The sequence below is a fragment of the Apis laboriosa genome, unplaced genomic scaffold (genome assembly GCF_014066325.1).
Source record: "Apis laboriosa isolate Shangri-la unplaced genomic scaffold, ASM1406632v1 scaffold53_cov140, whole genome shotgun sequence".
Lineage (NCBI taxonomy): Eukaryota > Metazoa > Arthropoda > Insecta > Hymenoptera > Apidae > Apis > Apis laboriosa.
In genome coordinates this window covers 1,762,360-1,906,538 of record NW_025223656.1, presented here as the reverse complement: position 1 = coordinate 1,906,538, position 144,179 = coordinate 1,762,360, and the positions used below count along the sequence as shown (strand labels likewise).

Sequence of the window (144,179 nt, the reverse complement as noted above, 5' to 3'; positions counted from 1 at the left end):
TAAAATTGATCGTTCAACTATTAATAATTGCGTTTTGTAAACAATATGAAATTTGAAATAATATTATTTTTATAATATATAAGTATAACATTCAATATATAAAAATTACTTTAAAAAATAATTAATATATATTATATATTATATTATATTAATAATAATTATTATATAACATCGTAAATTTTTTACATTATTTCAAATCAAATATATTCTTTTCTATTGATTTTTATGATTTCTCTTTTGTTGAACGAAATAATTATTAAGTATTTCTCCAAGAAAAAGTTGTCTTGTGAGAAAATCAGAAGATACTATTCATTGTGACAAATTTTCATTCTCTCCATACCTAGCAAAAAAAGAGCAAAAAATAAATGAAAAATGAGGAAAAATAAAAACGACAAGAAAGATTATGATTCAATTTATTTAAATAATACAATAAAAAAATTGAAAACTATAATTTTTTCGAAATCAATCTATTATAAAAAAACTCTTTAGAGAATGTGAATAAAATTAATTGATTCTAATTTACCACAACTATTGCATGTTATATTGTTACTACTATACTTATATTGTTACCATGAAAAAATAAAGGGGAAGAATATTTGTATAAATAATATATTAAGCCGAGACGAGTAATATATTAAGCCTTCGAGGAGGATTCTTTCCCCCTATATTAGCTTAGCCTGCCTGGTGTATTTCGAGTTGTGAGAAGCAGGTGACGTACATATTTTATCACCCACGTTTTAGGAAAAACCCTGTCCCCTGTTGTTAGGCAACACGAAGCAAGACCTAGCCTTCTGGAGAGACAGTTTAACCAGCGGTAGGCGGGATTATGCTCGATCACGCCCATCGTTGTCCAGGATCACGAGAAGCCGGCGGCGTTGTTCAATTCCATGCAGGGTTTTCATCATCACATATTTGTATATCGCCTGCTACTATACTTGGGAATATATAATGAAATGATAATATCCAAAAATCGAACTGGAAAAAACTATGATTACAAGTAAAATAAACGATATTATTTATTGCATTTAACGTTCGCCGAGAATAAGATATATTTACATTAATTGATTGAGCGAAATATGAAATTGCAAAATGAGAAGAAAAGAAATTGAATTAATAAAGTTCTCAAGAAAAGAATGCTTCTTTGCAAAAGATTAGGGCGTATGTTAAAGTAGATTTCTCATTATGATTTCTTTTCGACCGTCGAAAAAATGGCTTCCATGAGAAAGTCAGGTTCTTTTGAGAGGATATCCCTTTGAACTCATTTCGGGAAAATTAAATTTTCGCAACGTCATAACACGTAGTAATTTAATAATAGATCAAAAAGAATAGCTATTATTCTATAATAAAGAGATATGCTGGTACCCGTTCATTTTAAAAAGAATAGTGAAATTCCTCTTATATAAGAGAAATCCTTCTCGTGAATCGGAGATGCACTTTGAAGGAAAAATTTAATCGCTGAAATTTGGAATTTGTCTCGAGACAAAAGATATAAGTGAAGGACAGAATGCAAATTTAATGAATCCAAAAAAAGAACGTAATATTCGGATATATTAACTCCTTGTTCAGGATTTTGGCGTGGTTTTTTCCTAAGGAGAATAAATGTTGAAGCATTATTATTTGCAGAAGACCGCGCTGATTTATAATAAAAATTTATAAATTTTTTTTTCAAATAAAAGTATCCAATAGTAAACAAAACAGAGTTAAGTGAAATTGTCAAGTTTCTGAAATAATAATGTTACAAGCATAATAACTACAGTGTGAAATATCATGGTCGATATAAATTGTGACAGGAGAAGATAATCGAAATTTTTTTCAAAGCGGATTATGTTGTCCTCTGTTCTCTATGAAAATATTCTATGATAATTATTATTGTATAAATAATCCTGAGTTAATATTAAATTGTATATATAGTAAATAAAGTTATTAAAAAAAATGTAACAATATTTATAAATATCATAACGATATTTATAAATATCATTAATTTTAATTTATCATTTATCAAACGGATATTCTTCTTTCTAGCTTACAAATTTAAATATCAATTATTATGTTCGTTTCCAATCATGTAAATTATCTGATTTATCAATCATTTTTACCATTTTTTCAATATTTTTCTCAAAAATTCAAAGATACAAAAATATAATAATTAGCAACTGATAGAGATTCATTTTGTGCAAGAATGATGACCTCAAAAGAAATGATATGTGAACAAAAAGTTTCAATGCATTTTAATATTCTGACTTGATTTCAGATTCAAAATTTTTAGCATTTCAAAATGTTTTTTATATGCAATGTGCCATAATTAGATATATATTATCTCAAATAATCATTATAGTTGCTCTTAGATTTAAATATTCTTAATCGTTGCATAATATTGTTAATTGTAGTATTCTAAAATATATTTTTCGAGTTTTTATTTAAACTAAATAAATAAATTAGATTTTAAAATAAATTGAATCAAATGTAAATATTAAAAAAGAAAATTATTATTAAGAATTAAATTTTAAGTCATTGTTATAATTAATAATTATAACAGTGGTATTAATATGTGGAATTCATTAACAAATTAAAAATACATATTGAAACGCTAAAATGTTAATAATTAAAGAATTAGATAGATTTATAATCGTTCGAAAATAATTTTGATGTAAATTAATGGATACATATTATATAAATATATACATATATTTATACATATATATCAAAATATGCGATAATGATATACAATGATTCTATGCTAAAGACAGAGGGAATGATATGAGTGATATGAAATTTGTACCAATAATATCTATCATTTAAATTCCGTAGTACAAAGCATAGCTGATTAAAATATTATTTTAAATAATAATTTTTAAATAATTTTACTTATTTTAAAATATACGTATTTTGAAAATGAAAGAAATTTATTTGATATAATAAATTTTTGAAATGATATTTGAAAATAATATTTTTTTTTAAAATATTTAAAATATTTGGATTTTATTTTGAAATATTTTATGCTAATTTCTTTCTTTTATTTTAAATATTGTTGTTGGAAATAATCATATATATTCAATACATTTATGAATATAGATAGTTTCCTCCTTTTATATATTGTGTATCGAAAATTATGATAGTAATTAATTGGATAGTTTCTCCAATAAATATTCTTTATATTAATAATTATTTCTTTAAATTATTATCATTATTTACAATTTGTTCCCAGCTTTGCTTATTTATTTATATAAATATTTTGTTTTCTTTTCATTTATTTTTCCTTCTTTTTTTTCAATGATAAAAATTTTTAATTTTTCTTCTAGATCAAAGGGTTTTAATAAATTTAGCTTTATATTTTAAAAAATGAATCGAGAAAATTATATTATATGTGAAATAATTCTTCAATTAAAATTAAAGTATTATATTCTATATCAGATTATTAAAATAAAATATTTTATTTATCAAAATTTTATATTCTATTTAAAATATCCTTCTATTTAAAAAAATTCCACAGATATTAAATAATATTTGAATTTATATATATATATATATAATATTTATTTCGCCAAAATATTTAACACTGACACATAACACTTAATGATGTATGTATTTCAGTATCAGAATTATTCCAACAATAGACAGAATCCAAATCTAACGAGTTATTTGCAGCTAGGATTCGAGTTCGGGGATTTTTTTTTAATACAGATTTTTTGATTTTTTATTCCATTAAAGATTAGATAATTATTGAAGAGAAAACAAAAGCTCGCAATAGTTTTCTAAAGTCATAGTTAGAATTGAAATAGAGTTCAGATAGGATCATAATTAAAATCTAATAATCGTAAATAGATTACGATAGTCTATCGTAAAATCAGATCGTAAATAGATTATAATAGTCTATCGTAAAATCAGATCGTAAATAGATGCCAGAGAAATTTATTTGCCATAAAAATCAGTTAGATTATAATCAGAAAGCACGGAATTTAGTAAATCATCAAATAGTTATAAACAGTTGAAGTTAATCACGATTAATTCATTCAAGGTCATACAAATAATTATATAATTTTAAAACGTGAATGATCCTTCGATAATATTTAATTGAGACATTTTCGTGCAATTCTCAAAATTATATTCAATTAGACTTTAATAAATTATCATTAAATTATAAAATTATTTATGCAAATATTAATATGCAATACTCGCGCCGATTTATTCAACTTTGATGATTCATTTTCTACCATCACTGTTCTTTTTAAAATCGATATATAAATTAAGTCAGTGATTTTTTTCCTCTTATAGAATAAGAAATATAAAATATTGCATTAACGAGAAAATAATCGGTTTTTTGGATGCAAAAGTTATACATATTCTTTGGTTTTTCGAATTATAGTGCTATTGATTTTACAATAGATGTTTTTAAGATTTTTAAATTAAAAATTTTCTCTATAATTTTTCTTAATGTAATATATTTGTTAGTATCTCCGTGATTGATCGATATGAATCTTTCAGAATTGGCTGATTTTGCATGTAGTATGCCGATTAAGATTCTTTTAATATTAATTCGAAAGATCACTCCAAGATGGAAAAATAAAATAGATTACAAGATTATAATATTTATACTAACACAATTCTAATTATTTTAATTATTTTTTTAAAATTATTTTAAATTATAATTATAGAATATGAAATATTCTAATTATTTTAAAATATAATACGGAATAAAATGAATGTTTTTTTTTTATTCTAGACGTTTCTAAGGCGAATCAAAATGTTTCCACGAGAGTCTACTATTTTTGATTATGTTTATTGCGTTTTCAGTGTTTACTATATTCGAATGGGCAAACCATTATTAATTCTTATTTCGATTTATTTTTTTCCAGGTTTTCAAATTTACTGAAAGTTAAGAATGATGATCGAAAGTATAAAATCACCATTTGGGAAATGATCAATTCCAAATCTCTTCTCTTTATTACATCGATGTTTCCTGTCTACGTCCTCATTATCATCATGGCCATAAATATAGTTGATAGTAAGATTTCTCCTGATAATAAGGATTTTTCAACCTAGAATTTTCAAAAGTATAATTGGAAATAATCAGAGCTCACGACTTTGGATAACGGATATGATACATATGATACATACTTTATGGATAATGATCCATTATCCACTTTACAAATTAAAGAACTTTCCAGCTTTATATTTGCTTAAGATGAAATTTCTAAAAATTACAAAATCATATTTGACGATTACATTATACCACTGCTTGGTTTAATAATATTGAAGAGTTTTTAAAAGTTTTAAAAAAAATCACAAAAATTGAAAACATTTTTTTCAATATTTAATAAGAAATTCTTTTACTATTATTACAATACTATTGTTATAAACAATAATGCATTGTTTCTATATAATATTTCTATATTTCTATATTATATATGTTTAATAAATTTGAAATTTGAATAAATATAATATATAATATATATATTAAAAAAATAATATCAAAAATTTCTATTTTTAATGAATGATTGAAAATTAAATAAAAATATTAAAAAACGATATATTTTGAAATTTGAAGCTTGATTTATATTGTATATTATTTATGCGTTTTATCCTTATTTATTGAAGCAATTTTTAAAAAGTTTTATATATCTCTTCGAATTATCTAATATAATATTTGTTTTCAGTTATAAATTTATTTTGATAATAAAATTATCAAAATTGATCATTGCTTATAATTTATATTCTTAATTGATTTTATAATATTTATTTTGTGATCCATTCTCCATTTTAATATTGTACAATCATTATATTGGATTTTATTAAAATATTTCATATATATTTCATGTTACATTATTCTACATAAAATATAATTGCAAACAATTTCGTGAAAAATAAAATTAAAATAATAAAATATTATAAAAATAAGTATTTATAATACTTTCAATCAATTCATTGTATTCAATCAATAGTATGGAATAATAATTATTTTCAATATATAAAAATTACTTTAAACAATAATTACTTGTCACATCATATAACTTTTTTATTTATATTATTTTATATTATTATTTTCAAAATGTATTTATTGATTTCTTTCAATTTCTCTCTTTGTCACTTACTGAACGAAATAACGATATGAACTACTTTTTTTAAATAAGGAAGAAATTGTTATATAATTAGAAAATAATAGTAATTAGAAAATAAATAGTAATTAGAAAATACTATTCGTCGTAACATATTTTTATTCCTTAACATCTCAGGAAAAAAGAGAGAAAAATAAATAAAACATTGAAAAAGCTTAAAAAAGAAAGACAATAAAGATTGGTAGTATAAATAAATAAATAAAAAATTTGAAAACTGTAATTTTTTTGTAATCAAATATCTATTATGAAAATTTTTTGCAGAGAGTATGAACAAAATCGATCGATTGTAATTTACCGCAATTATTATATAGTAGATTGTTATACCATAACATAGATAAATGACTATGAAAATACAAGAAGGAAAATACTCTAAATAATATATGAAGCCGAAGTATAAACGAATGATTCTTCGATTTCTATACGATATCTTAGAATCTAAAGAAAATAGATATGTTTGACAAATATCAATCCTATTATTCCTATCGTATTATCATGAAAATCATAGGACTATGGCCATATAATAACTCGATTTATGTGTGGATTCAGAGACTATGATTATTGATATTCTTTCTTGGTCAAATAATATTTCAGGTAAAAATTGATTTTTCTTTGTAATTTCATTATATTTGTACTTACATATTTTATAAGATATTTATTTAAAATAATATTCTTTTCTTCGAAATAATAACATCTATATGAAATATATGATATATGATATAGTAATATGAAATATTTATTTTAATTTTATACAAAATAATAATACATAGATACATATGTTACGATCTTAAATTATAATATATATTATATATATATATAGTATGATAAATTTTTATCTTACATCTTTTGCACATTTTATTTTACATTTTTTGCACATGTATATAATCTTCTTTAATAATTTATTTGTATCTAATCGAAAGTTAGCTAATTTCACTTATAAAAAAATACATATTAAAAAATTAAAGTATTTGAGAATGACTTAAAAAAGTTTTAAATTTAATTTTCTTGAAAACATTACTTCTAAGAATAAAATTTTGTTCTATTTCTTTTTTTTTTTTTTTATATATATATGATTTTTCAGTTAGATTATATATGTATATAAGAGAAACATATATATTAAAATCAATTTTTATTTTTATTTACATCATCTTTTTTGCTTCAACTTGTGTTTTTTATTTATTTTAAAATAAATAATATCATTATATATATTTTGAAATACTGATTAGATGATATCGAAAATATATTTAAAAACACGATTAAAATACTATATTATCGTCAACAAACTAGCACTTAAGTATATCCTAGTTAACTAATAGAATATTTTTTTTAGATTGTGTTACTTCTACTTTCTGAAATTATGTTACAAAACTGTACTTTAATATTGCTTACGATCTGCTCGCTTATGGTAATTTTGTTATAATATATAGATTTTATAATATTTTTTTCTACGGTGAGTAAAAATTAGAATTATTGGTCTTCACTGGAAAAATATTTTTACACATATATTTTACTTCCACATAAATAAAACTTCTATTTCATTATATGCGAATAAAGGAAAATATAGTACAAGATTCAATAGAAACACAGATACGAATGAAATATATCGATGATTCTTGTCATATGATCGACATTTTTTTTTGTAAGCAATATGTAATTTGAATAAATTTTTTTGTAATCAACTTTTAATATTACTATATTTTATGTTATTTTTTATGTTATTTTATGTTTGTTATTTTCGTATTAGAAAATATTTGTAAATTTATTATTTATAATTTTTATTGTATATATTTTTTATATAATACATTAAATGTGCAAATAAGTTCTTTTCTCTTTTTTTTCAAATTCAAGATTTTTATTATTACATAAATCAGGTACAAAATTACCCAATTGTTTCAGTCGGATAGATACTGCTTGTTTGGTCATTCTGTCTTTCTGTCAATTCTTCTTGCGTCTGGGTCGGATTTTTGTTGAACAATTCCTCTAACTCACTGTCATCAAAATTTCTCGGTGCATCTGAATTATCATCGTCTTCCAAATTAAAATTTTCAATTTTAAATCTTTGGTACTATTTTTTGCATGTTCTATAAGATAGCAGTGTTTTCTCCATTTCAGTTTCAACAGTTAGTTTTCTACATTGGAATGCAAGTGTTGACGCACGCCATATTATTTAAAATTATTGCGTAGGATTAGAAACTGAGAACTTAGAACGCTTATCACTCTTCTTAAAAACAAAAGAACGCTTTTTGAGATGACATCACAAACGGGAAGTAATTTGAATTCAATCAGAAGTATATTTAATCGTAGAAAAAAAGAGGAGAGAATTTATTTAACATCTAATATATATATATATTTAAATATATTTAAATAATTATGATATTTTTTAATTTCTTTATTCATAATATTTTTGTAACGAAAATATTAAAAAATATTTTTTTTCAACAAAAATAATATTTCAATAATAATACAAGTGTAGTATTCGAATTTACATATCAATTAAATTATTGAATGATCATTTCAAATTTTAGGGATAATTTATGCAGTTATTACATTCTTCAATATATTGCTATTGTACTTATGCAGTTATTACATTTTTCAATATATTACTATTGTATCCTATAATATTGGATTTTATAAATTCTTTGAACGAATCTCGTATACGAATTACTCATTACTTTATAATTTTCTGACAATCGAATTATCTTTATTGATATGCTTGAATTATATATTTCTTGCAATAATTTCATTATTATCTATAATATGTATAAAATTGATAATTAGACTTTATAATTACTACGAGTTTGTTTTTTAAAATTATTGGGTGAGTAAAGTTATCATCGCATATGATGCTCATTGTATAAAAAGTATTAATAATAACTGCATTTGTATTTCTTAATATAAATTATATAACATTATAATATTATATATAATATAAAATTTATATTTATAAGATTACAATTAGCCAAATAGGATTACATAATCCTCATAAATTTATGTCAATATTATATAAAATATTATATTTTCCTTATTATTTATATAAGATATAAATATACAAGATAAGTTAATATAGATTAGATAATATATTAATATATAATATATTAATTGTGATATATATATTTCAGAAATTGACAAAATTTGATTGGAAATTGTGAGACGAATTCAAGCAACTTTTTTTTTGATAAATTTTTATTTCGATTTCATTAACGAGTTATTAATAAAAAAACAATTGTTAATCACAAATTTGTCGTATTTGGACAATGGTATCGAAATTGTAGTGCCGAACTTGAATAAACAATGAAAACAACATGTGTCGAACATATGTTGGTGATTCGTTCATCGTTTGCATGGTGATAGGCAAAATTTAATAATTAAAGTTACGAATAATGTTACTTCAATAATAATTGTTGTTCAAAACATAATAGTAATTGCACATAATTATAATGACAAACGACCAAAATTATATGAAAAGCGGATAGATTATAAAAGCTAAAAAAAATGTTATTTAAGCATTTAATAAACAATCATTTAAGTAAAATTATTAAGTAATTTTATTCGACATTTTTAACTAGTTAGTTTTTCAACGAGTTAATATCCAACTTTGATTGATACATAACTTGTTTACATAACTTGTATTAATACTGTCATTGCGGCACGATATGATAATAGATAATGTTTGCACTATCATATTTCGATTGGGCCAGATTTTTCATTAATAATTCGTTATAAAATCGAAATGATTTTCACAAAAAAAATGTTGTATCATATGAAATTAATCTAACAACTTTTCAAAAAACGTCTAACTTTTCAAAAAAAGAAAAAAAAATCAAGTTATTAAGTTCAATTTTGAAAATGTTATCGTATTTAGAAAAGATATCTTAAAACTTAATTTAATTAACCGATTGAATGTATTAACATTCTGTAAACCGTGGATTAAATGGAATAAATTTAAACAAATTTCAAAATTTTAATAAATTTAAACAATGTTTATCTATAAGTGTTTCGTGTTTTTAGTTATCTAATACAAAAAATTATTACGTATTTGACTATATTTAATCTCTCATCGAAGCAAATTGACTCGAAGCTCATGGAGCTTTATCGCGCAGTGGATATTCATAACCAAGTTATCGAGTTGGTAAATTAAAATATGATTACATTATAACTTCATTTCACAATGTTTATAATAATAATATATTCACGAATTTTATGTGACAAAGACTTATCAATGCAATGAATAATTCAGGAATACAATTTATGATATCTAATATTCTAATCGTGATTTCAGTGGCAATAAATCTGCATCGAGTATCCTTTTTTTACACATATATACTATTTTACATGTATAATAATAAACGTAAATTTGCAATTGTCAAAATTTTCAGATAATATATAAGATATTATTTTAATCTGTCCAAAAAATTATTTTTTAAATTGTTTATTATTTAAAAGAATATTTTATACGAAATTTTTGTTGCAAGAAAAATATTTTTTAATTAAATTTGCTTAGATACAGGTTTTTTCAAAATTTCAAAATGACTGAATTTACTTTTCGTTAAATAAAATTATATATATATACACACACATTTTTTTTTAAGGATGTAATCTAGGATGAATTCGTTGTCCTAATTATGATCTTTGAAATTCATGATCTTTAAGATCATTCATTGCCATTCAAAACTTTTCATTAATTAGAAATTATTTTCTATATTTTATATTCAAAAGAATAGTCATACATATCGATACAATGATTTATTCTCTTTCTAAATAATCACACTACTTTCTTAAAAATATTATAATTAATTTGGCAGATGTTCTATATGCATATATAACTTTCATATAATCAGGAGGATCAATTTTTTTTAGAAGAACTAGAATTTTTTCTTTATGTAACTTCAAAAAGAAAAAAATCAAAATCCAAGTAAATACTGTAAAATAACTCTAATAGAATATTTACGTTCATAAATCTTATTATTCATCATATATTAATGACTTAATTCAACAATGAAGAAAATGTAGTCATACATAAAAATTATTTATTTATTACAATTTAAACAATTGTAAGTGATTTTCAATGACTTTTAAAAATCCATCTGATTAGATCAATGAATTTATATTGAAATAGATTACAATCTTGAGTAAATAAAAACATACAATTTTATTTAAAAAAAAAAATTGTTTTCAGATTTCAGAAATATCTCGATCTAAACAAATTTTATCATCAGAAGATAATCCCTTAAAATACAAGATTTATATAAAATATTTTTTTTTGTAATAATACATAATTTGGAAGATAATTGCGTGAATAGATCATAAAATGAAATCCTCTATAAGTAAAAGTAGTTTTGCTTAATCTTTTTTTTGAATTTTTTAAATTTATTATGAAATACTAAAAAAGATGCTATAAATTTATAATAAATAAATATGTAATTCATTAAAAAATGAGTACATCTTATTTATCATACAATTATTTTTATAATCTCACAGCTAATAAATGCGATTCTTATTAAAAATCAATTAGAAATTTTGATCTTTCTTATATTTCTTGTCTTTCAAACAGTAATTATGTTTATATGTAACTATAGTGGTCAAATACTTATAGACAATAGTCAAGAATTACTTTATGACTTGTAAGTTTAAATTTTTTATTCATGAAATTAATTGCATATATTAATTACTAATAAAAAAAATAAAAAATGTTTCATTATTTATTTATTTCATTAACTATCATTATCAAATATATTTCTACGTGGTATTTTGTACCGTTAAAAGTACAAAAGATTTTATTGTTGATCATGGTACGGAGTTCAACAATATGTATAATTAGCATCTTAAGTGTGTTCACTCCATGTCATGCAGGATTTTTGACAGTAATTAATTTAAATGAATATATCATCATTTGAATTCAATAAAATGTTCTATATTTCAGATGTTAAGTACATCGTTTTCATACTTCACTTTGATGTATTCGATACAATACAATCATGTTTCGATGGTTTTATGTTAGATGTAGTATTGAAATAAATATTGTTATTGCTCTATATTTAAATTTATACTTATTTAACTATATACTATATATTATTTATACTATATATTTATTTAAATTTCTTTTATTTTATTTTATTTTTCTTCTCAATATTTGTTTGATCAAATATTCTATAAATATAAATATGAATTTCTCGAATCACTAATTAATTTATATCATTTCTTATTGATTTGTTGTTATTGATTATTTCAACATTATTAATTTAAAATAATTAATATTTTGCATATTTATTTCTTAATTCTTTTTTAAGTACTAATGCTATTGAAAAGTGAAATCAAGTTATCTTGGTTGCTGTATAAGTCAGCCTTAGTTTTTGTCTTTAATAAATACAAAAACAATAATTTCCTTTTATCACTCATATTATTATTACATCGGTTTCGTTTCATTCATTTCATTCAATCGACATCAAAAAAAATGTTTAAGAAATCTTTGAAATATATGTAGATTAAACATTAAATTCGCAAAGAAAATTCATATATGTTTAATAAAATTAACGAATTATTTTTCATTAATAAAAATACTCAGTTAGATGCATATTGTGTGTGTGATGCAATATTGTGTCAGTTTTGTAACTTCTCGAAAAGATGATGAAATCATGGACTTTCAAATAAACAATTAACTAACTCAAAATTTTAGCATAACATAATATATAATATATGTATTACGTAACTCTTTATTTAACAAAAATTTATCTTGAATAAGTTATAGCAAATTCCAGGATGTTAGCATTATACAATATTTTATTTATCTATAAATAAATTATGTAAATATTTTATTTAAATTCATAGATAAATTATTGTATGACATCTATCTGCTTGCCAAAATTCATTAAAGCAAATCGTAAGAATTAGAAAAGAAATCCATTGAAGCAAATCATAAGAATTAAATTTTTCTTTATAATTAATAATTTGATTATCAAAATAATTTTGAAAAAATTAATGAATAAAAATATCACTAATATGCAGTGATAACATAAAAAAGAAAAAATACTCATATTATTAATGGATATAAGATGTAATGTTAATATGATATGCAATCAAGATATAAATATTGAATTTTAATTATTTCTTTTTGATTCAGTAATTATATTATATTAAAATAAGAAATCTTTGTATGCACGAGAGATAGAGATAAAAATTTTTCAATTGATGCATTGATATCTGTGAAATTATAATTAATTCGATTTCATTTTATAATATTTATTTTATTTTATTGAAATGAATCTCTCATTTATTTTTTTAATTTTTTATTTTTTAATTTATATTGTATATATTTATTTATATTTATATTATTTTATTTATTTCATTATTCAAGAATCATTAAAATGTAAACTGTGTACATAAAATGCGGATTGCGCAGAGTAACTTTATATATGTTATATATTACATGATAATATTTGACATAATAGTTTAAATAAAAAAACAATCAGCTGATTGTACGACGAGAAAAAGACTTTCAATGACATAGTGAAAGATGCGCTCGCGGCGCTTATAATGGTGCTCGCATAGATTCGCGCTCGTAAGCGTGCCACAACTTTATTCAATTGATAATCTTTAATTCGGCAATATAATTGGCTGACTATTTTTTTTGTTTAAACTATCATGTAATTATTAATTACTCAAATTTCAGTTTTGGCAGTATCACTAAATTTAACGATTGTATATATAACGATTATATATATTTATATAACAATTGACGTATAACGATTTATATTTTAGCCAGCTGATTATACTTTTAGATTGTTTATTATATTTTTATTGTTGATTTATTATTGACTATTATTGTTGATTATATTTTTAGATTGTTCCTAACATTATTAACTAATGTAATAATAACATAAATTTTGACGATTTTTTTTTTTAATTATTAATTTACATGTGTGGGAAATTGCCATATCTCAATCCATTCGCATCCATCGCCACAGCTGACGAGGCTTTATTATAATGTCATATTTATAACATAAATAAAAATCAGTTTTGGCGGTTTTGGTCAAAAAAATCTATCGTTGGCTCCCGGAGTATAATGTAATCCGCATATCTTATATACAATGCTAGATGGCATTATTATATACAAACATGTATTATTTATTCTCACGTATTATTTGCTCTAATAAAAATTATTTTTATTAATTGATTAACTGCATATATATATATATATTCTAACAGGTTATGGACACAAGAGTTGTATAGATTTTGAGTAGTTTCGTTTTTTTTTATTTCAAAGAAAGTGAGGTTAAATTTCTTTTTCGCCACGTGTTCGTTATAATAAAAAAAAATGGATTCAGCATCAGGAATACACAGAATAGAGACATTATCGAAAAATAATTATAAAACCTGGAAAGTCTATATGGAAGCATGTCAAAAATATGGTTAACGAGAAATAGAAATTGGAAATATGTTGGTAAATGTTCGAAACCAGATCTTATAGAATGATTTTATAGAAACTCTTTCATAAAAATGTTGAAATTTGGAAAGAAACTGATTCCATGGCGAAGACTAATTTGTTGTTAGCGATAAATCTTTTGAAGTCAGGCAAGTAAAAAAATTTACAGATATCTTATGAAATTTATAAAAAATTAGAAGAAATTTATCAATCAAAAAGTTTTTGCAGAAAGGCTGTTTTATTTCATAAATTTTATTTTACATAGAATGTAAGAGAATGATGATATAAAAATACAAATGAATGATTTTTTTGAAATGATTGATAAGTTGTGTAAGATTACTATTGAAATAAATGAGAAATTGTTATTGTATATACGTAATGTATACGTATTGTATATACGTCTGCTTTTAATAATTTGTCAGAAAGTTTTCAGGTTTTTAAATGTATGCAATCTAGAGATAATTTACCAAATAGATGTTGTTAAGATAAAAATTTTAGAAGATTTAGATTCAAAAAAAATGAATTGAAAAATAGTCAAATGTTATTGGCTCAAATATGTAAAGGAAAACAGCATTTTAAATCACAAGAAGAAAGACTATAAAAATAATAATATATAGATAATAATAAGAGGTTTATTAATATTAAATGTTTTAAATATCAAAAATATGGTCATAAAATGTATGAATGACTATAAAGATAATAATAATACTTATTCGTATTTGCATAAGAGTAATAGAAGCGAAAATCAAATTCACATTTGGTATTTAGATAGCGGTTGCACTTCTCATATATTTCAATGAAAAAAGATTTTCTGATTTAGATACAAATCAAAATATAATAGTACATTAAATCTTACTACTAGTACTTGTGTTAAAGGTGTAAGAGATATTAAAGCTATATTTAAGAATAGTGAAATCACTAGATTGCTAATTTGCATAATGCTTTATTCCAAATTTAAGAACTGATTTTCTGTAGCCAAGATTGCAAATCAAGTATAACAGTAATTTTTCAAAGAAATAAAGCATTAAGTTTTATAGAAAATAATGAGCTATATCCATTAGTATAACAAAAAAATTATATAATTCTATTTTTTAAAAATTAAACTTGTCTTTCATTTGATCTTTATATATCCATGTAAAAAAAGTTTATTAGATTATTTCCTAAAACTTGTCAAATATTTGACTGAATTGATTTAAATGGGACAATCTATATATAATTTTTTTATATGTTATTCTATTGTTACTATAGTTTGTATAGAATAGTTTGTATAGAATAGTTATTATCATTAAATTTTATGCATTACTATTTATAGCAAAAAATTTTTCAGGTATTGATTGCAGGACATATTCTAATATTATTAATTTTTTTTATAAATAGGATGCATAGAGAACATATAAAAATCATTAATTTATAATAAAGTTTTCTAAATGAGTATATTTTTTTAGTTGATAACTGTAATTAGTACAACTTGATATTTTTTATAAAAAAATATTAATTTACTTGTGAAAAATCATTAGTTTAAATTATTTTAATTTGAAATTTGTAAAATTATTATTATATATTTATTATTATATATTATTATTATTATATTTGTATTATTATATGAAAAATAAGAAGAATATGAATAGTAGAATGTTTGCAGATTATTTATCTTTTGATAAGTAATTGATAATAAATTTTATAAACTACAATTTAAAATGATTTTTGACACACAATTTAAATTGATTTTGGACACAAATAGATTTTTTTCATTCTATTTTAGAAAATATGAGAATATAAAGTTATTTCAATTGGTGCGGTGCAAAAAAAAATATATAATTCCATTTAAAAAAACATATCTATTTAAAAAAAAAAGAACTAACAATATCAAAATGTTCTTCTTAAAATCATTCAAATATTCTTGATGTGAAATATGTTTTGCTACGGATAATGAACTAAATAACTTCGATAATGAACTATATAATGTATCTGTTATAGTTGATTAAAAGACAGTATCATGCGGTATATTAATAACAAAAAATGTTCTCTTAATATAATATTTTTTTCAAAATATACATATGCATATTATATAACATAATGTAATTATTAGTAATAATTAATAAAAAATATAATAAATAGTAATAATATAATGTAAAATAAATTTTAAAAAATTTCCAAAAATAAAGTTATTGTCACTAAAATTTAATGAACTTTAATTTATATTACTATTAATAAAATTTATAATTTTGAAACGAATTCAATTACCGAATTAATACGAATTCAATTACTGAATGATAGAAAAATTGATAAAAATAGTTTTTTATGATATATTCGTTAGTAAAAGTATGAAGTATTGTAAACAAAAGTAATATACATATAATGATTCAAACTTACTATTTCTAGATATTTTTAAAGAAAACTTTTCAATTTCCTTAAGCATGTTATTTTTCGTGAATTTTTCAAAAACAATGAATTTGAAGATAAAACAGAATTAAAATTTATTTCATTCGCATTCATCTCACATTAATATCTCACTTACATTTTTGTATTGATTCATGTTGATTATTCCTCGATCCGAATGAAAATGAAAATGAAAATTCTATCATCTAAAATACATATGCAATTGTTATTTCAAATAAAAAAAAAAAAGAGACATTCAATCTCTTGCAAAATTATTAAAGTAAAATGCACTTATTAAGTTATAGAAAATTGAAGGAAATTATCTAGAAATATAACACAGAATCTACAAAATTTTCATTGTGAAATAATATAAAATGTGTAAAGACAAGATTGACATTAATGAATAAATAATTTCATTTTTATAATAAAGATAACTTTTAACTTATAGCTTCTATCATTCATTTGAAACATTTCAAAGTATACAATGAAAAAATAATGCAAAAATGTTATTAAAGATGGAAATTTTATGTTTTCATTACTTTTTCTTAAGAAAAAATAAAACTATAGTTTTTTCGATTGTCGTATAACAATGAACGTAATTCAATTTATTGTCAGATTTTCATTGTCCGATGATTTTTAGCTATGATTTCAAAGAATATTTTATTTCTTTATATTTATATTTTCTCTATTTCTTTAGGTATCGGGTAAATTTAATTATTTAATTAATAATTAGTTAATGATACAAATTATAATTCAATTATGAAAACAAAATGAAATATTAGATATATATTATAATATATATAATCATTCATGAAAGATTTTGGATAATTTTTATGAAAAAATCATTTATAAAAAAAAAAATATAAGTTTTTACATATAGTATAAAAATATAACATAATTTATTTTATTATGAAGAGTTTTTGTCTTTATGTGTGATTATACTATACTTATATCATTAGTATTTTTATTATGAAAAAATAGGTACTCAAATTTATATATTCTATTATATTGTAGTTGATATCAATTTTTACAACATCATTAGAATTGGATAATATTGCAAATGATATATCGTTTATTACATTAAATATAATATTAATGATACTGTATGGATCATATTGCTATTCTATAAACAAAGTATGTTTTTGAGAAATCAAGATAAACTTTTAAATACTGTAATATTGCAGTTTATATTTGTATATAAATATTTTTTTTCTTTTTTTTTTTATAATAATCAAGCAAATATTTAATATAATGGAAAACAATTATTATAAATTAGATAACAACGAAGAGCACAAAATAATGAAACATTATATCGATATTGGAACATATTTAATTAAATTTCTTGCAAGTAAGAATTTGATCAAATAAATTATATTAATAATTTTTCATCTTTTTTACAATTTTTATTTTTTCATTTAATTTCACCATAACATACATTAAATTTGAATTTAATTCTTTTAATATTATAATGATTTAATATTTTTTGTTAGTTTTTAAATAATTATTTGTAATGAAAACATAACAAATAGAAATATAAGATCGCAAAAATCAAATATATTTCTTATTTAATTAATTCAAAGCGAAAATAAAAGTATTGAATATTTAATCTTATTATATTTTCAGTATATCTAATTCCATGTTTTTTTCTTATAATGCTGGTGACATTATATCCCATGGTTTTTAATGTCATATTACCGTTAAACGAATCTCGTAAATTTATTATACTTTGCGATTTATATTATTTTGTGGATCCACAGGAGTATACTAGTATCTTTTTATTATATATATTGCTTCTTTTATTTTATACACGATTATTGACACTCAATTTATGATAATAATATTCGTTCAACATTGTTGCGGATTTTTCAAAATTGCCAGGTTAGAAAAAAATATTTTATATTTTATATGATGTGATCTTAATTAAAATTAATAATTTAGTTAACTCTTGTCATCATTAGTTAATATATTTATTACTAAATAATTATAATTTATGTTTAATTATAATTTATATATTATAATAATTATAATTTATGCTCTAATTTATGTTTCGAATTTCATTATTAAAAGATAGTTACTTAATCAAAAATTGAATATTAAAAATTTTGATGCAAGAGTTAATAATTAATTATAAATTAATTTTTAATTAATTATTAAAAAATTTTTAATATATTTTTAAAAAATTAATTGTTTTAACAAATTTTAATAATTAGAAAAAATATATATTATATTTATATTTATATTTATATTTTATAGTTATCGTTTCGAACATGCAATGGATACATACAAAGGACAGAATGAAATCGAAATATATTATATTATTTGTGCAAAACTAATCAAAGCAATAGAAGTATATAAATTAGTTGTCAAGTTGTATTTTTTTGTCAGTTTTTTTTTTTCAAGAAAATTTTGATCTTCATTTTTCATTGTTAAAGGTTTTTTAAATGGTCAAATATATATAAAATTCTATACACTATAAATATATTCTTATATGTATTTGATGTCAGTGTTCAATTATATTATGTGAGTAATTATTTCTGAAATTATTTCATAAGTATAGTTTAATATTATATATTATCGATTAATATAATTTTCATTGATATTTTCCATTTAATGCAATTGTTTATTTATTTTTAATAATTGATAAAAATTATTAAGATTATTAAAATTATTAAGATTATAAATTAGATGTTAAAAGAAAATCTGGTTGTATGTATTAAAAAAAATTTATTTTTGTAAATGTACTTTTATTCTATGAAAACGATAACGTAAATAATTATTACAATAAAATTTATTTTATTTATAATAGGTCGTTTATATGCTTCAACAACTGGAGAACATCTATAAATTGTGCCTCAACATGTTATTGCCGATTGGTAAATTTTGTTTTTTATTTTTAATCAGTTATTTAGGACAGAATATAGAAAGTCATAGTAGCGAAGTTTTCGAAAAATGGTATGTATTTTATTATAATATAATATAATATAGAATGAAATATAGTTAAAATTATATTATATATAATATATATATAAAATGTTAATATATTCGTTGTATATTTTTTAGAAAATCGATCCTGAAACTTAAAATAAACATAAAAATTAATATACAAAAATATCGGTTGATATAATAAAGTAGATTCATTTTTTTTCTGTTTTCATTTTTTCAACTTCAAAATGATTAAATAAATATAAATAAGTCTTAATATTTATTAATATATTAATACAATTTTGTATTTTTTTTTTAGAATTGATTTATCCTTTATAACACAAATATATTAACATCCTATATATTATCAATTAACTGAGTAATTATAAATATAACAATTATTAATAATTATAAATAAATTTCATATAATTAATTATTTAGTCCTTTCAATGTAAAAATTTCTTAATATTCAAAAATCGAAAATATATACAATACTATAAAACAGCATAAAACAATAAAAACAATATTAATATATTAAGAACGCAGCATAAAAATGAAGAAATTGCAAGAAATTATTACAATTTTCCAATCATTTTTGCATATAAGAATGATTTTATGTATGTTTATATAATATTAATATATTATATTATATAATAATTATTATTATAATAAATTTATAGCATTAAAAGGGTTAAATACTGCACAAAATATTCAGTTTTATGAATTGAATTTTTTGTATTAAAAGTTATGATAGTCTATGGTATACTGCACCAGTAGCTATAAGAAAGTTACTATTGATTATAATGATAAATATCATGAAACCGTGTCAATACAAAATGTTGGGAGGATTATTTAAAGGCAACATCAAAGGTTTTGCACAGATAATTAATTCAAATATTATTAAATATTTTTAAATAACATCGAGGAGAGATGTGATAGAACAGTATAGATTTGTATTTCTTAATCTTTTTTTGAGTTATAAAAATAATAGATTCTTAAGAAAACTTTTAAAAATTAATATTGGGATAATATCAACATTTTTATTTTATTAAGAAATCTCATATTCTTTAGAATAAAGAAATTTAAATAATTATAAAATAATTATAAAATAAATGAATATGTAATTAAAAATAATTTTCCAAAAAAATATCAAGATTAGGAATTATTGGTGTAAATTGATATTTACAACTACAAAATCGATTTAGGGAATAAGAAAAAAAACAAAAAAAATTGAAAAATGTAGAAATAAATTAAATAATTAAATATCAAATTTAAATATCTGAAGAATAATCAAGGAATTTCAAACAATCAATTTTAATTATCTCTTCTAATTATCTCTTCCAGATCGTATATGATTCGTATATGTATCTCGTATTTCATGAGCATGCATTCGACACAATAACGAATACGTTGAACATATTTCATAACAAACTGCGTGTATTATTAAACTCAAAATATGTTTATTACACCATTAATTTGTAATAATACTAATAAATAACCATAATAATAATAATTGCATTTATACAATTATATAGTGTGATTTATGAATTTCTTTATAATTTTCATATATAAATTATGACGTCACCAAATTCACTATGAATTTTATACCATATTACTACTATTATATCTCTATAAATACTACTTTTTTTCTTTTCATAAAAAAAATTTTCTGGCTAATCTATTCAGAATTTATTTAAAATTGTAACTTCTCTGATAACAGCAATAAATGTTAATTAAATAATAAAAGAAAATATGGGAATTCGATAAATAATCCAATCATAAAAAAAATCATTAATCTTGTTTATATTTTCACGTTAACGTAATAACGTAAGAACAATGTTAAAATTATAAGTGAAAAAATTAACCAAATAAACTTGAAATTTTAAAGTCTATGTTGAGATACTACTATTGTTATCCGCACTCTTGCTATTTTTATTCTTAATTTTTATTCTTCTTCTTATTGTTCTGTCTGTTATTCTGTATGATCAATAGTGAAAAATTTTAGAATAGCTATCAAACTCAGCATATCTAATAATGATCGAAAATGATAAGGATAATAATTCAATAAGTAATAAAAGAACAAAATATTAAATTCTTAAATCACTTATTCTTTTAATTCTATAGTTATGCTTATAACATTGCTCGTCGATAAATACTGGATTTAATGTTTTAATAAAATTAATTTCTATAGCTTTGCTTTAAACATTAATAATGATTAATAATGATTTTATGCCAAGTAAGTAAGTTTCAAATTTCAAGCATTTACTTTATTAATTTTTATGTTTTCTTTTAACATTGCCAACAGATAATGTATTAGATTCAATAAAACTTAAAGTGTTAAGTCTTTATTTCTACATTCATAATTTTTTTCTCAACATTTAGATATTAGTATATGCACGGTCAATCGCAGCATTTATAATACAAGCAATGATCTATTTATAAACAGCAATGATCTATAGGAATTATATTCATTGTTAATGAGAATAAGCTACAACTTGTTGCATGATAAGAGAATGAATGACCGAAGTGATTGAAACGACTATATAAAGCAGATAAACGGAAAAAAATTGATAGCATTAAATTTCTAAGATTATTTCTATAAGACAAATAGATAACATTAATAGTATATTCAAATGCAAAAGTAGATTATTTTAAAACTAAAACTTTTGTCTTATTTTTTATAGTATTGAAACTTATTGTTTTCGCTGAGGAAGAATATGTTCTCTTGTTTACTTATAGTAGTATTAACGGTTTGCTGAGAAATTTCAGTATGATTGTCACTGTGTAATTTATAATTATTACTTTAATGTTAATTATAATTGTTAAAATTATTTGTGAGATTTGTATTTATATTACTTATTTCGGATTCCGTGTTTTTATTATTGTTTAATGTTGTTATCTTAGTAACGTTATTACATTGATTGAAATGATTTAAAATGAAAAATTTATAATAATTTGAAGGAAATCAAAAAATTAAATATATTAATTGATTTAAATTATTAATTACATATTTAATTATATATTATTTTCTGATGAATCAACGTTCACAAACCATGAAGAAGTTGAGACATAATATGCATATTATTGATCTATTGAAAGTCTCAAATAATTAAGGTACATCATCAATATTCATGGTATGTCAATGAATAGTGCATATTATATCATAAATAATGAAATTATTGGCTCATTTTTTATTGAAGAGAATTTAGAACAAATATGCTGATTTTATTATAAATATATTGCTACCTTATTACATACTTTTTGAAAACATCTGATCAGTATCAGATTTAGAATACTTTAGTTTCAATTAGATTGTCGAGCACATTGTGCACGTGTTGTATGAGATATATTAAATTTGAAGTTTTTTGATCTTTTGATCGATCATTCATTGCATTCCTAGATCCCTAGAATTTTATTGGGTATGAACAATGAAGAAAAATTCAAAGTTCATATTAAAAAGAAAATTATATAAATTTATATATAAAAAATATATAAATTTAGCTATAATATATACTTTATATTATTTATGATATATATTTTTTATAATATATACTTTTTATTTGGCCTGAAGCCAAGATAAGATAATCCTGCAAAATTCAATTATTTTCTATTTTTCAAAATCTATAATTATTTTTTTATTTTATTCTTTTTTTTAATATTATAAATCTACATGTATTTATGGTTAAAAATATACATATTTTTAGATATTAATTTAGATATTAATAGTTAATTTTAATGATAATTAGTATATTAATTATTTCAAAAAAATAAACCATCTTACTCAGAATTGCTCTATTTTTAATATAACAGTATTCTCTTATTACTATTATTTAAACGTGAGAAGAGAGATAAATAATGTATAATGAGAAAAATAAAAGAATAAAAAATATCAAAATATATGATCTATAAGGCATATATTTCATATATATATGAAATAAACTTCTTTATTCAATAAATCAATCTTTATGTTATGGATTATATCGAAATATAAGAATTAATCGTATACGAAAAAAAGACTCAAAATCTGAAAAAGACGAAGTATTATCTTTTTCAGGGAAAAAACGCTTATGATAAAGAAAAAGAAAAAAAATTCTATTCTTCAAAAGAAAATAAAGATATAATATGCAATATTATCTTCATAGATAGATTTTTCTTTAATAAAAAATATAATTTCATGAAAATTGAAAATTTTTATAATGTTATCCATAGTCTCCATCGTCTTCTGAATATTAAGGGATATAAATGAAAAAAATCTAATAATTAAAGAAAAGTCTTTATTCAAATATCGAATATAATTTGAAGGCGAAATATCTAAAGCAATACTATCTATCTACTATTTATTGTTTATTTTATAGATTGGAAAATAGAAATATTTAAATGAAACATTTTATGGTTTAACAAATATTGACAGATTAAGAATAATTTTGGCTTATTAAGAAATATCAATTCAACATATAGATTTATCATAATGCATTTAGATCGAAAAATGAATTTATGAAAGAAGTAACTATTAATTCTTTTTGATTGATTTGGATTGTTTAAATTTTGCTGGTGTTTGCACGAGATGTGTTAATTAAATTCTTCTAACTATTAAATTAAAGAAATCTATGTGAATTGATAAAAACTATATTCCACGATTATATATAATTTTCAATGACTAAGAGTTCTAATTTGCTTTTAAGTATTGTTTGATTATTGCTTGTTTAAATTTTGACTTCCTTATATTTATATTTATATTTATATTTATATTTATTATATTTTATAGAAATTGGACTTCGATCATTTTACATAAAAGAAATAAAACATACATGGATTATTTGATTTTATGTATTGCAAAATAATAAGAATCAAGTTTATCTTATTGATAAAAAAAAAGACTAACAAAAAATAACTATTCTCAAGTTATCAAATATCGAGTGATCATGCCTTGAGCGAAAATGATTATAGCAAATAATTAATTTAGAAAATTTTGAATTTGTATATGTTTTGAATATGTAATTTCGGAAATTGGAAAATTATAATAAATCATTAGAATGTGCAAAAAAAAGTTATAATTTGTTAATTGAAAACAATATTCTACATTTCAAAAATATAAAAAATATAAATGTAATAGATTAATTAAAAGACTTAATAAATCTGAAAAAAGTTTTAAATGAATGAAATGTAATGAATTAAATAATATGTTTTACATTTACTTCAATACATATATGACTTGAATTCAATAAAATTGATTTATGCATAAATGAGATTAAAATTTGAGAAAAAATCTTTCATGTTGATTAATTGAATAGAAAAATTAATTTATAATAAAATAGATTTGGTTACAACATTCAATTGAGAAAATTAAAAAATATATCATGTAGAAAAAATAAAAAAACGATTTATGGAAATAGAAATAACTTATTAAAAAATGCCATAGATTGAATATTGATATTCAGAGCATAGATTCTGAAGATGATTCATTTGATATCAACAAACTGTTTTAAAAAATTGATACGATAAAAAATATCATGAAATTATTTTTACTACATATTTACTATTTGTTAAAATAAATGTTGAAATTGTTTAGAATCTCTCATTTATAAAAAAAAATCTCATTTATAAAAAAGCATATATTTTATAAGATGTACTATTTAAATTATATCTTACAATTTTCTCAAATTATTATAATTATTAAAGTAATCAAAGTATTGTTATTAAGATAATCAAATTAATTGAGATATTTTGTACATAGCTAGAATAAAAATCATAACTAGTAGCTATAGAAGCAATAATCATAAGTATTATTAAGCAATAAGAATATGTTTGTTGTTATATGTTTTTACATATGTTTTGTAAGTGTAATAGAATTTAAAATAATATTTATATGTATAAGGTATCCCATGGAAAGCTATATTTTTTAAACAGTTAAATAGAAAAAACTATTAGAAATCAAAGTTAAAAAATATTCAATGAAGCAATCTGGATAATTATATGCAGATATAATTTTATGCAGTGATGTATTTGAAAAATATAATAGCATTTTTTTTCAAACAGAATTTTATAATTTTGACAGTCAATAGAATTTATTAATTTCTATAAAAAAGTATTAATATTTTTACTCTAAATCTATTGATTTTTAAGTTATTAAATTTAAAAAGTTAGTAAATTATTTAATTGCAAATATTTAATACTTTTAATCAATGCAAAGTTAAATACTTAGTAATTTTTCTAACATAATATATTGATCAGAGTTACAATCATCTCATATCTTTATACTTTAGATTAATATTTTTTTCTTTTTTAATAAAAAAAATTTTAATATTATAATAAATCATTTAGCAAGAACCAGTTAGTGATTGATCTCAGTCACAATCGTTCATCAATCCATCAATTTGATTTTTTCTTGAACTAATGGCACATGTATAAATGATACATACATATTTATATATATGTACACTTTTTCAACACTGTTCAATACTCATCAATCTTAAATATCATATTACGGTCAAATCAGTTAGAAAACAGAGCCAAAATGATCAAATATATATGTATATTTCATATCACATATTGAATAATAATATATAATAATATATAACATATTGAAAAATAATATTTTTAAATTAATAATATGTATATTAATATATTAAGGTGTCCCATAAGTTTCGTAACCATACTAGGAATGATTTTAACTGGCTATTTTTATATAAACATGGAAGCTTATTTATTAGCCATTTATGGCATCAGTTTTAGTCACTTCAGGGCTCTTTTAAAGTACATTTTATTGGTGACATAGTCTCTTTTGAAACTTCTTTCTATACCATTCAAAAGGAAGCATTTGCGGCATGTTATGCTTTATTGTTTCAAAAAATAAATAGTGCAAGTGATAGTGCAAATGATACTGCAAACAAGATTTGTACTGTTTACGGAAGTGGTACTATAACTATTACGATCATCCGTAATTGATTTAAGAGATTTAGATTTAAGAGCTAGCAATTTTGATTTTTGAAAGATGAAGATCGCAATGATCGCCCAGCAGCGATGGATACGGATCTTATCAAGGCCATGTTCGTTGAAAATCTGCGATACTGTTTGTACGAAATAGTGGATATCTCTACAATCCCACGACAATACATAATCATCTGATCAGCATGGGATATATCAATCGATGTAAAGTTTGAATTCCATAACTATTGACGGAGACCGGCCTTATGAACCGCATCTTTATTTCTTCAACGACATGAAAAAGATTCTTTCTTAAAGAGTCTTATCACTGGAGACGAGATTTGGATTTTGTATCAAAATGTACATCGAAAATGCACTTGATTTAAGAACAATAAATCTTTAACTTTTGCAAAGCCTGGACTTCACCCAGAAGAAAGTTCTTTTGTCCATTTGATGAGATTGAAAAGATGTAATTTACAATCAGTTTGATAAATTAAAAAACGCCATAGCAGAAAAACGGCCAGAATCGACGAGACGTTTTTCATCGCAACATATTATAATATGTACAACATGCAAAACTGCATGTTGCATTGGGTGTAAGAGAAAAGCTATTAGTTTGATTGGGACATTCTATCGCATTTTCTGTACTTTCCAGATCTTATTTTATTCAACTTTTACTTGTTCCTGTCATTAAAAAATTTTCTCCATGATAAACGATTCCAATTGGTAAGCGAAATAAAAACGCATCCCGAAGAATATTTTGCAAATAAGCCTCAACAATTTTGGAAAAAAAGAAAAATGAGGCTTCCTGAGAGATAGAAGAGGGTGATAGACGGTTTATATATAATGCGATAAATCAACCTTAAACAAATATCGTGTATTCATGTCGTATCAAAAAAAAAAAAGAAACTTATGGGACATTCTAATATATAATAGAAAACATCAAAATCAATATTTAATAAAAAATTACTATTTTAATTGTTTTATTAAATTTTTTAAATAGTTTTTTAAGTCCGAATATTTTTGTGAGAAAAGTAAATAAAATTATGATTTGATTTAATTTTTAATATTATTTTTTATATGAAATTAATAATGTTTTGTAAAGTATAATAATAAATAATTAATAAATTTGAATTTATTTTTTCTATAATTAACATATATATGGAATTAAAATAAAATTAGTATCTGAATATTTTTATAACCATAAATAGAATATTTTGAACGGTTGAAATCCAATATAATATTTTATAGTAATGCTGTGACAAAAATAAATAAATAAATACGCAATAAAAAAAATTTCTGTAATTTTACTTTTATTTCTGTAAAGATATTACTAATGAATTTTTTAGATTTTTTAAAATAAGTCCAAATGCGATATAAATTAAACAAGTTTAATTAATAATTAAGTTACGTTCATATTATTGAATCTTATTTTAATTCATTATATTTAAAAAAAATTTTCATATTTATATTTTTTCTCTAATTTTTAACAAAACATAACTTTCTATATAATATAGACGTGATTTTAAATAGTAGATATATAATAAATAATAATACAATAATGAATTATGATACTTTGCTTTATATAATGTTAAAATGCTATAATGTTTTTTCATGTGTATAATGTGGAACTGGTTTACACCAACATTTCAATATTTTCAATAAATTATAATAATAGATTTTAAATGTCAAAAATAAGAATCTAATGAATTTAAAATCCGAAGAACGAGATGACCATACAATCTTTCACATCCAATTCAATTATTTGATAAATGTTCATTAAAAAAAAAAGCTAAACAATCTATTTCTATTACTTTTTCATATCTTATAAGAATAAATAGAATACTTCTTATTTTTCTTTTTTTATTGTTCATAAATATATAATCATTTTCAATTCTGAAATGTTCCATTTGAATATTTGTAAAAAAAAAAAAATTGAATTATTGAATATTTTGTAATATAAACAATTTATAATAATTAATTCTTAAATAATTTAATTCTTAAATATATAAAAATTAAAATATAATATAATATTTAAATAATAATTTAATAAGGATTCATTTATTTTAATAATAATACATTAATATTAATAAAATATTGCGTAAATTTATTATTTATAAGTCTATTTTAAGTCTAATTTATTTATAAGTCTTCAAATTTTTTATAAAATAAATATTAATATATATATATATATATATAAGAATTTGAATATATTAAATTATAAAATTCAGAATTTTATAAAAAAAGCAAAAAAAATTTTATTCATCATTGTTTATAATAAAATACAATTGAACTAATACTATATTGTAGATAATAAATATCTATTTTTAATTATTTGAAATTTTTTATTATAATAAGTATAATTTTAAAAGTCGTAAATAGTTATAGTAAAAAATTAGTTTTGGTTAACTATATATTTACTAATATTAAATTCATTTTTTTAATATATATATAAAATATTAATATATTCGCGAGACACTTTGATTGTAAACATAAAAACAAATACTGAAAATTGATATATAAAAATGTTCGTGGAAATTTATTTATAAAAAAAACTTAATTTCATATTAGATGAAATAAAATGAAAACAGTATATATGACAGCAGTATAATGGAAATAGAATGATTTCACTTCCATTTAATCTCGTTAAAATTTTAACTATTTATAAATGAATAAGCAAGAAATAAACAAAAGATTTTTATATACTAATTATTTTTGTATTATTTTTGACTTCTAAAATTGATTTTCTGAAAAAGTGTCTTACGAATTTAATATCTTATATGTATGTATAACATATATAATAATTTAACATGGCACGCAGTTATTACAATTTCTTATTTAAAATTCCTTTGTAACAATGCAAATTAAGTTTCAAAGATTGAAAAAGCAAAAAGTCTTTTTTTATATATATTATGTTATCAATGTAATGTAAAAATTAAAAATATCTATTGTACGTAAATAAAATGTACTATTGAATAAATATATTTAATATATGTAACAAAATTGTATATCATATAGAATATCGAATTTCAATAAATAAATAAATAAATTCGGAAATCTATCAATTCTTTATAAGTAAAAACTGATCATACTTGTAATTTAATGCTACATTTACTATTGGTAAATAGATATATTTATTTTATTTTTATATATTTAAATATTTCTGAAAAGTGAATTGAATAATTAAATATTTTTATGAATATAAATTAGTTATAAAGAAAAATATTATTTTTATATGATTTATTATTAAATCTTTATTCTTAATTGTTTAATAATAGTATATCATTAAAATTATTTTTTTTTTTTTTTTTTTTAGAAATGATTTTCAATCAGGAAAAAAATTGTATGTCAATAAATTATGAAATTCTGGAATTCTAAATATATATGATATAAGATTCTTTTACAAACTACATTATTTCAAGGCATCTAAAAAACACTAAGTATAAAAGACATAGAAATTTTAATAAAAAAAATGAAAAATATTTATGTATATTTTATGATTAAATAATAATTAATTTTTTATAAAAGAAAATAAAGAATTTTTTAAATTTTTATTAGAAATTTGGCATTAGAAAAAGTTGACAAGATCAAACGGCTACTTTTTGTAAAGCAAAGTAGTATTACTATCTGCGTGCTAATATTCAAGTTTAGATTTTTTATTTAAATTTTTTAGTCGTTATTTATAAATACAATATATGTTATTTATTAGTTATATATATTGATTAATTTATTTAGTTGTTTCATTTTTTATATTTCTCAATAGTAATTTATCATAAATTTTTAAAAATCATGCATTTCCAAAACTATGTAAAATAGTGTTTAAAACCTTTCCTAAGTAATTTTCGCAACAAGAAACTTAAATTTTGTGAATTTTTCTACTGCCTCAAATTTGTTATTTATTTTGTTCATAAGTATGATTATATTCTTCTTCAAGAAAACTCATTCTTTTCGAATCATCAATTTTTTTTTTATTTTTTTTTTACAATAATTTCAAATTAAATTTGCATCATATTTATTTATATATGATATGTTAATTTCTTCCTTTCTTAGTTTCATAAAAAAAAAAAACAAATCTTTGATATATTTTTAAAATTAAGATGCATTATCAACATTTATCTTATTTAATGTATATTATAATAAAAGTTTTTACAATTTCTTTTCGTTTTGTACTATTAACGTGTGAAAAAAAAAAAGAATGTCAAAACAAATTTTAGTCATAAATAATAATTAATCCAATTATATGAAACAAAAATTCCAAATTTATCATAAAATGAATTCAGAAAAAGTATATTAATTTACAGATCTTAAATTACGTCTATATAAATTATGCAGTGACAAATCATAAGGAGTTGACGCAAATCCGACATATTTATTATTTTTTTTATGATAAAAAGTACTACTTTGCGGGTCAGTTTTATAATAAATTACTCTTCTAATACCAAATGGATCGATATAACCAAAAGAACCGATATTACTTCCAGTTGAATCTTGTTCTTCTTCGTGATATTGTCTTTTCAGATAATATTGAAATCCATTAGCAATATTATATGTTCCATCAAATTCAGGAAATTCTGTTGGATTATTTCGTGATGTACTGCTTGTATGAATTGTTGATAATTGGATATGCGGTTGATTAAGTGGCATTTTCGGTTGAAGAATATTATAATTTTGAGATTGAGAATAATTATTTAAATCGCGTAGTCCCGAAGACAAACTTGTTGGATTCATATTGTAATAATAATCATTAGAAGTAAATGTAGGAGATTTAGCTTGAGGTTTGGCAGTTGTACTGGCATAATATTCAGAATTGATAGCATTATCAAAAACTGGAACAACATGCTCTGTTTTTGATCTGAAAAGAAACAATTATTAATATTAATATATTATTCACAAAAAAATAAATAATAAATAAGGTTTTTAATTATAGATTTCTTTATTTTATTAAGAAACAAATTTAATTGAATTAAATAATATATTTTATTTACATCGAAAAATAATGTTTTATTATTTTTTGTAAAAAATATAAAATGAAAATAAAGTAATAAGTTATTTGAAAAGATAATTAAGCTAAATCATAATTTGCAATATTTATATAAATTATATTTTATTTTTATTAGATTCAAATCTTTCAATTATGTAAAATTTATAAAATATGTATTTAACTTAATTATTTCAATACAATTAATTATATTTGATTATATATTATATTATATTGATTATATTTATCGTAACAAGTTATTTAATTATAATATAAATTCATAATTCATAAATATTTTAATACTACATATCCCAATATTCAATAATTGGATATATTTACATTTCATACATTTTTGAAAATTATTTTTAAATTTAATCACAATTAATAAAATTTATCACAAATTTTTCAAATATTTACAATAATATTTAGACATAATAATACATATTAAATTTAATTATAACGTTTAACTTTATCTATATCTTTGTTAATTATAAAAAGATGAATTCAAATTTGTTTTTTTCGACTTGTTAAATTTTATAAATATGAATAACTTATTTAATTAATATAATAATATTATTAAAATAATATTAAAAATTAAATGGAATTATATCTATTTTTCATGTTACAAAAATACTCAGAAACTTCAAAAATTACTGCTTAAATATTTAATTTATATTTTTATAAATTAATAATAATAAATTAGTAATAATACCTGAAAGGATTTGGTGGACGTCTTGGTTTTACAAAAATTCCAGTTTGAGTAGGTACTCTTTTCACTTCTGTTACTGCATCATAAATAGGTCTATTATTACCCACATATACCATTTTTGATCTAATTAAAACATAAAAAATAGAATGTAATTGATAAATTTTACAAATAAAATTATGTAATAAAAGTATATATTTTAAATCTATTATTTAATTTACAACATAATATATAAAGTTTCAATATAAAATAATATGTAACATAAGATTCCAACGTTAAATATCTCTTTTCTAATATATTATATAAACGATATAAATATATTATTATTACAAATATTACATTAAGTATTACATTAAATATAACATTATTTATTAAATTTCACATAAATTATTACTATAATATAATATATATTACTATACTAATAATATATTATATTATTATGTTATATTATATTATATTAATATATTATATTATATTATATTTTAAATAATTTATATTATATATTATATTTTACAATAAATCATAATAATTTCTTTTTTCATAATTTTTTTTTAATTGAAGATATTTATCGATAATAAATTTGAAAGGAATGAAAAGATTAAAACATATATTTAAAAAACCAAGAAATTTTTTAATATATTTAATATTTTACTCAAAATTTTCATACTAGATCATTGACGAATTCGATGTTCATTCAAAAAATATTATATATCATTCATCACTTATAATCCAAATAAATTTATCAAATGGAAAATATATATTTATATATATATATATATTAATATATATTTATATATTAAATATATATTATTAAATATATATTTATATATATTAATATATTAAATGAAAAATGGAATACATTTATTGAATTTTTCTATACTATGAAATTACTTTAAAAAATATTATTTGATTTTCCAATATTTGTTATATCTAAAAAACTACTCAAACAAAAATTCAAAATAAAACAAGATATCATATGTTTACTAAGAAATTTTATATTAATATTATAAATTATTCAATATTGAAAATGAATTTTATTAATCAAAGTTAACCGAAAAATATTACAAATCGAAAAAAATTTGGAATCAAAAATGATCTCAAGTTTCTTGCGTGAAAAAATTGTTACACTTCTTATAAAGGAATATATTGAATGTATATACTGATTTTAATAAAACTTACATGAAAGATTTTCGAAAAATATTTGATATATTTATACTTTTTTTTATATTATATAATATATATTTATATTATATATTATATAATAATATATATAATATTTCACACTAAAAGACGTAATGTAGAATTGAATACATATTTTCTGAAATATTTCCAAAATTAAAAAGAAAAATTTTTTTTTTAAGTTATATATTTTGAATAATAGAATATAAAATTCAATCACTCAATAAAAAACATTTAATGTTTTTAACAATTAACATTTTAATTAATACTTTTTAATAATTAATATATATATATTATTTATATATATTTATATTTATATATATTTATATTTATATATATATTATATATATATTATATTTATGTATACATTTTAATAATATAATTTTAGTTATTACTTAAATAAATAATTTTTGATGATTTTTATGATTTAAAAAAATGATTTTATCAATTATACAATTCTTAATTAGTGATCTAATATTTTATTATATTAATTTCAACTATTATCAATTGCAGTCAATTCAAATAATGATTGTATATTAATAAGCATTAATTCTTAGCATTAATTTGTTGAGAAAATAAAAGTTAAAAATTTCGAATAACATTACTTTAAATAAATTTAATTACTTATTAAAATGTTTGCATAATATTTATTCGTAGTTTATAGTTGATTCGCTTTTCATATAACTTAAACTGTTTATATAGACATAGTTATTTGCAGTTATTTGATGTTTTGTATAAATAAATTATTGAAGCAACTTAACATTAATTATTAAATTTTGCTATCTACAGTTTTTAATAGTACTCTGAGTTAAGTTATTCTTTCGTACAAAAATAATCATTAAAAAAGAAAAAAAAAGATCATGTAAAATGAGACTGCATAAATTGAAACCGCGGAATTATTATCTATAAAAAGAAACTCACGTAAAAAAGTATTGCGTAAATAGAAAGATTTGTAATTGGTCTAATGCTATATAATTGAATTTAAAGCGATTCATTTGTCATTTGTCATTATTTATAAGAAATATGTTTAAATTGCTGTCTTCGAATAACAAAAAGTCTTCAAATAAAAAGAATTAACATCAGATTTATTATTTTCAATTTTTTTATATCAAAATTATCAATTATATCAATTATAATCAATCTTTCTAGAATATATTTTATAAAAAAGTAAGTTTATAATATTTATTAAGGATCATATAAAAGAAGTTTATAATATTTATTAACATTCGTTGAATTAATCGAAATTGATATTTGAGGAATAATATCTATTCTCATAATTTTATTATTTTAATTATTAAAGCTTTTGTGCTGACATAATTACTTCTAATTTTATATAATTTGAATATCACAATATCAATCATAAGTTCACAGCTTATTATTTATTAATAATAACAGTAGTTTATCAATATTTATAAATATATATAAAAATATATATAATATTTTTTATTTTTTTCTTGAAAGAAGAAAATAATGAAAAAGTAAAATCTCAATTAAATGTACAGTTAATACTTCAATATCAAGACACATAATAAGTTATATTTAAATATGTAAATGTCGCAAAATATTAGATAACGAATATTTTATAAAATTATGTTTATTGTATCTTTGTTTATCAAATATTTTATTTCAACTACTATTTTATTTTTTATTCTGTTCTTCTTTATATATATATATATATATATAAATTTATACAAAAATTTAAATTATTCCATTTTCTTTTATTATTATTAATTTTATATTTCATATCATATTTTATACTTATACATACATATATATTTATACATATTTTATACTTATATTATAATATTCATTTCAAAAATTATTTGTAATGAATATTTTTGAAGGTATTCAATTGTAATTGTATTACAATGCACATAAGGTAAAAAAGTAAAAAATACTTTTTATTTCTTTATTTTTTATTCAATAAAACGATTTTTTTACAAAAATAATGATGTATCATGATTGTTCATTTTGATAGTTATTTAAAGATATTATTTACAAAGATATTTTATTATTATTATTGCATATTTTAAAAAAATTGTTTATTTCTTTATATGATTATTTCTTTTATTTCTATTTTATACAAATTTAAAAAAATAATAACATTCAATAGTATATTTTTAAAATATTTAAGTTAAATACATAAATTTTTAAAACATTTCTGAAATATTATAATTATATATTTACTTATTTATAATTATATATTATTATAATTATATATTTACTTATTTATAATTATATATTATTATAATTATATATTTACCTTAAAATTCGAAATCCGTTGTTATCTGCTATATAGTCTTTAAGTCGTAAATATCCAAGAGGATCTAACCATCCTTCTGTACCAATAACTGTTCCATCAACTAATCTTTTTTCTTTTCTGTATTGTCCATTTAATGTTTGAAAACGAAAATATCTTTCAGGTCCTTCATCTGTTTGAATGTGATATTGTGTATTTGGATCAAAATTCCAACCACTTTTCTCTGTTTGTAATCCACTGGTTGATAAGCACAAAATAAATGCCTGAAATGATAAAATAATATCATTTATTTTGAACACATATAAATCGAAAATTATTTTATATCAATATTAGAAAAATACATTGAATTTATTTCAATTATATTAGAAAATGAAACAGAAAAGACAAATAAAATAAAATAATAAAATTTGAAAAGGAAATTAAAAAACAATTAAATTATATTTATATATAAATATAATTATATTTATATTTATATATAATATATAAATTATATTTATATATGAATAATTTATAATGCACTTTAAATGTAATTAAATAACAATTATGACAACAATGAACAATTAATAAATTTACAGAAACACAAAAAAGGTTTAGAAACAAATAATTAATTTTAAACATAAATATTTGCAAAAAGAAAAACAAAAAGACAGATTCATAGAACAAAGTGAGTGAACAATAGTAAATCTAAAGAGCGAGAAAATAATTATATCATAAAATAGAAAATAAAATGAAATGGTGAATAGAAGATTAATTTGTTTAAAATAAAAATATAAAAAAATAGAAATTACGGAATTAGAAAAAGGAAAACCGAAAAAATTATTTATAATTGTGGAATCTTTCTTTTTTATTTAGCGAGGAATAAAAGTTTTTATTATATATTATATTAGTATCCCTAAAGATCGTTTCTTCTGTAAGTTCTTCTATAAATTTACATTATTTGGAAATTTATTTAAAAATTTATTTGAAAATTGTAGGATTGTATTTAAAAAAAATTTTATTTAAAAAATATATTTATATTATGAAGAACATACTGAAAGTTTTATCTTTTTAAAATTATATTTTAATAAACTTTCATAAAATCAGATTTTTTTTTAGATTAAATAAATTTTTTTGTAAAATATTATTCCCAAAAATTTTTACTTCTTCCTATGAATTTGTAAGTAAGATAAAAATAAAAATGAAGATTATTTAAATCTGTAAAAAAAATGTTGAAAATATTTTTTTTTAAATGTTTATTTTAATATTCGATGAAAAAAAATTTGGTATCATTAGTAGTAATATTCAAAATGACAAAAGAGACTATTATTATAAATCATATTATAATTATATATATGTATAATATATATTTGATAAATGATAATATAAATTAATTAAAGGCCATAATAACTTAAGTAAAATTGATAATTTATATTAATAATATATTATCATATCACGCATTAATATCATAAAAAATGTTTACATTCAAAAGATATGTTATAATTGTTCTTTTCATAAATGCCTTGAATGCATTAGAAATCTATTAATTTTTTTTTTTATATTTTTGATATAGATATGTAATTAGAGAATAAACTGAAACAAGGATAAAATAATATTGTTTTAATAACTTGAGAGATTTGGAGAGATGATTAGTTTTTTGTTTTATACAATTAATAGATAGAATTCGATCTCGACTATCTTCTTTTTATCTATCATTTTTTTAATAGTCTCGATCCAATTGTTAATTATTTCAACAATGAAGTTCGAAGAAGTTCAATAAAATAACATATATTCAAATATATGCTTATAATAAAATTTTAATTGAATAATCTTCATATAAAACTAAATTATAGAATAATAAATAATAATCATAATATAATTTTATTTGAAGAAATCAGACAATAAAAATATTACCAATATAAACTAATTTGGGAAAAAGAAAAGTATTATGCAGACTTTTCAATATACATATAATATTAATATGTGATTAAATGTGATTTTGAATTTCGATTATTACTTTTTTTTAAATTCGTAATCTCGTATCAGAATGAGAAATATTGAGTAAGAAATATTAGTATGAGATAGACAAAATTTGTCAATTGATTTAACGATGAATCAATTCAATTTACCTATTTTCAATGATTTATAGAATTCAAATTAATTTAAGTATTATATAATTATATAATTATATAATTAAAATAATGTGTAATCATCTTACAATTCTGAATATTGTGAAATTTGTAATTTTTTTAAAATAAGTTTTTATTAATAATAAATTAAAAATTAGATTTGTTAAGTAATATATAGATTTTAATATGTATAAATGTAATTAAAAATGATAAAATTTTTCTTTTTTAAAGTGATATAAATATATTATATACAGTTATATTATACATTTATATTTACAAATATATTGTACATTTTCTATTTATATATATTGTATATTATACTCCATTAAAATTCAAAAATAGCCATTTGTATATTTTTTCGTTAAAGATTTTCGCGACATTTTATTGCCAGCTGAATGCTTTCACTTTATTGCTGTTTCTATATAGGTTTTTATAATCGTATTGTTAAAAAAACAATATCATCTATCTATAATAAAAAACAACAGAGAATCTCTACTTAAATACCGATAATGAAAATTCCATTCATAGAATGTGGATTTTTATATATATATATATATACATTTTGTAGCAAATATGCCCGAATACTAAATACACAAGGTATATCTAAATCTATTTCACTTTTTTGAAATTTCACTATCTTGTATAAATATATTGTTTTTGTTTTGTTAAAAGCCTAATAAAATGAATTATTGATATAATGAAAATAAAATTCAGAATATATAAAAGTATGGTATACATGTGAAAATTAATTTCATTCTTTAGAATTATTCTTTAGAATATATAAATAGAAGTATATAACTTTTAATATAACTTATTAATTTCTAGAAAAAGATTTCGATAAAACATTCTGTAAATATTTATAGCATATATATATATATATATATAAAATCTAAAATTTATAGAATTTATTCATTTACATTCAAGATAAGAAAAACATGAATAAGAAAATGTTTTATTTTCGCGTGTTCTTTGTCTTTCAATAAGAATACTATTATTAAAATTCGTATATAATTTTTTAATTTCACTATTATTGTTAAATTATTAGTAATATCATTGTTAATATATATTGTTAATATATTATATATGGGTCATTTTAAAAATATATAATATAGTCAAAAAGAAGATGTGTAAATAAAAATATGCAAAAATATCTTTGACATAAAAACGAAAATCAATTTTTTTTTTATTGCATTATATCATTCTGGGTTTCAAAGATACCGTTGAGTTATAATTCAAGTATTTCTTTTGAAAAAAGTTCCATTATTTTTCGAATTCATTTTATTTATAATATTTACATTCTTCAGTCAATTGCAAGAAAAAAAATAGCAATTTTTTTTTTATATAAATAATGATATGATCTGCTATTATATATCTTATATTTTTCTTTCTTTCTTTTTCTTTTTTTTTTTTTTGATATTTTATGAGCTATTAATTTAAATTTATTGTTTGATACATGTATTAATATAAGTAATACATATATAGAAACTTTTAGAAATGCGAGTCCAGGTATTATTTAAATAAGTGAGAAAGAAAAAAAAGAAAAACTATAAAAAGTTTTGTCGAAAATACAAATAAAGAAATCATCGAATGGGAAATAAAATACTAAACATATGTATGAAACGAATTGAAAGTAATTATTGAAAATGATCTTTTCGAATGTATTTAATTTTTCTTTTCTTCGACGCATTTTCGCTCCATTATTTGTAAACAGAAAAAGATACCGTCATGGTCTATTGATACTATGAATTTTTGGATTTTTCTTGATATTATCTGGTGCATCGTGCTTTACTTTTTTTTTTTTTTTGATTTAAAGTATTTACGATTAATTCCTCTCATGGAATTATAAATAAATTTGTTAACATTGTATTGTGGCATGTGAAGTAACTTATAGTGGTTACATTAAATTGTTGTTGTATTTATATGTACAAACTTATATATTAGTTTGATTTCTTCAAATGTGATGTGACAGGAAAACTGATAGAGAACTTGCAAGTACTCTTGAATTTCAGATTTTGTTATTTGAGAATTTGTGAGAAAGAATTTAAATATTTTAGTAAAAAAGTACTGAATCTGTTTTTTCTTGAGAATTCCTAATCTAGCATTCTGGTTCCAAATTTTTATTTGTGATTTTATGATTCTTTTGAATATTTTTCAGAGGAAGTAATTAGTTTCTTTAGTTAGTGTCAGGTTATTTAAATATTCGCCGAAGGATTCATTTTTATGCTAATAATCAAGTGAGTTTCCTGATTACTCTATTCAATAATCTTTTATTATTAGAAAAAACCATATAATATTTTTTCTTTTCAGCAATCTGTTTTATAATGAATTCTGGATAATGAAACAGGAATAATGAAACTGTTGCAGGAGTTGCAGATTTAACTACTTTTATGATATGACTTGTTAGATAATCCATTGTTTCCTTTACTGTTTTTAGTAAAGAATATTTTAATTGAGACATTGATAATGTGACGGAAAAGTATATTATTATTCAGTTTATGTATTTATTATGAAAAGTCTGTGATGTGTCTCAACTATTAGATATATTAGAATTACAATGATAGTTGAACGAAAAATCAGTATTAGAATATATTTTGTATATAATGAAGAGAGACTTTTGACAATATCAATATCAATAATTAATTTCGACAATTAATAATGAGAGAGAGATTTGGTATTTTATTCATGTAATTCAGTAAATGGATTCTCCAGTTTTTGTATTAGTTTATTTATTAACTTGTACAAATGCTCTATTTCTTGGATTTATGATTCCCGAATCCCAGAAGTCATTTTTTTTTGTTGAAATCGCTTTGTATTAGAAATTTATTATCTACGCTTATAAAAAAGATATTAAAATCTTCTTTGGAAACTGTATATTTAGATAAGCATACTATTGATATAATAATAGAGTTATGCTAATTCTATAATATTATGTTCATTGATTACAGATAATCGTGATTGTAAATTAAAAGTACGTGGTATTTCATATTAGATTTGATTATTATGGCAATATCACCATGTGTTCTGCTGCACGGATATTGTATTATATTTATATCATATTCTCTTATTTTTAGTAATTTTTTTTACTAAAATGAATTTCGATAACTAATACAATTTAAATTTTTTGACAAATGATGAAAATTTCTCATGTTTGTGACATATGAATCCGTTTGCATTCCATAAAGTAATATATATAGTTTTATAAGTTATTTTTAATATTATTGTCAATAGAGTTAGCAAGCTGATTTGTTTGTTTTATCTTATTAGAATTTGCTCTAGTTTTTTTAATTTGCTGAAAAGTTTTTCTATAGTCTGTATGAAGATATTGAAATTGTTCGTAGTATTATGTTTATCAATCATTATTGATGATTCTTTAGAATATTATTTGACTATTTTTGCATAGATTAATATTAATGTATTATATTTATATATGTTATTAATCGATTAGACAGTATTTTGGATTTCTGTCTTGGATATTTATATTGTTGTAGTTCCTTATAAACTATAGAGGTGATTTCTATTGTCGGCAAAATAATCATCTTCTTCATAGCGCGTATTTGCTGGGATATCAATTGATTTCATGCAGTCTACACTATATCAGTCATGCACTATATAGTAGAAATATAAAAAATAATAGAAATGTATTTCACGCAGCGAAAATTAAGATTGCAGTATTGTTATGTATTCATATTGTTGACATTTTTTATATTGTACTATTTTTCTTTTATCGGACAGCTCGATTTGAATAATGTAGTTCATTAGCATCTTTATTTGGTATATTTTTTTATTATTATGTTTCTGTTGTAAATCAATAAAGAATAGTGACAATGATTGATAGACTTCGTTATGTGTTATGTTTGATGTTAAATATATTTATTATCTCATGTTTTAATATCAATAATTCTTTCTTCGATTTATCCAAATTGCTGAGTAATGTATATTGTATAGAACAATTGTATAGTCTTTTGAATTGATACGTAAGATTTAGTGTTTAGTATTTTCAAATATCTGATAACTTTTTGGATGCCTCTATATTTTTAGAAAGAATTTTCATTTTATTGTTTGAGCTATATTCATTTTTATTAATGTTTTCAATGCTTTCGTTATAGTTTGTACATCCAATATATCTTCTAGAAATATCGATGATAGTGAAGTTTTTATAGATATAGAAGTTTTAGATATTTCACAATCATTTAATATTTCAATAACATGAATCTCTTTAATATCGGAGTTATTTTTTGTTTTATATTACATAATTCGAGTTTGGAGCTTTTATTTTTGGAATTTGTATTTTTTTTATTTAGTTCTTTTTGCTGTGTTGATATTCTTGTGAAATTATTATTTTTTTATTTCTTTTCAAATAACTGTGTGTGTGTCAGGATTTATGAGAAGCTTACTCTTATTTCGATTTGGTATAACTAATTAAAAATCAATATATCAGGTTTAATTTTAACCTTAACGAAATGCTTGTATATAACGGACTTATTATACTTGAAATATTATGAATCTTATCTAAATACACATTATGTTTACATATGAAAGCTCTCTTAGAAATTTCTGCGCTACGACAGCTAACTACATAACTAACTTATAATATGAGATATATTTTTGGATAGATTTAAAATATTTACGTTTCACAATAAATGCTATTTTTCTTGCAATTAATTAAAAAATGTAAAAAATTATAAAAAAATGAATAAGATAAAAATTTATTAAAAATATAATTTATTTAAAATAAAAAATTTAATTTTTCATCAAAAGAACAATTAATCCATGATTTCTTTGAGATTTTTTTATTCTTATGAAGAATACTATACAATAACAAAAAAATTTGATGTTGATTTTAAGGTTAAGGTCATTTTTGCACATTTATATTTACAGATTTTTATTGATTTTGGTACAGAATTACGCTATAATACATTTTATTTTTTTATACACTTAATAGGAAACAAGGATTTATTGAGTATAAATTATAAGTTTTTTTTTACAAGTTATCATTGAAGTCAATTCCGTCAGAGTTATATATGAATATAAATTCATATATCGAAATGTTAATATAGCATAGATTTTAATAAGAAAACTAAACAAATAGCTATATATTATATTAAATGATGCTTGGAAAATTTAAATCTAAATTTTTTTGGTTCATAGCTTTTTAATGAACGGCGACTTGCTTTTTCAATATTATTCAAATAATTTTGATATTATATTAAAAAAATCATTAAAATGGAAGGTAATTTTTTGTAAATATTTATTTCAAAAATAAATTTCATTGAATATCAAAAAAAATTTGTATCATATCAAAAAAGTTAAACTTGATGAAATTTAAAATTAATCTATTATTTGCAAAAAAGATTTTTTTTTTTAATGAATTAGATTTGTTAATAATGTCTTGGAAGTAGGTTTCTTGGAAGAAAAAATCGTTAAAAACTTCTTTCAAAAAGATGAATTTTCAAAAAAAAGAAATGTTGAAATTTGCGAAAGAAATCTAGATAGAGCATATTTAAATTCATCGAATTTGAAAATGAAATAGATTTAATAATAATAATGATAATAATGATAATGATAATTAATTAATAATAATAATGTTGAAATGATTGTATTGAAAATATGTCCATATATTGATGATTCTAATAACTTTAATATATCAGAAAAAAATAATAAATGTAAACAAATGACAGATAATACTTCATAAATTTTTCAAATAAATTCCATGTTGTTTTTACAAATAATTGTTTGTAAGAAACATAATATAAATATATAATATAATATTAAATTTACATATAGTTTATGATAAATACAAATATCATAATTGTTTCTAACTAATTGTTTCTAACTAATTAATTGAATTTGATGACAATTTTTTATCTTCTATATAATCAGTCAATTATTTTTATCAGAAATTCTTTTTTTATCAAATAAATCTTAAAATGATTATAATAAATTAGTTGTATAAGTTGGCACTGTAATATATAATATATCATATTATATTTTTTAAGATTAAAAAAGAATTTATTTCTATTATTATAAAATTATAAAATATTATTAAAATATGTATAATAAAATGTGTATATGTGAAAAAAATTAAATAATTTATTATATTTTTGATATAAACATGATATTAATATGAAAACATACAAATATGAAATAAAAATATTACTGAATATTTTATTATTTATGCTAATTTTAGCTTAATTGCACTTTTATATTTTAATTTTTTAATAGAAAAATTTTATTAAAAAATTCTTTAGTATTTGGTTTTAATATTGCATTATTAATAACTAAAGAAGACTTACTATTGCAAAGAATAATGAGATCTTCAATATTGAGGACAACGGAAGCAAGAGAAAGGTAACAATAAAAATGCTATGATGGGCAGAGATTGAACAGACGATACTTTAGTAGTAATTTTAAAAAATGATTTATTATTAGATATTATCATAAAAAGAAATTATTTAAAATAATAACTTTTTATATTCCTCAATAAAAAAAAAATTTTTTATAATACAAGAAAATATTATTATTAAATTAAATACATTAAATTTAAATTAATTTAATTAATTATAATTATAATTAATTTAAATACAACGATTGCACTTTTCAGTCAAACTGTATTGCTATATAAATTATACATTTAATTTAATTACTTGTATAACAAAATTTTTTTTATGCCACTTTCATTCTCAATTTTTGTTATCAGAAAAATATAATACAGCTATTTTAATTGAATATCAACAATATTTAATTGAATATTTTATTTTGAATTTTATAAATATAAATATTATTTTATAAATAATATTATATTTTATAAATCTGATTATTTACTATCTATTATTATAAATTATTTTATTACATGTTAATTATTTCTTTATATTTACTAATAATTTTTCTAGTTTCTTTTTTATTATTCCATATAATATCATATCTAATTGAAATAATTTTACTTCAGTATTTAGATGTATATGACAACAATAATCTTATTTATTATTAGCATTAATATTCATCATGAGTTCTTTCATTTCTTATTTTGAATTACGGCCTTCACTATTTTAAATTGACATGCATAACACGTTGTATTAATTATTCGTATGTTTTAATCAATAGCATTTTATCGTAGAAATAGCGCGTAAATTCTTTTGTAACATGTACAAAGTAAAATTTTTATTCCTATTATTTATAAAATAATGTAATATTTATTATTATTATTAATTAGAATTTGATTATAATAGAAAATTAAATTAAATTATATAAAAAATCTAAAACATTTGTAGTGAAATATATATACTATAAAGATTGTTAATATATTTAACATTATCAATAATTTATTAACACATATATATATATATTATACATATTATATATTATAGATTGTTACATTATACTATATTCATAAAATATATTATATTTTGATTCTAAAAGTCGAAATAAATATAAAATTGATTGTCATTTTAAGCTCAAGAAATTCATATTATTTATTAAGTTATGAATAATGTAAATTTGTTAAACAAAGTTAGACAAAGAAAAGATAATAGAGCTCTATAAGATAGTTCTAACTCTATATTATTGATTTGCTTTTTTCTTTATTTAATACACATTTAAAAACATTTGCTTATAACTTTTATTAAATTTTATATAATATTTTTTGTTTATTTTTAAACGAATTTTTATAAATATAAATATAAGTTTTTAAATTATAATTACTTTCAATAAAGCTTTATTTTATTTCTCGATGTTATAGACAAACTTTTATACGTTTTTAATGCATATTTATAATATAGAAAAAAAATTCTAATATTTTTATATTTTAAACATATTAAACAAAAATTAAAGTAATATTCCAATATTAAGAATATTTTAATATACTAAGAAATATTTAAAATATAATAATAATACATAAAATTTTAATATTTACTTATGAAAACTAAGAGATATTTATCATAAATAAATATTGGAATTAAATATTATAATTTAAAAAAAAAATAATTGTATAATATAATAATTGTATAATTGTTTAATATGATTATTAAAATTTTAAGAAAAAAATAACATTATTTGTATGTTTATATCTTTTATATGTCTCTGTTTTCTATATTAAATTAAGTTTAATATATTTTTTAACAATTTTTTAATATAAATTGTTTAATATTAAAATAATGACTTGAATTGATTAGTGCATTAAGAATTGTGATTTAAAAAAAAAATACATTAGAATTTTTATATTTAATTTTTATATTATTATATTTATATAAAAAGTAAACTAAAATTGAAAAGTAAATTTTCGTAATATCATTCAATCCTTTTCTATATAATTTCGAAATATAATCTTTTATTTCATTTTTATATTAATTATATACGATAAATATTAAATATAGGTAATAAATTTTGACAATATTGAATTCATTCAATATGCTTTATAAGAAAATTCTGTCATTTAATATAATTCTACTTAGTTCTGTTTTAAATACTATTATTGAAATTTATCAATGAAAAAAGTTTATTTAAATTGTATTAAATTGATTATCATAGGAAAATTATAAATTTCTTATAGTTTTAATATAGTTTAATGTAATTCCTTAATATACAGAATTAATAAGAATATACATATAAAAATATGAATATGATGAACAAATAAAATTAAAAATAATATCAAATTATAATTTATTTTTTGGACATGTTATATTATGTTATACAGGATATTAAGAAATATGTAAAACACGTCAGAAAATTAATTCTCGATTCTATATCAAAATAAATACAAAAATTGACATGTAAAAATTTTTCTGTTAAAACTTTTCTTTTAAGTTTTTTTAAAGTTTTTTTTTAGGTTTAAGTTTATTAAAATTTAATTTTACATTAAAAATAAAATGAAAATAATAAAGATAAAATAATATGAAGATAAAACGAACCAATTAATCAACTATGCATCACAATATCATGATCATCACTTGTTCTAATTAAAAAGTTTAAAGAAGATATATTTATATATATTTTTATATTTATATATAATTTATATTTATATATATACAATTGTATTAATTAAGATATATACATTATTATAAAAACAATTATATATAATTATTTTTTTTTATTTCAAGCATTCAAAATGATATTAGTATATCCTGTTTAAAATTTCGTTGAAAAATTTGGTAAGAAATATAACAACAACAAGCGATATAATAATATAATATTGTGATATCGATTAAGATTTAATTGCTTATAACTTCAAAAATAAGCCGTAATAGATATTTTTGCATATAAATTTCTTTTTTTTTTTTTCAATATCTATAATTGATTTCTAAAATATCTCACATGTTTCTTATCATATATATTAATATCTTAAAAATAATATGTTAATATATTACATATTAATGTGGCCTATTATAATTAAATATAAAACTATATAGCTTACCGTTAATAAATTCAAATAGTTTAATATCCACGAAAACATAATTATTATAATAATTGTAAAATTGAAGTAGAATTATATCACCCTACTATTATTTCATTCTTTTTCATTCTATTTTTCTTTATTGAAATCATATATAAAATTATATATAGTATATCTTTCAATGATATTTTTTTAAAAATAAATTAAATTAATGATTAAACTAATTTTCAGGATTAAATGACTAAAGATATTAATTACGCACTTTTATTTTTATACAAATCATATGAAGAATGCGACAAAACAAGAAGTCAGAATTTATTTTAAACGTATTAAGAGAAATTTATTCTTTGTAACTAAAAAACAAAAAGTATATTTAATTTTCTAATAAAGTAAAGTTAAAATAAAGGAAAAGTTAAAACAAAAATGATATTTTAATATATATATTCTTCATTTTTTTCAATTTTATTCACTAATAAATAAAAATGAAAGTGAATAAAAAACAAAGAAATAAACGATATATATTATAGTGAATCACTCGCACGAATATGAACGAAGTGAACAGAGCAAACGCAATACAGGGACTGACACGATATGATGATTTTCAAAGCTATCGCCAACCATTCTCTATAGATCTCCACTCTTTTCTTTACAAACGTTCTTCTACTTTTTCAAGGAACTGACATTGTTTGTCACGCATAAAATCAGTTTCACCTAGTTTTCTATTTAAGATAATGAATATTTTTCTATTTTTGTATCTGATGTAAACTAAGAAAGAGAAACAGATGTTTTTATAATATATTTAAATATCAATATAACTCATTTACTTTTCGTTCTTAAATTAATTATAATTAATTTTAAAAAATAATTAAATTATAATTTTAGATTTTTATAAATTATTTTTATAATTAACCTATTTTATAATTTGTATCTTTAATTTTAGATTAAAAAATATATAGCTAATATGGTGATATTCATATACCAATTATGTAATTATTGCAAAATATATTTATTTATATTTTTGAAATATTGATGAATTATTTACACATATTTACCTTTCTGTTTTTAATCAATAGTTTCGTAATTCTTTCCTTAAAAAAAAAAAAGGATTCTTTCTAATACTTTTCTTAGTATAAAAAAAGAAATTTAATAAAATTTTAAATTATTTTTTCGATAAAAAAGTTATTTATATAATTAAAGATTATATATTATATATTATATTTTACAAATTTTACATATTCTGTCATACTATGATTTAAATTATTACAATAAATACATATAAGTCGAAAAGAATATTCTCTTATATATATATATATATATATATATATATTTGCAATGTATTATAAGTATTATGTATTGTATTTTAAATTCTATAGCTTTATTATCATTATAAATATTAAATATTTATATAAAACTTTATATATTTATATATTTATAAAGTAATTATAATAAAGTATTATAATAAAGTATATTTATAATAATTATTTATATTAAAGTAAAAAATATCACTATAATTTTATAATATTATTTAATAAAAATAAAAAATATAAATAATATAATAATTAATATAACATATATAATAATATAATAATAATAAACAATATATAATATTGTGTATAATAATGTAATAATATTCAATGATTTGATTATGTATATTAAGATGTCATTATATGAGCATTTTAATAGTATTATATAGTTTGATCAGGGTCAGATGAGAAATTATCTATGTATAAATATTCTTGTACAGGAAGTTCAAATTGCTATTGAATAATGATTGATGATTACACAAACATGACGCGCGTCACGTCATTAATTGTCAATTAATAAATACATACATACATAGTATTTATTTAAATATATACTTTTTCAACACTTTAATATTATATTTATATATTATATTTATTATAATTATATTTTCATACAAATTTTATGAATTTTAAAATAATTACAAAATTAATAAAATTCTGATTCCACTAATGTTGTTAATATATATCTAATATTTAATATATATAATATAATAATATAAAATATTTTTATCTATTTCATTATTTATAAACATTTTATTTAATATTTATTTTATATTTATATTATTTTTATTTCATATTTTTATTAAAATTAAATATTTAATTTAAATATATAATTATTATATAAATATTTTATTATATATATATTTATATTTATATAATATAATAAGAAAGAAATTTAATAATGAAAAAATTCAAAAAGTAAATTATTATTTATTTCAATAAAACTAAAGATTTGAATTTTTGCATTAATATGCAATATTAAATTTTTTTCATGTATTAAATTTCAGAAAATGAAGATCGAATTATATATTTACGAAAATCCATTTTATCTTTTTATAGCATCAATTGGTCCAGTTTCACGGTCATATTTTCTCCTTCGTTTATATCGCTTTCACTTTTACGAGTTGAGTCTTGTATACGATTAATTGATGTGATTGTGTGCGTATATATCAAGCATCATGTTTGTCAGTGAAACTTTTTTACATATATCGTGTTAATGTTTATTCAAATTTTCTCTTTTTTCATTCGAGTTTTTGTTATTATATTGCTTTTTACTATTAATGTTAAGAGAAAGTAGAATATTTTAATTAATTTTCGATTTATTAAATTTTATTTATTTCTATTATTAATTTTACTTAAAATTTCATCAGTATAAATTAAATAATAACATTTAAAGAAAAATTTAAAAATATTCATATATTTTATTTAAAAATATAATATTTTATAATTTTTTCTAGGGAAAATATTTTGTCCTTATATTTTTTTTAATATTTCAAATAATATTTCACATAAATTTTAAATTTATAATTTATTTTATTATTATATTTATTATTTTATAAATTTATAATATATTAATAATTTTCATTAATAAAAACATTTAATAACAGTAAAATTTGAATAAATAATTCTTATATAACAATTTTCAAAAATTTTAAAAGTTTATCAAGTTTTAAAAAATTAATATATATACTTTATATAATAAAAAAAAATTGATATTATTTTATAAAAATAATATTTTTATAAAATAATTATAAGATTTTATGAAAATCTCTCTTTTATCTTATCTCTCTTTTGCTCATTTGTTATTTTTTTTTGGTAAAAAAATATAACAAAATTATTTAATAAGTTATATATTGAATATAAATAAAGTTTAAATAAAATAAGTTTACTAAAATGAACATTTAATTTATATAATTTTCATTTGATACTAATATCTTATTGTTATATTATAAGTAATTCATATTTATTTCAATGATTTTTATTATCTTATAAAAACAAGTATTTAGAACAAATATTTCACAGAGTATACAAAGACCAGTATTCTTTTCCTTCGATGTATTACAAGAACAAAAACAAACAATTACCAGGAAATAGATAAAATCAGAAATATAATCTCACAATTAATCTTGTTAAAATATAATCGTATTGTATATATTTTCCATTTTAATATTTTCTTGATAAATTTTATGTTTTCATTCTCAAATATTCCCTAGTACTATTTTCAATTTATTTATTTTATAGAAATATTAGAAAATTTTTTTTTAATTTTTTTTTATATTAATGTTAATTTAAAATAGTTTAATAATAATAACCTATATATAAAATATATAATATATTTATATATTATCAAAAAAGAATAAACATTAATAATCTGTGAAACATGTAACATAAAATAAAATCAATATAAGATCTATATCTATATATATATATATATATATATATATATATATATATAGAATAGTGTAATTTGATGCATTTTTTTTTAGGCTATGATATGCAATTATATAAAAAAAGTAACTTATTAAAATTAGAACTACATATTTTTTTTCTTTATTTTAAGACTAGATTATGATGAATTAAAAAAAAATTAATATTATTCAATAATACATATTATTTTATAATACTTTACAATTGTACTTACATTTATATATACCAGAAACATATGATATAAAATAAATAATTTAATATAATGCTTATCATTACAAATTTAATTTTATCTGTCTTTTTGAAATCATATATTTTAAACCATTTTTTTATAGCATATTTATTTGTTTATGGAATAATATTCAAAGAATCAAATATTTTTATAAATTCAAAAAATAAGCAAAAAGATTAATATGGCATTAAATTGGCATTTAAAATTTTAATATTTTTTATTATGTTCTTTTACGAGCAATTTAAACATATATTAAACATTTTATAATTCTATAATAAATATATTATATTTTAAATTCTATATTTTCTGAAATGAATTTATTTTTTTTTATCTTCAGACTGAAAAATAGCATATAATTATATATATATATATATATATTATATACTACATTATGTCTTTAATTCTTAAAATATACAAGAAATTTCTTTATATTCTTTATATTTCTTTATATTTAAAAATTTATATATAAATTTTTTTATTTGACAAGAAATGAAAATAAAATATATAAAATTTTTTTTATTCATTATTATTCATATTTCGAGACATAATATATATTTCTTTAGAATTTTATTTTATTTAATAATTTTATTTGTTATCATTTTTAATGTATATTTTTTATGAATTTTTTAATGTATATTTTTTATGAATTTTTTATTTTATAGTTAATAAATATGCTTACTTAAATATAAAATACATACTAATAATACATAATAAATACATAATAAATACATAAAATACATAATAAAAACAAACTAATTGTTACTAAAATTTTGTTAGATATTTATATTTTATAAAACATTTCATTTCGAACTATGTTTGGTTAAATTATATAATTTATTATATTGGGAAATAATTTTGAAAAAGGCTATAACAATATTCTTAAAATGCATGATAATAAAAATTAATAACAATTATTGAATATGATATTACAAGTTGTAAAATATTTATAAGTTGGAGATTAAATACATCTGACAATATAAAATATTATATAATGAATGTTATACAGTATTTTTAAAAAAATATATAATATTTATAAAAAATTTTATAAATTTGATTGATTTTAAATTAGTGAACTTTTTTGTATGTACATGTTATTAATATTCATGAAAGATTGATTTTAAAGATTGAAACAAACATAAAAGTTGATATAAAAAAATATCAATTAAGATTTATTTTTAAGTTATAATCAATTTAAGTTTACAAATTGCAAGCAAAAATGAGGCAATTCCATTTTTATCATACTATCATGTTTTTATTTTTACTTCATCTAATGAAAATTTAATTTAATAAATAAATTTATCGTATTTAATAAATAAACTATTATATATTTAATAAATCAATTATTTTTGTATATCAATTTTTATTATTATTTTTATTATTATTATTATTTTAATTTCTAGATTTTATTCCTCAAAAATGTCGGAATAAATTAATACTTTTTATATATATGACAGTTAATTATTAATTAAAATTTTATAATAAATTTTATAATACATTACTTGAAATATCTTTCTTTATATAAAATGTTATGTTATAATTATTGTTTATATCATTTTATATTTGATTGTATCCCTAATTTTATTATTGTATCCCTAATTTTATTATTTGTTTGAAAATTCAATTACTTTAATTATATATTAACTATTTTAATTATATATATATTATAAGTTCTTTTCAACAAGTTCTTTTCAATAAGAAGGAAAATGTAAGAAAATTAAAAATGAAATAGTAAAATATTTAAATTAATTTATATAGAAAAATGTATTTGCAATTGCTTTATACGCATTTGCAATGTGTCGTATTATAGACCTTGATAAGTATTGCGATTTTTTTTAACCTCGATTTTGATTCAGATATATAGTTTGTTGCAAGAATCACTTTGTATATAATGAAAAAAATAAATATCTGAAAATTGCATAGATATATTGTTAAGAGAAAATTATATAAAAATTTTAATTAATAACGGCTATATTATTTGAGTTTTTATATGCAAATATTTTATGAACTATTTTTAATAATAATTAAAAATATTTCAAATAAACTTTCTATATTAAATAGAAATTTTCAAAAACATACAATGTGTTATAAAATAATATAATTTACTATATAAAAATCAATTTTTTCTTTTCATAGAATCACAATATTATAATAAAAATTATCTATTATATAAATAAAAATACTAAAAATTAAATAATTCTTCGAAAAATTTATTTTTTTTCTTTTATATATTTTTAATCGTTTTATTTGATTAAAAATTTTGTTTAAGAATATAAAGGAAACTATATTTCAAATATAAAATTAAAAAGCATTATTACATAAATATACATACATTAAAAATTACCATGTTAATTAAAATTATGAAAATTCTTATTAGAAATTGAATACAGAAAAATTATTTGCTTACTAACAATTTAAAAAGAGATTGTTGCGAAAAGATGATTAAATAATTTTCTTATAAGATTTAAAATAATTAACATTCTAATCAGAATTTTTTTGTTTATAAGAATATTCTACATAATTAAATTTTTTTTTACTAAGTTCAACTAATAAAATATATATTATATTATACTATTAATAAAATATTATATTATATTATACTATTTTTATATTATATATTTATATAATTATAAAATATATAATTATTTATATATTGTGTTATTATTTATATAATTGTATGAGTAATAATTATACATAAAATATAAATAAAATTATATATATAATACATATATATTATACATATATTATAATTCGGATATAATAAATATATTGTACCAATGTTTTATCAAAATATAATATCAAAAAAATAATTTTATTAAAAATATTTTATTTATAAATTGAAATATTTTTAAGTTAAAACACAAAATTTTATTGTCTAAATAAAAATAATAATTAAAAACTATTCAAATAAATATATAAAGATATATATTTAAATTTTTATAATATTCTTTTATGTATCTTTTAGTTTTATATTTTAATATAGAAATAAATAAAAATCTATAAAAAATAAAAATAATAAAAAATACTTACCACAAGAAAAAATAACAATAGTATTTTCATTTTCAATTGAAATTATGATAGATAAATATCAAAAAAATATTAGAAATAAAATTGTTTTTACTTTGTAAAGATATAGCATATAATCCTTCCAAGTCTAATCACAATTGCTGACTGATCCACCGCAACCAAGTTGAAGTTGAATCACAGTCAAAAGCCTACGTAAGAAAATCTACGTATCCGTACTTGGGAGAGCAGACCGGACTTACGCCTTCGCAATTCTCCTTTACGGATCATAATATGACTGTATATTTTACATATCCGTATTATAACGGTATAATTTTATGTAATAAAATTATATGTAAGATATATAATTTCCTATTATTTATAATTTTATTTAATAATATATAATTTTATTTAATAAATATTATTATATTACTTAATATTTCAAAAATATTTAGATATAACGAAAAAAAATTTAATTATATAGAATATATATAGAAAAATAAATTCTATAGATTCTAAGAAATTTTTTTCTTTTATAACAATACTATTTTCACTGCTATTTTACTATAAAGTGCTAATAAATGTATATATTTATATACATATATATAATGGAAATAATTATTTACAAAATAAACTACTTTTACCTCATGATTTCAATTATTTTGAAATATATATTTCAACGATATTTTGAGCAAAATCTATTTATATAAACTGTGGATATATTCATGGCTACATCTTTAGTTTCTAAAATAAACACAAGAATTAATATATGAAAATTGATCGAGGTTCATTTATTAAATTGTAAACTATTGTCAAGAGAAACAAGACGTAGAGATAGAACAAAATGGTGATGTGACGGAAATAAAACTGTCTCAAATTTTTAATTATCCAAGAAAAAAAAAAGAGATTTCTTACTGATTTCAGTAATCTTGAAATAAATTATTAAAATCATAATTTTGAATAATTTTTATATATGCTATCATTCGATCTTAGTTTCTAAGATATTTATAAAAAATTTTCGAGCAGCCGATTGTTCTTATATCTAATAATAATATTCATAAAACAAATATAGTTGAAATTTTTTTTTAAGTTTTTTTAAAAATATATTTTTTAAATTTATTTAATTAATTATATAATTCTATGCATAATATTAACATTAATATAACATAAATAATTATATATATAATTACAAATATATTCATTATTACATTATATTAAAAAAAATATATTCATTATTATATTATATTAAAAAATATTCTGAAATTTATTTTTCCATATGGGCAATAAATATTAAAATATAACCTTGTTTCTCTAAAAATACATATAAAATGTACATAATCGCATAATTAATTGATTTTTATATCATCAATTCTAATTTAGTTAATTCTAACTATTTTTCAATGCCGATACAAGTTCATACACATTTTATTAAATGGAATAAAATTTCTTGATATTAAAAACAACATATGTATAATATATAATGAAAAGAATTCCATGCCATAAATAATCAGATTTCTTAGAACATACATTGATTTCATAATTTATAATAGTTGTGTATAGTATACGAAATTAAAAATTATTGTATAATGAAAATTTTTATCTGAACTTTGTATTATCTGATCATTTTGATATAGTGAATTTTACTATAAAACAATAAATATATATAAATATATACATAAAAATATATACATGTAAATATATAGATTACGTTTGTTTCTGTTTATATAATGAAATTTTATTTATTTTATTATTATAAATTTATAAATTTTATTATTTATAATAATTATATGAAATTAAAAATAAAAAATAATAATATATCTTAATCAGCAACATAAAAATATATTGGAAAAAAATATGCAATAATTAAGAAATCCAAATGTTATACAATAATTTTATTAAAAAATTAATTATTATTTGCATTAAAAAAATGTAATATTAAAAACAAGATAAAATAAATTGAATTAATTAAAATTATTAAATATCTCATTTAATCAAAATTATTAATCAAAATAGTTTATTATAAAAAAATATAAACTGAAAAATATACATTATTTAATATTATCAAATTAATCAAATATCATAAAAATTATATAGTTTTAGTTCCTTTTTATATAGAATATCAAAAAATTATTTGATTTTGAAGAATGCTATTACATATTTGAATAGAGATTAAAAAAGTGACTGTAAAATTGATATTGAATATGATTTTATAATTTTTTTATTAAAAATATATAATGTTCGTCATAAGAAACAAAAATCTTAAAGAATTCATGAGTCGTAAATGACTCGTTAGAACTTATTATATTTTGATTAATGAGTCGGATCAATACAAATAAATACATTCACATATGTGAATATGATAGAAAATTTTATTATTAACTATTTATCGAAAGAATAGAATAATTATATTAGAACAACCTATGAGTTTAAACACAAATCTCCTCTAAGAAATTACGAAATTTACACATAACGTCATTCACTTCCATTATTTGAACTAGTTCAAGAGCAATAGCTATAAACAGCTAGGGATAGAATTGCATTAGTGTAAGATCCTTCCACTCGATCTTTCTCGGAGAAAATACTCCGAAAGTATAGAAACAAACATTTAATGGTAAGCTTCATGCTATTGACAAAATTAATGACAATTATTCTGCAATATATGAAATATATTGATAATTGATAGAAATTAATAGAAAATTTTAAAAAGAAGTTTTTAATTCATGATTTCCAAAGTCTGGATCAACAATTCAGTAATCCAAAAATTCCATTGGTTCTACATTAGACAAAAATAAAACGATTCATTTTCTTGGAAAATTAGATTAAAATTTGATAAATTGATTTTAATCATTAGAATTTATTATAATTTGATTAATAATATATTTAATAATACATTAGCGTAAAAAAAAGGAAAAACTATATTGTTTATGGATTAGGTTATATATATATCCATAAAATTTCGTCAAAATTGGTTAACACTTGTTATAAACTACAAATAATAAAAAAACAGCTAGGGATAGAATGTTTAAATTTGCAGTTTTGCACAATTCTCAATCTATATATATAATAAAGACTATATATATAATAAATCTAAAATTATTTTATTTAACATCTTTTGACATCTATAGCTTTTTTTTAATCAATTTTAATGAATGACTTTATGCATACATATAATTTTCTTAGATTTAAGAAAGACATTTTTTATAGATAAAAAAATTAAGAATCATGATTTTTTTCTTCATGACCAATGACAATTTTTTTAAATTTTTTTCTTTTTTTCCATATTATCTAGTAAATTAATTCTTTTAATCAAATTCTTAAAAAAATTCAAAGTCTTAAAAAAATTCAAGTTATTTGATCCTTTGATAACTTTAAAAAATTTATTTTTTATTTCGTTTTAAACAATGTCCAAATATTATTGCTATTATTACACATATACACACGCGCGCGCACGCACGCCCACACACAAAGTCTTGCAAAGAGTAGATTTCACATGAAAGAATAAGAAAAATAATAGAAATTTGAGAAAGATTTACTTTATAAGATTCATCAAATGTAGGAAATGTAAAACAAATTATATTACGAAAATTTTGTCGTTAGATGCTAAAAAATTAGAATATAATCCATGCTTTATTGAAAATATTTTATATTATACTAAAATAATTTTTTCCAGTAGAAATATTCTTAATTATCAGAATTTGGAATTATAGAAATTTTCACATTAACTGACATAAAAATTTAATTAAAGACTTTTCTTTTAATATGTAGGACAGATATTATCAGAAAAAATATCATAAGCTATTCTATTTTTTCATCTTTATATATATTATTATTTTTTTTTTTTATATATATATGTGTATATATATATATATATCTTTATATATATATCTTATATATATTATCTTAATAAGTCCAAATTATGATTTCTTGGCACTGATTTTTTAATGGTACTTTTTTATAGCATATTATTCCGCATTACACATATCATACAATGATTTTCATATATGATGAATCTTCTTCTTATTTTAATTATTAATTAAAATTAAAATTTTAGACAATTTTTAAATGATATCTGATTAAATATATTTGAAATTCATTGGATTTATAAACTGTAGATTTATAGATCGTTCCATATTTATAACTGCCTCGGTCATCAGATTTGAGAACTCTAGATTTTTTTTTAGGAAGAATCAGGAATATATTTTATTCAAAGAAATAATATATTGTTCATGTCAACTGTTTATATCTGTGGAATAATTAAAATAGAAAATAATATTTTAGAAAAAAATGAAGAAAGTGTAAAAGTACAATAAAATGAAAAATATTTGAAAAATAATAGATACATTGAAAATACATTGAAACACAAGCATATTTATTCATATATATTTATAAAGATTTGAAATTTAGTCATATATTTTAGTCATATATTGAAACGAATAGAAAATAAAAAAATTAAAAAAATATGAAGATAAAATTTAAATTTCAAAACAAAACTTTTCTTCTCTATGATTTAAAAATACTTGTTTTTATTGCAGAGATGTTTGATTTAAAAAATCAATTTGGTTGTTCCACAAAATAGTTAACGAACAAGTTTGCAACTTTTCTTAATGAAATTTCTTATTGTTTCGTGTAAAATTTCTATTCAATGAATGATAAATTCAATGACTTGCTTCTCTTTATATCAATAAACACAAAAATGTCTCTTTTATACTGAAAAATCGCTATTTTTGGATTATTAGTAATTTTGGATTGCTGAATTGATTCAATCACAATGATCAGAAACTTCTGAGATTCTCTTCCTATTCTCTTTCTATTAATTATTGCTAATTCTTGATAAAAATAAAGAATAATTTTTATTAGCTTCATATATTATAATATATTAAATATTAAGTAATAATAATATGCTAAATCTTAATATAATTATAATATTAAATATTTTTATTGATTATTATTATATTAATTTTATATTACTATTAAAATATTGTTTATTTATTATGTTATTTATTTATAATATATTATCGTTACATAATACGTTACATATCGTTACATATATATCGTTACATAATAAAAATATATAAAATCAATTTAAAATATAATGAATCTAACTAATTTTACAAAAGATCATTTGCAATCTCTGATTTTTTTCAGAATGTTCCTTTTTAGTTTTTTATGACAAATACTATATGTTTTAATAAAAAAAAAATTTAACTTTAAAAATCATGTTCAATTTTTTGGTCATTTTTTTTTAACAAATGTCTATTGATCCAAAGTTATGACAAATAATTTTTGGCACTTTGTACATGTGGAAAGAATCATCATATTCATTGGAATTGGTATCCTTGGTATAGTTGTATGGAAAGAGAATATATATATGTATCGTATTAATATTAGTCATAATATAGTCTAATTGAAAAAAATTATTATATATTAAGGTTTTATTGAAAATATGCAGATTTATTGAAAATATGTTATTTTATCAAATGAATATAAATTAAGCAAAATACATTAATTAAATACCAGCCATTTGCACAAATTAAATTCAATAAATTATGGGCCCAAAGGATCACATAGAATTATGTGCTAAAATAATTTAAAAATTAGTATAAATTTCGAAATATATATATACATAATCAAAAAACTAAATGAAGAAAATTATTAATGTTAGAAATAAATAAATTTTAAAAAATTAATATATAATATATATTTACGGATGTACTAATAAAATAGAAGCAAACACAATTGATTAGAACGTCAAAAATGAAAAACTTGATTTTAATTTTTTTAAGTGTTCATAAAAATCAAATAAATAACAAAAAATGCGATATATATCAAATATATGTATGGTTATAAGAAAGTATATTTGAAAGATATTCATTGAAAAGTTCAATAATGAAATCATTTATAAGCAACTATGCAAAATGTAAAAAGAAATAAATGTGCAATTGAAAGAGCATGTAAGTGAATATTAGGAAAATTAGAAGAAATAGATATTAAAATCATTTTAAATTATACATTGTCTTTCATTAGAATATGAAAATTTTTGTACATACCTAAAATCTAGGGATCATTATCACTAAATTTCTTAAAAGTAAAATTAATAAAATTGAAAACCAGATTCAAAGATTAAAATGACAGATTTCTAATAAGAGATAAATTTCTAAAAGAGACAAATCAAAGAATAGAAATGGAAACATATACTGGAAGTACAATAAAAATTCTAATGTATAAATATATATAATTATATCAAATATTAATCTAATGATTGATAATTCTGATTAATAGTGCTTAGAAATTACTGTGACAATATTATATCATATCTACAAAAATAGTAAAATTTATCAATATATATATATAGAAGTAAAAAAAAATATATATATATAGAACAATATATAAATATAAAGAATAAATTCAAATATACATTTAAAAATTATAAAATTCAAATAAAAAAAAATTGGAAAGCAAATAAAATATATCAAATTTTACAAAAAAATTTAAGGAATTTCTTGAAACATATAATATCAGGAAGTAATTAAATGTGAAATATATTCTTGAATAAAATGGCATAGCCAAAGAAATCAATAGAACATTAAGAGAATATTAAAATATATATACTTGAAACATTGTGATAATTGATGCAATAAATATAGTAAATTATATTAAAAATAAATATCTAAACTCTATATTTATATATAAACAATATGATGGACAATATAAACAACATGGATGGATAATATGGATGGATAAATAGAAAATATAACAAAAGAAAACCATATATTAGATTTGTGAAAATGTTTAAATATAAAGTATCGCATTAGAAAAGAGATCTGAATAGAAAAATTTAATCAAATAAGTAAGAGTATATTAACTATGATATATCTATAATTATGTATAATATAAATATGTATAATGTATAGTTTAAATGAATATAATATATATATATATATATACTTAAATGAATCTAAAACATATTAAAAATTATGATTATCTGATATCAATAGTATGGTAAAAAATGAGATATATGCTTTATATAAAAGTCAGAAGATTTAAAAAAAATTTTAATGATTTTCAAAAATAGATGAAAACATAATAATAGATTTTCTGCCTAAAAGAAATAATATACAAAACATAAATACAAAACAAAAACATATTGTAGATAATAAATAGTAGTATAATCTGGAAAATAATAATAATAATATTTTTGAAGAAAACAAAGAAGAAAAAAATATTTAAATGAGAAAACTTAGAAGATCATCGAAGCAATTTCAAGGAGAATTTACAGAACTATCAATTAATAAAATTGAAAATAGAAATGACAAATAATTTTGATAATGGTCACGAATGTAGAATATGAATACAGAATTGAAAATGAAATATAATTTCTTATTAAATAAATAAGCATTTAAAATAAAAAGAAATCATAATGAATCTATAAATAAATATAAAATAAAACTAATAATAGATAAAACAAAACTATGGTATAGATTATAAGGAAATATGTCCTGTAATAAGATATAAAACAATGTGAACAATTTTAGTTGTTTCAATCAAAAATAAAATGTATATAGATCAATTAGATATCATATTAATTTATGTTCAATGTGATTTAAAAGAAATAGTTATAGTCTGATATGGAATAATCTGATAATTTTTATTCCTAATAAAGAATAAAAATTAGGTATGCCTTCTTCAAAAACTCTTATATTAATTAAAACAACTTACATAATAGTTTTACATAATAATTTCTGGTAGAGCATGAAAAATTAAATACTTATTATTAAATTATTTGCTTATTTAATATGAATATATGAAAATCTAATACAAATCTTTATATATTTGTTAATTCTAATCTTAAGAAGTTAATCAGCACTATTTTAGAAATTATGGACATATCGAATATATCAGAAGCATTAAATTAAATTAAAGAAAATATATTTTAAAATTATTAAAAAACGTTGAAATGTAATATTATAAAAACAGTAATGTCTATGAAACTTAAAAATACAGAAAGAAATGTTATTATCGAAGGAAGAAAAGGATCAAATAATACAATATTATTTATAAAGAATTATTATATATAGACGGATTATTATATTTAGCTAGCTTCGATATTTGTAGTTAACATGTTGAGTCAATTTTGTTCAAGTCTCGTTACGGTTCATTTAAATTATACAAAAAGAACGAACAAATTGAGGTAAATTTTGTTTATGTATCTTAAAAGGTACAATAAATTATTAAATAAAATATAAATAAATAACTTTATTACTAATAGAGGAAAAACTCAAAACGCATATATAAACATATATTGTGCAGAAAATATTAATAAAAGATTATGCTTTAAAAATATAATTATTCTAGTCGAAAATCAATCAGTTAGAAATTAACCATGATCCTTATTTATAATGGAAGTATGTATGATTTTAAATATTAAAAGAAATAATATATTTAAGAAGATTATTAAGTATGTAGAGATAAGTAATTTATCAACTAATTCAACAAAAATTTTGTGTAATAATCAAAGTGCAATATACTTGTGTCATTTTTGTAAGGAAATTTATGAAAATCACATTAGAATATATTAATATAAATAATATATTAATACAAATAACTTATTAATAAAACTATTATGTAAGATAAACAAAAATGTATTAAATCATTAAATTTAGTTTATTAAACAACAATATATTACAGCAAATATATAATAATAGAAAATATTAGAAAGAATCATTCGCTAAAATTAAAAAATAATATGTCTGTTATTGTAATTGTTGCATTGTATGTGTGACGAATGAGAATATCTAAATATATATTAATTATATATTAATATTAATTATATATTAATATATTAATACTTATATCTAATTGGAAGAAATTAAGATTTTATTGAAAAAATACATTATTTTCAAGTGAATATATTAAGTAAAAATAGTTATTAATAAAACATCAGTCATTTGCATGAATTGAAAATCAATATATAATTATAAAAAAAAGATAATTAACAAGAAAAAAATAAGATTAACAATAAATTAAAATATTATTAAATAAAATATTTATAATATAAGTAATTTACAGATATTCTATTTGAGATTTTTATATAAATTGTGATTTTTTTGATTATTTTTTCGTATTCGTTGTATTTGTTGCCCTATATATTTTACAATTAGATTTTACATTTAATAAAATATAATATATTAAAATAATTTTATTTAAAAATTATTATGAAGTTTTATTTATTATTATTATTATAAGATTTTATTTAAAAATTATTATAATATATTATCTCTTTAATTAAAATATTCTACATTTTAAATTATTATAATGTAAAAAAAAGATCATAATAACAATTACTCTAATAAAAACAAACTCATTTTAAAATATGAAATTTTCTTATTTTTATTTTTTTCTTTGTTTCTAATTACGTCATAAATATTATTTATTATATTTAATATATTTATCATAATATTATTTGTCCGATATTATATATATTATATATATATATATATATATATATTATATATATTAAAAAAAGAAAAAGATGAATATAAATTAACAATCTTATAATAATAATAGTAATATAATAATATAATAATTGAAATAATCTTATAAAAAGAAAAATTACGATTTTATTAAAAAGGAAAAGAAATAATAATTTTTATAAAAATTTTAACAAAATTCAAAAAATTTTCAATAATTGCATTTAAAATTAATCGAAAATATTACTTAAAATCCAAATACTATATTAAATAATGTCATTTATAACTTGTAAATTATAAGAAATAAAATAAATTAAAAAAATATCATTTTTAATAATGAAATCATAATATTTAAAGTCAATTTTGTATCATATTTTGATGCATGAAATTAGTCTTATAAATAAGTTAAAAAAATGCGTTCGATAGTTTTTGATAGAATGATACTTTGCTTTCTTTGAATCTAAATAATTAGATTTGTAATGGAGTTTATAAATACTTTGTTGAAATGCATCTTCGAAACTTAATAATCAGTTCTTTTTATTATATATTATAAAAAAATATTTAAAGCTCTTAATTACATAGAATCTAATCTAATAGATCATCTAATAGAACATCTAATAGATTCTATGTAAATTTTCTATCATTAACTAATTCTTATTTTTATTTATTAATATGATAATTGTAAACTTGAGAATACTTTGCATAATGAATCTTTAATGATTCCATGATTCTAAGAATTCATTATTCTATACAATTCACTAATATTATTTTACTATTTGAAATATAAATTAACTAGAAAAAGATTATTGAATAAGAGTATGTTCGCATTTCTATGTCAATTGAAATTGTTTGCTTAGTATTACTTATTGCTCGCGAGATTTATGACCAGTTTAGTCGAAGAAGTTTCTCTTAAGGAAATTCTTTTTCATTATGATCAGTCATCGATATCCATTAAACCTAAACAAAGAATGATGTGATGATTCAACAGCAACCAATATCATTCTAATTCGAGGAAATCTATAATATACGATCAATCCTTAATTATTAGTATTTTAATATCTTTAAACACTACTCATTATCTTTAAAACCAACTCAATTCGAAAAATTTTTTTCTAATTTGAAAATATCGCGAATCAGATACTATTGATTAGGGCGCGATATTATTGATTATTATCGTGCTTTATTAGGGAACTATGATCATCCTAATTGAACTAGAAAGGGATTAATATTCGTTGCAAGCACATTGTACTCTGACCATCGGACGTTTAAACTAACTTCTTTGTAACATCGCATTGTTCTGACTATCGGACACGATTATCTATTATGGCATTGTGAAGAACATTTAATTAATATTTTATTATTATTATTGTGAACACGTCATATTTTGATCGTCAGATACGAAAAATAGATAATTTTCTTGTAACTACGCATCGTGCTTCAATCGTCGGATACGATCATGACATTGTGACAGACCTAACTCTTGTATAAACACTGCACTTAATTTAACATTTTAAGATTAATCTCTCACTTAATTAGAAAGTCGCCAATTAAGTATATAGACGTTAGAATTCGACGAGAGAAGTTAGAAGAATTGAGAATAACCTCAACTTATATCGTAATGATGAGCTGGTCTCAAAGAACAGTTAACTTTATTCGAGTTAAATGATGTTTCGCGGATTTTATCGCTACTTCCGAAATACCGCCGGAGTATGATGATTTTGGATTATAAAATACTAATTGATTTATTGGTCCATGAGTAATTCAGCTATAGAGTGCTTATGATCAGATAAGAAGTTGTACAGTTCTTTAATTCACGATTGGCATTTATGAAGTTCATTGTCTGAATAGATATCGTTGCATTTGCTGCATCGAGATGATCAGTCATAATATTGCGAGAAAGGCATCCATGGTTAGTTCGGATATGCACCATTCGGATCGTAAGATAGATGAAAATTGGTTAAGACTTTTATCCACTGATTATAATAGATTTTTTTCTTTATGAAAAGCGAACCGCAAAAATTAATTCTCGATTGTAAATATGATTGGGAGCGATTTACGAAGGGATTGCTCATTCGATAATTAATGGTGGTGAGTTTAACATGGCGATAAACATTACATTCGTGTATTGATCCTGCTGGATCAATTTCTTACCGTGGGAAATTCAAAAGGCATAGGTAAATACATAGATGTTTCGTATTTTATGTGTCCTAATTCATGATATTCGTTCATAAAGTGAATATATTCTGTTCTTAATTACAAATTTTTCTTGAACGTGCATTTCAATGTGAGAAAATGTTGCAGCGCGATGATACGAATCATCTAAAACTTGAGAAAGTCGGGCGATATATTGGTGTGATTACGTAGTTTGCACAATGTAATTTGCTCGCATGCTCCTTTATCTGTCGATAGTATGGATGCTTGTGAAATTTTTTCCAACTCCCAATTATGTTTCGATTGAGTTAAGTGTTAAATGGTAAATTGAGAATTTTATTAACTATCAATGTTTACGCAAATAATCAAAGCTACCTTCGTTTTTTTGTAATTTAATTGAATCATTTGCGATGGAGATTTGACCGATGCATAAATCAACTTGAAAAACGCGCTGATCAGAGCGAATCTATTTTGGAGAAAGTATTATAATTTGGAATTTGTCAATGGAATGTTGAATGGGATATTGAATTGTATTTTAAGAACGAAACAATTAGTTAAAATGTTTGATAATGCGCGGTAAAATGAGAAATGACAAATCGATATTGAAATAGTTAATTCTGAATCATATGATTGCGCGAAAAATTCTTTTTATTTTTAAAGTAAAATGATTTATTTCTATGACGAAAATGTTGATCTTAGTGGAGTTGGAGTAGTGCCAATCTTTTCATGAAATATCATGAAATGTGATTGAAAGCTCGAATTCAATAAAATCTGGCGTCAATAGAATCATAGGTATCTTTTGTTATCAATGACAATTAAGATAGACAAATGTTTCTCCTTTACTATTTACGTTCAACATAGATGCCTGTACTTTGTACTCAAATCTACACTCAACTGTAGATTCGCTTGTACTGGGTTTTCTTTACGGGTCATTGTATCGTGTTTTCCATTATATTGCTTACAAGTAATGCAGTCCTTTATATTATGATTGGATCGCAAATAGTTCGCATATAAATAATTTTTAAATCAATTCGGTTTTTTTATATCTAAATCAGTTAATTGCTGACAGTATTTCTTTCTTGCTGCAAAGATTATAGCGAGTGCGCGAGGAACGCCAGAAATTTTTAATTTATGATATGATTTTTAATTTAATTTATGATTTCGCGTATTCAGGTCAACATGCGAGTACTCTGTTGTGTTGATTACTTCGATCTTCGCGATCTCTAAAACTTGATATCAAACTAATACAAAAATTAATAGTACAAAAATTCTAGCAGATTTTCCATCGATGAAAAATCATCATTTATTTATTCTATCGCAATTGCGTTTCATCTAACTCTAAGGTAATAATTGGGTGCTTGTCGAATATCCTTTAACAGATGTCATAACAAGTGGTATACTTCTTAAAAATGAATGGTCTGTATAAGTAATTATATGTATGGAGCGCATGTCTATTAACACGTTGATTACCGCACGCCATTGTATCAAATATATTCCAGTATCTTCTATCCATATTTTAGTAATGCGAGTCGTGCCAATAGTCGCAAGAATAATGTCTCGCATCATTTGTTTTCATGATTACTATGTTATGCAATAGAAGTATTGATAATAGTAATTGTATTAACAATAGTATTGAATAATATTGATTTAGTATTTTATTTTGGATATTTTGATTTGGATAATTTGGATTATAATTTGGATAACATGTCGAATGCCCTTCGACTAGTCGTAACAAATATATTTCTTAGTTATGGATTGTATATAAATTCTCACAATGTCACAGCAGGTAATCGTGTTCGATCGTGTCAGAGCACCATATGTTCATAAATTATCTAATCGTCGTATCATCATGAGACTCGTAATACTCCAAAATTAGAAGATTTAGAGAATTATTAGCTGCAAAATTATTAGGATTATCTAAAAATACAACAAAATCTTGTCAAAACCTTCAACGGAGTCAACATAATATTAACGTTCGGAAAAATAATTCTAGTATAAATATTAGACTACATGCAAATTATGTTATTCGGATAAAAGACGACAAACGGACCGATCAAACGCACAAAAGAATTTAAAAAAGACAACAACTTTTCATCCGGATTAACTTCAGCTTTGTATAGAATATTTTAAAATTTTACATTCAAAATAATTTTTTTAATAAATTATTTTTTTATTATTTTTATAACGTTTATTAACAAAATTTAATAATTTTTTTATACCCTGCAGAATATCTTTTCAAATACCTACGAAGATCGTTCATAAGTATTCAAATAAGCGTCACCCGAATAGTAGTCAATGTTAAAGAGTAGAATCTCTCAATATTATAACAGGTAATCGTATCTGACGGTCAGATGTGATGTTAGAACAAAATTGTAATTGTCGTGTCCAGCGGTCAGAGTATGATGTGATTATCATGAGACTCTATTTCAAATGAAGTTCGTGTTTTCAAAAAATCTCTTTCTAGTTAAATTGGGAGAATCATAGTTTCCTGGTGAGACACGCCAACAATGAATAATATCGCGACCAGTGCCCGCGACACCATTGCACCGCGAGGAAAATTCCTCACTTAAATGATGATCTATATATAAAGATTTCATCTCTGATAAGCGGGATTTAAGATTAGTGTATTTCTCTTATAGATTTTTTCGAACTAGAATGATGTTATTTGTCATTGAGTCAGCCATGTTTGGAATATATTATCGTTAAGATCGATTCAGCCAGGCTAAAAGAAATATATAATTATAAATCTATCAGAAATATATAATTATAAATGCCGACTAAACTCTCAAAAACGACAGTTTTTTTAAATAATATCATCTTTTGTTTATGATTAATAGAAGTTTGCAAACGATAATTACAGAAAAGGATTTCAATTATCTGTTTATTATCTTCTATCTAATGCAATTCATAATACTTATATTATATTATATATATTATAATAATTTAATATGATTATAATAACGAAGTATAAAGAAAACGTGATATTAATATGATCGATGTTAGCGGATGTAACTATTAACTATTAAAGTAATAAATTTCGGGCTTAGAACCAATTTATAATGATTCTTTATCAAAAATTTGTTTTCGCATCTAAGACCAAACGAAATTTTTTTTATATAATTAATAACTAAAGAATTAATGAATCAGTTCTCTCTTGTTCATGCATCCATTTAGTAATTCATTTTGCTAAAATAACTATAGAAGTAAATAAACCATATCTAATTAATAATATGCAAAAATATTTGAATTACGTCCATTATAAACCAAAACTATGAATTTCAAATAGTGTAAACAAAAAATTAATGGAGATTGATCAGATTTAAATCGGACATCTCTGGTATCAAAATATCTTCACTAAATTCCGAGTATTCATTGCACTGTATTCAAATATTTGACAAAATAATTTCGACTGTATAAACTTTGTATGAAAAAAATTTTATTTTACATTTTCAATTCATTTTTTTCATATAAATTCCTTTTTTCGACTCGTATTATTAATTCAGTTACTGTAACTTTATTAAGAATTTTATTTAATTAAAATTAAATAAATTATATTTATAATATCTATTTAATTAAAATGAAATAAATATTATATTTATATATCTGGCAGATTGATATTCATTACTCTTTTCTTAAATATCATTTAATATTCATATTCCTTAAAATCGATCTTTTTCACACGTTTATATTCACAATTTTCATTAAAAAAAATTAATATTTTTCATTTAAGATTAAAAAAAAGTATTACATATACATATATTATTTTATATTCAGAAATCTTTATCATTTATAATATAAATTAAATTACTTTTAATTTTAATTCTAATAATTAATTCTTCTTGACTAATAAATTCCGTTAATTTATAATTTGTGCTTTTATAATTAATATAATTTTGGAAGATTTTTGGAAGATTGAAAGATTCTAAAGATAGAATAAATACAAAACTTAATGTATAAAAATTTCAATGAAGATTTATTTATTGAATTATAATTAATTAATAATATTTAATAAATACGATAATTCTATTTATTCTATCTTCCCAATCTAACACAATCTAAATTTAAATTATTTATAATTAAATAAGTTTCAATCAAAATTTTTATATAACAACTTTTGAATATGTTTTAGCTTTTAAAATTGATTTTTCAAACATATTCCACGAATATGTTAACATATAAATTTATGAATACGTTAATATATAAATATTAAGATTAATAATATCAATGAAAGAAAACACACATTTATATATTTACTTTATAATATTATTATAAAATTTATTTTATTAAAATATCCTTAAATTAAAGACTTAATTGTTTGATTTAATTTTTATACTACATGAAAACATATGTCAACAATATTTATTTTTTATTTATTTCATTTTCAAAATTTTCTATCATAATTATCTCGTCGATCTATTTGCTGATTCAAGGGTTGTTGTAATTTTTGAGCTGCCTCACGTGCATCTGCTTCCTATAATACAATAATAATTCTATTATTATTACATATTCGTACATTTATTAAATATATATAGATATATTTATTATCTTATTTATCTTTATACTAGATATGTACACATATATGTGTGTGTGTATATATATATATATATAGAAATTATAATATAATTACTTATAAATATTATATAATATTAATATAAGCAATGAATAAAAAAATAATTTTAAATGCTTATGTCTGTATTAAATATATATTTAAGAATAATAAACTTAATATTAATATTATTATTATATATTAATAAATAAATATTATTGTATTAATATTTGTTATTAATTTCTACAAATATAATATAAGTCTAAAAATACAATACAAGTCACATATTTTTATTATTAGTTGTATATATATATTTTAATATAATTAATATATAATTAATTTAGTTATAAAATAATATAATATTTTTATTTACAAAATAATTTTAAATTTTTTTTTAATAATTAAAAAAAATTAAAATTAAAATAAAACATTCTTATTATATTTTTCATTGATTAAAATCCATTAATCTAATTTAGTCAAAATAAATTTTATCAAAATTTAGTTATTATAAATAAAATCATTATTAAAAAAATATTATTTAATATAATAAATTTACTTACTATTACAAAATATTTTTATTTAAATTATAAATTAAAATTTTACAATGAAACTGTATTATTAATCTTAATGCTAAACCTAATGTAATTAAATAATAATAATAAAATAATAATAATAATAATAATAAAAATAGAATAGTTTGATTTTGAATAGTTAAAATAATTAAAATAATTTTAAATAATTCTAATAAATAATAATAGTTAGATTGAATATTTATGATAACGTAATAATAATGGGAAAATATATGATAACCAAATTGTCTAAATTTCAACCATCAACATTTTTTCATGGCAACTTTTATGTTCATTTTGTGCCTTTAGAATCAATAAAATATTTCAAAACTCTATATATAATATAATAAAATATATTAAAACTCTATATATTTCATTAATAATATCAATAACAAATTAAATAAATTATTTATTCAAATTATCACATATTCTGAATTTCTTAATTACTTGATAAATTATTAGAAACCCAAAATTTTTGGCATTCGATATTATAAATAATAATATTATAAATATTTAGAATAGATATGTTTAACTATTATCATTATAATAATTATTTATATTTTGTAATATTTACAAAATTAACAAATCTTATTATATTAACATTATAAAAGTATTATTTTATTTGTAGAATTATATTTTTTTTCTTTTTTTTAATAATATACTTTAATAATATAAATATTATAATAAAAATTTTATTATAATAATATATATAAGGTTTTATAAAATTGGATTTTTTCCAAAATTATTTTAAATGTCAATTTGAATTATTTCAAATTATATCATTTATTGATATCTTTATGGAAAAAATTTTCTTCCCTTCTTTTTTTCTTTATAATGACGAATTCAACATTACATAAATTGTAACAAACTATTTTTTTATTTAATACGTTTTTTTTATTTAATGTTATCGATAAAATTTAATAATAAATTTTTATTCATTGAGCAAAATAAAGAATGCATCAAATATTATAATCTCACAAGATCTTGAGATCATATAATAAAAATAAATATTCTAAATTAAAAATTATTTCATTAAATAAGATGAAATATTCGATAATATTTGTTATTCGAATGGAGATACTATCTATGATACTATTTATAATCATATCTATGATACAAGAAACATTCTTTCTTAGCAACATTTATAAAAAATTTTTCAGAAAATCGTAAAAATATTTATCGTGTTATTTTTTAAAATAGAATATGTAACAATTATTTTAAATAAAAATAAATGTTAATACATTTAATAATACTTATACAAAAAATTATCTACTTATAATTAAAGAAAAATATAATACTAGAACTTTCTTTTCTTGTTTTTCTTTCTCTTTTTTTTTAATATTTTTAAAATCTTTAATAAAAGTTTAATTTTATATAGTCTAAATGATTATAAAATAATATTATATATATTAACTCAATCTAGTTATTTAATTAATAGTTGTTTTGAAAAAAATAGTTTGTTACAATTTATGTAAACTATCTTATATAATTTATAATATATATACACTTCTTTGAAATATAAAATGAAATGAAAGAATAAGATGAAAAAGAAAGAAAGAGAAAGTATAAATCGAATTGAAAGAAAACACAGGAAAGAACAAACAGAGAAAGGAAGAAGCAGAAAGTGAGAAAAGGAAAAGTTATGGGACGTACCTCTTGCTGACGAATGCCCGCAAAGATGAGGTCGAGGCCTTTTTGAATCTCTTCACTGACTGGCGGTGGCGTGGGAATGTGATCTCCGGTCGCGTGAAAGCCAGTCTCGTCGGCAGTATAATGGATGGTGATCAGCTTCCCCTCTGGACTCGTATATGAGAAACTTCCTTGTTGAACCAACGCTTCTCCTTGTTCCTCGCCTTCGCCTACTTTCTTGATGTAACCACTCTCTTCGGCGATAATATTGTTTCCCGTTTCATAACTATGAATAAGTTATTCACATCAGATTTCAAATTACATTCTTCTAAACTTTATTTCAATATGTACGCACATCGTGTTGTCATTAAAACAAAGTTTTCAAATTTATAAATATATTTTTAAATTTATATTGCTACAGATGAGATTTGTAAATATGTAAATATAAAAATTATTTTGATTCAATATGTTATATAAAATTTATATATATTCAAACATTAATATATTTTATGTTTTTAATTAGATTTAATAAAATTATAATAGGAATTATATTATAAATAAAGATAAATAATAAAAAAGATAAAGAAAATAATAGAGAATTTTAAGTATTTTATTTTAATATTATTACTGCAAAATTAATTATATATTATATAATAAATATTAAATCATTGAATTAAATTTTTATTACTTCAGAATTATCATATAAACCGCAAAAATAAATTTTGATTTTTAATTCTTTTGCGTATGATATGTATGCAAAGAATTATATTTAATATTTTATATACATGATTTCCATTTTTTTACATTAAAATAATAAATGATTAATTTATATTTCATAAATTATGAAATTATTTCAAAAAATAAATTCTTAAGTTCAAATTGAAACATAATATAATAATTTTTAAATATATCATAATTTTATAATTTTATCATAATATTATAGTATTATAGTATTCAATTTTAATAATTTATATTTATTAACAATTTATATAATATTTATATATATAATATTTATTACAATTTATATAATATTTATATATATAAATTGTTAACATTTTAATAGAAATTAGAAATTTTACATAAATTATGTTTATAAATTAATAAGAATTATGTTAATTATTAATAAAAAAATTATTAATAAATTATTAATAAATTATTAATAAAAAAACTTAGCTTCACTATTTTTTTAAAATATATGAATAATAAATTTTAAAATTAAATTAATAAGTTTCATTTAATAATAAGTTTCATTTAATTAAATTGAGTAAATTTTAATGAGTAATTTTATTCATTATAATATATTTTTTTTCTATTCTTATATATAATAATTTTTTCTTTTTAAATTTGATAATAAATAAGCAATAAATAAATAATAATATTGTAACAATAAATAAATATTATTATTTATATCGTTATTATTAAATATTTTTCAAATAAAATATTTTAATGATAGATAAAAATAATAAATATAAATTACATAAAGTTCAAGTATTTTTTATATATCAATTTTAATTAATAAAAATGAAAAGATCTTCAGATTAAAATTATTAATAATTTTAAAAAATTATATATATATTTTAATTAATATTTAATTTTTTTATTTAATTTATTAATGTATATTATAATTAATATATTTTAATTTATTTTAATTTAAATATAACTAATTATTAAATAATAATATTTTATATTTATATTTAATTTATATCGAAGCAAAAAAAATGTATATGTTTCATAAATAAATTCTTCATATGCTTCATAATTTTAAATTTTAAATTTTTAATATTAAAAAAATTAAATATTATATATAAAATTCAATATACATATTTTATATAAATTAATATATAAGATTTTACTATGAAAAAACAATTATAAAAATAGTTACCTTGTTTTGTAAGTTCCATCATGTTCTTGTTGTTTATTCCAATGTAAAATTGGAATGGGTGTTGTTGTTAATGACCCTTTCCTCTCATCAATTGGAGGATTTTGTCTATCTTCGTGGTAATTGTTACGAGCATAATTTGAATCTTGTGCTGCTGCAAATCCTAAAATTATTGCTATTATCTAAAAAAAAAAATTGTATTATTGTTAAACTATTTTAAAAAAAATTAATTATCGTTCTTACAATACTTGACAATAATTGTAATATTGTGTATTTTAAAATGAAGTTTTAATAATAGAAATCTGTGACCAACACTATCGATGTGATGAGTGAAAGTAAGATGCCAATGCGGGTCATTTAACTCCTGACCTACGAGTTTACGAAGTCGTCTTCAATTTAGATTGCTTCGTGTTCTTTCCAGTTATCCATGTCGCAACAAGAGTTCAAGAATTATATTATTTTTTTAATTCAAAATTAAAGGAACAATATTTACAGTTATTTTCATTTTTCATATTTCAGTTATTTTGGTATGCAAAATATTTAACTTTTTCTTTTAATTTACAAAATTTTTTTTTCTTAAATTTTCTTAAACTTTTTTAAAATTTCTTAAAGAAAATACTGATTTGATAAAATAATAATACTAAAAATATATTTATTATTTCTAATGAAATACTTATAATTAATTTATACTATATAATTATTAATATTATATAATATATAATATACTGTATAATTGTAAATACTATATAATATATTAAATAATATACTATATAATTGTAAATATTACATAATTAAATTAATTATTTAAATTAATAATATGCAATTATAAGCAAATATTCAATATAGATTGAAATAATATGTTATATGTTTAGCAATAAGTTCTAAGAACAATATATTAAAGGTCAACCATGCAGACTTCATTTTATTCTTCACATGATAATACTTTAGAAATAATTAAAATTATATCAATAATAACAAAAAAATTTATAAATAAATATTCTAACAAATAATAATTTAATAATTTCTTTCTAAGAAATTCTGTATTATATTGATAATAATATTTTATATTATTAATATAAATACAAATGTGAAATTTTGAAATAAAAACTTAAATAGTTTAAATAATTGTTTTTAATTGTATTTAATTAAATATTTGTAATAGTTAATTTTAGAATTTGTCGCACATATAATTCAGTTTATGTTTAATATTTTTTTAAACCTTTATATAATATAATTTTTATATAATGTATCCATTCAATTTTTTTTTATTTGTGTTTCTCTCATAATTTAATTGAAAAAATTGAAAATATTCTACTTAATCGATCTTTAATAACATTAATAATATTTTTTCTAATTTAAAAATATATAATAATTAAAAAATTAAAATATAATAATTAAATTATTATGATAATAATAATTTTATACTAATTAATCATTAAATAATAATATAAATTTTATTACTTTCATTTAATTCTGATAATAAAAATCTATATTAAGATGTTACATTATATTTATGTTTTATGAAAATTTGTTATTATAGATATGATTTAAAAAATAAAACATTGATAAAAAATATTAAATTCATTATTCATTTTATATTGGTTAAATTTAAAATAAATAATTTTGTTTTTTTTTGTCGTTTTTTTTCAATCTGTAATTTTATTTTTTATCTTATTTCTATAAGAAGATATCAGAATATTCCATTTTCAATTTTTATTACAAAATAAGAAAAAAAAGTAAAATATTCAAATAACGAAAATAACGATATAAAACAGATCAATATACGAATAGAAATATAAAAATTACTTACAATTGTTTTCATTCTCTCTTAATAAAAAAAACACTTTTAAAAAAGATGAACACTACTAAATCAGATCGTTTTTGATCCTAAGGAAATAAGGAATTCACCTTTTATACTCTCACTTTATCCCCACTTAAAAAGTGATGGATCTCCGAAGATGTTTTACGTAGTTTGTAACAACGATCTTTACATACATCTTTACATACATCTTATATGTATATGGTGATACATTCCATACCACTTTATTTTTCTTTTCGTCTATTTTTTCTTTATTTTTTTTTTTTTTTTTTTTTTGCAAGGGTAAATCAATATATTGTATTAATAGATTATATTACAATAGTAATTATTTCTTAAATGTTGAATAATTAAAATTTTATCATTTCAATTTATTTCTACCTCATTATTAAATATATAGAAGTTTATATCAAATATTTTTCTTACTTATTTTTCTAAATTATTCTATATCGATAACAAAAAATCAATAATATTTTATTTTATTAAAATTATAAAATTCTTATAATTCTTATAATTATAATTAATTCGAATAATATCAAAGCAAATAACAATTTACATAATTATCTTGATCTAAACGAAATATTACTCTATTTTGTGTTTGTTATTATAACTCTAATATTATATATTAATTTTAATATTGATATATTTCTTTTCAAATAATAAATAATAAATAAAAAATAATAAAATTATTTTGAAATTTCATATTTGTACGAACAAAAGAATGATAGAACTAATTAATTAATTCCTTGATAATAAATAGTATAATAAATATAATAATATAAAATATAGTAATAATAAATATAAGTGAAAGATTTTCAATTTCTAAAAATAAAAATTTTATAATAAAATAACAATTATATACTAAATGCTTGTTAATATTTAAATTCCAATCTATTGCATCACATGTGAAGTCATAATTCTCTAAACTATGCTACAGCATGAACATGTAAATTACATAAAATACATTGAATTTTTCATCGAATTCAATATTAATATCTTAAATAAATAAATTTTAGAAAAATATTCAAATAAATATATTATTTTGAATATACTAAATATAAAATATTATGAAGAAACATCTTGAAAAATTTTATATCTATTGTTTTTATACACAATAATTTATAAAAGTATGGTAATAATAAATATGAATTTGCACGAATTATTGAATAAATGTATATTTATAATTTATATATTATATTTTCTTAAATAAAATTGTAATTATTATCAAATTTTTTATGAATGAAACATAGAGATAAAATATTTTATATTCATGGTTATTAATAACAAAGTATTGTATTATATAATAAAAAATATTATAATAAATATTATAAAAAATATTATATAATAAAATAATAACTTTCTTTAACAATATTTACATTGTTAAAAATTAAATTTGACTAAAAAATTTTTTGAGCAACATACAATTACAAATAATTTAAAAATAATAATTTTTATAAATATTATTATTAATAATTATTTTTAAATTTTATTCATTGGTTTTAAATTTTTGTTTATTAATTTACAATAATTTTAATTTTTAACCAAATAATGTTTCTTATTATACAAAAAATATTTTTAGAAAAAATTTGAACAAGATTTAGAATAGAAAAAAATTATCATTTTGCAAAAATTCCTATTTATGTTTTTTCTTATACTTTATTGCGTTATTTATTGTAAATATTTGTGTATTCATTTTGAGATATCAATTAACTTAAAATATACCGAGGAGGAGTAAGAAAAATATAATTAAAGTGAGGAATATTATAACATAATAAAAATAAAAAATAATCTTTAAAAATATATTAATTTAATGTATAATTAAAAAAATTAAAATTTATATATATATTTAATATATTTAAAATAATTTATATATGATTAAAAGATCTAAAAGATCTAAAAAATTAAAGAAATTAAAGAGAAAATTAAGATTTTATTCACTAATAAAAAATGATTATACAATTTTTATTTTTTTCGTTTTATTCCATTATAGAATTTTAAAAATGAATTTTCTAAATTTATTATGTAATAAAATATTTATATATATAAACTTATTTGAAATTAAATCTTAAATAATTAAGTCTTATTAATTATATAATTTATAAAATTTATAAAAAATAACTTTTGGAATATCCATCTTTAAAATATACCAATTTATATAAATTATTTTAAAATAAGTATTTCATTAATAAAAAAGATATAAGAAAAATAAGAAAATAGCATAAAAAGAATATTATTTGAAATAGTAATACAATAGTAGCAGTTTTTAATTTTATATTATAAAATTATATTATAGTATTTATAATATATTAAAATTATTGTGTATATTATAACATATATAGGATCTTATTTTATACAAAATCTTCTACTAATTATACAAAAATACGAAAATATTAAAACATTTTATCTTTTTGAAATGATAAAATAGAAACACTCGTTTGAAATTAAATATCTTTATTTTCTTTGCATGAAATATATTAATTTATATAAATTAGTTATAAATATGAGTAAATTATATTGTATATAATATACAATTAAAAACATAAAAGATATATTAATTATTAATTATTTAATATCTATAATTAATTTTAATATCAAATAATAATTATATTATAATATTTAAAATTAATTTTTTTTCTTAGAAATCAAAATAATAATCAAAATATAATACATATTTTAAAATATTTTAGTATAATGGTTTTAAAAAAAAACATTAAAATAATTTTAATTTTTTTTTAACTTTAATTTTTTTTTACTTATAGATGTTTCTTTTTATTTCATTTTGCTGCACATACACAAACAATATTTTTGTTTTTTTTATTTTGTTTAAGTTTTAGAAATAGAGTTTTTCATTAGACTTATAATAGAAAATATATCTCATAATTCCATAATCTCATTATAGTTTTTGAATTTGTATTTATTAAAATTTTTTTATTTATTTTAAGGAATATATTTGTTCTAATTTTTTTTTTTACGTCTTTTTTTTTACGTCTTTTATAATATATTATGATCAAACAAAAATTATATTCAATAATAAAGTTTTAAATCATAAATCAAATTCAGAAATTATTATATATATTTAGTAATATTAATTTAAAATTTCACATATAAAAAAATATTTATTTCATCATTTAATTGTATTCATTTCGTTCTTTTCATTGTCTAAATTTGATATTTTTAATGAGATACATTTTATTATATTTTGTATTATTAAAAAAAATACGAACCGTTAGAAATAAACCAATGATCGATATTCATGCATTAAAAACTATATATATATATATTGATTTATTAATATTTTTAATTATTTTTTCCTTTTATATTTTTTTGTCCATACATTAGAAACTACTATCTTAATGATTGTTACATATTATAATTAATGTATATCAAATAATATAATATTAGTAATAAATAATATAATATTATAATAATGTAATCAAATAGAATTTTGTATTATAATTTTGAAACGAAAAATTTCTTTAAAGTTTTACGTATATTATCTGAATGAATATAAAACAAATATCTATAGTATTTTTTATTAAAATCTGATAATGTTTGAGAATTGAGACAACGTTTGAGAATTAAAAATTTTTTGAGAATTGCAATTTTTTTGAATTTTTTGAGAACGAAAAAAATAAAAAAATACAAAAAAAAATTGCATTTGAAAAATCTAAGATAAATATAAAGATAAAAAGTTAAATATTTTATGATTTCTTTTTCACTTTGATATCTTGTTTCGATCACAAATTACAACTGCTTCCACAAATATTCCACAAAATACCTTTAAGTTTCTTTCATAATTATCTTTCGAATCTGATCGAAAAATTAGCATAAGAATTGATTAATTATTATTAATAGTTATTATTGTGTATCTTTTTTTTATTTTGGTGCAAAAAGAAAATATTTTATTGATAGAAATGTTTAATTTATTAGTATAATTTATTAGTATATTATATTAATTGATATTTATATTGCAAAAGTTTATACAGTATATATTCTTCATTATAAAAACATTTTATATAACATTTTATATATAAAATCATTATAAATAATAATCATTAAATATATATTATATTATTTATATTTATATTATCTTATAATGTATATATTATATATATATTATCTTATAATTATATTTATTAAGATTGTTAAATATTTAAACAGTTAAAAATTCTGTTTGATTATGCAACACATTTTATTAATAACTACATTAAATGTAAAGGAAACGATTTCTGTTTAAAAAAAACAGTTTGAAGACAGTAAATGATATAGTATAATCAAAATTAGAAATCAAGTTTCGATATTTATCATTTGAAAAACATTATTTATTTATTAAAAAAATCCAGTTATTTTACTTTTTATTTTTTTTTTTTTTAATTTCTTCATTATATAATGAATTATTACATTATGAAATTCATTATTATATAATATTCTTAATTATTATATATTTTTATTAGACAATATTAATAATTTCATATATATTGATTTATTAATATTTTTAATTATTTTTTTCTTTATTTTAAAATACTTTATTTGTAAATGTAACTTGTATGTATGTATGATTATAATTTCAAATATTTTTTTGTAATAAAACAACGATCGTTATCGTTGTCTTATATAGAATTATCATAAACATTAAAACTGAATAATAACTACATAAATTATTTTTTTTTCTTAATAAAATAAAATTTTAATTAACTTCCTAACTTTTATTTTAAAATTTTATAATTTTATTTAATAAGTAAATATTTTATGTCGTTTCAAAATTTTAAAACAATATTGTTATTTCGAAAGAATGTATATGTTTATTTATAAATATGTTATGTTATGTTATATTAATATAATTATTATAATATTTATAATATATATATTAATAAATATGTTTATTTGAAATATTAAACATATTCTACAACAAAATAAAAGCATCTTCAATAGTGGAAATTAAAAACGATCTCCCTTACAATAAAATATAAGAATGCTATTTGCAATTTGCTCGTGAACGTGTTTAATGAAAAAAAAAGTGAAGAAATATTATCTTTTTGAATGACAAAAAATAAATTTAATTTAGACGAATCCGATAAATAGAATTATTATTTTTATGATTTGAGAAAACAAGAAGAGTTTCTTGTCGCCAAATGAGAGAAGAAACTGGACAATCGAATATCACAAATAGAATCGAATATCACAAAAAGACTGAGATAAATTTTATTAATTATCATATGGACAGTAAAAAATACATTGATAATCAATCAAACAAATATGCGGATTGCAGAACAGAATTTTTCAACAAAATAATGTTGCAATTCATAGTAAAAGAATATTTTTCAGATCAAAATATATCTCTTTTTGAGTGGCCAACAACTTGTGGACTGAATATAATTAAAAATATTTAGTCAAAACAAGTATATAGCAGGACAATTTCAAATCAATGATTTGAAACGCTATAATATTTTGAAAAAATAAAACATAATTCCACAAAAGTTCATAAAAAAATTATATAAGTCACTGCTATGAAAAATAATAAGAAAATGATAAGTTATTGAAAACATAATCGAATTGATAAAGTATTAAAAGTAATATATTTTTCGTTTTTATATATTTGTTATGAATAAATAAGACATGCTCTCTCTTTGTCTCATTTAGTTTTTTTTTTGTTTTTAATGAAATGCAATACATATCTTTATTTTAAAAAATGATATAAATATAAATTATAAGTCTAAAAAAAAATAAATGTAATTGTATTTATGTAGTTACTCTGTAATTAAAATATATAAATACACAATTATATTTATTATATTATCATTTTATTATATATTGTACTCAAAAATATTCGAATACGTTATTAAATTTTCAACAATTAAAATATGTGTTATACTTAAGTTCTAAATATTATGTTTTAACTACTATAAGATACAACTTGATAGTTTGAATCATATGATAAAAAAACGATTCTTTCAATTTTTTTTTTTTTTATAATAAAATTAATTTACTTTCACTTTAGCTTATTATTAGAAGATTTATATAGATATATAAGATATATGAAATAAACAATTCAATAACAAGAGCGATATCATAATATTTACAATAGATTATTATCCTTATTAATAGTTAACATAATATTAAATTTTCAAATTTACGAGATATTTTTATAAACCCTCACTATAACTGGAAATATTTTGAGACATCTAAGAATCTTAATATTATTTCAAATTATAAATTATGAGTATTCTATTTTTAAAATCATTAATCTTATTATGTAAATCATTAATTTTATTATGGATTGATTTTCCTTCTTTAAATTTTTTTGTCTGTATCATCTTATATTTATTTAATAAAATTTCTAAAGTAATTTAAATTAACTCAATAATGGGAAATAATTAAAAAAAAAATAAATTATTTTATTAAAACAAATCTTTATTTTTAACATGTTATTATTTTATTATTAACATAGTTATTATTTAAAAATATATACATATATATGTATATAATTTAACATTTTACAATATAAAATTTATTAATAAATTAATATCAAGCTTTTTTTTATATTATTAATAAGTTAATATATACATTCAAAGTTATTTTTACGATTAAAAAAATAAGAAAAATAGATAATAAATTAATTTTAAATTATAATATAACTATAATATATATATATATATATATATATTATTATAATTATATAAATTACAACTTTAGTTATAATTTGAGATTTCTTTACTTTTTTTTAATGACATATGTTTTTTTTAATAACATATAAAAATATAAAAATAATTTTTATGTTTAAATTTATCCTATAATGTGAATATTTTATTATATAAATAAAAATATTCATATAGTATTAATATTATCATATTACTTAAAATTCGGAATATAATAAAAATATTTAATTTCCAAAAATTGGTCCTTAAATACTTATTTTCTTAGTACAAAATTAAAAAAACATATTATAAAACTTAACAAAACAACGATAAAATTGTTAAAATTGTTATTTGCTGTAACAATTTATGAATATATATATATATATATATATATTTTATATGAGATTTTGCAGAAAAAATATTTTCTTATTATATAATCTCTTTATTACTTATTATTTTTGATAGTTCCTTAAGTCCAATGTTCGATGACAAACCGAGTAATTCACAAGTACATTTCCATAATTGATTTGCTAATTCAGGATCACAAGCTTTCATTGATGGATTTATTACTCTACAGTTGCTGAGGAAGAAATAAATTATAGTATTAAATAAAAATAACAAATTTTATATATATATAATAAAATATATACAAAATATATGATGAATAAATAATTTTTATTAATATTATATTAATTTTAATGCGTAGATTATAAGTTGTAGAGAAAGAATCTTAAAAAAAAGTTGAATAATTTAACTAGAATATTTAGCAACTACTTCTGAATAAAAAAGGTGCTATGAATCTTAAATTATTTGTTATTGATATATATATTGGAACTTGTTACCATGTATCAATTCAAATGATGGATTTAAATTAATGATTAATAAACTGAAATATCATACTATCACTTTCAGACTTGTGAAAAAGAAGATGAAAGAAAAAATAGATAAGAAATATATAATGAAATATATACTGATAGATCTGGGATGTCTACATACCATAAATAATAAATGCTATTTTTCTTGCAACTAATCAAAAAATATAAATTATAAATTATAAATAAAATGAATTCGAAAATTAGTAAAACTTTAATATTTTTTTTCAAGAACAATTAAATTGCAACCCATAATTTCTTTGAAAATTTTTTATTTTTACAATGAATAAAATAATGAATGAAATTTTTTATCTTTGCTATGCAATAAAAAAAAATTGATTTTGAAATTCATACAAATGTCTATATTTCAACAAATTTTTATATCATATAAAAATACATCTGTTATTATTGTCTCTCAAAAAACAATCAAAAATTGATGAATTAGCTGACTGAAATATCATTATATTATCTATATTATAATATAAGTTATTGAAATTTACTTAAAAAAAGAAATAGGGCTGATTAAGTTTAAATAATTTTTATACAAACATTGAAAACAAAAGATCCTTAAAATCTTAACATTCTTTTCATTCTGAGAATAGCATGTGTTTCAAAAAGTCTACTTTCTATTATAATTTTTCTATTATAATATAAATTAATAATAAATATATATGAAAAATATTAATAATTAATAAAATTTATTCAAGCCTTTAAATTTTATTAAAAACGTTAAAAATATTGAAAATTATAAATAGTCTTTTAGCCAAGTGCTGTGAAATTTTTTTTTATAATCAATAACGAATAAATCTAGATTCAAAATATTAATTCTTTATGTAATGATCAGTAATCGTTCAAACTAATTAAATCATTATGTATATAAATAAAAAGTAAAAATGTTTAATTCATTATCAAATAAATATTAATTAATATACGCATTTAATATATGTATATATATCTTATTCATTGTCTAAAATTCATGTAATTAAATATATATAATAAATTTACTCATAATATAAGCCACTTTCTTTTCCTGCATTTTCATCTATAGCACAATATATAGTTGTCTGAGCACCTTGCTCTGGAGTTTTCATTAAAGGATTAATTAGCGATGATATTAATCGCGCACCTCGAAAGTAAGATGCATCCAAGTATCGAGGAAGTTCCGTTTTTACTATTCCAGGATGTAGAGAATATACATTTATGTTTTGAATTCCAGCAGCTGAAAATGTATTTAAAAATAAATTATATATCACGAGATTATACATTATCATTTATTACGAGAATCCAAAATATTTTAGATATTACAGACATTTTAAATATTAGAAATAACTTAAAATATGATTTCAAAATGTATGTATAACTTTATAATATAAAATAATAATCATCTCTTTGTATGTATATAAAGTGAAACATTAATCATAATATTATTAATTGTGCAACAAATAATATAATATGATATATTAAGAAACAAATTGACCATAAAATTTTTCTAATCGAGCTATGTTTTTCAAAAAGTCGATTTTAAAAATTGATAAAATATAAAAAACATGAAATCCCGAAACCTTTCGAAATTTTAATAATGCGTCTTCTAATAATCTAGCTAATATAATCTAGCTAATATAATCTAGCTAATATAATAGCTATAATTGGTTAACATATAAACATAACGTGCATGAAATTCATGAAATTCATTCATTTTTTTTAATGAATTTTTTTTATTGATCAATTTAATTAAATATCAAATTTTTATCTTTATAATTTAATAATTTATTCTTAATAATTTATTTACAAAAATAAATATATAGTAAATTAGATTAAAATATTTCCGCATAATCCTATATTACAATTTGATTTACAATATTTAAAAAAATTGTATTAAAACACTAATCACAGTAATTAACACTCAATAATATGTTCTTCTCACTTTTTCAAGATACAGCAATAGTTTACATACTTTTGTTTTCATTGATATTTAGAACTTTTAATATTTTATATAAATATTATATATTAAATATTATATATATTATATATATATAATATATATAATTATATATATATAAACAATTTTTATTTATATAAAAAGTAATAAAATATAATATATATATATTTTAGAAAAAGTAAAGAATACTGATTCAATTTAATAAAAATTTGGAACATTAAACTTAATGGATATAATAATTACTATTATAATAAAATTTGCCTTTTTTTATTAACAATTTGAATTTAAAATATTTGAATAATCAATTTATTAATATCAAGATAATTACAAAACTAGAAAATTTATTTATTATAAACACTCTTCTGTTATACTTACTACTCTGGTATACTTACCACGTAATTTGTTATTCAATTCTTTAGTAAATAAAATATTAGCTAATTTACTTTGACAGTATCCTTTTATCGGACTATAGCAATGTTCTAAATTTAAATCTTCCAAATTTATATCACCATCTAGAATAAAAAAAATATATAAATATTAAAATTAATAAAAATAAAAATAAAACTTTAGATAAATTTTTTAATAAATATATTTAATAAATAATATAAGTAATTAAATATTTTTTAATAAATATCACAATAATATATATTTCAATATATGTATTAGAGAAATTAAATAGTCATTCATTAAATAGTCAGTAGGATTCCATGTTCAATTTTAATCTATGTGTGCATTAATTAGAAATAATAATAAAAATAAAATTTCAAGAAATTTCAGTATGTTTTTCATTTTATACATTTATAAAAAATGAAGAGTTAAATCTAGTCAATATTTAAACACTTTATTACAAAAAACAATGTCTAATTATTATTTAACTATTTTAATATGAAAAAGTAGCAATATATTGTTATTTTTAAGACTAAAAATTTATATCTATAAATTCTATAATAATCTTATTCGAACACGATAGAAACAATAACAAGAAAATATAACATATAATATAACATATAACATAGTGACGTATACAATGAAACATTCATATTCAATGAATTAAATTAGAGATCTTCTTATTATCTATACATAATCTATACATAATCAGGAATAATCATCAAAAAGTTTTATTATCTCGCATTTTCTGTAAAATGATTCTCGTAATAGAATCATTTAGCATTTTGAACAGTAATTCATATCTAGAAAATATTAAAAGAATGCTGTAAAAAGACTTTCAAATATTACTATTTAGAATTAATAGAATTACCAAGTAGTCAAAAAAAAATGCAATATATCACTTTTTGAACGTAAAACAATTTAAAGATATTACAAATATTAGAAAAACCAATTATTATTATAATATTATTCGGGTACAATATTTTATTCAATTACATCCAAAATTAATTACATCTGATTTAGAAATGCTTTGATTATGAACATGATGAACATAGTGAATATGATCTTGGAACTTAAGATGACATTTTTCAGCTATGCCAATTTCAATGGCAATCTGCATTATTTTACTTAAGAAAAATTATTACAAACTTGCGGATCATTCTAAGAATAGTGGACTTTATGAGTAAGACTCCAACTTACTTCTAGAAATTTTCCTCAGATTGGAAAAATTGGATTAGTCATTCAATCAAGAGACTAGTCCACGGTATCATTAGTAGGCTTGTGTATCTCACTAAAGACCTGCGATCTCATGAGATAAGCATAAAGAAAGTTTAAAAAGATACAAGTGTTTTAGTAAAATTTAAGAAAATCAGAATTTTTTTAATCTTGCAATCTTTTTTTTATATTTATAATTTATAATCTTTCTGAATTTAGAATTTTTTTAACTACTGTAAAACTGTTGAATTTTTTAACCTTTGAATTATTAAGACAAAGTAATAAATTATTAGAACGCATTTGAATTCTTGAATTGTATAACCTCAAATTGACAGAATTTTTTTAAATGTCATTCAATATTTCATTAGCATATAAACTTTGTTCTTGATCATTTAAATTAAAACTTTGTTAACAGCGAACTTTGTAATAAATCAATTTTATTAATATTATAATTATATACCATAACTTCATGTACAAAATCCAATCCAATCTTGTAAATCGAATAATATTAATATTTTTGACTTAATATATAAACTTTTAAAATTCATAACTCAACAATAGCTTTAGAAAATTATGTGCATAAATAATATTTTAAAAATATTTCAATATATATAAGCTAAAAATATGTGATAAAAAATATAGGATTTTATTAAAAATTTAAATATGATCACGAAATAATTCAAGATTAATTCTAAGATCAAACATTTATCACAATATATATTAATACGATATCATATAATTTTTGTCTTCTATAATATTTTTAATATTTATAAAAATAATTATATATATTCATTTAAGTATACATTCATTTCATATCAAAACGGATATATTATATAGTATCTTATATATCATTATATATAGTTATAAAATTTTATAATAATGTTTTAACATGATAGGATTGTTCCTTAGTGTAAATAGTCGATAAAAATCATAAAGTTTCATTTTAATTTCTAATTAGACACTACTAGACACTTTCGTACTTATGTTTGCTATCAATCAAAAATCAAAATAAAATAGTAAGAATGATTAATTGATTGTGTAAATAACAAATCTGAAATAATATATAAAAGCAATTTTTGAAGTTTTTTAATTTGTATTTAATTGAAATTGTATTAAGAATTCAGTAACATTGCATTAGAAACTGATAAGTGTTGAAAAATGAATGAATCTTTACAAAAAAAAAAATTATGAAAAATTTTTCAAAAAGTTGGCAGAGATAAGACATGCGGATTAATTGTTTATGATTTTTTAAAATTGCGAGAGTGGTAATTAATTTTATGTCATTAAAAACACACTATAATGAGAAAATATTACTTTTAAACTGATGATTATTCTCAGATTTAAAATTATATTCTTGAATCTAGCCAAAGATTTAAATTTTTGAGTAACACATGTAGAAAATTACTTATTCAATAACCATGATAAACAATGATCTTATGAAGCCCAATTCAGATTATACATATGGAAAATGTTAACGCATGGATTCATGATCATTACAATTAATTTTAGTTTTAAAAAAGAAGTTCTTCATAATATTATTGTTGGAAGAATCAGAATTTCGTAACTGTTTAAGAACTGAAAATATTAAAGCGTAATGTAGGCAAAAAATATAAATATAAATTTTAAGAAAATAGAAATACGAACATAAATTAGAAATTCTGATTCAGTTTTATGAATCACTTATATCATGAATGAAATTAACGAAAAACAAATAATAATAATTATAATAACTCACATTTATGTGCAAGTGATGAAACATTAATTATTCTACATCCTGGTCCAGATTCTTCTATTTTCGGTAACAATAGAAGTGTTAATAGAAAGTGTCCCAGATAATTAACTTGAAAATGAGTCTCAAAACCATCTTTTGTTTTTTCAAATGGATGCAAAAATATTCCTGCATTATTAATTAATATATGAATATTCGTTTCGGTTGTTAATAGATGTTGCGCACATTTCTTGATATTTGCAAGATTATTGAGATTCAACTGACAAATTTCTAATTCTCCTAATTCTTCTTCAAGATTATTTTCTTGAGTTCTGAAATTTTATGTATTTTATTATAAATATGATTATTTATTATTCAGAATATTTATCGATTTGATTCTTATTATATTTAATGTATTTAGTGAGACTTGAAAGAAAATTATTAAAAACTTCAAATAAATAATAAAATATAATATTTATAAATAATCAATAAATTAAAGCAATCAAGAACTAAGAAGCTCGAAAACTTTTAAATTAGAGAATAAAAAAAATTATATCTCAATAAAATTATATTTTAAAATAAGACTTCGTTTATCAATAAATAGCAAAAGAAAAATGTTGAATCATATATAATCTTCATATATAATCTTTTATCTGTATTATTTAATATAATATAATATTTTAATGGTAAAAAAAAAAAAAACAGAAAAGAAAAGAAGATTGCATTTTGTCATGAATTTGTAAATAAATAATTATAATGATAAATAAATAACTTTGGAATCATTTTTATACAATAATTTGTAATTAATAACTTTATTAATATAAATTTTAATCGTTTTTAAAAAGAAATTACTACTAATTTCAAAAAAAATAACATATGTATCATTACTTCGATTTTTTTTTCTATACGGAATGGAATAGATAAAGTTACAAACTGTTTTTTATTTGAAGCTATTACAGATATTAATTTGAAGGTTTTAACATTAAATGATGTAAAAGCATTAATATTTTAATGTAAAATATTGTGAGAATAATGAGTTTCTTAAAAAATGAAAAAGATGCTGATTTAATTTTTTTAAGTGCATATTAATTTTTCGAAACATAATATTCTGAAAGATATTATCAAATCTAATAATTTTTATCTAAAACTTTTTTTTTTATTTTGTATAAAACATGAAAGACATTCTTTTCATTCTTATGAAATTCATTTCAAAATATTTTATATTCTAAAATATTAATTTTTCTAACATCATTTAATATGAAAATTTTAAGTTGATATTTATAATTTCTTCGGAAGAAATAACTTTAACTTTTTTATTCTGTATGTGTATAGAGACTAAAAGACTAAAGCATTCTTCTTATATAAGATATATCATACTAATTGTAAACAAAAAAATAATAAACATAATAAACATAAGTTGAAAATTTAATCGTTTCTAAAATAAATATTATTTTTTATTTTATGTTAACATCATAGTTCACTTCATTGAGTTTTCAATATTTAAAAAACATATTCCATATATCCCCTTATTTTTACATGCTTGATATCCTTTTCTTAAGGACTCACGAATTTTCTTGAAAATTTCAGATTTCTGTTGAATTATTCGATAAATGTATTAAATTTAATTTTGTTAAGTAATTTATTAAAGAATTAATTTCTGTTATGAACTATACATAAAAATTGAATAAGAATATTTAGAAAGCAAGTTATAAACACTAAGAAAAATATCGAGAAAATGCGATATCAAAACTAATAATAATTCATTAAGAAACTAAGATATTTAGAAACAATTGAGTTTTCAATAAAACTTTTTTATTTGAGCAATAAAATTTAAATTTAAATTTAAAATATATAATCATAAACACGAGAAAAAAAAATGATTTATAAATGTTCTCTTTGAATTTATGTTTTTAAATTTTAGAATTATTGGTACAATGTTAATCATATTCAATAATTAGATTTTTTATAATTTTTAAAAATATGTTAATATATATTCTATTCAATTTTATGTGATTATTAAATATAATTCTATAAAGATTTTGATATTTAAGTGTATACATGCATTATCCAAATTAATGCATATCCAATTAATGATTGTTCTTTTGAGAAATTAAAGACAACTAAGCAATATCTAAAATTCAAGATGTTATTAAGATATTTTTCGAACAAGGTGAATTAGCTATAGCATTCAAAGACAAATTCTTAAGTACTTAAGAATTGCTCGGAAATTTATAGTTTTTTCAAGTTTCTAGTCAGTTGTGTCAGATTTTAATTTGCGATTTTTCAATGTTATATCTGAAAACTTTCATATATTTTTTTATTTTTTTTTTCTTACTTTAAAAATGTATTTATCCCAAGAGTGCTAGAAAGAACAGAACAAAATTTTAAAAAAATATTAAAATTATAAGAAAAAAATAAGAATTTTTATATAATATCATATATAATATCAAAAATCAATATTCAAACTGAATCAATATTCAATATTCAGTAAAATTATTCGAAATTTTTAATGCAATATTAATAAAAATAAGATAATATTTCACAATAATAATAAATACTTTTTAAATATTTTTTATGTTTTTAAAGAAAAATCATTCTTCTTAAATTTCTTGTTTAAAACAAGTAATCACTGTCAGAATTTACCCATGAATGTACAGAAATGTACAATTTTAAAAACTTTAAATTGATTTATGTCTCAATATATAATGAAAATCCACTGAAAATAGTAATAAGAAATTTTTAACTATTGAATGCAATTTAGTTAAATTTGTAAAGATTCCATCTAAAAAATGTTTTTAATGACTCGACTCAAATGACCTTTTTCCTATTTGTAAACTTTATTATCGGAAATTTCATATCTCAAGAGTAATAAAAATTAAAGTAACATACTGCAAACACGAAACAATATTTTAATCAATCAATAATTTTATGAAATTTATACTTATATTAATATATAGAAGATTAGGGGGGAAAAAAGTAGCAATATTGTTTTCAAAATTTCGGAAAATAATTTAAAAGATTAAGATTATATTAATATAATCATTAATTATAATATTGAATTATATTAAAAAATAAAATAATATATTGGAAAATTAGATATTATTATATATAATATAATTAAAATATTTTTTTAATATTATTATATATTATTACATATATTATTTATAAAAAATAATATATAAAATTAAAATATTTTTATACTAATATGTATTAATAGTTTTCTCTCACATTTTCAAATATCAAAAAATATGAAAAATTATTTTTTAAAATTTACATTATATCACTGATATTATATCATTGAAAATTTTTTAATATTGAATTCTAGAATGTTTATCTCTTCTTAATCTTAAACTTAACATTACAATATCATTCAATAATATAAACATTTTAATACGAATAAAAGAACTTTAAATCTTCATTAATACAAAATTAATTTTAAAATTAATATATTGTTGTGTCATTTATTTCAATCATTTCAAATTATTTTTCTATTTATAAACATTATGAAAAAGTTATTTTATTACGGTTTCGATTAATGTTTGATTTGAAATATATGTATAAGAATAATTTATAATATTCTTATACATAATACAAATATATATATATATATATATATATATATATATATTTCTTATAATATATTTCAAATAATAATAAAAAAAATTATACTATTTATATATTATTCAATAAATTTTAACTTTTTTTAGATTATATAATTTTTGCTTTATAATATAATCTTCGATTATGTAATCTTCAAAATTAGATACATGTTAAATAATATAATTAAAAAAAATATATAATTATAAAAAATATATTAAATTCCTATAATATATATAATATATTAAATTATATTAAATCTCTAAAATAAAAAATAATTTTCAAATACTTTGAAACATTTTCCTTTATATCATTCACTGCTTCTTTTGCTTTATTAATATCACGACATGCTAAAATTACTCGGCCACCTGAAAAAGAAAAAAGATCATATTATTTTCATCAATATAAAAATAATAATTAAAATAATTATATGCAAAAATTTTATTTCCTTATTAAATTTAAATATTTAATGAATAAAATTTTATTTGTTGAATTTTCCATGTTCTTTATACTTAATGTTTTTCACATATATATATATCTGTGCTTTTTTTCACTTCAAAAATAAAAAACAGTAAAAAATGTATTATATTATAATCAATTATGCAAAATAAAATAAATAAATAAATAAAATAAAAATTTATTTATTTAAGTTAATTTAATAATAATTTAATAAATAGTCGATAATTTTTAAACATAAATATTGCAATTACACAAAATTCAATTCTAATTAAGATTGTATATAAGATTGATATTAAGATGTAAATAAGATTGTAATAGTTTTCAATAAAATACAAATTTTTTTAGTTTTTTTAATTTTCATTAAAATATAATCATAAAAATATATTATATTATATTTATATTATCTATATATTATAAATATAATTTGATATTCATAACTTTTAAAATTATTCTAAAGTAATTTATTCTACTTCTAAAGTTAATCAAATAATAAAACGAAATTTTAATAAAAATGAATCGAAAATTAATGTTTTCAAATTTATAAAATTAATAAGTGTATATGTATGAGTATATAATTTATAATTATTTTTAGTTCATCTCTTTTCTTATGAATCTTTGCATTAGAATGCAAATTTGATTGTAAAACAATAAAATTTAAAATCAAAATATATTAATTTTTTTTCTCTTTTTTTGTTGAAGTATTTTCAATAAATATATTTATTTAATTTATATTTTGTTCAAAAATAAAATTGTGTAAATATTGTAAATAAATATATAAAAAAATATATTCATAAGTAAAATTATCCATATATTATATTTTTATTTCTCTTTCTTTAGAAATTGATAGTCTCATAATATAAATAATGTTTTGTTTCAGATAAGATAAATAGATGTATATGTTTGAACACAATACTATACATTATATACTAGTATTCAAATATATATATATATCTATTACTACAAAACATATGCATCTATATATTATATATTATATAACGACAATTTTTTATCTTGGAAATTAAAATCTGATATTTTCATGAGAAGAAAAAGTTGTTAAAATGTTAATATAATAAAATATTTAAAAATCGAAATCAATGAGAGAATGCTTAATTTACAAATTCATATTGATATTATAACATCAATAAACTAATAAGTAATTTGGTTTTAATATAAAACTTTCAATTATAAATTAAATCTTATATTCAGATATTAAACAAATAGTACAGATGCTGTGAAAATAATGCTGTGAAAATAATGCTGTTTTTAAAAGAAAAAGGACTCTTAAAATTGTATATTTTTGTATATTTGTAATATTGTATATTTGTATAATTATATATTTATAAAATTGTATATTTGTTAGAAACACTTTGACTAAAGTATGAATGTAGTCTTGGGACTTAAGACTCATTTTCCAATCATACCAGTCTGAATGATAATTAGCATCATCCTTGAGAAGAATTATTGCACACTCATCAATGTCTTAGGAATAGCGGACTTTGTGAATAACGTACCCTCTCAATTTCATTCTAGGAATTTTTTTTAGATTATAAGAATATCGCTCAACCACGGTGCTATTGGTCGCTTATGTACTTTACCGATCTCATTAGATGATCATAAAGGAGTCTTTAAAAAATATATGAGCATTTTGGAAGAACTTTTAGAACCTTAGAATCTTCTCAATATTCAATATTCTTCATAACTTTTTGAACTTCAGAATTGCAGTAAACTTAGATCTAAGAAATCAAAACCTTCAAAATCAGAATTTTGTGAATTTAATAATAACCTAAACTTTAACATATTCATATATTATTTTATAACATATATATATTAATATTTATATTATACATTATATAATATATATATATATATATATATATGAATTTTGCTTTTGATTGTCTTATAATAGAATTTCAACAGGATACTTTGTAATTTTATTATTATATACCATAGCTAGAAACAGGTTGGAGTTAAGATTTTATAAAGCGCAATTTATATTATTTTATTAAAATAGATTAACAATAATGATATTTATATTTTGAATTTCTACTTGATTTAATGCAAAAAACTAATATATAAAAATATATAACATAAAGAATTATTTAAATACTTATTATATCTTTTACAGTATTTTATTATTTTAATTAGAACCTATTATGTAAATCTATAAATTAAAATATATCAAACTCAAAATATCATATATTAGTATTTCCCCTTTAAATCGTTATATATCATAAATTTTAACATAAATTCATGGATATAGATCGAAATTTTAAATCTTTCAAAATGTATTCGAACTCTTCTCAAATATATACAAATATAATTTTATTCAATATTATATATAATTTAATTTATATTATATATTTCTGTTTTTTTATTTTATTTAATTATTAACATTGGATTCACAGATAGGAATAAAAAAAAAAAGAAATTTATACATAAATATTTTATTAAATTTTTTTATTTTTTTACATATATAACAAAGAATGGATACAACACACAAATACGAATTATGCAACTTGTTGCATCGTGCATGTTATATAATAGTATGATCATATATGGAAAAACAAGATGGCTATACAAAAACTTTTTACGAAAAAACAAATTTTATTGGACTTCCAAAATTATTTGATTTATCATTAATATATTCTCATTTATACTACTTTACTGCAGTAAATATAATGTAAGTAAATATAATATTTCTTCATAAGGAAAATTGATTATGAATTAAAAATTATAATTTAATGAAATTACTTTATATATAAATTAATATTGTAATTATATAGCAACATCAGTACAAAGTTCTTTTATATTATCGCAAATCATATACTATATCAACAGATCACATCATTCTTAAATTTAAATATAATAAGAATTCATTTTAAATCTATAATAGTTATTCAAACTACTAATTAAAACTGTTACGTCGTAACAGCATATCAGCATATTCCAGTTCATTTGGTCTCAGAATCCTAATGAAACATATGAATGCTGATTTATAACACAAGTATACGAGGCTATTTTTGTAGAAACTTTTTAAATTAAATGCTTCAAGATTTCTTCTTTTCTACATTCAATAACGGCAGATATGTTATAAATTATATATTTTTTTTGAAGGATAATTCAGAGATAATTTGTGAATTTTTTTGAACGAAATCCTTCCCCAGAAAACGGCTTCGAGATATCATGGATTTCATTTTAGACATCATTACTTTTAGACATCAAGAATTCAGTAATGAAGTTCGTGTAAAAGGAATAGACATGATCAATTTGTTTCTTGCTGCAAGACAAGCTAAGGGAATAAACAACGAAAGAAGAGAATAAATCAGTTATCAGCAGAAAAAGATCGATCAAATTTTCAACATTATTCTCAAACAGATTCATTCATCAGCAACACTTATTTTTATCAATAAACCATTCTCATTTCAACAAGATTTAGCATTATTAAATTGAAACTGAATCATTAAGAACGTAACAACAATATATATCAAAATATTCTTAATAATAATTTTACATTGAAAAACAAATTTTAAAAAAATTATTAATCTTTTTTTTTATTAACTCTTGTTTATTAACTCTTATATTAATTCTTTTTTAATTAAATAAATGATTAATAAATATTGAAAAGAATGTATGAAAAGAAACAATTTTTCTCTGAAAATTTTTTATATTATATATATATATATATATATATATATATATATATTTCTTATATTCTTGAATTATAACATAAAATTAAAAAATAATTATATTTTTAAAAATTGATTTCGTGTTCTTAAAATAATTTTAGGCAGCAAAAAAAATTGCGTAATATATATCTATATATCCTTAATATTTTATATTTTTGAATTTCTAGGTTGGAAAATCTTTCTCTTAGTTCCTTCTCTTACTTTTTTGTTGAAGAATTTGTCTCTTTTATATTTATAAGTTTATATTATTCATTTGGATTCATAATTTATATAATTATAACATTTTTGTGTATAAAGCTTAATTCCATTCGAGTCCAACGCGATGCAATAGTAGTATATTTACACAAACATTTGAATATTTAATCTGAGTTTTAATATTTTAATATTTAGATCTGAGTTTTTTTGTATATAATATATATATTTTTATATATTATATACAAAATATATATATAAATATATATATATTTTGTATAGAAGATTAAATATGTTTACAATATTTACAAATTATAATTACAAATATACCACAATATGTTTAATTAATGTAAATTAATTTATAGTACATATTTAGATATAACATATTATTAACATAAACAATTATTTCAATAAAATTTTTCGTGATAAATTAAATAAATCAATTTATAATATAGCATGATAATTCAAATCTATTTTGACTGGTAAATATCAATCACTATTAATTGAATATTCGATAAGAATGCTTTTTCGAGTGCTTTGGAATAAGCAAACTTTTATATAATATATACAATACATATGTATATATTATATACATATATTTTATATACAGCGTTTTAAAAATGTTACACTTTTTATTTTATTTTTATTAATAATAGTTTTTAAAAAAATTTTTTCACATTAGCAAATTTTTTTAATTAATATTTCAATCACTATTAAAGATTATTAAAAATTCAAGTTCAAGTCCATTTAATCTAGTTTAGTCCAATTTTAAAACAATTACTCTATTTTAAAGAATAACTTATTTTCACTGACTGTTTTCATGAGCTATGAGCTATAATAAAATATGAATGAAATCAAAATATATGACATAAATTTTTTTCTCTTTCAATTCTTTTACATTCATGAATGAAATAATAGTATACTTTGATTTTAATTTCTCTTTCATAATATTTCTCAATATTAATTATTTATTAAAATTTTATCTTTTTTTTATTTCTTAATAACATAAAAATTCTCTTAATAACATAAATAAAGATCAAACATAGTTAACATTTTCTTCTATAAATTTTATGTGAAAAATAGGGGGACAAAATAACATATATCTGAAAAACAGATCATAAAATTTTTTTTTGAAAATAAGAAGATTTTTGACGAATTTTTATATGAATTTGATTATAAAAATTATCTACTTTAGACAAATGGATACAAAATATTAATTTTTCTATATTTACAATAATTTTTTAATGAAAATAATTTTTTTCAATATTTTTGTCAATTCCATTATATAATACTATTCTTCGTCTGTAAAATCAAATTTGATTCATTATAAGATTTTTTTTTTCAATAATTCTTTAAAATTATTCCATTTTTAATTTTCTAACGATAAGATAATTTTTCAAATAGACAAAATATTTTTCAATTATTTTTACTCATTTTTTTTTCTAGATTTATTGCTTTGAAGTTATTTCATACAAGATATATTTGCAAAAAAAATTCTATAATGATAAATCAATTTTGAATTTTACAGTAGAAAAATAGTATTGTGCAATAGAATATTTCATATAGATATATATTTAAAATTTTGATAAATTTCATTAATATTCAAAGAAACATTGAAAATAGAATGTGCTTTTATTTTGTTTGGAAGTGTATAGAATATTATTCACTATAATTTTTAATTACATTGGAACTCTGTTTGCATAAACTATATTTATATAAACAAAATTTTGCATGATATTTGAATTTTAGTTGAAATGTATGAATTGTATGATAAAAAATAAGTAAAAAATTAATTCATTAAACATTCAATAATTATTAAAACATTTACAAACTTATTTCTAAATTTATAATATTTGATATATTATTTAATACATTTTAAAGAAAATATTTTGTGAAATTGTTTTACATGAACATAAAATTTTATTAATTAAATATAACATCATAATTGAAAAATTAAATGAATTCTTATTATATAAATTGATTATATAAATACGCTTGTTTTATATAAATAGATATGCGAAACAAAGAAAAAGTATTTCAAATAAATATTATTAAATATCAACTGTCTAAATAATAAAAAAATTATACAATCATCAATGACATTCGTTTCATCCTCTATCAAAATCGTATTTTTAAAGCACTATATTTTTTAAATTTCAAATAATACACTGCAAAAGAATTTATTACATTCTATATTATGGAATCTATTAATCATTTAATTTAATTAAAAAACAAAGACATATCCATATCTATATTAATATAAATTTAAAAAAAAATATTTTATTTAATTTATTCTATATATTATATATTATTATATAATGTTAATATATTTAAAGAATCCTTTTGAATGATTGAAAAAGTCAAAACAAATGTCGATTGAAGCTTATTAATATAAGTATTTTAAATTTATATTAAATAAAATAAAATCATAATAAAGTGAAATAACAATCTAATAAAGAGAGAGAAAGATGAAATAAAGAGATGACTCTATCTTTATTTCATTTCATTTAAATTTTTAAATTTTAATTTAATAAATAAGTTAACGGACATTTTCGTATACAAATTTTTATATTTGTTTTGATCTCTAAAATCGACAAAAAATTCTTCCATATATATTCGTTCATAAATAATATATGATAAATTGACGCATTAAATTAATAATCAATGAATATCTAATTAATCTGAAAAAATATTTTCAAAAATTACAAAGATATATAAAAGTTTTATTTATTAACAAAAGCAGTTTATATAGTAAAAAAATAGTAATAAAATATATATATATAAATAATATGAAAAGAAGATGCATTACTTTTATCATTTATTAAAAAGTATAAAAATAAAAAAAAATTCGGATATCAAAAATTTTTTTACATATTAGATTTTTAAATATTAGATTGCATAAAAATATGAATATATATATATTAAATAAATATATATATTAATAATATATAATAATAGTAATTGTAATATAATTTATATATATATAATTATTATTATTATACTATTACTATTATTACTATTATTACAATTACTATTATTATACAATTACAATATTGTATAATATATATTGTTTTATTAATTTAAAATAACTAAAAAATTATTTTTTAAAATTAAATAATTTGCCCCCTCAAATATGTATATCAAATAAGAATTATATCCATGATAATAATAAACTTTCAAAATTTTTTTGTTTCAAATCAGTAATTATCAATTAAATATAATAATTATTAATTAAGTAAATTTCATGAGATTTAGAAATCAAGAATCATTCTACTATAAATCCTAATGTGAAGTAGAATAAATTAAAAAAAAAAAAGACAATACACTTATAAATATGACAAACTTATAAAATAATATATATAATATATATAATAAATATAATATATATATATATATTATATTTTTTATATTTATATATATATATATATATATATATACATATATATAATATAAAATATAATAAATAAAATATATATTATATAAAATATATATATATTATATTTTTTATATTTATTATATATATTATATATATTATATATTATATATAATATTATATATAATAATATATATATATAAAAATATAATATATATAATATATGTAAAATAAAAAATAAATGGAAAAAAATCTCGCGGAAGAAATACGAATTTAGTGAATATTGGAGAAAACGCTTATTTTCACATGCATTTTTGTTTATAGATTTATTACATTGATTATAACGGAGAAATAATATATGCAATAAAACTTCGATGATCTATATCTAAACTTCAATGCATTAACGTAAGCATAGAATTCAGAGTATTCTAATATATTAATATAATATAATATAAAATAATATAAAATAATATAAAAATTTTTTTATTTTTCATAATATGTGTAGATTAATTATGATTTGTAACAATAATTTAATTTATAATTGTAATTTTGTATTCATAGTTAAAATAATAATTATATGTATACGAATAAGCTACACATAAGCTATTATAGATATATTAATATTATATCAAAATAATTAATAGTTTCGAAAATATTTAAGCTTCCAATCTTAGATAATTATCTTAACATAATTTCATAAATGAAAATAATTTTTATGATTTTGAATATTCAAATTATAGCTTTTCAAAGTACTATATAATGTGTGGTGTCAGGATTGTTAATAAAATGTTTAAAATCAACAAAGTGCGAAAAATCCCTTTTGCTCCCATGCCATCTTGTGAATAATAGAAGATATTGTGAATAATAGAGTGAATAATAAATATTTCAAATCTATTATATATCTTATATTGTAATAATGTGCCAGGCAACATCAGAAAAAATTCAAGATTACACGATCATGCTGCAGATAACCATCATGGTTACATTTTTTCTTCTCTCAATTGTTCAAACAATTGTATTCGCGCCCACGACAGTGTTATAATTAGCTTATTAAGTATATCTATACATATATTGTCTTTCGACTGAGATGTATATTTGTGTATAAAAATTGATATTTGTGATCATTAATGTATTTTTTTAACGATAAGTGAACTGTATTAAATTCTTGTCTATACAAGAACTAGATCTCTCAATGTTATATGATTGTATCCGATAGTCAGAGCATGATGCAATAAGATATTACAAGAAAACTATGTATTTATTATATCTGGCGGTCGGAGTACGATGTGTAAACACATATTTTATTTATTTTTATAAATTTTTACTGATCCAGAGATATCACGTTATATTCTTTAATTTTATGTTATTTAATTTTTTACACATACATTGAAATTTTAGAATAGTAAGAGAAAGTATTTTCGTCTTATTTTAAATGACTGTTAAGACATTGAATAGATACAAGCTAATGTTACGAGGACAATGTCGTTTTTGAGAAAAGAATTTGGAAGAAATTATACATTTGTTAGAAACATGTTCGACATGGTTAGAGTATCAATGTAGTCTTGAGATTTAGACAACATTTTCCAGTCATGCCAATTTCAACGGCAATCAGCATTATTTGTATGTTCCACCAAAGGCTTGCGATCTCGCGAGATAGAAGATATGGTTTTCGAAGATGTGAGTGTTTTAATAGAATTTTTCAATAATAAAACTTTACATCTTAGAATTTTCCGAAGTCTTGAACTTTGTAATCTCAAACGAATAAAACTCAGTGATAAGTAAATCTTTATTAGCATATCAACTTTGGTCTTGATCGTTTTAAAATAGAATTTTGTTAGCAAACTTTTTAATAATTATAATTCTATTACTATACTCTCTATTACAAAAAATTCCAGAAACATATTGGAGTTAATAACGATAAAATCTTGATTTTATTTGATTTATTTTATAATCTTATGAGTCTTTTTATATTATTTAATAGTTTATGTAATAAAAAATGTAATATAAATTTAAAAAATTATTTTCCTTTTTGTTATAATTTAATTAATTTTTTTTATAAAATATATAATAATAATAAAAATAATGAATCATATATATATATCTTCTTATTACTATACAATTATATTTATATTTCATATTCATTAAAATTTAATAGATTTCTTAAATTAAAATTATAATTAATAATATATAATACATTTTGAATTTTAAAGTATAAATTTAAACTTTTCATGTTTTTCACTTTTAAAACAATTTTTAAAACTTATTACTTTTTTATATAAATGGCATACTATAATTAAAAATGATATCCAAACTAAAATTCTTGACATAATTTATCTGAAATATATAAATATTTAAATAATTAATTTAAATAGTTTTTTATATTTATATTTTGAGTAAATGTTATTATATTTACTATTATATTATATTTAGCTATCAATCCAGAATTCATATATGTATATGTGTACATATATGAAATTTTTGTATTTAATCTTATAATAGTTAATAAGTAAATGAAGTTCTTATCATAAAGCTTTAATTTAAAATTTAATCTTATAAAATATTACTATAATTTATTACAATAAATTATATACAATATATAATAATGTATTTATTTTTTAATATAAATTTTAAAGTATTTCTTGTTCTTTCTTCTTATATTAATCATTTTCAATATAAACAATTTTTAATAAAAGTTTATTGATTCAATAATATATCTTTTATAAATTATATAATCTTTTATAATTATATAATATATAAATATTTTTTTATAAATATATAAATATTTAATTTTTAAATATATTTTAAAAACACTATAATTTTATAATGATATAAATAAGAAAAAGAAAGCAATGTCTCATTTGAGAATTATTTTTTATCTATAATAAAAATTTTTGTATATTATCATCATTATATAATATAATAATTAATATTTTAAATTTTACTTTGCATCAAAAATAATTTAATAAATGAAAAAAAAAATTATAAATGCTTTATTTATAAATGTATAATATATTACATTAATAAAATTTATTTTATTATATAATGTATATCTTATTCCATTTCTTTTTCAAAATCTTTTTAGATGTTTTTTTTTTTCATTTAATAATATTTTAACTTATATTTAAATTACATTATTTAAATTTAATTATTTAAATCTGCTGATTATAAAAATAGTATAGATAACAGGTAAATTGTATAAAAATTATTGACATAGATAAGGTAAATTCTGTTTATGTTGAAAATAAAATATATTAGATTGATACATAGAAAATATTTTTTTTAAGATAATAATAATAATAATATATTTAACTAAATAAATTTCTATATAATTCTTCTAGTACTTTTCATAACTAATTAGCTTTATTATTTTATTTTTTATTATTTATAAAAATTTAATCTAAATTTTAACAAATCTTGAAATGCTTCTATAATTTTGCTTTAAAATAATTTATTGAATAAAAAATTAAAAAACTATATCTAATTCTAATAGAGAATATTTCTAAATATTTTTAAATGTTTTTATTATATAATTTAATAATCTTTGTGACATTTTTTTCAAGTTTGATTATCTAAGAAATATCATTATCATCATTATTTAATAATTGACAATGTCACAAATACAAATATTTGATTAATATAATTATAATAATTTATAATAAAATTATAATATTTTTTATTATTTCTTATTAACATTTAATATAATTTACTAAATAACTAATTTTTTTAATGGTTAATATAATAAATGATGATAAGATAGAATTTAATGAATATTATTTATTTATAATATAATTTCAATGATATAGTTTTAAACTCTAAAAAAAAAAGCTATATATAACATAATATTTTTTTCTATTTTTCAATTTTTTATTTCTGTCAATATTTTTTTTCAAATTCTCATTTACAAATTAGTCTTTGAATGATTGCATTAATATACATATATACATATATTATTATTAAAATAATATAAATTACAACAATTAATTAAACAACAATATTAATAAATTCTATTATCTTACTATATCAATAATAATATTTAATAATATAATAAAAGAATTTTATAAAATTTTACAAATAATAAATTATATCATTTACAAATAATATTATAATTATATTATATATATCAAATATAATATATAATATAATAATCATATCATTATTTTATTTTATAGAATATTGTAAAATTATAAATAATAAGTCTATAGTTTATAATTTATAATTTATAAAATTATTATTGATAAATTATTTTATATAAAAATAATGATAACATATTATATACACTTAATAATAAATGATATTATTATATACACTTAATGATATTCTTAGCATTAGGTTTCTTCTCTTTGTTTTATAGTTATGCTTTTGTATATATTTTTAATTTAATTTTGCATAATTCTGTTTTTATTATATCTTTTAGTATTCATCTAATTATATATATATATATATATTTCTATTTTTAGCTAATAAATCAATAATTTACATCAAGTTCTTATCATAAAGCTTTAATTTTTGCTTTTTTAAATTTTTGATTGATTTATTTATTTATTTTTTTTTTTCATATTTTCAATAGATTTCGTATAATTTATATAAAAGAGTTTAAATATAATTTATAAAAATATCAATTTTCATTATGAAATTTATTCAAAAATATGTATATGATAAATATTTCTAGTAAAATTTATTAACTAAGATTTATTTATAGATTGTTGATTTAGATACAATGATTCTATCTATTAACAATTAAACATTGTTTCGTATTTTCAGCTGCAAGCATGTCAACTGTGTTGTTTCAAATCGATTGGTATAATCGATTGACCTACATTATCTTATCTGTTTAAATATAGCATATGACATTTTAAATAACTATATTTCAACAAAAACATAAAATTATTTATATAAAATGAATTTATTTATATAAAATATAATTCTAATCATTTAATCTAAAATTTCGTTATAATTTATTTTTTATATAAAAAAATAAAAACATAAGCTATAATATATATAAAAATATATTATTGTTTCAAGTAAATAAAAATTTTTATTCTAGCGATCTAAATATAAAAAATAGTTTGTCATGCAAATATAATTAAATATAAACATTTTCAAAATAATTTAAAGAAATAAAAAAATATATCCAAAAGACATAATTGAATGTGTTATTGTCAACATTTATATTATAATAAATTAATTTGATAATAAAATAATTTTTAATGAACTACTTTATATAGTATTTTGAATATATATATATATACTCTAAGATATATTATTAAGCATGTATGTATATAAAAAAAGTTATCTGTATTAAAATAGAAATTTTTATGGCATTGTTCATATGTCACTTTTACTATTAATCTCTTTTTATTTATTTATTTTTTTTTCATTTTATAAATTTACAATAACGATAAATGAAATAATTATATTTTATTGCAAAAATTGATTAAATAATTTCGCAATAATTACATTATAAAGTATTAAAACAAATAATCTTTTCCTAACCTATTTTAATATAATGGTGTAAGTAATTAATGTAAGTATATAAATATACAATTTGATATTATATTTATATATCTTTGAATAAATTTTTATAAATATCAAAACATATTGAAAAAATATATTAACAATTGATATATCAATATAAAATATATATCGACAATCTCTATTAATATTATGCATATTTCAACAATATCTATATTATATATTTATATATATATGTATATGTGTAACAATAATAAATAAATATATAATGTATATAAATATTTTAAATTATAAATTACTTGTTAATAAACAGAATATATTAACAAATTGAGAAAATATAGATCATCGTATAATTGATTTATTAAATGTAGCAATATGTAAAAATTATATACATTTTAATATTTACATAATGATTTTAGATTCTCTACTGATTTAATGTTAAGTATAAAAAATAAAATTTATATTTAATGAAATAATTATTATTTTAAATCTATAATATTGAAGATGTATCTTTTTTCTACATTTATGATTCAATAATAGTATGATAATACAATAATACAATAATGATAATACAATAAAATAATCGTAATATATAATGTTATACTTTGTTTAATTTTATAATTTGTGTAATGTATATAATATACAAATTATATAATATGTTTATATCATAATTATATTAAATGTAAAAAAATAAAATAATTTCATTTAATCATATTTGATTTAATGTCAGTTAAATAAATCTTTATATTTAAAAAGAAATAATAGCATATGTATGAATGCATAATATATAATATAAAGATAATTTAAAATAAAATATAAATATATGTAAAATAAAATTGTAAATATTTATCATGTGAAATATTTAAAGTGGATTATATAATGATATGTATAAAATATTTAAAAATATTTTATATATAAAAACATTATTAATATGAATAGTATATTCTTACCTCTTTTGTATAAATTTCTGGCTGTTTCTTTCCCAATTCCACAATTTGCACCTGTTATCACAATAGTTTTACCATTCAAACGATTATTACTTCTGCAATACTTACTAAAAAATCGCATGTTTAATAATAAGTTTAATTAAAAATTTTTACTTTAATTGCAACAATAAAAAATAAAAGAAGTTGTTTTATCGAAAATCTTAATTAACCTTCTAATAATAAAATTTTCTACTTTACGATCTCCTTCACTTTACTAACGGTATAGCTATACGGTATTCCGTACTTGATATCATGTAAAAGTAGTGGGGTTTAAAATAGTAATCATTCAGCATGTATACATACATATGTTGTAATTTATTTTCTATATATTTATAAAAATATTGATTTATTCGTTCCGTTATTATTAGATACATATAAAATATTGCAAATTATTTTCTTTGAAATCAGATGTGTAAATATCGATTTCTTTTTATTTTCATTAATTAAAAAATTCAGAAAAATTTATTATTTAAAGGACAAAATATTTAAAAAAATAAAAATTTTTCTCTGATTTTTTTTAAATGAAATAATATATTTATTTTTTATTTTTGGATAAATTTTATTAAATTTAATATTTATTTTAAAAAATGTTTTTTTTACATATTTAAAAATACATACTTAAAAAAATACGATTTATTTAAAAAAAAAAATATATAGATGAATAGATATTTTATTAAATTTTCAAAATTATATCATTATGGTCCAATATTAATAATGAAGAATGTTCTTTATGCTTATAATAACCATAAATGAAAAATATCTTATTAAAAAAATTAAAAATAAATGATGATAAAATTAAATAGAAGTAGTAAAACTATTTATTCAACTAGCTTTTATTAATAAAATAGATATAAATAAATAAAAAAAAAATAATATTTCTTAATTATTTCATTCGAAAAAATTGAATTTGCAAATTTTTTAGGTACTTATGTATTATTAAATATAAACAATATCATAATTTATTAAATTTAGTAGCAGTAGTAGTATAAGTTAGAAACACAAATTTAACAATTTTCGAATTATTTATGAGATTTTTTTGAATCTAAAAAATGATAATATTTCAAAAATAATAATTGTGTTAGATAAAGAATTAAAAAAAAATATTGATGTTCGATTTAAAGATTTAAAAAATATATAATTTAAATTTAATTCAAATTGGAAAAAGTATACAGCTTAATTTAATAAACAGAATTGATATATTATTCAATGAATAACAGCTTAATTCAATGAAAAGAATTATTTATGTAACAATATAATTAATGTTTCAAACATCTGTTACATGAAATGATTTTTAAAAAATAGATACTAATCTTAATTATGAAACTATTCAAATTAAAAATAAAGAAATTACAGAATGAAAAAAACAATAATACAAATCGATATGATAGAAATAAAATAACAAAATAATAATAAAATAGAAGCAAATTGTTATTGTTCATGTTTAATAATACAAATACAAATAGAGACAGAAGTTTTATACTTTAAAAATGAGTTAATTCATGAAAACTTAATGATTTTTTAAATTCATTTTTTTGAAAATAAAGTTTCATTTTTGCATATAGAATCATTATCCGTTGGTTATACTAATAATTGTATTATTATTGTGTATTTTTGAGAAAAAAAATTGAAAAGACATAGCAAAATTTGATATTTTTTATAAATTTATTTCTTAGATATGATAAATAATTTTTAAGACCAGATTCAAATTCACTACATGAAAATACACAAGAAATCAATTCTAAAAAACAACAAAATCTATATAATTTGTTTTCGTATCCGTCTTATTTTTTTAAATCCATTTTCTAGATAAATACTAAAATTTATAAAAAAAATATCAATTGCGATTGGTTTTCATTGAGGCACATTTTATATAAAATTTGATATGATCTGATTTTATATACATTTAATACATTAATTTAAAAAAACATTAAAAATCATAAGATATCATTATTTTGTCCAGCATTATAATTTTGATTTATACATTTATGCATTTATTCGAATGTGATACTATACAAACTATAATTTATGTATACTATAAATGAATTCAATATTTTTATGTAAGTAATTAACAATTATATCATATTTAAAGTTTATAATATATTATAAAATATAAAAATATTATAAAACTTAAAAATATTAAACTTCATTAACGATCCATATTAAATATAGATTTTGCGATTTTGCCATTTATAGAAATGGAAAAAAGATATTTTTTTAATCATTCTCTCTCACTCTCTCTCTCTCTCTCTTCCCCTCTCCCCTCCTTGTGTGCGTGTGTGTGTACTGCGTAGTGCAGCGTATGTGCGCGCGCACCTCTCCAATTCTTATTCTCTTAGATTAGATATAATTTTTCTAGTATTTTCAATATTAAATTCAGTTTTTCTGATTTGATAATTTTGAACTTCTCTCTTATTATTTAATTATTGAATTATTCAATTTTTGTACAAAAAATGAATCGAGCTTTAGCTTAAATTTTACAATGTAATTAAAGTTTTTTGAAATATTTAGTTCTATTTTATAATTCTATTTTTTAAATTTAATTTTATTTTAAACATGGATGAATATTAATAAAAATTTTAATAAAAATTAATATGANATATGTAATATATATATATATATATATATATATGGTAAATATATATGATGAGATATTATAAATTGGAAAATAAATATTTATTATACAATATATAATAATATATAATATATATATAATAATTTTATTAAATAATATAATTTCAAATTTGATAAATAATTAATAGGCTAATATATTAAATATGCAAGAAATATGCAAAATATACAAAATAAAATATATTTTCAAAATCGGCAAATAAGGCAATAAATTTTTATTTTAATCATTTTTGATTATTTAAATTAATAATCATTTTGATTATTTAAATTTATTTAAATTATTTAAATTAATATTTTCTATAAAAATAATCATTTATATAAATCTACAGTCTATTTATAATTTATTAAATAATTCTCAACTAATATTTCTCTATAATTTTTATATTTGTTTTGATCTTTAAAATTAACTCTTCAAAAATCTCCCATGAATATATTCATAATTTATATATAAAGTTAACAATTTAATTTGATTATAATTTATTTGAATTTAAATATTAGTTTGAAAATTACTGTCAGAATTTATCGAAAAATTAATATGAACTACCAGAAATTAAAAAAATTAGTGAATTTTACATATACAAAACTCATATTTTTTAATATTTTTTAAATATTTTATTTCTTTAATATTTTACAGACATATATGTATATAAATTTCTTAAACTAAAAAATAAAATTATCAATTATCAGGATCAATCTCTGAAATTTCATATTTTGTATGATAATAATAATAATAAATTTTTACATAAAACAAGTTTTTATTGTTTTTAAAAAAATAAATAACTATTATAAATATATTTTTGTATTTTCGTATTACAAATACATTGATTCCACTAATATTCTTAAAATTTCAAAATGAATTTATTATAATCAAGAATAAATATAAATTCTTTTGCTCAATAATACAATAATTTACGGTTTCGGATTATTTCGAACGAATTATATAAATAATGTATTATTATATATGTAATATATGTAAATATATTACATATATTATATATATATATATATATGTAAATATATAAAATGACATATATACATATATATATATGNTTTGCTCAATAATACAATAATTTACGGTTTCGGATTATTTCGAACGAATTATATAAATAATGTATTATTATATATGTATATAAAATGACATTAGTATTTAAATTGAGACATTCATATTTAACAAATTATTTTGCTTATTTTGTTTCATTAGTTCTGATATTATTTAGATATTTATAATCAGTGTCTCAATTACTATTAAAATAAAAGTTTTGTGCAAATATATAGAAATGAATCCGTTAAATTATTATTAAAATAATCGAAAAATAAGTTATGTAATAAATTCTTGATTTATAAATAAAATTATATTAAAAATTAAATTTTAATTTCATTTCATAATAATATACCTGGATTTCTTTTTCATATAATAGATTTGTATTACATTAAAAATTCATGTAAAAAAAGTCGTAACAATTAATTTATAATAAATTTTAAAACTTATATTAAACTAAAATAATCTATATAATAAATACTAATCTAAAATAAATACTAACTAAAAACATAGAAATTCAATAAAACATTTTATTTAATAAATACATAAAAGAAAAGTTAATTAAATAAAAACGTTGAAAAAAATAAGAAAAGAAATATTTTGTTAAAATTATTTGTTTATAAAATAAATATAATAAAATACGATCAAATTGTGCAAATAAAATAAATAAAAAGATACATAACTTTTTATTAAAAAATTCTATAACAATGAAATAATCATAAATTAAATAAAAAAGTACTGTATAAAAAAATCCAAATCTATCTAATTCATTAAATATTTTAATTAATTATTTATTTATTTAATTTACTAATTAATTAAATTAAATAATTTAAATAATTATAATATAATTATAAAATTTTACATAATTTAGAAAATCAAAAAAGGTATGAAAAATTTTTAATAAGATAAAAAATATCGAAAAATCAAAAAATTTAATTCTATATATCAATGATTATGTTAGTATATGTTTTGAATAAAAATTTTAATTCATCATTATTAAATTAATTCAATAAAAGAAAACAATATTTCAATATTGTTAAATAAATCAAAATAATAAAAATTAGAAAGTAGAGGTCATTTAAATAAAATTCTATTTATATGAAGTTGAATAACTTAAATCATAAATTTTAGAATATAAAAATATTTGGATTTTATTAAAAAGCATTATAAAAAAACTAATTATTTTTTAGAAATTAATAATTTAGAATAATAAATTTAAATTTGAATTAAAATTGAACAAATAAAACAAATATCTATATATATAGAAAAATAATAAATATATAAAATAATAATAATTTAAATAAAATTTTGATTCTTATTATTAAATCATAAGATTTATAATAATATAGGATTATTTCATCGATGAAAAATTGATGAATATATATAATTTGTATATGATTTTATTTGCAAATCTGAATATTATATATATATGAATATTATATATATTATATATATTATATATATAAATATATATATAGTATATATATTCATATAGTATTCTGCACATTTTATCAATAAAATTATATTGACAAAAATTCGAAATATGAACTTTTTTAAAACTAAGATAACTTTGAAAATGATTTACTTATTATTATTATTCTTTTTTTTTGATAAATTCTATTAATTAATTATTTAATTAACTATTTTTATAATTTAATCAATGTTATTCAAATCTATATTTCTAAGATAAATTTATTAGAAATAATATTCTATAATAAATTTATAATAAAATTTCTTATTTTAAATAAAATATTAAATATTTTAATATAATAAAATATTAAATATAAAATATTAATTTTTTTAAATAAAATATTAAAATTCCAATTAAAAAAGATCTAAAATGGCTAAAATATTTTTGTGCTGTTTATTATTTACAATAAATATTTATTTAAAATACAATAAATCTATTTCAATGTATAATTAGAGTAATCGTTTTATTATATACTTGCTTAATAAGATATCAATAAGTAGTTTCTAATCAAAAAATGAATAATTTATAATATTTTTTTTGTATTTTTAGTATAAAATTTAAAAGTTTAAAAGAAATTTAATTAAAAATTGTATTAATTATTAATTTTATTAATTATTAATAATTTACATATTGTATATAATTTTATATAATATCTTTTACTTTATCTTTTACTATATGATTAAACAATTTTTGCAATATCAATTCAATTTAGAATGTTTATTTAAAATTACTCTACTTTTATATAAATCTGTTATACATTACTTATACATAAGTATTGTCATTTGTACATTTGATTGATTTAAAGAAAAAAATATCAGATTAATCTACCAAAAATAATACGATAAAATATAGATATATAGATATATGTTGTCATTAAATGTTAATCAAAAAAAGAAAAGTTAAATTTTAACTATAAATTATTAATATATATTATTATTAACAATATATATTCAAATTATAAAATAGATAGGAAATTTGAATTTATAGTAAAAGAGATTAAAATTATGTATATGATTACATACTTATTTTTATGTATGTAAATCATTCATTCATTGTTAGATGTATATTTTTATTTATGAAACCTTAAAATAATGTTTCCAAAAGATATATTTTATTTTATTTTAATATCTTATTTTATTCAGAAATTTTACTAAGCAACAGAATACGTCAACAAGACGTTTTATCGCCGACACATCGAATTCAAACAAGCACATTGAAATTCTATGTGTAAACTGGACGGGGAACGATCGAGTAGTTAAAAAGAGAAGAGAAGAAGAAACAAGAAGGAAGCAACGCATTCTCGAACAAGAACGGTTCTAAAAGATCCAGATACATAGTCTCCAAAATCAGTCTATAGTTACTTTATTTCTGAAATTTCGTTAAATATTTTTCACTAAAAAATCGTATTATTTATTTCAGTTTATTCTTTATATGATTATATAGTTGTAATGTGTACATTGTTGAAAAAGTGTAATTCATTTATAAGAAAAAAACTACTTATTAAATTTTACTCTAACGAGTTTACAAAGAGTAAAATAAAAATAAACCATTCTCAACCAAAAGCTTTCTATGATATTCCTGGACCAAAATCTTTACCAATTATTGGAACGCTTTACAAATATTTACCGTTTATTGGTAAGAAAATCAAATTGAATTTAATCTATTATATATATATATATTATATTATCAAATATAAATTTCATAATATATTATCGCCAATATATTATGTTAATTTAAACAACTTAATATAATATATATCAATTTAAATAAATAAAAATTAAATAAAAAATTGAAAGATTTTTAAAATTATTTTATGAGACATAATTGTAAGAGATGTAACATAATAATATAACATAATATATAAATATCTTTAAAATATAAAAGCCTATGATACTATTTCTTATTATTTGAATTTTTCATAAAAATGAATTTTTATATAAATATTTATATAATAAATATTATATATAAATTTATTATATTATTACATATTTCTTTCAGTAATATTAAAAGATTAGAATTTATTTCTTATTTATATATTATGTGTTAATTAATACCTCATAACTGATTATATTATTATATTATATTATTTATTATATTATTTATATTATTATTTTACTAAAATAATGATATATTTAATAGGCGAATATAGTTTTACAAATTTATATGAAAGTGGAAAAAGAAAATTAAAATGTTTTGGACCATTAGTACGCGAAGAAATAATACCTAATGTAAATGTTATATGGATTTATAAACCAGAAGATATAGCTGAAATTTTCAAAGCGGAATCTGGTTTACACCCTGAAAGAAGAAGCCATTTAGCTCTTTTAAAATATCGAAAAGATCGTCCAAATATATACAATACTGGAGGTTTATTACCCACGTAATATACATATTTTTATATTTATTAATATATAATATATATTTTTCGTATAACGTATACTATATTGTTCAGTTTAATATAATGTATCATGATGCATACATTATACTCATCATGTATAATGATTCTATATTTGTAAAATTTACACATACATATTTATGATCGTTATATTATTAATTTATAAATGTCTTAATTAATATTAAATAAAATTAAATAATTAAATAAAAATAAAAACACTAACTATTTATATCTTAATTTTTAAGCAATGATTCAATTTTTAAAATTATAATAATAATGATTCAATCGAGATTCAATTCTTAAAATTTTTTTATATATTATATATTATACAAATATTTTTATGAATAAAATATAATAAGAAATATTCTATATCATATAATTGAGATAATAATAACTTTTTATATAAAATTTTATATTATATTATATATATTTTTATTTAATTAGAGGAAATAAAAATGTAAAAACTATATATTAACTTATAGAAGGTTATATACATATAACCTTTTATTGTAAAATTTTTGTTATTGTTTTTAAAATATTTATATATAAAATATAAAATAATATATACAAAAATATNTATTATATATTATTATATATTATATATTATATATATTAATTTAATTATATAATAACTATAAAATATACTTAAAATATATATAAAACATAACTTTATTATTATAATAATTAATATAAATTTATAAATTTCAGAAATGGATCAGAATGGTGGAGATTGCGGAAAGAATTTCAAAAAGTTTCTAGTAAACCTCAAGATGTGATTAATTATTTAAAAGAAACAGATTATGTTGTACAGGAATTTGTCGAGTTATGTAATAATGAAAAATTTGCAGATTTTTTACCACTTTTATCACGTTTATTTCTTGAATGTAATATAACTCTTACAATAATGATAAAGTATATCTTCTTTTGTAAATTCAAATTATATATAGTAAATAACATCATTTTATTAGACAAATAGAAACAAAATATTTATATATTATTTAATAATTATTATTTATATATCCTAATTATTTAAAAATTTTCTTTAACTTTTTGATTTTAGTGACATGTTTGGTTGTTTTTGATATAAGACTGAATAGTTTTTCAAAAGAAGAAAGATGTGAAAATTCTACAAGTTCAAAGTTAATTGAAGCTGCCTTTGCAACAAATAGTGCAATTTTAAAGTTAGATAATGGATTGCAATTATGGCGTTTATTTGAAACACCATTATATAGAAAATTACGTAAGGCACAAACATATATGGAAACGTGAGCAATAAAATTCTTTATTTTATGTCTTAAAAAAATTAATGTTTAATTTTATTATTTTATTATTTATTAATGTTTAATTTTATTTTATTATTTTAATTATTTAAAATCAATTATTAATCCTAAAGTTATTAATATCATAAAAAAAACATTAAAATTGGATATTTTATTAAAACTATCAAATTATTACTAAAATAAATTATAAAAATAATTATTTAATATTATTAATAGAATAATAGATTAATAGAATATTTATAATCTTGTTTTGAAATCATTAAAGTTGTATTTTGAATATTTTTTAAATTAAAAAAAAAAATTTTTATAAAATATATATAATATTCTTCTTCAGAAAGAATTCTTTTTGTAAAATTTTATATATCCATGTTTATACATGTATATGTTAATTTGTTGTTCATTGCTATATTTTACATTTTACATATGTATTTTTTTTTATTTTTTATTTATTAGGATTGCATTAGAATTGGTATCTCGTAAAAAAAACGATATGAAAATACGATATAATAAATCATTTCTAGATGCTTATTTAGAAAATCCTATTCTGGACATTAAGGACATTGTGGGCATGGCTTGTGATATGTTACTTGCTGGTATAGATACTGTAAATATCATAATATATATCATTATATAATAATATTAATATTAACATATACATTTTTAAAAAACATTTATTACTGAATAAATAAAACAGAAGCACTTTATTTTTACATTTGTGACATAATTTCTATAATAATTTAATATACAATTATAATTAAATTATTAATAATATATTATATAGTATTATATATTATATTATGTATAATATAATATATATTAAATTATTAATAATATATTAATAATTAAATAAAAAATTTAAAAAAATTAATTCTATTTATATTACTAAAATATTTAAAGTCATTAATATTGAAATATTTAAATAGATTTATCATATCATTTAATATAATGATAATTAAAATTAAAAGTGCTTGTTTTTATTTTGAAGAAAAATAAATTTAAAAAAAATATTCATATATTTTATATAAAATTTATATAAATTATATAAAAATATGATAGATAAATTGAATTAATTAAATTAGTTAGATAATTTATATTTAATAGATTAAATTAATTAGATAATTTAATAGATTAAATTAATTAGATAAAATTTAAAATATGATATATATATAATAGATATTGTATAAATATATTATATAATAAGTTAAGCTCATACATGAGATTTTATTTAATAATACATTAAAGTATAATATTTTTTTTAATATTAATATTAATTAATACTATTATATTATATATAATTATGTTAATAAATCAATAGTATAGATTGCTTATTACAATAAATCTTAAATAAAATAAATAAATTTTCTATTCTCTTAGACTAGTTACAGTACAGCTTATATTTTGTACCATCTTGCAAAGAATCAAGATATTCAAGAGAAATTGAAAATCGAAGCCACACAATTATTGAAAAATCATAATGAGCCAATATCAATAAATGTTTTACGAAATGCTTCATATACTAAAGCTGTTATTAAGGAGAGTTTACGATTAAATCCTATCTCTATAGGAGTAGGTCGTATATTACAAACTGATGTTGTTCTTAGTGGTTATAAAGTACCTAAAGGAGTAAGTTATAAATTATATATAAATTAACCAATACAACAAGATATATAAATAATCGATATATAAATAAATATATAAGTAGAATTCATTTATTGAACAAGACGATTATAAAATATTATATTTTTAATTTAAAAAATTTTTAAGTATAAATATAAATATATTTTAAAATGTAAATTTTTATATATAACTTTATTTAAAATCATTTTTTTACTCATATACTATATATTTAAAAAAATTTTTTATTGCATTTTTCAAATTTTTTAGTTAATTAATATATTTTTTAATTTATTTTTCATAGAGTGTTGTTGTAACGCAAAATCAAATTATTTGTCGTCTACCTGAATACTTTGAAGAACCAGATTTGTTTATACCAGAAAGATGGTTGCGTGAACATTCAAAAAATAATAATAAAATAAATTATAAGAAAACAGTACATCCATATGTGTTATTACCTTTTGGTCATGGACCTAGATCTTGTATTGCTAGACGTTTTGCAGAACAAAATATGCAAATATTGTTACTAAGAGTAAGTTTATATTTCTTTCATTAATTCTTATAGATATATAAGACTTAGAATTATTGAATATAGATTTATATAATATTATATAAAATATATAAAATAATATTGTATAAAAATTATATTTCTTTAAAATTAATTAAAATTCTTTATTCTTTAAAAAATAAATTAGATTAATTTTAATTTATTTTAATTTAATTTTCTTGCAACTTATAAAAATTTTTATTAATCTACTATATCTATAACATATACTATTGTTCCAAAACTGGCTATTTATGAAATATATAACAGAGGAAATATATAACATATGTAAATATTCAAATAATTTTATATGAAATAATAAATTATATGAATTTTACACAAAAACTTAACAATAAAAGTTTTCTTTTTTATAAAAAATATACATATATTATATTACAATTTTAGAAATTACATCTAAAATGATGATTATTATTTCTACAATTTTCTTCATGAAATGGAATCAATATATGATGTAAGCAGCATTACGATATATTCGAATGCGTAATTCTTCAAATATTTTCATTCTGTTATTGTCTTCATTTAACTTCATTTAATGAAATAGTAATTTTTATATTATTTTATATATATTTTATATTATTATAAAAATATTCGGATTGTTTATAAATTTGAAAAGATGTATCATCTATTATATATCTATACTATATCATATAAAGATATATTTCTTTTTAACGAGTAACATATTTTAAATTGTTTTGAAAATTATTTTTTATTAATAAGTTTTTATTTCTCTATTAAATGAATTTATTGTTTTTCTTTAATATTTATTATTATTATTTTGTTAATCATTGAATATATTTTGTTAATCACTGAATATATTTGCAAATTCAAAATATATTTTTCTTTAATTTTTTTTAAATTCTACATAGAATTGTATAGAAACTATTTTTAAATATTTTTGGGAATATAATTACATATATTATGAATTCAATTATATTTTATTATAATATTAATATTATAATATTAATATATTATTCTGTCTAACATAATTCAGTTAAGAATGAAAAGTATTACACTATCATACAATATTATATAAAAATTATAGAAAGTAATGAAAATTTTATTATCATAAACTTTAAATTTTTTTAAATGTTTTTTCACATTAAATTAAAAATATGCAAATATTTTATATTATATTAATCATAATCATAATAAATATATTTTTTTTGTTTTTATAGATATGTCGACGCCTTAAAATTTCTTGGCATGGAGATGATCTTGGAATGATATCTTTATTAATTAACAAACCAAATGCATTATTAAAATTTAGTTTTCATGATATCTTAAATAACAATTCCGCTTGCTTTAAAAAAAAACAAATTATAAGCTAAAATATTATTTTAAACAAAAAATATATGGAAATAAAGAAAGTACAATATTAAGTAAAAAACAAATTGCAATTTATTATGTACTTTATAATCAAATTATAATGATTAATTTGTATGTTATAATTAGCAATATAATATTGTAACCATATAAATATTTGAGAATAAGAATTAATTCTTTAATTATAAGTCATATATTTAGGAGTTGCAGAAAATTTAGCGTAAGATTTAATTACTTTGTTTACAGCTTCTAAAAAGTCTTTTTCCGTAGCTACTTTACGACGTGCACGAATTGCAAACATACCAGCTTCTGTACAAACAGAACGAATTTCAGCTCCAGTACTATTAGGGCATAAGCGTGCAAGAAGTTCAAATCTGATGTCTCTTTCTACGCTCATTGAACGTGCATGAATTTTAAAAATATGTGTTCGTCCTTCTAAGTCCGGTAATCCGAATTCTACCTTTCTATCTAAACGTCCTGGTCGCATCAATGCTGGATCTAATGTATCTGGTCTATTTGTTGCCATTAATACCTTAATATTACCTCGTGGATCAAAACTGAAATAGTTAAAATCAAATAAATGTAATAATATTATTATTTGTATTATTAATTACTAATAAACTTAAAGTTAATAAAAATTAATTAGAATATATAAGAAGAAAAAAATATCTTTTACCCATCTAATTGATTAATAAGTTCAAGCATAGTACGTTGTACTTCATTATCACCACCAGCTCCATCATCAAATCGAGCTCCTCCAATAGCATCAATTTCATCAAAAAATATTAAACAAGCTTTTTTACTACGTGCCATTTCAAATAATTCTCTTACCATGCGAGCACCCTATTACATAATAATAATAATAATAATAATAATAACAACAACAACAACATAATAATAATAATAAATAAGATATTATTTTTTCCCATTATTTAAAATGTTCATAAAGGAATTAAAATATACTAGTTTAATTCTAATCTAAATAAAAAAAATTTTTATTGCATTAAAATTTTTTAAAACAATTAGATTAAAACAATTCATTTAATTTATAATTTAGATAGATAAATAAGTAGATAATTTATATATGTATATTATAATAATAATGTACATTAATAATAATAATGTATATTAATAATAATATAATAAATAAGGTATTATATATTATTCATTTATATATAATTCATATTGAATATATATATATTTTTTTCAAAATGAACAATTTTTTAAAAATATTTATACATATATATATTATATATATATTATATATATTATATATATAATTATATATTACATATAAACAGTTATTATATATATAAGAAAAACTTTAAACTATTAACAAAAATGGAAATTTACTAATAGAAACAAAAAATATTGAAAATAAATAAAAATATTTTAAAAAATGTTGCTATAAATTTTTTTGTGTTATAAATTTATATTATATTTGCTAAAAGATTTTTTCATTTTTTTATGTAAATTTTTTACATACATACTATTTTGTAATCAATAATAAAGTTTAATAATAAAATCTAAATTAATAATAAATAATTTAATAATAAAGTCATATTATGTTATATTTACCTCACCAACATATTTTTGAACCAATTCTGAACCAATCACACGAATAAAACAAGCATCTGTTCTATTAGCTACAGCTCTAGCACATAAAGTTTTGCCTGTACCTGGTGGTCCAAATAATAATACTCCTTTAGGTGGTTCAATTCCCAAATTAACAAATTTTTCTGGCTATAATAAATAAATTATCATATTTTTCTATTATTTGATATTATTAGAAATTATTATATCTATTTTTCTATAAAAATTGTAATTCAATATTTATAAAATACTAACATGTAATAAAGGTGTTTCAACAACTTCTCTTAATTTTTCAATTTGTTCTTTACAACCTCCAACATCACTATATGTGACATCAGGTTTCTCTTCAACTTGCATCATTGTTACAGTTGGATCAATTTTTGGTGGAAGTGGAATATGAATCTGATATTTATTACGATCCACTCCTACTCGCATACCTTCTTCAATGTCAGTTGGAGCAACTGAATCTGCTAAATCAACTACAAATTTTGCAAATTGTTTTACATTTATAATATACTTAGGATCATCAGAATTTGCATTAATTATTTTAGTACAACGTGCAACTTGTAATGGTTGCTCATTTTGTAAAGTTTGTTTATCTGCAGCTAAATCCCATAAAGCAGGTGGTGCAAGACCAGTATCAGACTCTTTAATTCCAGTCAATTCATTAACACGTTTAATTATTGTTTGTATATCTTCTTCAACAGCTTTAATACTTTTTGTATATTGTCCTTGACCCTATATAAAAAATATGTTAATTTTATTTTAGAAAATAATTCCAAGAATTTTTATTTTTAAATCTATTACAAATCTATTATTTTTAAATCTATCATTAAAGAAAATTATTTTTTTTTTCAAAATTATTACATATAGTTTTACTTACATAAGTTTTAAGTAGAGCAATATCTCCTTCATCCAAAGCTAAAATTTAAATAAATTCTATTATATCTCGACAATTAAAGGCAAATAATAATTTATTAAAACCTACACTTTATTTCTTTTTCTTCTTTTCCCTCTTCACTTTTTACTTTTCGCATATCTTCTCCTAGATGATCAGGCATTTTTATATTAATTAAGTTTTTCTCAGCGTTAAAAACAAACGTATTTTGTTCAATAAATAAAGAAATTGATGAAAATCAGATTTAAGGTTAGGTTTTTACTTGCCATTACTAGCGAAAACACAAAATTTTTGACTGACCTCTATAATAATAAATGTAAACTATTATTTTTTGTATCAATGCAATGTTTGCATATGTAGATAAAAATGTTACATTTATTTGAATTATAATAATATATATAAAATTTTATATTGTTATTAGTTTGTACTAATATTATTATAGTGACATATTATATTGACATATAATATTTTGCATTATAATTTTTAATATTTATAGTATTATTAAATTATATTTTTATATTAAAAAAAAAACTATTTTTTACGATATCAAGAAATTTAAATTAATTTTAAAATATATTTTATTATGATTTGTAATATTATTTGTGAATTTAAATTTAATTTAAACATATATTATGATTAATTACATTTAATATTTCATATAACATTTACAATTTTATTATTAAATAAAGTACAAAGATAAACTATATTGAAATATTAATTTTTTTGAAATATTAATATATTAATATTATTATTATTGTTGAATAATTTACAAAAAATTTTCATATTATACGTGAAGTATAAAATTATAAAATTTTTTTACATATAATACACAATTAATTTATTATTATTTTTGTTCAAAATGATATATAATTATTATTTATAAGAAGAGTGAAAATTTTTATGTGTGTTAATATAATTTAATTTGAAAATATTATTAAATTTTATAATAAATAAATGAAAATAAATACAACTTTCTGCATTTTATAATACAGACTATATTGTTATATAGATATTTATGTCATATTTAGCACTTGTTTTAATTAATAATTCAGATCATTCATTAATAATATAATTTATTTTTTTAATAAATATTTTTTATTTTCAATTATATTAAACGTAAAAGAAAAACTAAAAAACCTGAAAAATAGTAATTATATTAATATTAATATTTCTAAAATTAAGTTTAAAAATCAAAGTATGTATAAATAAAATTACTATTGTCAGATTAATGATAATTGACGATGTATTTAAAGACTATTAAAATTAATAAATCAATTGCTTTGTTTTTTATACATAATTATCAATATATCTTTTATAAAATAAATTTTTGTTCATATTTAGTTAGATTTTATTTCAAGTACTTTTAACTAATTGAACAAATATTATTATTGAAATATTAAATTTTATAAGATATAAAGTAAATTATAAATTATTAGTCTTCATAAATTGCATAAGAATAATAAATTTGATAATAAAATAAATTAAAATTTATCAATAAATATTACAATTATCATTCAATTATGTTATTTGACATAAAATTATTAAATTATGAAAAATTTATATTACAAATTTGCCATTTTACTAATATTATTAATTTATAAATTAATTAATTAAAATTTCGAATAAAATTATTTTAATGAATTATTTTATTAGAATAACTATCGTTTCGTTAAGTTAATAATAAAAAAACTGCATTAAAATAATTAATAAACTTAATGATTCAGCTAATAATTAACATTCGAGTAATTATAAATTAAATTTAATTTTATACAAAAATTTTGAATAATTATTCAGATAATTAATTGATTATTTTTAAAAGCCATAATTGAATTATTAATTTTCAGAGTTTCATTAACTGAGAAAGTTGCTGTCGACATTAATTATATATATATATAATAATAATATATATATATATATATATAAAACAAGAATTCAAAAAAAAATTGTTCAGTTAGATTTTGTATATTACAATGATTTTATGAAATTACAAGAAAAAAGAAATATGTTGTTTTAAAAATTACATGTTATTAATGAAAAACTGATTATATATGAAATAATATTTTTCATAATAAGATTGAATATTTTGGCTAATATGATCATCAAAATTTGCAAATTAACTATATATTTTTTCCTATGAAGATACATAATACAATTTCAATTAAAATAGAATTATATTAACACATAATAAAATTAATAATAATATATAAAAATAATACTTGAGATGTTAAAGAAGATAGAAAAATAATTTCAACATATATTAAAGAAATATTACTCTTAATAGTGAAGAATACATTAAATAATAGCTATACTTAGATTACACCATACCACATTAAGCTCACATATACAAAATGAAGTCTTTTAGTTAATGTAAAATTCGACTGAGTAATTTGCTTGCAGTGTATATTGGATAACACTAATGTCGATAACCATATAATGTGTAAACATTAAAAATTAATAATTCAAAAATGATTTATGAAAAATATATGTAATGTTTTAAATACGTTTTTAAAAAGAAAAAAAATGGATATAAAAATATTCAATAAAAAATATATAATTCCATCTAAAAATTTGATTAATTTAAAAAATTGACTTTTACAGAATTCTTCAACATTATTTCAAGGTCAAATAATTATTATGATATATTTTCTTCGATGTTAATTTTCATAAACATTTTTTTCATTTATAATATTTACAAAAATAATCATATAGACATTATTAAAAAAAATTAAAAATTGAATTTATATTATATTAATTGTTGAACATATTTATAGGTATAAAATAAATCAACGTGTAGAAGTGTTGTTCACATATTGTAGCATATTAGTTCGAATTTTGATATTCAACATCAAATATCTTATTTGAATATATATCTGTATAGTATTATATTTTCTTCAATTAATCAATATTTTATATTATCTAAAGAAATGTCATCTGAAAAAGAAAAGAATAAAATATAATATTAATTCTTTGTATTTAATGCATTCTATCTTGTTTTAAAATATAATAACGAATATACGAACGAATATATTTATAACAAAATATAATAACGAATATATTTCATGAAATATTATATTATATTTACATTATAATATTTTATTTTAATTTTCACATTATTTAACAGTTTGAATAATATTTTTATGCTAAATACAATATGTTTATATATAATATAAATAAATATTATAAATTTTAATATTAATTACTTTCTTTACGTAATAATAATAATAATAATAATAATAATGATAATAATTATTATTATTATATGTAATATATGTATATATTACATATATAAGTTTAAATTTTTATAATCCATGTATTAATTTTGAAATTATGCTCATTTGAAATCAAACAATATTTGATATTCCAAATTCATCTTTTGGAATACTGTTAACTTTTATCAAATTATTTTAATTATTATTTTAATTAATTTGATTAGACCATTCAAAGCGATGCGAAATGATGTAAAATGTTTATTATGTGTGATGTATGATATATTATTATGATCATGATATATTATTTAGAAAATTTAGAATCTTTAATTATTGATGATCCAATTATATTGTTTGTAAAAAAAAGGAATATTATTTTTAAAGAATTTAATAATATAATAATATACAAGACGAGGATATCTTCTAATAAAACACGATTGACTATTTATTTCAAAATCATCAAATATGTGTATAGAAGTTTTTGAATCAAAAAAAATCTTTTTAAAGAAAATAAATTTTGAGCCTCTTAAGACTTCTATTTCAAATTATTTTTTTTTATTTTAATTTTATAAATTAAAATTAAAAAGCTAATAAATAATAATTTTATTACAATATATATATATATATATATGTGTGTGTGTGTGTGTGTGTGTGTGTATTTGTGTGTATATAATTACAATGGATAAATATCATAATCAACGGATAAATATTTAAAAAATATTACAGAAAGAAACTTTAAATTTATAGATATTATAATTATATAATTTATAGAAATTAATATATAGATATTAATAACCTATAGCAAAAAAAGAATGTTACATAAATTCATTAAGCAATAATGATAAAATTTTGAAAGTGTTAATAACTATTAATCAATAATTAAATTCGAACTTTGATTGAATTGAAATTTTTTACATAGTTATTAGAAAAATAAAAATATTTAAGTATTTTTAAATATGCTCGAATTTATGCAAGATAAATTTGAATCTTTTATAACATATTTTAGAAGACAAAAATAATATTATTAAATATATTAAAACTATGATTAAATAGGTTCGAAATTTTGAAAATAATGATAATGAATAACTTATCGAAAATTTTCTTTTTAATCATTTTTTTTATTATTTTTAAAATTAATTATATTCTATATATTCTAATTATTTTATAATTTAAAATCTATTATATACAATTTTGATTTTTAAAATTCAATTATTACATGTTCGATTCTTTTGAACATCAAAATATTTATAAGTATCACTGTTTCGATATCATATTATTTTGTATGAAATAAATACAAGTATAATTATTGAAATATAAATAATATTCGACATATAATTTGTATCTAAATCAGGAATTGGAAAATTGAATAGAAAGAGATGGTTCTATTCAATTTTCATTAAATATTAAAAAAAAATATATTTAAAAAATAAAGTATATGTAGAAAAATGTATAATGTCTAATAATTTAAAACAGAAAATTATTCAGGAATATCAAAAAATCTTTCTACGCAAAGATACATGTTTGATCATTTAGAAATATAATAAATCTCTCTATCTAATCTGAAGAACATTTGAATATTGACTTTAAAAAGATATATTATATTTTATACAATATTTAAATCAAAATATGTATTTAATTCATAATTTTAAGTTTTAAAAACCTCAGTAATTTTTTAGGATATATTGCATTCAATAATGTAATAAAAAATATGTGATTCAATTAGAAAAAACAAAATTGTTCTTCATATATATATATTAAAAAATCAATTATATTATACGTCTGCTGAAACTATTCAAATTTGAAATATTTTTATATATAATCAATAATTTGAATATCTGTCAAATAAATATATATTGATAACATGATTCAATTTAAATGGAAAAAAATATTTTATATAAAAATTGTTTAATAAATATAAAATAATTATATATAAAAAAAAATAATTGTTGCATTATAAATAAGATGTGAACATTTTCATTGTTAATAAAAAGAAAATTTAATATATTTATAAAAAATAATATTTTATAAAATACTCTTTACATATTTAGTATAAAGAATGATGATTTATAATAACGAATAAAAGTTACTTTTTATAATAATATTTAAATTTTTAAAATTTAAATTTGATTAAGAATTTTTTAAAATATCATGAACTTAAATTAATTATCATTTTCATCATTTGATTTTATAAGTAATTTTTTTTTTATAAATAATAATTTAATTTTTATATTCAGCAAATCTGATCAATGTTTTGTGTATGTGTACAAAATAATTTTAGATAGAAAAATTCGGATATTTAGAATATATTAAAAAATAATATCATTTCGCAAATTTTCTTAATATATTCATTTATATTACTAATATTATTTTACATATTTATTTTAAAATATTAATAAATTTATAATATAGAATATGTAATTATAAATAAAAATAATTGACGATAACATTTAATTGACAAAAATAACATTTAAAAACTGAAAAAATATGATAAAATCTTTTTAAAACAATAAACAATTGTAACACTGAAACTTTTGTAGCATTTTAAAAATTAATTTCATAGAAACTATCTTTTTCATATTAAATCTGAAAGAAACAAATTCTTTTACTACTGTATATATATATATAATTATAATATATAATATTAATTATATAATATATTATATAATATTATTATATAATAATTATATTTTTTATTTTAGATATTTTCAATCTAATAGTAATAATTATAATTTATCCAATATATATTATAAACATGCTTTGCATACGATTTTTAGTGATACAGTTGGATGAACGTCTCAAAGGAAGTGCAGGAACCGCCCAAGTTGCATCGTATTAGTCCTTGACCGGAATGATGAGCAGAAAAGTGTAAGATAATGAAAGATCCAATAGAACACTTTCACCTGTACTCATCCCAGCCCTCTTTTACTGCATTTCTTACATATTAGTTAGAGGCATGGTGCAATTGAAGTTCAACTAACATGCTTTCGCGTAGTATTAAGGAATTCATAAATTACGTTATGGGTCATCACTGTGATCTATTACAAATGTATATTTAATTAATGTATTTATTTAATGTAAGAAAATTTATTTTTAGAAATCAATTTCAATTAATTTTGATTTAACATAAATCATAATATTATCAAATTACAAGATTACGTTAGTAATTTGCTTTTATTATCAATAATTTCATTTAATTTTATTTACTTTAACAAAATATTTTTATTAGATCGCATAATTTATTTTAACTTTATAAAATTAAAAATTTAAAAATTTTTAAATAAAATAATATTTTTTACAAATTATTTTAGGATATAATTATATCTATCTTTAATTTTATTAAAAAAATTTTAATTTTATTTAATTTTATTTAATTTTATTTAATTTATTAAATAATTTTATTTAAAAAATTTTGATAATTGATAATTAAAAATTGTTGATAGAAAATATATATTTTTAACAAAAACAAATTGTTTATTTATAAATACAAATATAAGTAAATAAGTTTTCATATTTGTTAAAATTTCATACATATGTTCATTGATTTAATTTTAATAATAATTTATAATCTATATATTTGTTTATATATAATAATTAATTATTAATTCAATCTTTTGATAAAAAATAATTAAAAAAATATTTTTAATATATATATATTAATATATATATTTTTAATATATATAATATTTTAATAATTGAAAATGCAAATATTATTATAATTATAATACTATTATATAAAATTATAATTTAACTAACACTTATATATTTTAAATATATTAATTATTATTTTTAAAATTATTATTATTCAAAGATATTTTAAAACAAGGATATAAAAATAAAAATGAATAATTACACATTTATTTCTATTATGCTTTTTTTAATATATCGAAAAGTGAAAAATTTTAGATATTGTACTGTACTCTCTCTTTTTTCTTTCTCTTTCTCTATAAATTCTCTTATCAAATTTTTTAATAGAAATATAACTGATTTGTGCAATAGAAATAGAGAAATAATTAATAATAAAATAAGTAATAATAGAGAAATAATTATTTATAATAAAAGAATTATATTCTTTATTTATTTATAATAAAAGAATTATATTCTGGAAAAAATTTCCAGAAGTATATATGTATATTTTTTTAAATAAGAGAAAAAATATATATCTATTATTTATAAATATTAGAATATTTATATTATAATAAAATATAAATTTTTTAAAATATAAATTTAAAATCATAATTAATTAGCACAAATATTTTTATTTTATTAAATACATTTTTTGAATATCCCCATTTCTAATATAACATATGCATTTCTGATACAACATGCATGTTTATATCTAAAATATGATGAATTATCATGTTAGAAAGATCATTTATTGTTACAAGTTATGTGATAACTATATGAAGTTATAATAATCAAATATTCTTATAGGATTACATAAATTTATATATTGCGTAAATAATATTATAAATAATATTATCTAAATATATTCAAATAGATTTAAATAGTAAATAAAATTAAAGATAGATATTATTATATCCTAAAATAATTTGTAAAAAATATCTTTTTAAATAAAGGAAAGAATATAGAGGGACTTAAATAAAGTGAGAAAAAATAAAAAATATTTATTCATCTATTATATAATGACTGTTATATTATGTTGAATCTTGATTTCTATTATGTATGATATACATATGTACATATTTGGTCGGATTATACGGCAATATAGATTAAGTGCAAGCTTGGAAATTCTTAAAATCATTTAATTAATTAATATTTTATTTAATATCTTCGGTAAAGATTTGGATTATATGATTGTCTATAATCTGAATCATCAGGTCCAGGTGGATTAGCTGCAAGTGCTCGTCTAATTGCTTCTGGAATAGGAGGAGGAGTTGGTAAATGTGCACCTTGAGGATGGAAACCATTTTCATCTGCTGTATATTCCAAATTAATAGGAGTACCATCCGGTGCAGTATAGGAATATCTTCCTTGAACAATCTATAAAATAATATATTTGGGACTAAAATTCTAAATACTATATAACTATACTATATCTATATTATAGATATGAATATTTAAATATTCATTAAAAATTCATTTAATATTGGGATATAAAATAATACAAACAATTTTAAAAATAATTTAATTTATCGTAATAATTTAATAACTTAATAATTTTATAATATATAATATATAATTATAATAATATATTTTATAATATATAATATAATTTATAAGTAAAAATATAAAATTATATAATTAATAAAATAATTTAACACTTTTAAAAGTTATTTAATGTAATTTGTGTTAAAATCTTATGACATAATTATAATGATGATAAATATAGTTTAAAGTAAGAACACGTTAATGAAATAATAATTTATATAATAATAAATTTTATACTGCGAAAGCATTATTACTTGTTCCATGCTTTATTTGAATATAAAAAATTTTATTCGATAAATAGAAAATGTGATTTGTAGTATGAAATTATATTGAAGAAATTATATTAATAATAAAATAAAGAAAGAATTTATTAAATAAATAATGAAAAAATTTACCTCGGTTTGTGTTGGTGGAGCACCTTGAGGTCTTCCGCTTTCAGCAACTGAAATTCCGTTTTCGGTATCATAGCTAAATGTATAAGTTCCATCTGGATATGTATCTTTTTGTTGACTACGTATAGCTATAAATCTTCCAGGAGTACTAAAAAGAATAAATATTCTATTATATAAAATTCAAATACTTTTAAGATTGATTTATGATTTAATAATATATTTTTATAAGAAATATAAAATACATAAAAAGCTAGAAAGAAAAAATTATCAAACAATATTTCGATAATGCATACTTGCAATGTTAATTCTTAATTGTTACTTACATATAATTTATTTTATTATATTATGTTCACAATATTTCATTTCTAATAATTTGAATAATAGTGATTATTTATTTAAGAATTCTTATAAATAGATAATCATTTATTATTTATTTCAACTGATTACATATAAAATGGATATATATATTTTTTTATTCTTAACTTCAGAGTATAATAATAAAAGAATATTATCCGATAAAATTGAGTTCTTAGGTAAATATTGACATCTCAAATTAGTTAAAAGTTTAGAATGACTGGCATGTTCTAAATTTAAAGAATTCTTGAATTTGACCAAAAGTTATTATAAAACAATTGTTATTATCAAATTAGAAAAATAGTATTTAACTGTTTTTATTGTATATAATAAAATATATAGTATGTATATAAATATATACTTATACTGGGATGTATACTTGGGATATATACTACTAACGCTTGTATTGTTGGTTGTTGATAAATTGGTTTAGGTGTTGATCGATAAGCATTTTGTGTTGGAAAACCATGAAATGCACCATATTGTCCAAGAGCACAGCCAAATAAACTGAACACCAATAACTGAAATTTTAGCCATTTTAATTAATTTCAATATATTAAAATTTTATAAATATTATAATTTTTATTACAAGTATTGTTTACTAATTATATATTTTATATTATATTAATATAATTATATTTTATATTAATAAAAATAGATTTGTGCGAAATTAAGATATGAGTATAATAATTTATATATATTATATGCTATAACTATATATTATTATATTATATATATTATTTCTATATATTATATTTCTATTATATTTCTAACTTTTAAATTTATATAGGATGTTAATATTTGTATAACATTTTCAAAGAATCGATTTTAAGATCTTTAAAAAAAAGGAAATAGAAAAATGTTAATTCAGGCTTATTTATTAAGTATTAAACAAATTTGTATTAGCGAAGTAAAGACAAAGAGAAATAATAATAAAAATAAAACGAATTTACTTTTATTTGTTTCTTATTTCATTATTATAGTTTATTATTATAAGTTTATTATTATAAACTTCAATTGCTTGTAAATAAATCTTAATCAATATTTTTTATATTAACTTTTGTATTTATTTATTTTTTATACCAACTTCTAAAGTCGATTAGATACAAATATACTAACAATTTATATAATATACAATTTAAAATAACTTTTAGAATAAATATATGATATTTGTAATAGATTTAATATATTTATATAAATTAATATATTTTAGATTAATATATTTATATAGTAAAATTTAAAATTATGAAAAATATTTTTTTAAAAAGGATATATATATGGAAAATATTTCTTGAAAATAAAATAAATATTAAGAAATGTGAAAAATATAAGATCAAATAATAATTAACCAAAGGTTAATATAAAAAAAATATAAAATGTAATATTTTATTAATTGATTAATTTGCTTATTTAAGTAACTAAATTATCTACGAACTTATATTTTTGATTTCTTTAAATATTAGAATATTAATGATATTAATAGTACAAAATATAAGAATGAAGTATTAATATATTTAGAATATATCAATTAAATGAGAAAAATCGTGTTTATTTTAATTTTGAATCACTTATATGTTAATACATTTATAATCACTCACTATGCGCTGCATGATGATGGTTGCTGAATATCGCGCGTAGATTTGAACAAGATCGAATCTGCAGTACCGTGAGTATAATACTGCCAGCATTTATATGAAGACGCTCAAGAAGAGTCTTCCCTTCCCATTCCCTGTTCATATATCTAACCGTTCTCCTCATAACTTTTCGCCCTCACAATTCTGCCCCACCTCAGTTTTGTTCTCCAACATCTTACATGCTAGAATTAATGTTTCTTCACGCAAATCTTTCAGAAACAAGCGTCGGTCGGTAGCTACTTGTTCATTATTTACTGAGTTTATCGAAATACTTATAAATAATTGTGCAATTGAAGACATGTATATTTTATAGAATTTTAGTGATTATTTATTAATACTTTTAAAGTAATTTATCACTTAATTTATTATTTATAAAATTTAAATATTTTATTAAAAATTAACAACAAAATACAAGTTTGGATATATATACAATTTTTAAATTAAATATTTCATTACTTTATGTTTTATTTGATTTATGTGTATATAAATTAAATAAATTTCTTTTTAAATAATTTAGTTTTGTTAATTATTTTTAATTTTATTAAAATAAATAAATAATTTTATATCTCAAAATAATAATTTATATGATATATTATATGTTTCTAGAATTAATATTTTGTTGAAATATGTATATAAGAACTTATGTTATAGTAAAATAAAATATAAGTAAACATAATATGTATATTTATATTATATATATATGTTTTAAATTTAAATAATAAAAAATATAATATAAATTTTTCAAAACAATAAATATTTTATTTAAAATATTATATTTTATATTTTTATTTCATTAATAATTTAATAATAATAAAACAAATAAAAAAGATTGTAAAAAATTATTTTAGACTGAGATTATAAGATTAACAAAAAGTTATTAACTTTACTTTTTAAATATAGATACATATAGATAATAATAGATTAGACTAATAGATTATTTATAAAATTATTATTATCATAATATTTTTATTATTTATAAAATATTGTAAAATTTTTTCTATTTTCACATATTTAGAACATAAGATTTCCCAATTAAAAATAAATGATAATAAAAAAAAACAAGTAATGAATGATATAAATATAATATATATATACTGACGAATTGCATTTTATTGTATTTGAAAATTAATAAAAAAAGCAAAATACTATTTTTTACATACAAATTTTTTTTATATTAACATGTAACAAAATGTATAAATACAATTGAAATAATTTAAATAATTTAATATCATTTTAATTTTTCCATTATCTAATATTATTTTAATTGTTACTTCATAATAAATATTTTTATAAATATAAGCGAGTATATATTTTAATTCTTTCAAAAAACGAATAATTAAGGCTATTTAGATTACATTATATTAAAGCACATGCACGCACACATATATATACTGAGCAATTTTGGTAAATTGAATAATGTTAATGTTGGTAATATATAAACTTTGAAAGTCAATAATTCAATAATAGCCTATGAAAAAGGCTATATACATGTGTATATAATTTTTTAAATATTAATTAATAAAAATGTGCAATAAAAAATATAGAATTGTAAAAATTAAAAATAATTGGAATTGTCATTATCTCAACATTATCTCAAAATTATCATGATTTATCTTATATTTATTTTTATATTATATTATAATTTTGATTTAAAACATTTTTTTGAATCTAATATTTAAGAAATAATCATGTATAGACATTTAAGAAAAACATACTGTATGGAAAATTAAATATATTTTATATATTTATAAGTTGCATAAATATGAATATGCAATTTTTATATTTAAATATATAATTTTTCTTACAAATATTCAAATTTTATTAATTTTTTGCTATGAATAAAAATTAAGTTTCAAACAAGAAATTATCCTAATAAGATAAATAGAGAGCATCTAATTAGATTAAGGTATCTAATATAATAAGGCACTAAGGCGCTTCAAAGAAAATGAACGAATGCTATTATGAAATGAATATAATATTAATTGGAATATTAATATATTAATATAGAAATATTGGAAAATATGTATTATGGTATTTGTAATTGTTGGGTTGTAATTTTTACTTTTCATTAAATTTTTTTCATTTAAATCATTGTATCATATGATAACTTTGAATTTTAAATTTGAAAAACTAATATAGATATTAATATAGATATAAATTGATATAATTATTCAATAATATGAATGCTTATGAATGTTTCTTGTTTTAATATTTTTTATCACAATATTTAAATTTATTATAATATTTATAATTGAACTCGATATTTATCTTTTATAATATTAATTTTTAATATACCATATTCTATATTATAATTTATATTTGTAATATATATTTATCATAAATATTTATGTTTAATATATTTATATTATATTTGTATATATTATATTATATTTATGTATATATATATTATATTTGTAATATATATTTATGATAAATAATTATATCTATTGACTGATAAATAAAAATAATCATGCCAAATTATGTTAATAACAAATAAATAATAAAAGTATACAGTATTTTATAAAATAAAAATTATTTTATAAGTTTATTCAAAACATTTGTATAATCTTAAAATTTATATTTCTAACATTGAAATAATTAATTTAAATTAAAAGTTTGTTAATATATAAGATATATATAAGAACTTACTTTATAAATGTTATTATTTATTAATTTATTACTTTTCAAATTGAATCAAAATTTGCAAAATTTTTTAAATGATTTTTATTTTGAGATAAGTTATTTAATGTAAATTCACTTTTTTAAACGGAATCATATAATGAAATTAATATAGTTAGCTATTTTTATAAAAATTATTTAAGTCATTATATTGAATATTTATTAAGCTATTTATATTGAAACATTATAATATTCCATTGTTTAGGACATATTTCAACTTTAATTTTATAAAATTTAACATATAAAAAATAACAAAAACAAACATAAAAGTATCTTCCTTCATATATTTTAATTTATATTTAAATGTTATAATAATTCTTACATTAATAATATATTGATATAAGTTTAATATTATATATTGATATAAAAAATCGAATTTGACTCTTTCTCTTTCTCTTTTATATATATTTTTATGCGTATATTATGTATATATATATATATATATATATATATATATATATAATATTTACAAAACTTCTTTCTCGAAAAAGCAAAAAGAAAAAAAAATTGTTTAAAATACTTTTGACAAGTTAGAAAATAATTTCGAGAAATCTATAAATTAAAATGAATCATTTTGCATATGAAATATATATAGTAACAGAATAGTAATATAATTAATATATAATATATAATATAATATATAATATATATAATATATAATATATAATATATAATATATAATATATAATATATAATTAATATATTTTTAAATATTTTTGTTTTATTTAAATATTAATAAATAAAATACATTATTGAATGTTGAATCCATATTCTAATTGACATATATATATATATATTTATTTATTTACATACATTTAAACAAAACACAACAAAATAAGAACTTATGAAATAGAAATCATTTTTTATTTGATCACTTTATAAAAATTTTATTTAACAAATAAATATTTAACATACTAGTACATACATTTTTATTTTCTTTTAAAATATATTTAAAAATCTATAATTCATAGATTTAAACAAAAATTTGAAAATAATTAAAATGATAACTAATCATTCAATAAATATTAAATTTATTTAAAAAGCAATGGTTCAAATAACAATGATAAATTATCAATACTGTAAAACAATAATTTATTCATTTATTAATATCAAATAGATCAAAGAAAATCAGAAAATGAAAATAAAAATTTATATGTGTAAATAAAATTTTAGAAAAACTGCTGCTGTTGAAAAAAGTTCAAGTGATTCAGGATTGCACATAGCAGATTACTTTGCATAATTTCTAGACACAGCTGATCTGAAAGGACCCCGTAGGTATGCGCTTCTATCTGTATCTTTATGAGACTCCAAGCTTGAGATGATAGAGCATACCTGAACTGACGTAGTTAATAAAACGAGAAAGGTCAGACCAGATTCAAGTAATGTTTAAGATCTGGCTTCTACATAACAGTATAAAGTATCATTTTGATTCTATTTCATAATTGGATAATTTGATTAAATTAAATGTATAGAATTGTAAAACTATCGTCAATTGAAGCAATTATTTAGCAACTTCAATGTTTATGCGCATGATATATATACGTATATCTATATCATATATTTATGTCATGCATATATTTTTATCTATATTTAACTATAATATGAAAATAATAAATAAATTAGAAAATAAGGTAATATATATATATATATATATACATAAATATTTATATAAATAACATAGAATATAAAAATGTAATATAGTTTAACATAAATAAGAAAAATTATGCAAATTGTAAAAAAATTGTAAATTATTGATAATTATTTTATAATTAATTTTTAATTAATTTATTGTTTTAATTTAAAAATCATTGTTATTTTAAAAATTTAATTCATTATTTATTATTTTCAATAAAATATTTAATATAAAAATTTCTTAATATTAATGTAAAAATTCCATTTCTTTAAATAATTTTCTGTTTAATATTACAGTATTTGATTATAATATTGTAATATGATTTTATTAAATTATTTGAATAATAGCAAAAATTATTTACATAATAATTATTTTTTTTAAAGTATTTGTTATTCTATTAGAAAAATATTTATCTAAATGTTTATATATATATTGTAAATTTTTATCTATAAATGTATATTATAATATATTTGGTTTTTTTCTGGGTATAAAATATCTGAAAAAATATGAATGATAAATTTTTTGAACAAATTTTTCAAACAAAAGTTATTTTATATACAGATTTTATATGCATTATGCAATATTAATAGTTCTTTTATAAATTAATGCGTAGAGATCATATAAAAGTGAATTTTAAATTTTTAAATAAATATGTATAATTATAATATAAAATATTATTATATATAATAATAATAAATATTGTATATATAATATAATATATATATTTTATATATATTTTTATTACAATTATATTTTATATAATATTTAATTATAATTTTTATTATAATCATCAATTAATGCAGTTCGTTATTTCTTATAAGAAATAAATTATTAAATTATTTATATCATATATATTATATATCATATAGTTAGGAGAAATTTTAATATAAAATTCATAAAACTTATATAAATTAATGAAAAACAATAAACAAGAAATACGATGATATGAATTGATATTTCGAGCGAAATGATATTTCAAGCTTCCTTTGTCTTTCATATCATAAATTTTACAAATTTCAAGTAATTAAATTTAATAAATTAATAAATTTAATAAATTTAATAACTTAAATAAATTCAAATATCTCTATATTATTTTTTGATATAAATATAATAATAATTGCCTTAATAGTTTTTTATAAGAAATAATTAATTTTATTGATCAATACAATAAAAATTAATAGTTTTATTTTAAAAAATCATAGACCTTTATATAGTATATTTATGCATGAATATTCATATGTAAAAAAACTTAATGTTGTTTAATATATTTTTTCCTATTAAACAATTTTTGTTCAAAATAATTTTTTTATATCATTCGTATTTTTCTAGATATTTGAAAATTTCCAATGAACTCAGACATATGTATATAAAATATATATATAAAAATCAAAAATTGTTTTGTATACATGTTTAGTGATGCTTTTTAGCATCTTTTGTTTTTAGCATCATTTGTTAAATGCAATTTATGCATTTAAAATATTTTTATATTGCATCATGATTCAAGTCTAGACAATTACCGACCTGAGAAAGTATCGAAAATATAAATCAATTTTGACACATTGATGTTTAGAAATTTATGTTCACAAGAATTTGCAAATTTTTAAGAATTTTTAAATTTTAATGCTCGATTTTAGATCTACATTATATTATATCCGAGAAATATTATTTAAATCTTTTCAATTCTTTTTTAGTTATTAAGTTGATTGATATTTTGTTAGTGTCTAATTATTTAAAATTCTAGAAATAAAAGAATATGCCAAATATACACATATAGAGTATTCCAAAAATGTGGGAACATTCATTAACTGGAAATTCCTGAAATAATTTCAAACAACATTTTCCTTTCCAAAAATTTTCATTACAATTTCTTTAATGAATTATTAATAACAAATAATCTCATTTATTTTAAAATATAGATATAATTTTGAAAATAAAATATTTTATTTGATACAGTAAGTTTTTAAAATAGTATTTGATTTGAAGAATATTGAAAATATTTAAATTTTATTTTGAATTATTTATTTTAATTTATTTCCTTTCTTTTATTATATTATTGCTAAAAATGATTCAAATTTAATACATTTATGAGTATAAACAGTTTCTTAATCTTCCTTATATAGATTTAATTTTTTGAGTATCTCAATAATAGAAACTCTTAAGTTTTAAGTTAAAAAATGAATCGCACTACTTTAAAAAATTGCATTACTTATGAAATGATTCAATATTTTAAGCAAAATTAAAGTATTTTAGTTTATGCTAGATTATTAAAATAAAATATTTTATTTTATGTTTCAGATTATTAAAATGAATTGATTTGAAGTTAAATGTGAAAAGATAAATCATCGAACTATTTATAAGAACTATTTATATCCTATTTATATTCTATTGATTTCAATAAATGAAATATATTGTTAAGATGAATATTTTGAATAATTTTTCCTTATATAAATATAATCGTCACTCGATCTTAGTTTTCGAAATATTTGCAAAAATATATTCAAAAAAATATACTATATAGAATATATTTATTCAAGCTATTTGAATATTATGATGACGAAAAATGTTTCAAGTCAAATTTACATGATATCGAATAACATATAAATAATTTTTTGATATAAAAGATGGAAAATTAGAGATTATATAAAGGCCAATTTCATTTTTTAATGAAATGTTAAAAATTCTATCGCACACAAAGCAAATTATTTTTCTTTGCAATTGACTTTTAGTAATTTTGAATCATCATAGGTTATTATATGCATTTTAAAATGTTTTATTAAATGATATGTAAAAAAACCATTTTATATCATTTTATTTAAAAAAATGAAATTAATTTTCAAATAAATATTATCTATTCATTTATGAAAAAGTTATTTACATCAAATTATGTATTCAATATCATACAAATTTAGTTTGACACATTTTTTTCTATTAATTATAATAGTTGAGATATATTAAATGGCGTATTATAGATGCCATTTTGTATATTATATTTCTCATTTTAAATATATTTGTATCCGCATGTTAAATTTATGTCTAATTTAATCCAACCAAATCAAATCTTAAATCAAAACTTAATTTTATAACAAAATTTTATCAATATTATTATGAAGAAAATTGAATTCTTCGAAGTAGAAAATATAACACAATATTTGGATGATTAAATATTGATTGAAAGATATAATGATCGACGCTACAATAATAATGATAATTATTAGTTTCATGTTTATTTATTAATATTTTTATTTATTATTTACTTATTTATTTATTACTATTACGATATCGGATAACAAATGAGGAATGAGAAATTTAATTATAGACAAATTTATGAAAATATAAGATTTATTTAATATTTTTTTTTTTTTTAGATTTCCTTTCTATTCAAAAAACAAAATGAAAAAAATGTCTAAAAAGCCATTTTTAAGAGAAAATCGAAGAAATAAATAATGAAACTAAACAAAAAATTATCAAAATATAAACTATAAAATTTTAATTTTCCTTTTTATAAAATATTTATCAATAAAGTTTTACTTCAATACTATAATTTATTCAAATAATTACTATAATTTATTCAAATAGAATAATTATTATTTTCATTTATATTTATTATTTTTTTTAAAATAGTATGCTACTCAATTTGTGAATAAATCAAGTTGTCTATAAATGAGTTATGAAAAAAATCTTCGAGTATAAAAGGTTAATGATAAACCATACAGAATAAAAAAGTAAAAACATAATAAGATGTTTCTTTGCTTATTATTTGCTTTGATATACAATGTACTTATAAACAACAGATATGAATAACTACCAATAAAGATTTAATAAGTGGTTTTATAGTTGTACCATCTATAATTTAATATTGAAATTATATGATCTATAACTTCGGATATGATATTAACATAAATGCATTTTATAATTATATCAAAGAATCAACTTAAAATTATATCCAATGTAATTTCTAGTTCTATTCCTATTCTATACTTTTTTCAGTCAACAGATATGATATCATAAAATATATATTTCTAATTATTGGATAACTTTATGAAAAGGCACAAGGAGAATTTTTTTTAGAATTAGAATAGAAGTTTTCAAAAATATCACATTAATAAATCTTCTCGAAGAAATATTATAATGAGTTTAATCCATATACTGATATTTTCTAATTACAAAATATATAACTTCGAATCGAATTACAATAAATAGATAGATAAATAGATAGATAGATAGCATTGACTAAATATCGCCGGAGCATGAAGTCCATACATTGAAGAAAATATATTGAATATAACAAATATTTTTTTATAAATAAAAAATTATATCGAATTATATCAATACACACATATGTGTTTATTATCTTTAATTTATCTTATTAGTTTATAACAAACTTTTATTAAAGTTATCATTTTGTTAAATTACTAAAACTTGATTTTATGAGAATTTATAAAAAAAAACTAGATAAATCGAAATAAAAGAATTTTATATGTATATGAATATTTTATATTCATATATTTTATATATATTTTATATATTTATATATTTTATATATTTAATCTTTCTATTAATTATGATTCTATTTTATATATATATGTATTGAATGAACATTATATTATGATATATGATTACTTATGATTTTATAATATACGATTATATATATAGATAAAACATTTGTCAAGTAATATGTATAATTACATCAATTAGTTATGAAAAAAAATAGGATAATATAAATAAAAAAAAAAGATTTACTAATATATTGTAATTATAATTGTATATACATACATATACATATATACATATATACATATATATGTGTATATATATATATATATATCAAAAATTTCATTATAAATAAATGAGTCCTAACATGATTTATTTTAAAAAGAATGAGAAAAAGAAATGAATTTTATTATTCGTGTGTATTATTTTAGTATAAAAATTATATATAAGACAAAAAGAAATAAATCATTAATAATAAATTGTTTGTATATTAGCTCCAAAATAACTTTCAAATAATAAATATTTATTTTATTATCATTTATTATAATAATTTTTTTTTATATTTTTATATTTTATATATTTTATATATTTATATTTTATATATAATTTTATCGATATAAGAAAATAAATATCATTTAAGATAAACATATATTAATAAATAATAAAGCTATTAAATATTTTTAATATAAAAAATATAATTTATTTATTATAATTGTTTTATTTCTAATTTCAATGAAGTTTTGGGTCTAAATTGAAAAATGTAATAGAATTAGATATATTTTTCACATATTTTTTTTTAATGAAATGAATTTGCTAAAAGCTGAGCGGCAAGATCTTTACCGAAAGATTCTCAAGAAAGATGAACCGAACTTTAACTTTAACTGATTGAATATAATACGTGAACTAATAATGTAACAATAACTATGAAAGTGCTTTAGTTTCTATGAATGCTTTCTGTATACAAATTATGAAATCTAACTGGCATTCAAACGATTCCTTGATCGATGCTCTACCCTTCTTTTCTTTTTTGTTATAGGTGATGAAAGATGAAAGGAATTCATCCTGTCATATTCACGCCTAGTGAATTATTAACTTGTATCATTCTTAACTATATACCATTTTATATATATTCATGTGTATATATGTAACACATTTAATTTTTTGTAAATTAAAATTTTATTCATATATTATTATTTATACAATATTTATATTTTCGTTTTTTTTATTTTTATTTATTTTATTTTTCATTATTACAAACTGATCATAATTACAATTTTTATTAATTTATTATTTTATTAAAATTATGTTGATACAATCTGAATTATTGATTATTTTGAATTTTAATAGAAAGAGCTTTTTAAATGGATATTAAATTTTAAAATAAAATTATATAAAGTATATAAAGTATATATGGACATATATATTAGTCACATACTATTTTGAAAATAAATATAAAAGTTATTATACAAAAATAGATTAAGAGTTATTTATCACGTTATAAAAATTTAAGTTTCCATTAAGCGCGACGCGAATAACAGACTATGATGATGATGAAACGAATATTTCATTCATATACTTGCATATAATTTAAACGAGGCGGAGTCAAAGCGATAGAATGACAACATAAAACAATCTTATTTTATTTCTATTTCATCTAACAAAATCTAAATTGCTTATATGTTAATAAATAAATTTCAATTAATATTTTTATACATCAACTTTTGCGTACATTTAGTATTTAAAATTAATTTTTCAAAGATATTTCACGAATTTATTATTAATATATTTATATATATATTTTATTATATATATATATAATAAAATATTTTATTATATTAACATATACATATATTTATTATAATAATGTAAAAAATTTTGTTTATAATATAATTATAATATAATAGGTAAAAAAAAATACTTTTTATTTGAAGAGAAATTGAATTTATAAATTGTATAATATAAATTTCCTTATCAAAATTATATTCTTAATTATTTATTCAAATCATAAAATGATTATTAAAAAATAATTAAAAAATAGATACTATTTTTTCAAAACTCAAAACAATAAAAAGAAGATATTTAAATTAATAAATAATCATTAAAAAAATTGAACTTTAATAATTATAATTAAATAATTATAATTTAAATAATTATTTAAAAAAAATTAAGAAAATAAGAATATCTAAGAGCACGAAATTAATTTTTCCACTTAATATAAATAATAATAACTATAATAATAATATGATACAAATAGATATAATAATTATTATTGAATGTTATTTTTGAAAATATAAAATTTTATATTTACATATCTAATATTATATTTACTTCATATAATTATTAATATAATTATAATATATTTATTTAAAGTATGGAACAGTGCAATATTTGAATTTAATATTATAAATTATATATAATAATATAATTTAATATTTGTTTATATTAAATATTTTATCAATTTTAATATGTATAAAAATAATTTTATGTAATATAAAAATTATTTGAAAATTATATGAAAATTGATACATAATATTTATATTATTCTAATAAATATGTAATTAAATTGATATTTTTTATGATTTATAGTTAGTTTTATGTTGGAATTTATATCTTTATTAAAAATGTTTTTATAAAAGAATTTATATAATGTTCTGGAAAAAATTTTAATTACTAATTCTAAATTAATGAATATTTTTTGATATATTTTATTGGTACTTATTGATATATATTATTCTTAAATAAATTTATTATTATTATTTGAAATAATAGATTTTTTTATGCTAAATTAAATATTATAAGTTTTTCAATTATTATTAATTGTTTAATAATTAATATTAATAATTTTTCATGATATCAAAACTATGATCAAAGAAATGGATCACATGTAAAAATAAGCTAAAAAGAATTGAA

The 144,179-nt window shown here is 18.0% G+C and overlaps 7 protein-coding genes, 1 long non-coding RNA gene and 1 pseudogene across 11 annotated transcripts; 4 read left to right on the top strand and 5 right to left on the bottom strand.

Moving 5' to 3' along the window:
* LOC122717573 overlaps window positions 1–12,108 on the top strand; it is a 13,806-nt pseudogene extending 1,698 nt beyond the window's left edge.
* A 1,531-nt stretch (window positions 12,109–13,639) lies between these two features.
* Window positions 13,640–15,831, top strand: LOC122717605. Its single transcript, XR_006347233.1, has 3 exons — window positions 13,640–13,750; window positions 14,072–14,224; window positions 14,313–15,831. It is a non-coding gene; the product is annotated as an uncharacterized LOC122717605 (long non-coding RNA).
* A 3,349-nt stretch (window positions 15,832–19,180) lies between these two features.
* Window positions 19,181–26,955, top strand: LOC122717572. The gene is given in 6 exon segments (XM_043941790.1): window positions 19,181–19,275; window positions 19,341–19,428; window positions 19,715–19,860; window positions 20,576–20,783; window positions 26,572–26,767; window positions 26,822–26,955. Coding segments are annotated over 6 exon segments (867 nt in total).
* A 4,009-nt stretch (window positions 26,956–30,964) lies between these two features.
* On the bottom strand, window positions 30,965–54,418 carry LOC122717603. Of its 3 annotated transcripts, XM_043941827.1 has the most exons (5): window positions 47,630–47,921; window positions 47,389–47,504; window positions 35,881–36,140; window positions 32,445–32,564; window positions 30,965–31,606 (listed from the first exon to the last, which is right to left on the bottom strand). In XM_043941827.1, the coding sequence occupies exons 2-5, from the start codon at window positions 47,425–47,427 to the stop codon at window positions 31,045–31,047; spliced, it is 981 nt and encodes a 326-aa protein (XP_043797762.1). In that variant the 5' UTR covers window positions 47,428–47,504; window positions 47,630–47,921; the 3' UTR covers window positions 30,965–31,044. The 3 variants fall into 3 exon arrangements, with proteins under 3 accessions (XP_043797762.1, XP_043797764.1, XP_043797761.1); XM_043941829.1 differs by lacking the exons at window positions 47,389–47,504; window positions 47,630–47,921 and adding an exon at window positions 54,355–54,418; XM_043941826.1 differs by having other exon boundaries at window positions 47,389–47,921.
* A 15,864-nt stretch (window positions 54,419–70,282) lies between these two features.
* Window positions 70,283–76,495, bottom strand: LOC122717604 (endocuticle structural glycoprotein ABD-4-like). Its single transcript, XM_043941830.1, has 4 exons — window positions 76,379–76,495; window positions 74,572–74,750; window positions 72,714–72,975; window positions 70,283–70,416 (listed from the first exon to the last, which is right to left on the bottom strand). The coding sequence occupies exons 1-4, from the start codon at window positions 76,388–76,390 to the stop codon at window positions 70,327–70,329; spliced, it is 543 nt and encodes a 180-aa protein (XP_043797765.1). The 5' UTR covers window positions 76,391–76,495; the 3' UTR covers window positions 70,283–70,326.
* A 6,900-nt stretch (window positions 76,496–83,395) lies between these two features.
* LOC122717602 (retinol dehydrogenase 12-like) lies at window positions 83,396–107,133 on the bottom strand. Its single transcript, XM_043941825.1, has 6 exons — window positions 106,870–107,133; window positions 93,027–93,105; window positions 89,168–89,472; window positions 86,223–86,342; window positions 84,897–85,110; window positions 83,396–83,599 (listed from the first exon to the last, which is right to left on the bottom strand). Exons 1-6 carry the CDS (start codon window positions 106,985–106,987, stop codon window positions 83,449–83,451), a joined length of 987 nt encoding a protein of 328 aa, XP_043797760.1. The 5' UTR covers window positions 106,988–107,133; the 3' UTR covers window positions 83,396–83,448.
* Window positions 101,834–119,238, top strand: LOC122717599 (cytochrome P450 302a1, mitochondrial). Of its 2 annotated transcripts, none has more exons than XM_043941823.1 (9): window positions 101,834–102,124; window positions 113,186–113,678; window positions 114,183–114,423; window positions 115,147–115,322; window positions 115,499–115,703; window positions 116,172–116,322; window positions 117,093–117,341; window positions 117,637–117,864; window positions 119,073–119,238. In XM_043941823.1, exons 2-9 carry the CDS (start codon window positions 113,492–113,494, stop codon window positions 119,223–119,225), a joined length of 1,590 nt encoding a protein of 529 aa, XP_043797758.1. In that variant the 5' UTR covers window positions 101,834–102,124; window positions 113,186–113,491; the 3' UTR covers window positions 119,226–119,238. The 2 variants fall into 2 exon arrangements, with proteins under 2 accessions (XP_043797758.1, XP_043797757.1); XM_043941822.1 differs by lacking the exon at window positions 101,834–102,124 and adding an exon at window positions 105,946–105,971.
* Window positions 119,239–119,283: 45 nt separating this feature from the next.
* LOC122717601 (26S proteasome regulatory subunit 7) lies at window positions 119,284–121,996 on the bottom strand. The gene is made up of 6 exons (XM_043941824.1): window positions 121,802–121,996; window positions 121,697–121,734; window positions 121,069–121,551; window positions 120,799–120,963; window positions 119,897–120,063; window positions 119,284–119,777 (listed from the first exon to the last, which is right to left on the bottom strand). The coding sequence occupies exons 1-6, from the start codon at window positions 121,872–121,874 to the stop codon at window positions 119,399–119,401; spliced, it is 1,305 nt and encodes a 434-aa protein (XP_043797759.1). The 5' UTR covers window positions 121,875–121,996; the 3' UTR covers window positions 119,284–119,398.
* A 7,666-nt stretch (window positions 121,997–129,662) lies between these two features.
* LOC122717553 (endocuticle structural glycoprotein SgAbd-2-like) lies at window positions 129,663–132,481 on the bottom strand. Its single transcript, XM_043941759.1, has 4 exons — window positions 132,431–132,481; window positions 131,232–131,353; window positions 130,482–130,626; window positions 129,663–129,918 (listed from the first exon to the last, which is right to left on the bottom strand). The coding sequence occupies exons 1-4, from the start codon at window positions 132,440–132,442 to the stop codon at window positions 129,700–129,702; spliced, it is 498 nt and encodes a 165-aa protein (XP_043797694.1). The 5' UTR covers window positions 132,443–132,481; the 3' UTR covers window positions 129,663–129,699.
* Window positions 132,482–144,179: the final 11,698 nt, after the last annotated feature.

Coding starts and splice junctions, on each gene's coding strand:
- LOC122717603 (XM_043941826.1), bottom strand. CDS start 47,427: ATGTTTTCGTGGATATTAAACTATTTGAATTTATTAACG. Junction 36,141..47,388: donor ACTATTTGAATTTATTAACG/GTAAGCTATATA, acceptor TTATCATTTCAG/GCATTTATTTTGTGCTTATC. Junction 32,565..35,880: donor AACGGATTTCGAATTTTAAG/GTAAATATATAA, acceptor TGTTTTAATTAG/ATCAAAAATGGTATATGTGG.
- LOC122717604 (XM_043941830.1), bottom strand. Junction 72,976..74,571: donor GATGGAACTTACAAAACAAG/GTAACTATTTTT, acceptor ACTTATTCATAG/TTATGAAACGGGAAACAATA. Junction 70,417..72,713: donor CGGGCATTCGTCAGCAAGAG/GTACGTCCCATA, acceptor ATTGTATTATAG/GAAGCAGATGCACGTGAGGC.
- LOC122717602 (XM_043941825.1), bottom strand. CDS start 106,987: ATGCGATTTTTTAGTAAGTATTGCAGAAGTAATAATCGTTTGAATGGT. Junction 93,106..106,869: donor CAGAAATTTATACAAAAGAG/GTAAGAATATAC, acceptor TTTCTTTTTCAG/GTGGCCGAGTAATTTTAGCA. Junction 89,473..93,026: donor ATAAAGGAAAATGTTTCAAA/GTATTTGAAAAT, acceptor ATAAAATTTCAG/AACTCAAGAAAATAATCTTG.
- LOC122717599 (XM_043941823.1), top strand. CDS start 113,492: ATGTGTACATTGTTGAAAAAGTGTAATTCATTTATAAGAAAAAAACTA. Junction 115,323..115,498: donor ATCACGTTTATTTCTTGAAT/GTAATATAACTC, acceptor TTTTGATTTTAG/TGACATGTTTGGTTGTTTTT. Junction 117,342..117,636: donor GTTATAAAGTACCTAAAGGA/GTAAGTTATAAA, acceptor TATTTTTCATAG/AGTGTTGTTGTAACGCAAAA.
- LOC122717601 (XM_043941824.1), bottom strand. CDS start 121,874: ATGCCTGATCATCTAGGAGAAGATATGCGAAAAGTAAAAAGTGAAGAG. Junction 120,964..121,068: donor TTGAAACACCTTTATTACAT/GTTAGTATTTTA, acceptor TATTTATTATAG/CCAGAAAAATTTGTTAATTT. Junction 119,778..119,896: donor CTTATTAATCAATTAGATGG/GTAAAAGATATT, acceptor TAACTATTTCAG/TTTTGATCCACGAGGTAATA.
- LOC122717553 (XM_043941759.1), bottom strand. Junction 130,627..131,231: donor CAACAACCAACAATACAAGC/GTTAGTAGTATA, acceptor TATTCTTTTTAG/TACTCCTGGAAGATTTATAG. Junction 129,919..130,481: donor CTCCACCAACACAAACCGAG/GTAAATTTTTTC, acceptor ATTATTTTATAG/ATTGTTCAAGGAAGATATTC.